The following is a 143,585-nucleotide window of genomic DNA, read 5'->3' on the forward strand; positions in this document are numbered from 1 at the left end:
GAAACCAGGATAAATATAGCCAAGTAATTGCTCATGTTCTTTTAAGGATTAAAAGTCAGCTTTCGGGCAAGCTGTGAAGCTCCATGACCAGGAGAGCCAGGGACACAGCTCCTTTTTTAGAGCTGTGGCCAGTGCTCCTCCTCGTGCGTTGCTGGAACCCAAGGTTCCATGATTATTTTCCCACTGGGGTAACCTGGTCACCCTCATTAGATGCCACACCATGAAGCTGGGTGTGGGCTTGGGGTCTTCCCTGCACATCCCATCAGTCAGCTCTGTATCTAGCTTACTAAAGGTGCTCAAGAAAAGCTTTCCAGCAAATGAATGAACTGTAACACTCTATTTTTAGAATAGCCCTTAGGACAAGGTCTATAGTCTAGTTAACATGAAATCCCAAAGCCAATTTCCTGTTTTTCGAAATACATTGTGTGAGAGCGAGGTAAGATTTCACTGCTGGGAAAGTTGGGTGAAAGGTATGTGGGCTACTTGTTCTATGTTTGCAGCTTCCTATGAGTCTGTAATTATTCCAACACAAAGGATTCAAAAACAACCTTTAGCCAAGATCACACAGGCATTCTGACACTTGGCAGTGCTAGGAAATTTAATTCTGACTCACAGCAATGCCTTTGGTTTGTTGTTACTATTTTTTAAAATTTATTTTTACTTATTAGAGCGAGAGTGTCAGACAGACATCTTCCATCTGCTGGTTCTTTCCCAAATGCTCACAATAGCTGGTGTTGGGCCAGACTGAAGATAGGAGCCAGGAACCCCTGATACATGGACAGCAGGGACCCAAGTGCTTGAACCATCACCTGCTGCCTCCCACTTTAACAGAAAGTGGGAGTTGGAGTTCCAATATAAGATGCAGGTATAGGGAATCATAGGCTAAGGCTCTGCCTGTGTCCCTGACGTCTCATGCATGTGCTGGTTTGAGTCCTGGCCGCTCTACTTTGGATTCTGCTTCCTGCTAATGGCCCAAGAAAGCAGTGGAGGAGGGATCCAAGTGTGTGGCTCCATAAACTCACACGGGAGCCTTGGAAGAAGCTCCTGGCTCCTGGTTTTGGATCAGCTCAGTTCTGGCCATTGTGGCCTTTTGAGGGGAATAAACTAGTGGATGGAAGATCTCGCTGTCTCTCCTTTTCTATTAACTCCCCCTTTCAAATAAGAATAAATAAATCTTAAAAAAGACACAGGGAGCCTGGCTCATGGCTCAGTGGCTGCATCTTCATTTTGCACACACCAGCAGCCCATATGGGCACCAGTTTATGTCTCAGCTGCTCCACTTCCCATCCAGCTTCCTGTTTGTGACCTGGGAAAGCAGTGGAGGATGGCCAAAGCCTTGGAACCCTGCACCTGCGTGGGAGACCCAGAAGATGCTCCAGGATTCGGATCCGGCTGTGGGAGTGAATCAGCAAATGAAAGATCTTTCTCTCTGTCTCTCCTCCCTGTAAACAATACCTTTCCAATAAAAATAAATCTTTTTTTTTTGCCTGGGCCCATAAAGTATTATTTATTTATTTATTTATTTATTTAATTTTTAAGAATTATTTTTTTAAAAAACTTTATATCATTTTATTACACAGTTTCATAAGATCTGGGATTCCCCCAGCCCCTTCCCAAACCCTCCTCCCATGTTGAATTCCTCCATATTGTTACAGTAGTGCAGTTCATAACCAGTCATGATTCCTTCATTGTGGGCATGGACCATACAGAGAGTCCAGCATCTTATTGTCCAGATAAATTCAACAGTTTCATTGGGAGACCATCCTTGGTCTGAAAGTAGAGCTGGCAGAAGAGGCAGGTATAGCAGGCAGTGTTTTAACTGCTGCACTAAATGTCTGCTCCCTATTATTTGAATGTAAACACCTACTTCATTCATATAATTCAAGATGTCAAATGTTTGAATAAGGTCGCAAGTGGATACAGCAGCTAGTCTTCATCCTAGACACTTAGCAACCCCTTCCCCAAGCAGCTGTTATTCATTTCTTGCATTTGTTTCAATGGGATTTGTGCACTGACGCATACTTAGTGTATGCACAAGCATGACTCTCAATGTAGTTGTGTGCCTGGTTGTATATATTAGACACACAAGCTTTTTGGCCAGTCGCAGGGCAACATCTGTGAGCTCCTGTTCTCCCTCTTCCCATGTTGACTATACCCTGGAGGCTTCTCATGGGGATGCCTGAGGCTTCCTGGGGCTTTGTTGTGGTTGCCCCGTCTACTTTAATGGCCCCTAATTGATGGGCACTGATGCTGCTTCCAGTCCTTCTGCTTTAAAAACAGTTCTGCCTGGATGCCCGTGGTCATCTGCCATTTCCCAAGTGTGGGAGTGTGTTTGTAGAACAAATTCCTAGAAGTATAGCGAGGTCAAAGGGTAGGAGCCTTCTATTCTTGATAGTGATAAATTGTCCTCTGTGGAGCTTGTCCCATTTTATATGCCCACCAGTAATGTGTTTCATCAAATGCTTGTGTGAGTGCAGTCACGCGCAAAGGTTATCTGGTCCCCACTTGGTGTATCCTCTCCCCAGGAAAAAGAAAGTAGAGGATGTTTTATTGACAATTTCAGTTTGCTTAGGGACGCCTGAACCACCTGGGAACCAACTGTTAAGAAATTCTGGTTGAAGAGTGGAGCAGGTAGACAGGAGGAGGCTTGTATCTCAACCCTGGAGACTCCCGGATCCTCACCAAGGACCTCAGTACGAGCACCAAGGACTACATCCCAACTGCCAAGGAGACCACGGGGAATTGGAGTGCCTTCGGAGGCCGAGAACTCTGAGGTCACCCACCCCCATTTGGATCTACCACATGGGATGGAAGAAGTCCAAATCCTGCCTTGCAGGATCCAAGGTCATCGGAATGACAACCAGGAGCCCTGAATGGTCCGCAGAAACAGAAGAACAGTAAACTTCCTTCTTTCGGTTCTAGGGAGGGGAGCTTTCTCTGGTCCGACTTTGGGTCCCCACCCTATCTCGCAATGACCATCAGGATCGCTCCAACAACCCCTCAAAACAAACAAACAAACAAACAAATCTAGAATAGATAGACAGAGAACAACAAGGAAAGCTTAGAATCAGACAGGAAATGGTCAGCGTGGATGCACTTATACCTCACTGGTTGGGACACAAAGATTAGTTACTCCTCACTAGGGTATTGAAGATTTCTCTGCACACCCCTCCTAAAACTGTTCACCTCAACTGTTGACATATGTCTCGTTAGAGTTATAGAGTTAGACTACCCAAAAAACAGCCAGGTTCAGCAAAATCATGCTTCAACGCTATAGACTGCTAAATACTATAATGAAAATAGACACAAGACAGCTGTATAGTAACCTATAGCCATTTTAAGGTGTATAGAAGCTAGTTATATATAAACTAATAATTGAAATGTCAATGAAGAAGTCACAGGATGTGGTTCAGAACTTGAATTCTTTTTTTTTTTTTTTTTTAACATATTGGTTACTCAATACCATGTCAATTAATTCCATAACGCTATAAATTGTTACCGATGTCATGTCGGGGCTTTTAATTGATTGGGATGATACTCTGCTGGCTCTACCTTCAGACCAGAGATGGTCTCCCCAAGAAACCGTTAAACTTATCTGGACAATAAGGTGCTGGACTTTATGCTTGGTAAATGCTTGCGATGAAAGAATCTCAACTGAATTTGAGCTGTGGTAATGCAACAAGGTGGAGGAATCCACCATGGGGGGAGGGTTTGGGGAGGGGATGGGGAAATCCCAGTGCCTATAAATCTGTGCCACATAATGCAATGTAATCAATAAAAAAAAATTCTGGTTGAAGGGGAGACCGTATAGTGAAGAAGGCAGAGCTATGGGACCAACACAGCTTTGCTGCTCAGGCCTGTGGGACTGCAAACCAGTGTTTTAACTTCCTGCCTCAGTTTCCCTTTAAAAAGAGAGATCTGATCGTTATATTTCAGAGTGCATTTGTGAGTCTTCATACGTGGTTTTACGTAAAGCACCTTTTATGTAAAGTTTTTATGTACATATATTTTATGTAATATAGTGCTTAATAGCTGCTTTTGCACACATCTGTACACCCACACACACTCACAGGCACACATTTCAGGCTGTTCTTTAAACTCTGGTTTCCAGTGTCTCTGTTGTAGTTACTGCTGGGCTCACCAGATCACCATCAGACCACAAGCCTCTTGTGAGAGACGCCCCTGGAGGATGGAGGCTTTCATCCAGTGCAGAATTCTGGGTCCCAGAACTTTGGAATCCCAAAGAGAATTCCAGGGAGGTTTGTACTTGGGGATTTTAGCACACATTGAAATCGAACAAACAGTGCTGCAGTGTTTGGCAACTTTCTTCTAGTCCCTAGAATAGCAATTCTAGAATTTTCCACTGTGAGGCTTTGCCGTCGGGGGCCTGTATCCAGCAGATGCCCAGGTGTGTGGGCACCCAAGAGGAAGCAGGGCTGGTCCCCAAGAAGGCCTCCTCTGACTTCATTCATAGGAAAGAAATCAGTGGTGAAGGTGTTAGCACACACTGCCATTCTACCAGGGACCTCAGCTCTAACTCCTGCAGAGGAGGGACAGGCCATCCAGAACACACACCTGAGGAAGGTGCTGGGTGGGGACCCAGAGGGCTGGGCTCCATGGAAAATCCCTGCCACAGCTGTGCAGGTTGGGACAGCCATCCATCCCAGGAGGGGCTGAGGTGACAGGCTTGGCAGCTCCAATCCCTCGCACTCTGGGCTATGACTGCTGAATGCCTTCCGGGGTGGCAAGTGATCAGCCAAGGCCAGGGCTCCTAGATCTGTCAAATAAAAACACAGGATGCCTAGAACAATTCAAATTCAATTAAAACTTCAGCTCCACAGCACAAAATCTTTTAGTGTACTTCACATGTTATTTGGGACAGAGCTGCACTAAAATAACTATGTGTTGTTGATTCAACATCTCACTCTAGATCAACAACACATAATCTTTTAGAGTATCTCATGTGGCTATTTGGGACAGACTTACACGGAAATGATGCAGTGTTTATCTGAAATGCCACTCAACTGGGTGTCCTGCAATTTATCGGGCAGCGCCTAGGGATGCCACTCAGGGGCTCTGCTTGTAGCCCCAGAAGGAGCTGGGGCACCCATACAACTTGAACTCAGCTTGGAGCCCCATGAACTTGGCTTTGGTGAACACTGAACATGAGGTGGACGGAGTGGGATTCTGGACCCCATGTGGACACCCAGGAGAGAGACAACTCCTCACCTGTTTCTGGGCAGGCATCTCATTCCCACTGACGCAGCCCTGCTGAGAGGCTAACGCTGCACCAAAACTCAAGTGCTGCCTCCTTCAATCTCCCTGACCACCCTGTGCCTTCACTGTTATCACCAGCACTCCCACTTCCTGGATGAGGAAACTGAGGCTCCATGTTATGAGAACCACAGGGCTGTGAAGTCTAAGAGCAGGGATCGACAGTTTCTGGGGCTGCTGCCAGGTTTGGGATTAGCTCAATTTCCCAGGTCCTTCTCTCTGGTAATCCTAAGGGTTTAAGGTGGGGTAGCCCCTGCTTCCAAATCCCTGGGACAGGAAGCAGTGCCGACTTCTCCTGGCCCTAGGCCAGGGTTGTATCCAGACCCACAGGCTTGCTTGCAGACTCAGAGCTGGGAGGCAGATCTGCAGAATCCTCTTCATTCCTGCCTGGCCTGGACCGTGTCTGGCCTAATGGACTGCCCAGGGACCCTACCATCTGCTACAGGGACCCTAGGCGTAAGGTCCCAGGGTGAGGCGCTGCTTTGCTGCAGTCCCAGCTTGCCCTAACTACTCCGAGACTGACCAGTCGGTGTCTCCAGCCCATCAGCTCCCTGCGCCAGACCAGAGGGGGCTCCCACAGGAACTGTGCTCCAAGTCCCAGCCCCTCTTGGAGGAGGAGGCAGGCGGCCAAGGCTCTGCAGCCAGAGGCTGCTCAGCTCAGAGCTCCGGAGCCAGATGTAACATTGACCTTAAATGGTAAAAGCTCCCCAGAGTGAAGAGAGGCTGGCCAGAGGAGGAAAGGGGAATAACTCAGTTTTAGGTAAGTCCTCTATATCCTAGAATAACCTGCCTCTTCAGCAGGGAGGGCGGCCACGGAGCCCTTCTCCTCCTTAAAGGTACAGGGTGCTGGGACGGGGGGCGCATATATCTGTCTGTCGGGTGGCATTTGAACTGAGCATTTTTGTGGTTGCTGACCCAAGGTTTAAATAAGAGGTGAATCTTACCAGCCATAATGGAACTAAATGATATCCAGGCTGCTGGCTGTGGGGGACACAGGCACCTCCTGGCGGAGGGGGATGGAGGGTGCAGGGGATGATACGGCCCCTCTCCCTGCACAGTCCCACTTGTAACTTTCCCTTCGATAACCACAGAGGGGTCCTCCCATTTTGCAAGCTGTCCTGCAGGGCTGTCTCTTCTCTGGACTGACGGGATGTCGCTCTCCCTGTCCCAGACTCTGCCCTTGCTCACCTGTCCTGTGTTCTAACCCGGCCCCTGTTTTGGGTTGTGTCCTGCTTTCTTCTCTCCTGGCACCTGTGCCTGGGGCCCTGCTCCCTCCAAAGGGATGCCTGAGGTCCAGTCCTGCTCACCTCCAGGGGCTGGGAGTTGACTCTTCTCCTCAGAGGAGAGTAGTATTCTGGTTGGCTTTGTCCAAAGGAATGATTGGTGAAGCCAGAGGCCAGACTAAGGCCTGGCTGGCATGCTCCCTGCTGCCCAGTAAAACAGTTGTAAACACTGGGCTGGACCATTTGAGTAAACAGCAGTGGTTGGGGTCTAGGACCCCTGGCTGGTGCTCTGGCCTCCTGGGGTGACAGCTGCTGTTTTCTGAGCCTTCTTCAGGCAGCTGATGGTCTGCCCGCTGTTGCAGTGTGAAACAGGCAACCCCTGGGGCCAAGCTCAGCTGGGGAGTTTGCAGGGACAAGGAGGACACCTTCCTGGGACTGGCAGGCTGGGTAGCTGCTCTGGTTTGTGTTGCCCCCACAAGAACTGATGGAATGCGGGTGAAGCAGGGATGGAGGGTATTGTCCTCCTACCCCCAATACTGTCAGGGAGGAGGAAGCTCAACTTCAGTGACTAAAGTCAAACTCCCTGCCTTCCACCCCTAGAAGGGCCAGAGCTGGGACTCGAACCCTTGAATCTGGGGCCATGTGACTCTGATTCCTTGCTCCTGCTTTTATTGCAGCTGTGTGAGGGCACACTCCGGCCTCTGTGAGAGCCTTAGTCTGAGAGACCAGTCCTTACAGTTGTCCCAGGTGTGTGTGTGTGTGTGTGTGTGTGTGTGTGTGTGTGTGTGTATGTTTATGTGTTTGGGGTGGCTCTTTGCATTCACCAGCATTGGGCTTTCCTCTGTGTTTGGGCTGTGGGCATTGTAATATTACCTATAGGATCATCTAGGTGGGAGAACTATGTGCTAATGACTACGCCATGCGACTCTCTACCTGACCATGTTTGCTGGAAAACCAGAAGCGAACGTCTAGTTATTGTGTATGCGAATGTGTAGTTATTCTTGTGCCTTTCCTACCCAGGAACACTCCAGAAGCTCCCCCTCCTCTGCAAGCAGGGGAAGCTGTGGGCAGCCTCCCCTTGCAGCACAGAGAGGGCACACAGCTGGCAGCTGACCCCAGGCAGCCAGTCTCTGCAGCCCTATCTTGACCGTTGTGCCCCATGTCCCTCTGCTGCGTCCCATGGCTGAGAGGATGGGGGTGCTTGCTGGTGAGACCAAGAACCCTTCTCTGCAGTGTGTAAGGGCTCTCTGTCCCTGAACAGCACAGCTGAGGCCCCTGGGGTTAAGGGATGCTAAGTGTCCTCTCCAAACTCAGGCAGCCACCAAGTGACAGAGCAGAGGCTGTAGCTAATGTCTTGGGCTAAGATGATGGGGGCTACGCCACACTTTCTGTGGAAAACTGAATTCCCAGAGAAGTTGGGAGCTCCTCCTTTTGGGGTGCCAGGTTCCCTGAGTCTTGGCTAGGAAGCTAGATTCCTATGGAATGAGCCACACAGAACAGGTTTTGAGCCTGACTAATGGCCTTACTTTACCTCCGAGCCTTCCCAGCCAAGGTGGAGCAGAGGCTGCAGCTGGGGAAGACAGTTGTGTCTCACTCCCCACCATGTGCCCAGTCCCCAGAATGCAACTAGGAGCTCACTCATTTGCTCAGAATCAATTGTGTAGGTTTTCTTTCTTTCATGAGTACATGGATACAATGCTTAGAAAATGTGTAAATATGTTCTGGTTCACCAGGACTGTGAGTTTATTATCTACAAGTTCCTGGTAGTGAGATTTATCCAGTTTGTATTAACAGTGTGCAGAGAGGGGCTCAAGTTACCCAACTCTTCTTGCCCCACCATCCCTCCTGGGTAACCCTAGACAGCCACCCTCCCTCCCCGCCATCCCTGGAGCCTATCATCTGTATGGCTAGGCAGTGGGCAGAAAGAGCCTATTGGCTGAAGGGCAAGAGCTAAGGCCTGGGTTTGGAACTCTCGGCTCCTGCCCCTGCTGTAACCCTTGCCCCTGCCCCAACCCTTGCCCCTGCCCCCTGGGGAGGCAGATAGAGAATGGAGTATAAAAGTGAAGAGGGGAAGAAATGAACATGAACTGAGCTCCTGCCTCAGGATCTCAGCCAACGTGACTTTGTTTCAGTGCTCATGTTAGGATTGAAGACCCGTGGCCCCGAGAGAGGACCCAGCTGGCAAGGTGGTCAGCAGAAATTCTGGATGAGGCTGCCTCCCAAAGGACCACTTCCTGTGTCAGTTGTCATTCTGTCCCTTGTCAGTCGCTCAGGTCCTCTGGAGCAGTTCATTGGGTGTCCTAGCCCCAAATCAGAGGCAAATCGAGAGCAGAGGGGGCAGGGAAAGCCGTGTTTGTCCTGAAGACCTTGAGGCCAGATCTGGGTGCAGGCCGCAGCCCAGGACGCTCTCAACAGATGGACCTGCAGACTCAGAGCCTCAGCTGAGACAGTGCACACCCTTGACCTTGGACAAGCTCTGTCTTCTCATGGGAGCCTTCTCCAGGGAAGACTGAACACAGATGACCGTGAAAAACCTTTTCCAGTCAGGCACAGATGTTAAAAAAAGAAAGAAAGGAAGGAAGGAATAAAGGAAAGAAAGAGAAAAAGAAAGAAAGATACAAAAGAGAAAGAAAGAGAGAAAGAAAGAAAAGTTTGCTAAGGTCCAGTGTAATTACTTCTGCTTGTTTTCTTCTAGTTATTTTTTCACTGTGTATAGTTTTTTATCTAGTTCAGCTTTTTCCCCCCCTTCGGCCTAAAAGTAGTGTATGTTCTTTGCTAAACTTTCTTGCAGAATATAGGCAAGAGTATACATAAGGAATTCAGAAATAAACATAACAAAGTACACAAAAGTCCCGTCAGAATCCTGTGACTCAGAGATAAATATTACGAATGTCAGGCATGTTTCTTTCTTTAGGCTTCTCTACACTTTCTCAGACTACAGCCTGAGTGGAAATGGCATCGCTCAGCTTGCTTAGGTTGACAGTATTCTGCCCTAGGCATCTTCTCTACCAGTAAGGTTTTTTTTTTTTAACAACTCAGTCTCCCCATGACTCTGTAACCATGTCCCATACTTTCAGCTGTGCAGCAGTTTAATCATCGTTGTATCGGGTGGTCATGTGCAGATGCGACTTTCGTTTGGGGACTGTCTCAGCGGCTCACGCAACGCGGTGGCTTTTTGTGCGTCTGTGGCTTGTGGAGGCTCAGCTCTCATAGAGGGCACTGGGCAGTGTGGTGACATTGGTAGGCTTGTTTATAAGCAGGATATTGACCTAACCTGCACACACGACTTCCCATGGTCAGAACAGTGTTTTGGTTGCAGTTCTTTTAAACCCTGCAGGACCAGGAAGAAGCTTGTTGTTGATGGTGGGAGACCAGCTGCCCAGGTCTGTCCAGGAATGAGTTATCAGAGGATGTCCCATTGCTAAACTGCAGAAAAACAGTCCTGGGCACACCTCACAATTGGTCACCTCATTCCAGCCTGGCCTTCCTTCAACATGTTTCTCACACTCTCCTGTCTCCCTTCTGTTTATGATTTTTTAAAAAAACATAATCTTAAAAATCTGCATCTGAGAGGTAGGGAAGAAGTGAAACAGGAGAGAGAGGAAGGAAAAGAGAGAGAAAAAGAGAACACACTCCTGTCTGCTGGCTCACTCTCTAAAGGCCCACAATGCCTGGACTGGCTTATGGAGACACTAGAGCTGAAACGCCACCCAGGTCTCCTGTGTGAATGGCTTGAACCCAGTGGCCTGAACCATCACCTGCTGTCCCCCAGGGTGTCCATTCACAGGATGCTGGAGTCCAGGGCTGGAGCTGGAAGTTGAACCAAGGAATGGGATATGGATGTCTTTGTTGCTGGGCTAAATGCCTGCTCTGTCTCCCTTCTTGACAAAATGACAGCAGGCCTCAGGGAGGGAGCCTTTGGTATGCAATAGCCAGAATTTAATAACTGTTTTCATTTCATTTATTTTTACCATAAATCTCTATTTGTGGTCAGTGGTGCTGATTTTTCCATTTTAGGCAGGGATATAAAATTTCCCTTTTAGATAAATATAGTGACAATGGTAGCTAACAGTCACTGAGCGCTTACTGCGTGCCCTCTGATGATCTAACGCTTTCCCTGCAGTAGCCCTTTCCTGATGGTAAGGAGAGGGACAAAGAGAGAGTAGGAACTGGTACAGCAATCCAAAGCTGGTACGTGGCAGAGCCAGGGTTTCAGTCTTGACTTTCTGGCTCTTGCTAGTCAAATTGAACACAAAATAAGTCAGTCCAGAATGCAGCTCTGTAAGAGTAGTGTGCAAGTGACCAAATTTAGAAAGCACTGGCTTGGTGACAACCAGGGCATCTGGGAGCACAGGGTGTGGGGGAAGCTGAGCCCTCCCAGCAAAACCAGCGGCTGGTGAGGACCCCAGGGGCAGGTGGGAAAGGCTTGAGAGCTGTAGACATAGCCTGTTCATTTCCCAGGGGACAGGATGCCTAGAGAGTATCGCTGACACATGAGCAGGGACAACATTTCCAGAGAGCCCAGGTTTCCTGGTCCAGCAGAAGGAGGAGAAAGCCCTGTGACACCCTTGATTTTGTTCGTGCAGGTGCAATCAAGATAACACTGGAGTCTGAGTTTGGGATTGAGCCTGGTATTAACCAGTGCTTCCCTTCTCATTCTAGCATGTAGCCAGTCTGCATGCCTGAGGTAGGCTGGTGCACCTGGTAGAAAGCACGGTTCCTGGCTGGTCACATGGTTTGGCCACTGACCAATGGCAACCTATGATCTGCAGCTCATCTCTCTGAACCCATTTCCTTTCCTATAATGGTGATAGGACCCACTTCAGAGAGTTAAGTCCTAGATCCCAGGGCTGGATCTTAGCACCTACTAGAATTGTTTGTGGTTGTTGCTGGCACCTGCCTCTGTGCGCCTCCTGAGTTCTCCTGGAGAATGGTACTGGGTCTGAGGCTCTGACTGTCTGTATCTTGGATCCTGTTCTACCCCCATCAACAACCCAAGCAGAAGGATGAGCGTCTTCTCTAGGGGATTGACCAATGACTATTAAGGAGGCCCAATAAACAACACCTCTTTCCTGCACTTAAGTGCTGATGCTTGCTGAGATTCAGAGACTAACAGTATCCTTTTGGCTGCAGTGCTGGTGTTGGAGAATGTGTTCTCTACCAACAGACATGTAGGTTTTCTAGCATCATATTTAGCAGGTGTATTTCCCAGCTGGCTGTAGTGCCCTCCACTGGAGGTGGTGGTACTCTTTTAAGTCTCAGAGATGGCAGCTCTTTCCCCAGAGAAAGGGCAAAGGGAAGGGCTATGTTACTCTTGGGAACACTGCACAGAACCCAACAGCAGACAGCCATTGCCCTGCCATGGAGCTGTCTTGAGTAGCATGGTGATGGCCTGGTCTAAGCCTTCCTACAAAGCTGGTTTCCTAGGTGACATGTACATGAGGAGATGTGTGCCATGCACTACCAAGACTCAGGGAAGGCGGAGATTGTAGGGGTGGCCATGTGCTCATGGGAGAATAGGCGCCACAGAAGCCACCATGTCTAGTTGGCAGAACCTCAGCCTTTCTTCGAAAGATGCCTGATGGGCACCTGTCTGTTACAAAATAGAGCTTGGACAAGTATCCATCTGGAAACGTTGGAGATGAATTTTTTTTCACAGAAGTTTCATGTAGGCAATTCCAGAATGGAGTAAATTGTCTCTAATGCCTTCCTTTCTCTGGGTTACATTAAATAGGTTGGCCAGAGATGGTGGAAGGAAAATACCGTGGGGAGAGCACGTTGTATGTGCAAGGAAGTTTATACAGGTCTCATTCAGTTGATTCTTTAGCCATGAGTGGGAGATATTTATGCAAAAATGACTCAGGGATGTTAGGTCACTTATCCAAGACCGCTAACTAGGAACCATGAAGAATGGGAAGTCACATCCAAAACCACTGGATTGGGCTCGGCAGTGTGGCTTAGTGGCTAAGGTCCTCGCCTTGATCCCATATGGCCGCTGGTTCTAATCCCGGCAGCTCCACTTCCTCTCTATCTCTCCTCCTCTCAGTATATCTGACTTTGTAAAAAAAAAAAAAAAAAAAAAAAAACCACTGGATTTCCAGCCCCAGGCTCTCCCCATGTCTCTGTGGCTTGTACCCTGAGCAATGGGAGAACCAAATGTCTGAGAGATTGGAATCTGAAGAGAGGAAGCTCTGAGGGGTAGCTCACCCAGGCTGTGATGTGGCCTGGTGTCATCTCTGCCCACCACAGAGAGACTGAGGGGAACTCTCTTCCCTCTGGGCATTAGAGGAACCTTTGCTTTTGTTGAGCACATATGCTCTCTCCATGGTGGTTATTCAGCAATAGTCCCTTAGCCTGTCTCCAGGTAGTGCATGTGAAACTGATGGAGTTCCACCTGTAATGGTTGAGGTTCTCCAGTTAGTGAGTCTCAGATGCGTGGGCCACCTTAGAGAGAGCTAGGACCTACTGGGTGGTGTTACAGAAACCAAAAGAGGAGAGAGACAGGAAGACTCCGAGAGGGCAGGAACCCAGCAGCAGGCTCTTCTCTGAAGTTTGGTAGACAGGACACTGTGTTGGTTCCTTCTTTTCTTATGTGCCTCAGCTTATTTAGATGTCTTTTAAAAATTATTTTATTTTTATTTTAAAGGCCAATTTACAGAGAGAGGAGGAGAGAGAGAGAGAATCTTCCACCTGTGGTTTACTCCCCAAATGGCCACAAAGGTAGGAGCTGAGCCGCTCTAAAGTCAGGAGCCAGGAGCTTCTTCCAGGGCTCGAACGTGGGTGCAGGGTCCCAAGGCTTTAGGCCATCCTCTCCTGTTTTCCCAGGCACATTAGCAGGGAGCTGGATCAAAAGTACAGCAGCAAAACATGAGCCAGTGCCCAAATGGGACGATGCTACTGCAGTCAGAGGCTTAACCTACCATGACATGGCACCCAAGTATATTTCTTTACTTTAAAATAGAACCATAAGCTATTAATGTGTTGAATAAAGCATGCCAACATAAGAAATATTCAAAATATGAAGAACATGTGGTGATATTTTGAAAATCCTGCTTTATCTTTTTAAACAGTGCCAACCTCTTTCCTGCTTTCCCTAAAACAGTATCTTTTAGTATCAGAAACATGATTTGATTATACCTTCTTGATTTTGAAGATCGTAGTTTGGCACTTTGGACGCTGGTTGGCTTGGATGAGAGTCACAGCTGAAAGAGATCACTTATCTGTCAGGCGCCCAGTGAGGAATCTGATCCAAGGCAGACACACCATTTACAAAGTAGCAGCCGCTGATGATGAGGGATGGTTCGCCTGGCTCCCAGAAGCAGTAACAGCAGGAGGTTGTTACTAGCCCTAGCCAGGTGGAGCAAGAGAAGCAAGCCTGATGGTGAGGGGGGGAAGAGGGGCCCTCCACAAGGAGTGGCAGTTACAGGGCAGGGGGGGTGGTGGTTCCTGCAGGGATGGTGTGCGGAGTCAGGCAGGGAGAGGGGAGGAAATGCCCAACCTCTCCTCCAGCCCCCTGCCTGGCCATTGGTCAAACTCAGCCAGCAAGTAAAGAAGGCTGGGGCTGGAGCATAGGATGGTGCAGTGATGGGGCAGGAGCAAAGGACAGCTCAGGGATGAGACGGCAAGAGAGGGAGGGAAGGCAGAGCAGATTCAATTGAGATACCTCACATAGAAGAGGGCCCAGCATGGAACAATGCTGTGGTGTGGAAGACTAAGCCTCCGCCTGCAGTACTGGCATCTGTATGGTTGCTGGTTTTGGTCTCAGCTGCTCCACCTCTGATCCAGCTCTCTGCTTATGGCCTGAGAAATCAGCACAGGATGGCTTAAAGCCTTGGTACTCTTTACCTGTGTGGGAGACCCAGAAGAAGCTACTAGCTCCTGGATTCAGATTGGCACAGCTCTGGCTGTTGTGATCATTTGGGGAGTGGGCCTGTGGATGGAAGATCTCTGTCTGTTCTTCTCTATCTAGATCTGCCTTTCAAATAAAAATAAATAAATTTTGGGCCCATTTGGCTAGATATTTACCTTACAAGTGGCAGGATCCAATTTGAACATCGGTTCATGTCCTGGCTGCTGCACTTCCCATCCAGCTCCTGCCTGTGGCCTGGGAAAGCAATAAGGACGGCCCAAAGCCTTGGGACCCTGAACCCATGTGGAAGATCCAGAAGAAGCTCCTGGTTCCTGGCTTTGGATCGACTTAGCTCCAGCTGCTGCAGCTACTTTGAGAGTGAACCAATCTGTCTGTCCTTCCTTCTGTAAATCTGATCTGCCTTTCCAATAAAAATAATTATATATTTTTAAAATGTTTTAAAAAAGAAGAAAGATATAATTTCTTTCTCCCATCCAAATACTAACCAGGCCTGACCCCGTTTAGCTTCCAAGATCAGACGAGATCGGGCACATTGAGGGTTGCTATGGCCGTAGACTATCCTTTCTTTCTGAATGTCGTATAAAATTTTAAATTTTATCCATCCAGTTTACAGATTTTGTTTGTAAATTGTTTGGCATTTTATTAACAATAGTACCTTAACTCCCCAATTAAAAAATTCTAAAATTCATTTCTGTTTATTTTTTATTTGGAAAGGAGAGAGACAAACAGACCAAGACAGATATATTCTATTCACTGTTGACTCCTCAAATGCCCACAGAAGCCAGCTTGGGATTAGGTCAAAACCAGGAGCCAGGAACTCCATCCAAGTCTCCTATGTGGGCGACAGGCACCCAGGTCCTTCAGTCATCATCTGTGGCCTCCCAGAGCATGCATTAGCAGGAAGCAGGAATCCAAAGCAGAACCAGAATTCAAACCCAGGCGCCAGTCCAAGCAGGGGCCTAACCACTGAGCCAAATGACTCCTCTGGCTGCATTTTAAAAATAAGAGCCTTTATTTTATTTATATTTTTAAAAAGATTTATGTTATTCATTTGAAAGGCAAAGTTACAGGGACAGAGAAAAAGTAAGAGAGAGAGCTTGCATCTACTGATTCACTCCCTGGAGAGTCACAACAGCCAGGGTTGGGCCAGGAGTTTCTTCCAGGTCTTCCACATCGGTGCAAGGGCCCAACCATTTGAGATATCTTTTGTTGCTTTCCCACGCATATTAGCAGGGAGTTGGATGTCAAGTGGAGCAGCCAGGAACTCAAGCCAGTGCCCATATGAGATACCAGTGTTGTCCTTACTAGCTATGTAACACCACCAGTACATACAGGACCCTTTAAAATCCTGTGTCCCTTTATGATAATTGGTTTGATTAAATCTGTGCAAATAAATTTCACCAGTCTACTGACTTGGAAATGTGACTACTGTGCCACCCTTAACTAAAGGCAAATGACACATGGATTCTATGCTGACCCCTTAGCATTGGGGATTCTCCCTGTTTTCTTGGGACACCTCAAAACTGGACACAACAGAGTCCAATTTCATCACACAGACTGAATAAGTGCCAAGCTGTTTGCTGGAGTAGGCCCCATCAGCTTCTGGTCTCTCTATGGTTTTGGGAGGCAGCTCTAGCTTGGGATCAATGAGCTGTGGTCAGTGGTGAGGGTCATGGGGTATGGATGTGGTCATTGACAGCTATTCCTTGTGTATTACGGTTCCTTCTCAAGATGGTGGAAATTCCTAAAAGCAAAAGTGGCCCCAAAGGATGTTGTTAGCTCTTAGTGACCTCTCTCACTTCCCCCCTGGAGAGCTCACACATGGAGAACACCTTGTTTTTGCTTCCTTGAGTAGCTAGTCACCGCCGCTGGGCATGGAATTCTCGTCTGCTTGTGTATCAGAGAGCAGCCTCATTTTTCTGCTGTTATCCCAGGCTAGCTGGCCAGCATATCCAACAGGTCTGGATCCTGTGGGGAGACTGGGTGCAGGTTGTCGTCTCTGACCTTAGAGATAAGGTTGAGACCTAGGTCAAGATCAAAGGAGAAGCCAAGTTTATTTCCATGGAAAGTGAAAGCACATGCTCAGAAAGGAGTAGAGTCAAGCTTAAGAGAGAGCTGCTCTCCTCCAGGTTTGGATCTTTTGCTTTATAGGAACTGGAAGCTCAGGGGCTGGCACCTGGGGCAGTGCTGGATGGGCTTGAGTACCACCCATCTGCTTGACATTTTTTTTTTTTTAAATCTCAAAAGTGCAAGGTTGTCAGGTGCATGAAGAAGCAGGTGTGTCAGCCCTGGTCATCTTTGTTGAGCTAAAGGTCATGGCAGGGACACAGCCGGCAGCCACACTGGTTATTTTTAGCTGGTGCTGGCTGTGTGGAGTGAAGCCTCGGAGGTGGTGCTTTTCTGTTTCACAGTGCTCGGGCACTCCAGACTTGTCCTCAGTGAGAGGATGGCCATCTCATTCCCATCTGCCAGCTACTTCCCTGCATGTATCAGGGAGTTCATAGGCTTTCTCCTGAACCGGGGGCTGATTGTTTCCCTAGCCAGTGGAGCCCAGCAGAAGAAATAAATGTGGTTGGTGATGGACCATAAAGATGTGCCGGTTAGACTCGGAGCTCTTGGCAAGTTGTCGCTGCATCATGACTCATTATAAAGCACAGAAATTGCTTAGGCAGGTGAGCAAAGCAAGCCTGAGTTTTCAGTCCCTAATGGGAAGGTTCAACCTGCAATGCTCTGCGTGACAACAGTAACAGGGGTACCAACGAGCTTAGTGCTACTACAGCAACAGGTGTTTACCAAGGGCCAGCCAAGTATTGCTCATGCGTTTTTAATACCAGAGTGGGTCAGCAAGAATATTATTTCCATTATATTGATGGTAAAGGTGAGGCCTTGTAAGGTTATGTTGCTCACCTGGAATTGCAGAGCCTCTTTTTCTCAAGGTCATGTTGCCCTTGGTGCTGTGTAGCCCATCAAGGGGTTGAGACTCACACTTGGGATTTGTTAGGCCTGGCCGGAATAGAGGCTGGGCCAGTAAGATTTCAGAAAAGGTTAGAGCCCTGTGGTATCAAGGCGGGTGGGCATCCCCATAAAGCTGCAAGCTCCCAGCAGGTTCTTGGTAGGTATTAAGCAAATGAACTGATGAACTGTCTCATTTGTGAGGACAGTAGAAGTCCATTCCCGATGCTACTTCCCTTGCTGGCATAAAGAGAACAGATCAGTGGTGCTCTCAATTCAGATTCAGCCCTGGATTCATGTCGGTGCCTTTGAGCTAATCCATTCTTTGCAAGGTCTCCCTTCCCTTCTCTGCGCACCACTCATTCCGCAAGGCCCAGCGAGTCACCCCCTTAGTCACATGACCGACACCATGGCAGAGGAATGGTCGGGCCAGCCTCTGTGTCTGTGACAAGGACGAGGGCAGGTGCAGTGCAAGGGCCGGCTGTTCTTGTTCATTTTTTTCTGGAAGCTTGAGCAGTACCTCCAAGGGCAGTTTGACCTGGCATGGCTGCCCCATGGCTGGAAGGCTGTGTGTTTAAGGAAACAGTCAAGGGCACAGAGAATGCCTATTCATTCTCTTTCTTGTTAACAAGGCACTCGGCTCATGCTGTCGACATTTACTGCTTGGATCAGGAATGATGGTCTTGTTTTTGTGGCCAGCAAGGCAGCTGCTAGAGCCAGGCTGCTTGCCTTGCACTGGGCTAGCTCCTTGCAGCCCTCAGCGCTGGGAGCTCATGCATGGCCTACCAGAGGGCAAGGTGGGCTGTGGAGATCTGAAATCCAGTTTCTTAGTGAGGAGAACTGCCAAGGCACCAGGATTTGGGGAACCTGCAGGAGGCCTTGGTGCCCCTTGAGCTCCCTAAGTGGAGAAGATTCGGAGAACTTGAGCAGGCCCAAGTCATAGCAATTTCTCCCCCACCAGAACCAAGCAGTCATGCTATCCATACCCCTTGCCTTGCCCCTCCAGATGTCACAGCTCCACATGCTGTGGGCAGCAGGACCCTTCCTACCACCCTGTGTGCCACTGCCAGGCTCTGAGGCACTTTGGTTTTTGTGGCTCCTTCCTCCTGGAAAAACAAAGTTTAAAATTATATTTAACGACCGTGCAAGTGGAAAGATAAATAGATTGATGTTATCTTTGAAAATATTTTCTTTAACCTAAAAGTTTGTTGTTTTTCCTTCTGACTAAAGACATTAATGAACTTTCCTGAGTTCTACTCTTGGATCCTACAGTAGCTTCAGCGTGATCAGCCCAGTTCCTCTCCCATTACTCTTTAGAATATGCTCTGGGAGCTGCTCAGTCCCACTGCGTCCACACCCTGTGACGGTGTGTGGTGTGTAGCCTGAGAAACCTGCCTGCCACGTGCTCCCAGCCACATTGAATGCTGACTCACAGGAATATGCTCCTAGGCTCAAATTACAGCAAGCTGCTTCCTGACCAAAAAAAAAGAGAAACCCCATGAGGAAGTTGTAACCAACATTAAGCAGTTACGTGAAGAAAAGTTCATAGAAAGTGAGAATTATGAAAAGACAAATCATGGGTTAATTTTGTTTGCATCAACTTAAACTTACCTTTTAATTCATGTTTCCTTGAACCTTCCCAAGTTCTCCATATGAGGGTCCCCAAAGTCTTGCATGGCACTGTCAAAGTTCCCCCCACCCACCCCCTGCTCCTTACCCACTGCTTCCCTGCTTTCCCCAGCCTCAGAGTAGAAGGGAGACCTACAGGCATAGACACACCTGCCTTCCCAGGACATCCATGACTCTGTAGCCATACCAGCAGAGGCGAAGAGGGATGCAGGAGCCATTGGCTCCCTGGGCATCAGCACGTGGGACAGCCACAGGTACCTGTTGGAGCTGGTCGCATAGCTCTCTAACTACAGGGAAGCTGAGAGATGGAGGGGAGTCCATGAATGTTCAGGGAGCACTGACCCTGCCACAGGTGGAGGCAGATCCTGAAGCCACCGGGAAGGTGGGCAGTTAAGAAAGTGTCATGGGGGCAGCCAGAGATTGCTGACATTTGCAAAGAAACCTTTAAGAAGCAAGAAGAATTCACACAGGGAAATGCACTGCCTACAGGTCTTACTCCTCCAATGTGGGCTGTGGGGAGAGAGAAGCTTTGGTAGATGTGGTTGTCCAGGAAGGCTGTCTGGCATCTGTTACCCACCCCTTGCTGGACATGCATTCATTCCTTCTAGAGCTTTCTATTAGAAGACTTTTTGCTCCAGGATAGAGGCAGGCATCCTGGCTTGCTTTGGATTGAAGTCAACAAAGTGTATGTCCGAGGCCGTTGGTGTTTCAAGTTTACCAGTAGCCTCCTGTTTGCAGCAGCTCCTGTTGAGCCTCCCATTTCATTGTTCACACACCCTTGCCCCATTTCCCCAGGGGAAGGACACATCCTACCTGCCCTTGACCCTGCCTTTCCCTGCCCCCTTGTGGTCTGGCCCACCTGCTTGCTCAATGCTCTCAGCCATCGAAGGTACAGGAATAGGTAGGGTGGGCTGTGTTTGCTCTCTTTTAAAGGGTAGGACACTCAGGACCAGGCTAGTCAATGCAGAGTTCAGGTTTTCTGACTTCCAGGTGCCCGTGAGGAGAAAGGAAAGAGGTGGAAGGGGAGGAGGGTCTTCCCAACCATCCAGGATGGGAAAGGGTGCTCCATGGGAGCTGTGGCCAACCTTTTGACTGGCTCCTGGCCCACCACCTTCTTGGCTTCGAGGTTTTGTGAAGTTCACAGCTTGCTGGGAGCCTCAGGGAAAGTGCTCTAGATGTGATGTGGGAACGCCACTCCTACCAGGCTCTTGGAGGATTGAAACTATCAGTCCATATTAAGTTAGCACTTGCTAGGCACCAAACACAGTTCCAAGAAGCTTGTGTGTGGTGTGCAATCTACGTTCCTGTCTTTGTCCACGTGTTACAAGCGGGGAAGCTCAGGTATAGACAGATGAAGCCAACTGCCATGGTCATGCAGGGCTGGAGTGGGCAGGGTGGCTGCAGAGGCCTTGACTTTCTGAGACACCCTGTCACCTGAAAGGTCTCAGGACATCTCAGACCATTTTTTTAAAGATTTATTTATTTTTTATTGGAAAGGCAGAATTTACAGAGAGAAGGAGAGACAAAGATCTTCCATTCACTGGTTCACTCCCCAAGGGGCCACAATGGCCAGAGCTGAGCTGATCTGCTGCCTGGAGCCAGGAGCCAGGAGCTTTTTTCCAGGTCTCCCATGTGGGTGTAGGGTCTCACGGCTTTGGCCCATCTTTTACTGCTTTCCCAGGCCATGAGCAGGGATCAGGATGGGAAGTGGAGTAGATGGGATACGAACTGGCACCCATATGGGATCTGGGTGCTTGCAAAGGTGCGATTAGCCAATTGAACCTTTGCACTGGACACCAGATCATTGTTTTCAAGAGGATACTTAGGGCTACACCTTGGGAAAGCATTGTCTCTTTTTTTTGCTTCTGCAAGATTTACACCACAGCCTCTGTCTATCCCCAGCAGTAGTGCCACATGAAACCTCTCTCGTCAGAGGCCCTGAAAAAATCCTCTGAAACAAGGACTCCCTGGACCATGCTTTGCGAACAGCTGGCTGGGGGGCATGGTTGATTGAGAGCAGGTCAGGTGACTCTCACTGCGTCTGCAGGGTCCTTGCCACTTGCGGAACTGCCGCGGAAGGCTCTAAGCAGGCCAGGTCTATGGAGAAGTCAGAACACTGTGGTGAGCGTGAGTTTCCTCGCCTGTGAAACAACCTTGTCCTCATAGGAAAGCTGGGAGTTGGAGTAGATAAACCTAAGGCACCAGGCACGCGGGGTGCTTTCGATGACTCCAGAGTATTGTCACTATTCTCTCGTCTATGGTGCTTGTCTGGGTCTGCATCGCTTCCTGGTCCCACCCAGACCTGGGGTAGTAGGATGGAAATGTCTCACAAGCCCACCTTGTCAGGCCAGAGGGGGGTCACTGTGCCTACTCCGGAGAGCTCAGGAGACTTCTGCATCTGAGAGGTGTTTTCCCACTGAGATGTGGAAGATGATACTCATGGGGGGAAGCTGGGTCAGATGGAAGAGGGAGGAAACTCAGCAAGCCGAGGCTGGGCTCATGAGACACACTCAATTCAACATTAAAGGGAGCATGAACCCAGAATTCCACAGGGGATGGAAGAGCCAGAAAAGACAAATGCTGCTGTCCTAAGGCTGAGCAGGATCTGCCCTAGGAAGAATGTGTGATTACAAATGCTTATAAGTGATTATCATCATCTTAGTGTTGATTACAAATACCAGTGCCAATTGGCAGAGTGTGCATAGAGGTCTGGGCTGGCACTGATCAGTCACCCAGCAAGGAACTTTTCTAAACAATGGTGGATGTGAGAATAAATCATAGAAGGCAGTTATGTTTCAATAACCTTGGACAGAGGGGCCCATGGAGAGGGGGCATGGGATTGGGCTCAGTGTTGGCAGGACCCTTAATGGCTACAGGATCTTGCCAAGTTACTTTAACCCGCGGAACCTCAACCTCCTCATTTGATAAGCAGATATTCTAGAATATTTTTTGCAGGGTTGCTTTGAGGAGCAAACTTAGCTGTGGACCAGTTCAAGCTGAGATCCTGGGGAACTCTGAGCAGCAGGAGGTTAGGGGTACTCTGTAAGCACAGCCAGTCAGAGGAGATGGTGAGGATAGGATGAACTTGCTCCTGCTGAAGGGCCTTGGATTCCCCTGAGGTGAAGGCAATAGGTTGAGGAAGTGGAAAGAGGCTGCTGGCAAATCAAGAATTTTTTATTTAACCTAGTCATCCAGTCCTACACCCATGCCCTGAAGATCTGAAAATAGGTGTCTGAATAAGAGCTTGTATAATAATATTTACAGCAGCACCATGCTCAGAAACCAGGAGGACAGAAATCAAATGTGGATCAAAGGGAAAAGCTGGAAGACCTCGGAAACGGAATCTTCCTAAGCCACGAGAAGGAGTGAAGTGCAGACCTCATATGGGAGAAGTTCGGGTACACTGCACAAGTGCAGGAAACCACACATCATGTGACCCCACTTATGTAACGCCTGCAGAACCAGCAGCTATACAGCCACAGAAAGCAGCCTGGTGGTAGCCAGGTGTTGGGGGAGGGTGAGAAGGGAGTGCCTGCTGAGTGGGTACAGAGTATCCACTCCGGGTGCTGGAATTTTATGGAACTAGGTAGTGGTGAGAGGTACACCCCCTTGTGAATATACTGAATGCCACCTAAGAAACAAAGTTTCCTGGTGAAGAGAACATATGAGGGAGAGGGCTGGGGACTCAGGATTTCGAGCTGTAAGCTAAGGTCTGTGCCTGCAAATTCAGCAGGGGTTTGCAGAAGGCAGAACCAGTACAAGGGTCCCAAAGGGAGGCAAAGGTGAGGATGGCGCTGCTCCCTGCCCTCACAAGGAGAGTAAATCATGCTATTAAGACACAGGGAAATCAACTATATAAAAATCATCAAAAATAAAATTAAAAAAGAGAGAGGGAGGCCGCTGCAAGGATATTGAGAGCAGACTGTGGAGGGTTCTGATGGTGCCCTAGGACCTCGTCTCTAGGCAGTGGGGCGCCCGGGATTCTGCCGAGCCAGGGTGGTGGACAACAGGTGAAAGGACAAGAGGTGTGGTGCAGGATGGGAGATGAACTGAGATCTTGTCTGCGCAGGGACGTGGGATAGGCCTTGGGAGGGGAGGCTAGCTCCATTGAACCTTGTGTGTGCCTGGATGCTTGCTCATGACTCGAGCTACATTAATCAGGGGGCAGCTATGTTTGGACCCACGGGCTCAGCCCTTGTAGGGGCTTCTCCACGTCGTGGCACTGAGCTCTTTACAGGTCCTATCATCTCAGCAAACCCTAGCGGCAAGACCTCCCCCCAACAAGACACATCACAAGGTATCGGCCTGGCCTGAGGCACCTGCCCATTCAACTCGTCAACAGAGTCCAGGTGTCAGGGGCGCCACCAGGGTATAGGCCTGTGTTACGGGCTCACTCCTCCACCTCCAATGAGGAAAGACAAAGACGTTACGGTGGCAGAAGAAGAGGCTCTGGGTAGAGCAAATGAACAGACCTGCAGTTAATTGCCCAATGTGCCAACTCTGTGCTTCGTCACGCACACATATTGTGTGGCATCTCATCCCATCCACCCTGCCATAGGAACCATGGTCTCTGTGTTTCAGAGGACCACTAAGAGGCAGACGGGTGATGAGTGACATAATGAAGAAGATGAGAGCAGGAGCATGTGACCATGAAGAACCAATGCCTTTCTGTACCCTAGGAGACACCTAGCTCACCTTGATGGAGAAGTGCACACCCCGCCCACTTTGTTGTGAGAGGAGGGAAAGTGCCTGTCCCCGGAATGAAGCAGCTGGGGACTGGGGGTGTGTGGGTTGTGGGTGCATATCTTAGGCACGGTGGCTCTTTGAAAATGTTTCCTGCAGACAGACTTAACTGAACATCCTAAGGAAGGTAAAGCCTGAGGGCATTGGTCAGCCAGGGAAGGGGATGCCAAGGGCCTCCCACACCTAGGACATAGGATGTTCAAAGGCACTGAGCATGCTCAAGGAAACAGGCCATCACCATGACACAGTTCCCTGGAGTCTCAGACTCTTTGCAGGCCAGAGGCTCAGGGCTGTCCAGGTGGCGGTGCTGCCACCAGATTTCATCTGCAGGACCTGAGTCCCCCCCAGGAGCGAAGCACCCAGGCCACAGCTCCAAGGGGCCATTTCTGCCTCTTCCAGCCGTGTGCCTGGGGTTAAAGGCCTCCAACTTGGTAACAGCAAGTGGCAGACATAAATCTCCTAGCACTCGCTGTTAGACACGGCACACACACGGGGCAGAGCAGAGAGGGACTTGGTGGCAGCAATTGAAACACTTATTGCTTGCTCAGAGCCCAGCCGGGGGCTGACACAAGGCACTCTGGGTAAACGAGGACATTTTAGAAATGCTACCATCCCCAGGGGACTGGCCCAGCTCAGGGTCGAAGGCAATTTTAAGCACTCGACTATTTTGGGAGCCTGCATCACATTCATTCGTTCTTGCCACCGATGGTGGGCAGCCAGAAAGACCTTGAGGAGCCCCCAGACTGTTCCCCAGCCCAGCCTTGGGTGCAACCTACCCAGGATCTGTGGGCTAGTGCTCCCTCCCTCCTGCTCCCAGCAGCCGGCTCGATATTTCCTATGAGTGCAATGGGACATAGCAGCCAAAGCACGCAATGCCAACCTCCCGAAGAGACTCTTTCATGAATGCACAGAAGGCACAGGCCACCTTCTGAGGATGCACTTCGAGGTTCTTGCAGAGATATTGTACAGCTTGGATTCTAGCTGGAGTTAGGGAAAAGAGGGACCTGAGCAAGAGATTAACAGAAACTTCCCTGGCCTTGCATCCTCAGCCTGGGCTGCCCTGGGCAGGAAGCCAGCCTTGTTGAGAGAACAGTGTGACTTGCTTGAATGCCTTTCACATCGTCCCATCAGCAGTGGCACAGCCACAAGACTCAGGGGAAGGGGAAGCACTTGATTCCTGAATTGGGTTAGGACTGGCTGGGATGAAAAGCGAGCGGGGTGTCAGGTGTTCTGGGGGAGTTTCCACCAGAGAGCCCAGAGAGAGTACAACACTAGTGCACTTTGGGATATGTCGCGTTCTTCTTGGTTTCCAGAGCCGGGCCTTCTAGATGAAGAAAAAAGAGTCCTGAGAGTCTGCGCCAAGGGATGATTTCTGCCTTGGAGCCTCATTTCCATGCCTCTCCCCTCATCCCCAGCCCTGAGATGAGAACGGGGATATGCCATCCCCACTTACACCCTAACTTGTTAAACACCCCAAATCCATTTCGATTGCATTGGTGGCATCACCCTGCAAAAGTGATGCAATGTTGGGGAATGTTGCCCTTGCTGAGTGTGGTGTGGTCTGAGTGTGCATGCTCACGTGTGTGTAGACAAGCCTGCATTCCTTGTTGTTCTGGAACATCTGAACGGCTGTGACCCAGGTCTCGCTGGAGACACGCCGGCAATTGCTCGCTTCCTGCTCACCTGGCTGCTGAGCTAAGTTGCTCCATCTACCTGGCTAACTACTGTGCACACAGCTGAGCCCTTCAGTGCCCAGTGACCATTTGCCAAAGGCAGGACTGCATGAACGAGCAGCAGGTGCGCCTTGCTGAGTCTGTGTGGGCTTGTCTTCTTGTGTCTGTCTCTCCTAGCCCATGTCCTTTGTCCCACCATCTCTTCTGTTTCTTCAATATATTTTGGTGATCTCCTCCTCCTTCAATTCTTCCACGTGACTCCATCCTAGACATACACTCTATGTCTTCAACCTATTTTTAAACAATTTTCCATATACTCAGTAACGGAAGATATGGGTGGAGCATATCTGCTCCACAAGGACACAATGTAGCACAGTCTGAAGCTAGCCTCCTCTCCCCTCACCCATTCCTTTTTTGAGAACGTTTGGTTTTATTTTTATTTTAATTCATTTATTCTAAAGATCTTTCCTCTCCTCTCTGTATATCCACCTTTCTGATTAAGACTAAATAAATCTTTTTTTTTTTTTAAAGGGGCCCAGCGCAATAGCATAGTGGCTAAAGTCCTCGCCTTGAATGCCCGGGATCCCATATGGGCGCCAGTTCTTTTTTCTTTTTTTTTTTTTTTTTAAGATTTATTCATTTTATTACAGCCAGATATACAGAGAGGAGGAGAGACAGAGAGGAAGATCTTCCATCCTATGATTCACTCCCCAAGTGAGCCACAACGGGCCGGTGCGCGCTGATCCGGAGCCGGGAACCTGGAACCTCTTCCAGGTCTCCCACGCGGGTGCAGGGTCCCAATGCATTGGGCTGTCCTAAACTGCCTTCCCAGGCCACAAGCAGGGAGCTGGATGGGAAGTGGAGCCGCCGGGACCAGAACCGGCGCCCTTATGGGATCCCGGGGCGTTCAAGGTGAGGACTTTAGCCGCTAGGCCACGCTGCCGGGCCCGGACGCCAGTACTAATCCCGGCAGCCCTGCTTGCCATGCAGCTCCCTGCTTGTGGCCTGGGAAAGCAGTCGAGGACGGCCCAAATCCTTGGGACCCTGCATCCACATGGGAGACCTGGAAGAGGCTCCTGGCTCCTGGCTTCGGATTGGCTCAGCTCCAGCGGTTGCGCTCACTTGGGGAGTGAATCATCAGACAGAAGATCTTCCTCTCTGTCTCTTCTCTGTATATCCGCCTTTCTAATTAAAAATAAATAAATCTTAAAGGAAAAAAAAGATCTTTCTATTTCACTTGAAAGGCTTATGGAGAGAGAGAAAGAAAGACAGAAATCTTCCATCTGTTAGTTCACTCCCCAAATAGCTGCTATGGCCAGCGCTGGGTTGATCTGAAACTGGAAGCCAGGAGCTTCTTCCAGGTCTCCTGTGTGGGTGCAAAGGCTCAGGATCTTAGGTGGTCAGAAGTGGGTCAACAGGGACATAAACTGGTGCTCATATGGAATGTCAGTACCACAGACCTAGGATTAGGCTGCCATTTTGGACCACCGGTTTTTGTTTTCGAACAGTTTTGTTTAGACATAATGCATAAGGGGCTGGCTTTGTGGTTCATTAGACACTGCTATCCCTACTTCGCACCAGCTCTGGTCCCAGCTGCTCCACTTTTGCGCCAGCTCTCTACAAATGCACCTGGGAAAGTAGAGGAAGATGGCCCAAGTGCTTGAGCCTCTCCTGTGCTCGTGGGAGACCTAAACGAAGTTCTAAGCTCCTGGCTTTGAACTGGCCCCAGTGGTGGCAGCCAACTGAGGAATGAACTAGCCAACGACAGATCTCTCTTTCTGTCTCTGTTTCTCCTGTAACTCTATCGAATAAATAAGAAAATAAATATTAGAAAGATACAGGACTCACCCATTTAATCTGACGGCTTTAGCATAGTCATTCAGACAGCAACACTGTTTAATTCCAGAATGTTCCTATCACTGTCAAGCACTTCTCATTCCCCTCTTCTCTTGACCCTGCAGCAACCACTCATTTACTTTCCATTTCTATAGCTTTCTTAATTCTGAGAATTTCATGTAAGTGGAATCTAGATCTTTTTTGACTGGCTTCTTTCCCTGGGTGTAATGTTTTCAAAGTTTGGCCTTCCAACATCAATATTTCAGCACATATCAGTACTTCATTCAGTTAAATGAGCAAACAATATTCCATTATATGGTTATAACACATTTTATTCACTCATTAATTAAGACATCTAGTTTATTCCCATGCTTTGGATTTTACGTATAATGGCGCTGTGAAGCTGCTGTGGATATTTTTGGATGGGCACACACTTTCATTTCTGTTGGGCATGTCCCCAGGAGTGGAACTGGCAGACGAGACAGTAACTCTGTTTGAACACTTGGGGAACTGCCCAGTTATTGTCCAAGTGGCTCTATCGTTTGATTTTTCTTTTGGCAATATGTAAAGTTTCCAATTTCCCCTTATCTTCACCCGTACTTCTTTTTTTTTAAAAAAAAGACTTATTTATTTTTATTACAAAGTCAGATATAGAGAGAGGAGGAGAGGCAGAAGGAAGATCTCCTGTCCAGTGATTCACTCCCCAAGTGACCACAACAGCTGGTGCTGCGCCAATCTGAAGTCAGGAGCCAGGACTTCCCCCAGGTCTCCCATGTGGGTGCAGGGTCCCAAGACTTTGGGCCACAAGCATGGAGCTGGAAGTGGGGCCGCTGGGACTAGAACTGGCATCCTTATGGGATCCTGGAGTGTTCAAGGCGTGGCCTAGCGGCTGCTAGGCCACTATGCCAGGTTCCATCAGTACTTCTTATCTGTCCTTTATTCTAGCCATTTTGTTGGATGAGAAGTCGTATCTCATGAGTGTTTTGATTGGCATTTCCCTAATGGCTGCTGACATTGAGCTTTTTTTTCACCTGTTTCTTAGCCATTTACATATACTTTGGAGCTATGTCCTTGGTCCATTTAGAAATCGTGCTGTCTTTATTGGTGAGCTGTGAGAATTCTTCATATATTCTAGATACCTTCCTGACTAAGTAGTCTACTTGCGAACTTTTTTCCCTTCTGTGGATTACCCTTTCACTTTCTTGATAGCATCATTTACGATGCAGCATTTCTGTTTGGGTGAACTGCTGTCTCTCAGCTATCCACTTGCTCAGCTTGTTGCTTTGCTGGTGGTATTACAGCTCAGGGAGTCCTGCTCAGCCAAGGATACAAAGAGGTAGTCAGCTGTTTTCACCCAAGAGTTTTTAGTTTTTGCTTTTCTATGTAAGTGTTCTATTTAAGTGATTTATTTTGAATTAGTTTTTATGTATGGTATCGGAATGGGTCAAATATTATTTTGCATGAGAGTCAGTTGTACCGGCACTGTTTGTTCAAAAAGACTGTTCTTTTCCAATTGTATTATTGGCACCCTTGTTGAAATCGATTGTCTAGAAACATAAAGGATTTATTTGTGAATTCTCAAGTCTGTTCCATTTTGTCTATTTGGATCTCCTTAGATAGTAATATTATATTCAAATGGAAGTATTTTTACTTCTTCAAAGATAGAATTATTGGGGCATAGCTCAAAGCATTCTGAGTTCATCATAGTGGTCTTAAAAGGAGCTTTTGGGTTGGCCTGGAAAAAACTAAAGCAATTCTCCAAAGTTCACAGATCCAAATTCAAAGATAAGGTGTTTGAGACAGATTCAATTTATTTATTTATTTATTTATTTTAAAGACACTGACTTCTTTTTTTTTTTTTTAAAGATTTAGTTATTTTATTACAAAGTCAGATATACAGAGAGGAGGAGAGACAGAGAGGAAGATCTTCCGTCCGATGTTTCACTCCCCAAGTGAGCCGCAACGGGCCGGTGCTGTGCCGATCCGATGCTGGGAACCAGGAACCTCTTCCAGATCTCCCACGCGGGTGCAGGGTCCCAGTGCTCTGGGCCATCCTCGACTGCCTTCCCAGGCCACAAGCAGGGAGCTGGATGGGAAGTGGAGCTGCCGGGATTAGAACCGGCGCCCTTATGGGATCCCGGGGCTTTCAAGGCGAGGACTTTAGCCACTAGGCCACGCCACCGGGCCCGAGAGATTGAATTTAAATGTGATATGGCTGAGAAATTTTATCAATACGTATGTCAGCTTGTTAGGGCTGCCATCACAGAGCACTTCCCCGTGTTCTGTGGTGCTTGTGGTGGCCAAAGGCCAGCGACTGCTGGACTGCTGCTGTTGTCTCAGGAGCCACTTCCAGGCACCCCTGTGCAGCCTCTCTCTCCTTCCTGGCCCTGCGTGCTGGTGTTGATGTTTGGTCACAGGCCCTCTTAGCAGCAGCAGTAGATTGTGAATCAGACACGGGGACATCCACAGAAGTTCAGTCAGTTTGCAGTAACAGTGAATGTCCCCCACACAGCCGACATCCTGCTTGGGATTTGGGCCCCTGGTGGGCTGCGTGTGTGTGTGTGTGTGTGTGTGTGTGCGCGTGCGTATGTGCGTAAAAGGGTGAGGGGAAACAGAACACTGGGTTTCTTTTTTTTTCGAAGTTAATTTTATTTTTGATGTTTTTCTCATAGTTGACAAGAATGCAGGCCCATGAAGACCACTGGATATGGTGGAGAGAGTCGAGGGATGGGGGAAGGTGGGTGGGACAAATGCTTCGAATTTTCATTTTCTTCCTTTTTCTCCTGTATGGAGGGATAGGGGGCGAGGGAGGCACAGAGGACTGCTCCCAGCTGCCAAACTCTATCAGTACCTGGAGATGGGGGATGTCCACTTGATGTCATCTTAGAAACCCTGATGTGGAGAGAATGTTCCTAGGGTATTGCTTGAGTGGTTCTGAGCACTGGGTTCTAAAAGCTGGCCGTCCACCCCAGAGCTGGAGGAACGGGTGGACTTTGGCCTCCCTCCCCTGCATCTCCTGGGGCCTCAGCAGAGAGCTCCGTGCTTCCACTCCACCCAGTTCACAGTTTTCCACATCCGTGACCTTTTCTTATCCTCTGAGGATCTGCTTCCGGGCTACCAGAGTTCCTTGAAGGCCCCAGAAAGGACCTTCAGAATGAATGGCTGTGGTCACTGGGGTGGGCAGAGGCTGTGTCAAGGAGAAGGCATCCAGCCCTGCTGGTTCTTGGGTGGATGATGGGGTGGCGAAGGAGGGCATTTTTCTGGCCAGAGCTTCAGGGACTCAGAAATCTGAAAGGTGAGGCCCAGAGAGGGGCGGGGGTGGGCGCACGGTGCGGTTTTCCTAACCTGCTCACACAGGTTACCCTGTCTCACACAGCAAATCCATGGCTTGGAAATTCCATTTCTCCTCCCATGGGGAGCTTGGCTCAGGAAATGGGAGTCATGGGTAGCAGACACTAAGCATAAGGTAACACTGCAGAGAAAAAGTACCAGTAAGTCAGTTGACTTCTTAAACACAGGTAGTCCAAGCTCTTACCTGTCAGCCTCTGGTCTTTCAAGGAGAGTTGTCCTATCTTCTACTAAGGGCATTCTAGAGATGCATGCTTTCCTTCTAAGATTTACTTATTTTTATTTATTTGAGAGGCAAAATAACAGGGAGCGAGTGAGAGAGAGATTTTCCATCCATTGGTTCATTCCTCAAATTGCTACAGCAGCCAGAGCTGGGCCGAGCCCCAGGCAGAAGCCTGGAATTCTGAGTCTGACACACGGTGGCAGGGATGCAAGTCCTCAGGCTGTCAGAGGCTGCTCTCCCAGCTGCACTGCAGAAGGTGTGTCAGGTACAAAGGAGCAAAGCGACTCCAAGAGCCCTGACTTAGTGAGCCCCAGGCAGCCTGCCAGGGCGATCTGTGCTTTACACTGAGCTCAGGAATCACGTGCTTCTGTTCAGTGCTGGCCACGTCCAGATGATGCATTGAGAGTTGGGGATACCAAGAAGAGAAAGCCTGGGCTTTGAAGGATAGAGAGGAGCCCCTTAGGAAGATTCTTGAGGTGCTGCCAGCCACTCAGTTGCCCCCGTAATACGAAAAAGCCACGGCAAGACACAAATGAGTGGCTGTGCCTGTACCCCCCTGAAACATTTCTTGGCTAAAACAGTTGGTAGGTCATGTATGGCCCACAGACCACCGTTGCTGGAACTTTGCTACAGGAATGGCGTCATCATCTTCATCTCACAGTGAACACTTTTGTTCTCACAGTTACTTACTTAGACCCTGCCCTGGGTTTTGTGTGTGTAATTTGCATGTGACTTGTTTTTCATTACATTTTATGAAGACATTGATATTCAAAGGCCAAAGTCTCAAAGCTAGGAAGTGACCAGTACAAGGTTAGAGTTTATGTTTCCAACTATGCACTTTAAAAAGTCAGCAGGAAGTGGGCAGGGGGTTAACCTGGTGGAGATCACAAGGGCCCTCCCAAGGGAGGACAGAGTGTTTCCCATGCAGTTGTGGAAAAACAACACTGAAGTTTGGCTGCACATGGAATGTTCTGGAAACTGGGGCATTAAATAGTGCAGAGGGGGTAAGGGATACCTTGGTACCAGTAACTGGAGAATAAGCAAGAAAGAACTAAAAGCTCTGGTCTGTGGGGTGCGCCCCGACCCCAGGCGTGTGGCTTTGGTCACTCCGGGAAATGCAGGAATCTGCATGTTAGTGAGCATCTTAGAGGATTCTAGAAAGCAGCCCGAGAGCTTCTGAGATGCCCTGATGAAGGGAGAGATGGGACCAGGGTCACATGTTTGAGAGGCCACCTGAGCTCTGCAAAGCTTATGCCCTCCCAAGAACCAGCTTGCCCAGGGGTCACTTTACCTGTTAACTGTCAGTTTTTCCCACTTGGAAGTGAAGAATACACAGGTTACAGTCATAGGTCACCTGCAATTTGATGGGGAAGGAACTGGGTGGTAATGGAGGCAGCAGAGGGTCCAAATATTCTCTGTGCTGGCTCCTCTTTTTCCTGGCTGGAAGCACAGAGCTGCCAGCTAAGCTTGCCCCAGCCCAACTCCTGCCAGCCAGGGCCTTGGAGGGTCTTTGCTTTGCTTCCCCCTGTCCAACCTCTGGGGAGGTGCCCTGTGTGTGGGGCTGTCGAGGAGGGCTCACAAAATAATGTCCTGAGATTTCGGGGTTTCAGGTACTCAGGGGAACCCCAAATTAGATGCCTTAAAATAAAAGACACTTCTGTAATGTTCCCTTATTGTGTTACAAAGGTCTGCATTCCTTAAAATGTTATCACATCATTAATGCAAAAGGCACTGTATTATGTGGAAATACCAGATGAGCACAGGAAAGAGGGGAGTCTGTGTGGGCATAAGAAGCCTATAGGTGGGCCGATGCCATAGTGTAGCAAGTAAAGCCATGACCTAAAGTGCTGGCATCCCATTTGGGCCACCAGTTCAAAGTTCCAGCTGCTCCACTTCTGATCCAGTTTCTTGCTAATGCATCTAGAAAAGCAGCAGAAGTTGGTCCAGGTTTCTGGGCCCCTGTATACATGTGAGTGACCCAGAGGTCACTCTGGCTTTGGCTTGGCCCAGCCTTGGTGGCTGCCGCCATCTGGGGAGTAAACCAGTGAATGAAAGATCTCTGTAACTCTGCCTCTGAAATAAATACACAAATCTTAAAAACTAAACTAAACAGGAGCCTGCATGCCTCCTGGGAAAAGGTTGCTGAGGTGTGGGGGCTCCCAGGTCTGTCCCCTGCAGCTCTGGGTGATCCAACAACCCCTTGCTTGCCTCTGCACTGCCTGTGTTACTCATGGAGGAAACCCAGCCTGGACAGAGCTCTGCTCCTTAGCTTGCCTCCGCGCAGCCCAGGGTGGCCCCAGCAGGACCCACAGAGGCATCTCCCAAGGGCGCTTGACCTTAACCTGCTCTCGGGGCTAACTCAGGCATTTATAGAGACAGGGACAAGCTTCATACAGATGACTCAGCCGAACCCTCGGAATGAACCCTATGCTGCTTAGCAGAGAACTTGAGCGTTTCCATGTAGGGCTAGCCTGCAGTCTGATAGAACAGAGGCACATCTGCTTGCTAAGGACAGCACCGTGTGTAATGAGTTGGTGAAGCTCAGCCAGAAATACCTCCTTCTGGTCCCTTGTTGATTTTTTTTTTTGATGGCAGCAATTGTAAAAGTTGTTGACAATGGTGATGATAAAGTTGATGATGCCACATGCTTCTGTATTGCCCTAGAAGCTTGGGCTTGGAGTTAGATTGAGCTCAAATCCTGTTTCTAGTACCTGCTGTACAATCCTGGAGTAAAGGACTCCACCCTATGGAGCTTCCATTCTCTCACCTATCCATGGGACTCACAGAGGGCTGTTGTCAGGACTTGGGGCACCTGCTGGCTGTCATTTCCTCCCTGCTGGGGTTTAGGAAGCACTCTCAGCCCATCCTACCGCTCACCTGTGGAAAGAATTCCCACTCCCCAGGGCCCAGGGACTTGTTCCTACACAGGACATTGGGGTGGTGATTTGCCCACCCCCAGGAGATTCTTGTCATCCAGCTCCCTCCAGATGCCACCATTGCCATTGGTGTGATTGCTGATATTGCCTGCACCCCAGCCCCAAGCTCTCAGGCCTATTTCCACACTTTGGAGAACTGGGGTTCCCAGAGTAGAGATAGATTGAGGGGCAGGGGTGGCTATTTTGTCATCAGTTTGTCTTGGATTATCACAGAAGCTCCCCATCCAGCTCAGTGGATGTGGAGAGAAGGACTTGTAGTACCTAGAAGATGGCCTCCACTCCAGGGTGCTGGCCCCGAGGAAATGATCTGGAACATTCCATGTCCCCATTAGGAACACTTCCCCATGCTCTGTGTTTGCTCAGGTAAGAAAAGGATGGACAGGAGACCCAGTTTGCAATCCTGACCCCAATTCTCAGAGTGGAAGCCAGAGCAAATTCCCTTGTGCCTCAGAGGGGAGATGTGGCACCACCTCCCCACACACAATGAGAGGAGTTGGGGCTCAGGTCCCTCACGCTTTGTAACAGGAATGCTTCAGCTGGATGCCTGGAACGCATCCTCTCAACAAGAAGGGCCCCCACGCAGTGATCTCCTGTGCTGGGCTCTCCCAACCCGGCACGCAAGAAAGCTCTGTGTTCTCAGGTGCGGCAGATGGGGCTGATGTACAGGAGACAGAACTACCACCTGCAGACTGGGGACAGTCCCCCCATGCTGTCATGGAGCAGAGTACCCAGCATCCAGGGGAAGCCAGGAGGGGCTTCCTGCAGGTGGCAGCCTTGAAGAACCCGTAGGGCCTGGCACACAGGAGGCTCTCAAGAAGCATTGCCTGAGTGAATGAATGACTTAGGCAGGCAACTTCTTTTGCTGTTCCCAAACCAGAATTTCCTGGATAGAGACCTCCAGGGCCACTTCCCAGAACATAACTGGGAATGGAGGGGGAGAAGGAGGGCGAGTGGGAGGCAGGGACCGGCAGAGAGGTCCCTGGGGAACCGGATGTTAATTTTACTGTTGCTATTGTTGTTATTAGGCACTTCATTGCTGAGTCAAGGCAGAAGTTGGGTTCTTGTTTGGAATGATGCTCCCTGGGAAGCCAAGGCAACAGGGTGCTGCTCCCAGCAGTCCAGGAGGGCCCTGGGCAAACCACATGGCTGGGACAAAGGCGTGGTCTGGGCTCCTGCATCCAAGTCCTCACGCAAGCAAAGGATGTTTCAGGTGCGGAGGTCAAGAACAAGAGGTTGTTGGCTCCATTTGGGGTGGACACCTGTTTGTACAGAGTGGACAGGACTGGTTCCTGTGAGGATCCCAGCAAGCTCCACTCGGATGTCACAATGCCTCTGACCTACCTCGTAGGAATGGGTGCCTTTTGGTGCTGGACTTCTAGAACCCCCTAGTGTTGGACTCTGTCCCCTCATCAGAGCAGGAGCTGGGCCATGTGTCTAGGTTTAGGTTCAGCAGCTCAGGTCACCCTACAAACCCTCCTGGTACCCCTTCATCTGATCACACACCACCAGCTGTTCAGGTGGCATGCCTGGGCTAACCTGGCAAGTGGCGCAGCTTTGCAGGCTCCTGTTAGGTTTTAGCTTAACAATGTTAACATCCATGGGCAATGCCAGTACTAAAAGACACTCTGCCTCAGGGCTGCTAGATGGTAGAATGGAAGCATGGAGGTGACAGAGGAAGACCCTGCTCTTTGTGAGGTTTTTGTCAGTAGAATCCCATGCAGCAAGGAAGATGGTAAACCCAACTAGGTCAGCACTGTTAACAGGGCAGCTCAGTGGGCAAGGAGGGGTTCATGAGCAAGGCCGTCCACCTGCGTATATGGCAGCCAGGTGATGTGCATTCATGCCACTCCAATGAGGGGACAGCAGGGGGCCATAAGTACAATCCGCCAGGAGGCATCACCTGGTTTCCAAGGCTTCCTTTAGCCTGGGGTTTGTATTCTGAACTGTTCCTCTTGGCAGAGTGTGTGGTATGGTTGCTGTCAGTCAGTCGGTGGTCCAGGCCTCCACATGTTCAAGAGAGAGTGATGGGGGTCATGTGCTGGCCCTGCCATCAAGGAGTTGTCCCCTTTCCGGCCTAAGACATGACTTCTGAGTGGGGTACAGGTGAGAAGGGTGAGAGAGACTGGGGAGGCGACTGTGTGCCCAGCAAGAGGAGCCTCATCAGAGGTCACCAGGAAGCCACTCCCATGACACGAAGACCTCTGCTGGTTGACACAAAGATGTCATTGTCCCCTTCCAGGCACTACTGGTCTAGTGCATAGGATGACAGACCGAGGAAGTCTTTGGAGCTCAAGAAAAGTGTGTCCTGGAACAGGATGCCAAGGTAGGCTTCCTGGAGGAAGTGAGCTGTGAATTAAGTATTCAAGGTAGGAGTTGGCAGGAGTTGGCTGGGGCCTGCAGACGGGGAATTCCACAGAACAGCCTAGAAGCTCAGAGAGCCTCAATCAGCACAAGCTGCCATGATGTCCAAGTAAACTCTGATTTCCAGGAAGAAACTGTTCCCTTTCTGGAGCTTCTCTGGACACCAAACAGACCATCTTCTTTTCCCCCTTTAAAAATTCCACTATTTTAGTATGCAAGTAAATCATGGTCATCGTGAAAAGAAAAAAATGTAAATATACAGATCTAAATATTTCAAATATGTCAAGCTGAGTCCATTCAGAATTCTACTTGAAACTAAACACTTGGCATTTGGGTTTTGACGCTCTCATCTTCCTTCCACCCTCCTCAGTAGATACAGTTCTCCATGTCTATCAATGCACGCTTTATGTACAGTGTATATACATAAGGTGTACCTATCATTTCTCATCTTTTTCATGGACTTATTTTCATCTTATTTGAGAGGAAGAGAAAGAAAGAGAGAGAGAGAGAGAGAGAGAGAGAGAGAGAGAGAAAATTCTATCCATTGAACCATGGCGGAAGAAAAGAAACCCAGAACTCCATCTGGGTCTCCCATGTGGGTGGGACGCAGGAACCCAGGTACTTGAACCATCACTTGCTGCTGCCTTCCAGGGGCAACTTAGCAGGAAACTGGAGGACCTGGGACCACTCAAAGCAGGCACTGTGATAAGGGGCATGGGTGCCCCCAGGCAGAACTTTACTGCTGTACAAAACTCCTGCCCTGTATCATTTTCAGATGAAAGTAGCATGCCAGCTGCCCCGCCCCCTCCTCCAATGCAGACATTATGAACTGAAATGACTCAGTCTGGAGAAACCAACCTTCACACCCTGCAGCTATTTGGAATAAAAATGTTCTAAAATGAACTTTTCTATCCCATCCCCAGCAGGTATCACTGGGGACTTTGTTGCATGTGTGCCTCCCAGCTTTGGCACCAGGCTGTAAAACAGGCTCAAATGCGGAAGTCACGAAGATGTGAGATGGACACGCCCCTAAGCAGGGTAGTGCCTGTGCCAAGCTGACCATGGCAGCTGTTTGTTGGTGCTTTCTTGCAAGTAGGGGTGTGGTCAGGTTGGCTGTCATTGCTTTTTCTCCTCAGCCATGAGCATGAAGGGAGAGGATGCACCTGGAGCCCAAGCTGTCAGTCATATGAAATGCAGAAGACCTTGTGATCAATATCTTGCCTCCTGGAGGCAAGTCAAGGAGTGCCTCCTAGGCCTGAACTAGAGGCTGACTGCTGTGCACGCCTCATCTTATTTAAGCTCTCAAGCAATGCTCTGAGTGTAGGGTCCTAATGGCCTCTTAGAGCCCAGCAGACAGCTGTTTCTGGCTTTGTCAAGCTCGCTAAACTGTAGAGGGTAGCCATGGGTTTGAACCCAGTCTGTCTCACTTCCATGTCCCTTCTCAGGGTACCCCATTTCCTGCTTGCTGTCTATCTCAGGCTAGTTTGGATGGATGATACTTCCAGATGGCTGGCCATTGGGCTGGTGGGACACTGTCCATGGAGCAGGGCTCGATCTCCTGGAATGAGACAGACTCAGAGTCAGGGTCAGGGACATCTCCCCACAGGTGCATATCTCTGAGGCCCAGGCCACAAGGTGAGAACCCCCTCTCCTGCCTCAGGATCACAAAGTACCTTGAGTAGGAGTCAGGTGGATGGCATGATGCCAGGTTTGGTTTAGGCTTTCCCAGATGGTGCTGCTTGTTGGCCATGCTCATTGAACTTGACTTGAATTTGATGAATTAGCCAAGAAGGCCCAAAGGGGTATCTTTCAGGTGAAGCTATGGCTGCAGAGAGCTGTGTCTTTCTATTTCAGCATTTATAACTGGGGAGATTCTTTCACATCTGGTTTGGCTTTTCTTGGAAAACAGATGGATCTGATCCACCAAAGACATTATATTTTCATGACCTGGAATTGAGTAGCAGCTGCCCCTGTTGGTGGCCCCATATTCTCCAGGCATCCGTGGTTTCCATAACTCCAGAGTGTCTCATTTGCCTGTTTGACCTTCCAAGAATGTGACCTTGTGTGTGAATTCTGTTTGGATGGAAGCAGGTTGCCAAGCCAAGCAAAGCCTTCTCATCTGCTTAATGGAGATATGATGTCATTTTTTCATTAATTCAACAAACATGTTGTGAGGTACTCTTCTGGGTTTGATCTTATCCTACAGATGGGACATAAAATGTGAACAATTGTAGAAGAAGGCGTGTCCACCACTGCCGTTGGGATAATCAAGTGTTAGATGAGCTGCTTTCTGTGCAAAGTGCTTTGGAAGAACAAGGTAGCCAGCTGAGTATGTCCTCCTACTCTAAGACATCTACTTCTCAGCCCTGTGACCTGGGACTGTGCTATCTCAAACAGCACAGGGTTCTCTACACATGTTATTCCACTGGGGATGCTGGCTAGGGATATTACTGCACATGACCTGATAAGCCCAATGTCGTCATCATAATGGCCTTTGTAAGGAGACAGGTTGGTTCAAGAACAGAAGGAAATGTGCAGGTGGAGACAGAGGTTGAAGGCAGAGAAGATGGTAGCAACGGTGCCAGCTTTGATATGAAGCAAAGAGTCGCTGGTGGTGAGAACCAGCGCTGCCTCCAGGGTCTGGAGGAGGCAGGGAAGGGGGTTCTTATGGAACCCTGGAGCTTCCAGGAGGGACTCAGCCTCCTGCCTCATGGATTGCAGTCCACAGAGGTGGAGTTTCAATCTCTGACTTACAGAATTGTAAGATAACGAATACATGCTATTTTAAGCCCCAAGTTGGAGGTGATTGGTTACAGCATCAGAAGGAATGAATACAGGAAGCGAGTAATAACATTTTCTGGGGTGGAGGGAGTGGAGGAGGATTAGATTTAGGAAGGAGGGGATATTTGAAGTGGGTGAGTAGGAGTTGATCGAGTTTAGGAAGGGGAGCCCAACTCGGGGGGAAAAGCGTCCCGGAGGAGGGAGCAAACAGGAGGGCGTGCTGGAAGGTCAGCTGCTGTCCTTTGTCCCTGGAGCAGGAGGTGACTGAAGGCTTAAGGGAGTCCACAAGGAGTGGCTGGGGGGCTGGGAGCTTTACTCAGGACTGGTCTCATAGGAAAATGGAGCTCCCAAAGCTCCAAGGAGCAGGACCGGCGGATTCAGGCTGTCCCTGCAGAGGGCATGTGGAAGTGGCCAGATCTGAAGCAGGAAGACCATGGAGACCTTTGTTGTGACTCAAGTCATACTTAGCGGGGGCAGGGGTGACACTCATGGGAAGGGGGTGGGGTAGCGGTCAAAGGCCTGGGACTGACAACCTGGAATCACACCAAATGCAGAGGGTGACAGAAAGAGAGGAGGCCCATGGTTCTGAGCTTCTCATTTGAGTGCTGTTCACAAGGAACCTGGGGGCATGGGCTGGGCAGGCTAGGACCACTGGCTCCCTCTGGGACCTGGAGCCTGCCAAGGACCCATGGTTGACTTGGGAAGAGTTGACCAAAGGTGCCTGACAATCAATCACCGATCACTATGCCATGGTGGCAGGATCCAAAGTTGCACCCTGGCAGGAGCCAACCAGGTGCAGGAGGCTTGAGACCGAGCAGCTCAGGGATGTGCTGACTACTGTTCAGTAGCTGGCTTGCAGGTGGGGGCAGGACAGGGGAGGTGTGTAGCATTCGCTGGTTTCTGCAGGACCAAGTTGTGATGCTACAGCACTGGCTGTGACCCTGGGAAGAGGTAGACGGTAGTTGTACAGAGTATCCACTGGGCAGTGTGCATTCTGCAGGGACAGGAGAAATCAGTTGTCTGCGAGCTCAGATAACAGGAAGACAAATAATTGTGAAGTAGTTACTTGGAGTAGTTATTTCCTTTGCGTATCCTGTAACTCAATCAGGTACTAATGCCTGTGCTTAACCACCCGCTCGCAGAGTTCTGGTAACATTGACTTGGCCTGAAGGGAACTGGTACAAGGAGGCTGCTGCACGCCCCTGCCAAGTCCCCAGCTTCTCACCCAGCCTCAGGGACTCCCTCTGCGCAAGCGCCTGGAAGAGGCAGGCAGCCGAAGCCTGGAGCACCAGCAGGTGCCCTGGTCCTTAGCTTGTCCCTGGCGCTTTGCATCAGTGCCCTTGCCCTTCAGGGGATCTCTCAGACCCCTAGGCCCAGGTGCACTTTGGGGTCGGTCCATGAGCCGAGGACCAAGACTCATGAGCTGCCTCCATGGGGTGAGTGTCCTGGGCGTCCTGGAACAAAGCAAGCATAAGATTGATTTGTGCCGGGAGCCAGATGGGAGGCTCAGCCGCTTTTCTGCTGTGCCTGGTGCTTTTGAAGTGCCTCAGATTGAGCAATGGCACATATTTCCAAGAAGGAAAAAATTTTTTTCAAGTGTACTTATTTTAAAAAAAGAATTGCTGAAGCGAACAAGCTGCAAAGGAAACCTGCTCTGGCTGATTTCCCAGCTCAGCCAGGAGAGCAGGAGTGGCGGGGGTGGGGAGCTACAGACAGGGATTGGGGTGTAGGGGAGGCAGCTAGCAGATGGATCTCAGGCATCCCAAGGACTCCCCACCGCCCCCTCCTTCCCTGGAACCCTTAGGAGTGGCACCTTAGTTTACCGTGGCTTCCAGAACCTAGACTGAAGACGATGTTCTGGGCTGTTTGTCATCTGTCCTGGCTGATGGTCGTCTGCACACTGCCCTGAAGCACCCTGTGGCTGTTTCTGCTCTACCTCTCTGGTCACACTCGCCCCCACTTGTGCTGGGGAAGGGTGACTTTCCTCCACGGGACATTCCCTCCAGGTCTTTTCTGAGGACTTTGAGCCCTTCCCACGCCCCGCCCCGCCCCAAGGCCTTCAGGACAGTGCTAGATGCCCCTCTCCCAGCCTCCTGCTGCCACCCTGCCACCCCAAGTCAAGGAGCACAGAAGGACCTGATCCTGGGTTCCAGGGAAGAGCAGTGCAGGCAGAAGGGGCGAGGGCCAGCCTCTCGCTCAGGCTGGCCTGCTCCCTGCCGGCCTCAGTACTCCTGAATGCCTGCCGTGGTGCAGCTTGGTGTGGTCTGAGCAGGTGCATACTACCTCCCAGGCCCCCCAGCCTTGCTGGGGTCTGCAGAGTGGAGAATATCAGAGAAAAGTTGAGTTGGAAAGATTTCACAGAGAGTTGCCCTGTGAGGCCCCCCAGCCCATGTGCCCAGCATCTGATAGCAGCATTTCCCTGCCCCTCTTCTGCTGCCTGTGAAACAGTCTCCCCACACCCCCACCCTCCTCCCGCAGGCTGCTCTGCAGAACTGACACTGGGGTCCTGATGTGCTGAGGATAGCTGTGCCTGCTCAGCCTTTCTTCCACCCACTTGCCCTGGACAGCAGCTTCCAGGCCCGCTACTGGCCACGCCCTCTTTCAGGACCGACTCCACTCTAGGCCACAGCTCTCACTCACAGAATAACTTCTGTCCTTGGGGAGGCTCCATCACCACAGGGTTCAGGAAGAGAAGGCTTTTAAGTCAGAATAGGACAGGCGTGGGCTCACCACATACAGACACAGGGCTGACTATACCACAGGCGTGGACTGACCACACCACAGACATGGGGCTGACCACACCACAGGCATGATGGGGCTGACCACAGCGCAGCCCAGGGCCCACCACAGCACCATGTCCTCTCTGCCCAGGAACATTTGCAGAATGACTCTCGGTGTTCTCCAGCAGCTGTGAGTAGCCCAGCCATAGTGAGTGGCAGTGTCCACGGCATGCTGGGCCCTGCAAGGTTAGCTGTGGTCCCATGATGATCTTTATGCACATGATGATCCTAGGTACCAGCCACTCTGGGTCCTGGCTGTTTCATCGGTGCATGGCTGAGGGAACTCAGCTGCCCTAAGCCGGGTTCACACTGAGTCCCTGCTCTGTGTCAGCATCTGCTGATTTAGACTTTGCAACACCCTAAAAGGTAGGTGCAATCACCTCTATGGAACAGATGAGGAAGCTGAGGCTGGGGAGCAAGGGGCAGAGAGGGAGTCAGAATGAGTTCCTACCAGCTAGGAAGCCTTCGGGCAGTGTCTCTGGGCTAGGAAGCAGGAGGGGACTTTCTGGAAGTGGACCTCCCTTACTCAGGCTGTCTTACAGGATTGCAGTACCCAGCCCTGCAGTGGGCCAGGCCTGGGAACACTCCAAGGCCTCTCTCAGCACTCAGAGCCAATAGCTGGTGCTCCAGGCTGCTACGACCTCCTCTGACACCAACCCTCATCCGCAGGTGTGGTCTAGATGTATGGCAGGGTGGAGAAGAGAAGAGGGTGCCTCCCTCTGCCCTCATGGTTTGCACAGGGGCTGCAGGATGTGCACATGGCCAGCTCCAGTGAGCCCCTTGGTCAAGTTCTTCATCGAGCATGCGATGGAGCAGTGATATTAATAGCAACCTAATCTCTTTCACATTCTTTGTGCTGCTCAAATGAAAGGAAAAATGCAAAGCTGGAAGAATAAAAAAATAAATCCTCCCTTCTGAGAATACTTAGTCATTGCAGAAATGTCAGTGGTAGCTTGGGGTAACTCCTTGTTTCCCAGCAGGACCCACAGGCTTCCCAGCCGGTGCCCCTGGGATGTGGCAATGGTCTCTGGGCAGGGTCTGAGGCCTGGGATGAGCAGCTTAGGGGCCATCACCTGCCAAGAACATCACTGATGAGCCTGGTGGCCCTGCCAGGAGTTGGAGAAGCAGAGTTCCTCTGTGGACCCCAGCTCTGCCATCCTCAGGCCATGTGACTTTGGCAAGTCCTCATTTCTTCACTTGTACCCTGGTTCTCATGCTAATGGTCACAGTGTCCCTGCTAGCCATCTCTCTCCCTCAGGGCTTTGAGATCACGAAGGCATGGACCTTGGAAAGATTGTTGCAAATCCTTGGCTCCTGTGACCACTGGGGATGGGAGTGGGTGAGCATGGAGAATCCTAGAGGCCTGCACAGCAGTGCTGGTTTGGCTTATCTACCACCCTTCCCAAAGCGACGGTACGGGAAACCTCTCCCACTGGCTGCGGAGTGCAGCTTGGGGGTGCAGGCGGGGAGCCCAGCCATTGCCCTTGTCCCTTGGCACCCATCAGGTCTCCTGGTAGCTCTTCCCAGGGACAGAGCCTATATTGTAGGTGGGGCTTCCTGGGGTGAATGGCTAATGGACGAACTAATGGGCAGGTGTAGGGCCAGAAGAGTCACAAGGTGAGGGTTTGATGACAAATCCCGATGAGATTGCTGTATCCAAGTGGAGGGATGAGTGGATGAGAGAGTCACAGGGCGTGGCATGGCGTGGTGTGGTCGGTGTTGGTACTGCCTGTTCTCGCCAGCCTCCATTGGCCTTTGCCTTCCTCAAGGCACACACTCCAGTCCTCCCTGGAGGATGGAGAGGCCCCCTCCCATACAAGGAAGGCTTTCTGCAGAGTGGAATGAGAAGACAAGGGTAGCCTTGGAGTGGGCCTGGCCTGGATCCTAACCGGGGCCTGCCACATGCTGGCCTGTGTGATCGATCAGGAGTGAGGTACTGACTGAGGTTCCCTGTGCCTTTGTGCTCCTGTCTGTTAAATCCTACACATGAAAGACACCCCCTTCCCCAGCCTCATGCTGGACTCCCTCAACAACCTAGCAGTGCCCAAAGAATGAAGCCAAAGGACTGTGTTTTAACTAGCTTTGTTTCCTGAGCAGGGACAGCTAACGTATTCCAGCATGGCTCAGGGACCGCTCACCTCTTCGATTACATGAGTGATTATTTATGCAGGTAGTCATCCCTGCAGAGGTTCGTGCATGGTTTGTTTCGGATACAAATAGCCTGGTCAAGTTACTTCTGCCCCTTTCAATTTTGCATCCTATACAAGGAGTCAGGCTGCACCAGAAGCCCTGGCTGGGACCAGCAGGAGTAGGATCAAAACAGCCAAGGAACTCTAGGGACCACCTGCTCCTAACCCTGAACCCACCAGACTGGAGAGGCAGCCAGAAAGGCCCCCAGGAAATGGGTTAACAAAGGCGTGGTGCGCAGACCAAACATAACTAAATATTTTTGCCTTTTATGGGCCAGTGCTCTCGAGTCCCACTTCCTGGAGGTCGTATTCTAAACTTTGCAGTGATGGATGTCAGGGCCGCGTGCCCACGAGCTCCGGCGGAACCCAGATGTCACCCCGGGGGAGGGACACTGCCTTTACCTTGCTATTTTAAGCCGTGAGTTTATAATAATGGACGAGAGAGAAGGCCAACAGGGCAGATGCAGCGTGGGAATGGCCACAGCAGGCAAGGCTGCTGGGGTGCCCCCGAGGAGCTAAGGGTTGCAGCATGTCCAGGAGCTACCCTTGGCTCCTGCTACTAACCCTTCCTGGGCACCACTGCTGTCATGGCAGCTGAGACCCAAGTGGAGATGGCAGAGACTGACGCCTGGGCCTACCCTGGGCAACCTCAGTGCCTGCTGTCATTTGGGACAGCAGACACACACCTGTTGCCAAGTGCAACCTTCCCTACAACTTTTTTTTTCACTGTGCAAATGTTTACCCCTTATTACACTGTTTGCGTACTCTCCTCCTTCGCTGGACCCCATGACCCCCAACGGCCAGACCACATTCTCCTTGTCACCTCTGTGAGAGCAGCTGCTGGCACACACTTAGCAGAGTGGGTGTAATCAATATTTGGGAGCGAAGAATGCCCAAGTCTAAGATGACATTTCTGGAGATGACCAGTAGGGGGCGACCCAACTGTTTCAGCGCAGAGAGTTCCTCAAGCCAAGGTGGTGGTCACACAGGTAAAATCGTGTTACTGAAGCTGTGGTCCTATAGCCAGGAGTCAGCGGCTATTCATAGATGAATCTGTTGAATATTCATGATGAGTCAGACCCCTTGCCTGCCCTGGGGATGTGAGCTAGCTGTGAAGGGGTCTGTTGGGGCTGGGGCTGTTGGCTCCAGGGTCTCAATCAATCCTTTCTCTGGGACAGGGGCGAGCCTATATCGTGGGACATGACAGGACTTTCTGGCTCTTTCTCTCGCAGATCCTAGCAATGAGAAGCATGGCGTGGGAGGACACAGTGGGGACTCGGTCAGTGACGTGGGGTAGGAAGTCAGGAAACACTCTTAGTTCTTAGTTCCCAACGGCACGGCTAGGGAAAACTGCACGGTGTCAGAGAAAACAGACCGACCAGGCCTCCACGCAGCAGGCCCTGCGTCCAACTGCTTGGTGTGACTCCGGGTGAGTGGCTGTCATTCTCTGAGGAAGTTCTTCACCTCTACAAGGGGAATCTTCAGGTGTGAACCAGAGGTCACCACGAGAATGCAATGAGGTGCTGCCAGGAGACGAGCCAGCACCCAGTGACGTCGGAGAGCCACAGTGGTCCCCACAAAGCACCCTCCGTCAGCTGAGGTCCCCTGTAGGATGGAGCATGTTGGCCCCTCCTGGGAGGAAACCTGTTAGATGTACGACCTCTCCTCCCCTCTCCCCAACCCAGTGTTGTTGTTGCAAACTCCAGCAGGCTCTGTCGGTGGCTCTTGGCTCCTGCCAATGGAACCCGGCTTGGGACAGGGATGGGAAGAGATTTGACTTGTCCTTTTGGCGTCTCCCCAGCCTGCGGAGCCCAGGCCTCTCGGAACACCTTGGGGGCTGACGCAGCGGAGGTTCCTGGGCACACACGCGTGGCCGCTCCCGCCAGGAGATTGCCATGCCCCACATTCCCGAGGACGAGGAGCCCCCCGGAGAGGCAGCCCAGAGCCCTGCCGGCCAAGTAAGTGCCCCTTCTCTGCCTTTTGGCTAGCCTGGCCAGGGGCCCAAGCCAAGCGCCCTGGGCTGGCCAGAGGGCTTGCTGGCAGCCTGTACGGGTTGCAGCGGGTGCCTGGGGAAGGTACGCGGTTGTCTGCCCTGGGGAGTGAAGGACACCGAGCTCCCTGGAGCTGCCCACCCAGGCCCCATGGGTTTTATGGGGGAGCCACCTAGACTGTGTCTGACAGAAGCCTGGCCCTTGCAGGCCCCCTCCTTAACTGTTCAAGGTCCCGGGCTGTTGGCACAGGGAGCTGTGTCAGACAGCAAGAGCTCACTTCAAGAATGAATGTGCAAAATGTTATGGTCAGAGGTGCCAAAGGTTTTCATGTAAAACAGGAAACGATGAGAAAGATGGAATGTGAAGGGTCTTACAAAGATGCCACTGCGCAAATGCAAGGCTACTGTTCTCACTAGGGGTTCCATGTCGAGTGTTGATGTTTGTGGTGTTCAACAACAGGAGGTGCTCATGGGAGACCATATTCCTCAGGTCCTACCTAGTAGTACGGGAGAGGAAGGATGTTTTACTGTCGCCAGGCTTGTCCATTTCTCAGAGATCCAAATCATCACCTTGGCCCATTCTTGCCCACCCTCATTATGCTTTCTGTCCAGCTGGACCTGAGTGGTCCTCCAAGGCCATTTTCACCTGACTGTGGACCCCGCAGTTGGTGTGCCCTGCCTTGTGCTGTCTCGGGCCATTTGGCAGTTGTCCACAGTGGCCCGGGCCAGACAGGGAGAGACGCTTGTTAAGGGAGACGAGAATGAGTGAGTGAGCACATGTTTTAGAAACGGGTCGATTCTTAGTGACTGCTTTCATTGTCGGAAGATGTCTGTGAACTTGGATGTCCTAATAGTGGGAGCTGAGATGGTGAGCACTTGGTGCGCAGTAGTTTCAAGGTCGTGGGTTCAGATGCTTCAGAGCCTGGCAGCCTCGGGCGTGGGGGGATGCCCTTGAACATGAGAGGGACAGTGGCCCCAGCCCCCTCCCAGTTGGCTGGGGAGGAAGTTCAGCTCCGGGTTTTATTGATTGTCCTGCTCCTACCCAGGACACCTGGGACCCCTGTGGCTCCTGAGTGCAGAAAGCTTGGTGAGTGACAATATAGAGGGGAACACTCCCCATTGGGAACACTCCCTACCAACATGGCTGCTCCCGGTGTCTCAGGGCACAGTGTCCATCTCCTTACTGTCTGTGCGCCAGCTGTGGACTCCTCTTGCAACAGTGATCTCCGAGCCCTCTCACTTCACTGTGTAAGGGTCCTGGAGCCAAATTTTCCTGCACAAACTTAGCTCTCAAGTCCTGGGCAGCTGCCAGACAACTGCTCCAAAAATCAAAGCCTTCCTAAAACATAATGATGGAGGATCAGCAAAGACAAGCAGCTCTGTTCTCCCTTGATCCAAAGCTCCTAAACTGGGTTCTTTTAAACTCCCAAGAGCAAGGCAACACCAAAGCCCATAGGCTCCTCTCACCCCCATGGCTGCAAATCTCAGACACAGTTCCAGGTGGGGAGTGGGGAGGGATTGTGGGGATGGAGCTGTCTCTAGGGTGACCCCACAAAGCGGAAGGAACTATAGGTTTATGGCCAAGTCAAGGTTAATGAGGCGCAGTTCCCAGCTCCACGTTTGCCTGTCAGCCCTGGCCCAAGAACCTTCTTAAACTAGGGATGCCACTGGATGGGTCATCCTTTCCCTCGAACCTGGCAGGATCAGTGCAGAGCCCGGACCCTGCTGCACTCACAATGAGCTGCTCGGGCAGTCTGGGGACTTCGGGATGGGCTCAGCTGGGCTGGAGCCTGGGCCTCTGGGAGCTGTGGACGCCCAAGGCTGGCCTTGCCAGGTGAATTCCCGCTCTGTAAGCAGGTGAGAGAAGAGCACGTTTCCCTGACGACAGCTCCTGGGGCTTGACCTCCCTGCCCAGCCCTAGCCGAGGGCCCTTCACACAGACACAAGTGCTAGGAGACTGGAGCCTACTTTTGTTTCTGTGTGTGCACACACATGCTCTGTCTACACAGACTCATGCAACATGCTCACACACACATGCACATACATGCTCATAACACAGCATGGATATACACACATGCTTGTATACACACTCAAACACACATGCTCACTCACATGTTTACACGCAACTCTCTCTCTCTCCTCTCCATTCCTGGACAGAAGCCATAGGCAAAGACCACAGAAGAACTAAATTTTCCACAGGGCACTGTGTAAGGCTGGACCCTGGGTATATGCACCGGCTGGCCCCTGAATAGGAAAGGCTCCGAGACAAAAGCTGGCAGCCAGGGGTTCAGGCAGGAGTGGAAACTGCCAGAATACTAGTCTGGGACAGGATGATGGCTGCCAGAACCAGCGGGAAGGTGAACCCCAAGCCAGTCACCGTGGGAACTTGTAGCTGGGGCTCTGTAGGATAGCCCATCACAGGGAGCTCACTCCCTCACCAGGGCGCCCGGGCTGTGGGTGGTCAGCTTGCTCATTCTTGGACCTCTGTGCCTTCCGTGAAGCCTGCATCCTCTTGGGACTGCCGTGTCTCCCTCCCTTGGGTTCTTATTGTCTGTTCCCAGGCAGTGTTTGGAGCCTTGCCACCCCCTGCTTGGGGAGCAGCCTGTCACCCCCTTTTCCAGTGCTCAAGCCCTTAGGCTGGTCTGGCCTGGGCATCCATGATCCTTTGGGCTCTGCTCTGCAGTCCTGCCTGGGACTGGGAAGTGGCTGACACCTGGCTCATGTTAGCTGTTATAGCTCCATGGCCATGGCTCTTGCTTCCACATCCTCCTTCAGGGGTCTGTAAGAAACCCTAGGGCAGGTCAGTGCAGGTCACAAGCTGATTCCATACCTGTGCCCTGTCTGCCCCAGTAGCTCCTGCCACTCCCACTCCCCCACCCCCCTTCTGCACTGCCCACAAGCCAGCACCATGTGCTGTGAGTTATTTCATTGTACTAACTCATTCCTCTTCCAGTCATCTCTATTTCATAGCCAAGGAAACTGAAGCACATAGGAAGTTAACCACTGTCTCCTGAGATCACACAGCTCCCTAGGTGGCAGACCCAGAACTTGAGCTCCTGCAGCTTGGCCAAAGCATTGTCGACTTTTCCTCCGGGATCACTATGGGGTCTGGGTCGAGGGGCTGCTGTGCTAGATCCAAAGCCACTGCCTAAGGGACTGACCTGGGTGCCAACAGAAGTCACTGTTAGGTGAGCCCCAAAACACCACAGCTTGGGTCCTGGCGTCTCAACATCCCCTTCTTTCAGCGTCACACACCCCAGTTGGGAAACACATGGCATGGAGCTACCATGCCATGGCTGGTCCAGAGCATACATAAGGCCATCTCAACAAAAACAAAATTTAGAATATAAGCTTACTTTGATGTAGAAATGTTTTTGAAACCCATGCATAATATTTTCATAATAGTATTTACATGATTTTTTAAAAAAAGATTTATTTTATTTGTTTGAAAGGCAGATTGAGGGAGGAAAAGAAGAGGGAAAGAGATCTTCCATCCACTGGTTCACTCCCCAAAGGCTGCACTGGCTAGAGCAGGGCCAGATTGAAATGGGGAGGGGCAGGAACTCCATCCATGTCTCCCACGTGGGTGGCAGGAGTGCAAATACTTGGCTGTTTTCTGTTGCTTTCCCAGGTGCTTTAGCAGGGAGCTAGATTGGAAATACAGCAGCTGGGACCCAAACCAGTGTTCTGGTATGGGATGCTGGCATCATGGCACCACTTGTGCCACAAAACTGACCCTTTGGTGATTTATTTATGTATTTGAAAGTGAGAGTTGCAGAGAGAGTAGGAGAGAGAGAGAGATCTTCCATTCGCAGGTTTACCCCATAGTTGGCAACAACTGCCAGGGCTGGGCCAGGCTTAAGCCAGGAGCCAGGAAATTATTCCAGGTCTCCCACTTGAGCTCAGAGGCTGACACACTTAGGACACCACATTAGCAGGGAGCTGGATCAGAAGTGGAGCAGCCAGGATAGCTTCTTATCCCCTGCCTATATGGCATTGCATGTGGTGGCTTTACCCACTATACCACAACACCAACTCATCTGTGACCTTTGTATACATGGATTTCAAAAAACATTAGCATCAAAATAGACTTATGTTTTAATTATGTTTTCCAAGAATGCTTTGAAGTGCCCTTTAGATATCCTCAAGTGTCTTTCTTGTGTTTAAAATATTTTAAAATTTATTTTTAAAATTTCTTTGAAAGGCAGAGAGGAAAAACAACAACAACAAAACAAAATCAAGCAAAACTTCTATCTGCTGGTTCACTCCCCAGGTGCCTGCAGCAGCCAGAGCTGGGCCAAGTCTAAGACACGAGCCCTGAATTCCATCCAGGTCTCGTGGCAGGGACCCTAGCACTTGGGTTCTCTCCAACAACCTCCCATGGAGTACATTAGCAGGAAGCTGGACTGAGCAGCAAACCAGGACTCAGATCCAGGCCCCGTATGGGGGACGCAAGCATCTCAAGCCCTCAACTCACCAGTGGTGCTCCTGCTCTTCCCCACCTCCCCCGCAGTTTTTCTGTAACCGCGAGGCAGTTGGAGTGGGCTCTGCAGCAGCAGCCCTAGATAAGATCTGCTCATGGCTGTGAAGCCGCCAGGCTTCCTCCCCTTTGGCTTATGGCGGGAGAGTATGCGAATTGCCGCCCTCAGTTTCAGCCTGTTAGTGGGCTGGGCTCGGGGCCAGTTTTGCTGGTCTGACCTTTTGGAAATGAGGGGTGACCAAGCAATATTCCTTCTGGAATCCTTCTGGAAGGCACAGGAGCTGCTTCTGATGTGTAGGCACCTTGTAGAAGCAGCTCTTCTACAAGAACCCTGTGTGTGCAAGTGTGCGGGAGACCCTGGGTGAGGTGGCCGTTCACCCTGCCTCAGCCTCCTCAGCTGTACAGGAAGAACCACAAGCCACAGCTGTCACGGACTACTCACAATGTCCATCCACCAGAGTTGAAGACTTTATCCCATTTACCGCCCGCAGTTCCTGGGAGTGGGCATTTCGCCTAGTGGTTATGATGTGTTTCACATCAGAGTGCCTGCGTTTGATACTTGGTCCCAGCTTTCTGCTGAAGCAGAAGTCATGGGCTCGTGCAGAGGCAGCACTGGGCTCTCTGCCACCCACGTGGAGACCTGGACCAAGCTATTGCCTGCCAGCTTGGCCTGGCCCAGCCTCTTAGGGAGGAAACCAGCAGATGGGGAGCTCTGTCTCTTTCTAGTTCCACCTCTCATGTACACAAATTAACACAACCAAAGATTCCACAATGCCTTTATAATGTCAGTGCTGTCATTACTTCTTATGATGTATGCAGGGCCTAAGACAGAAAGGCCAAGTGTTGAGCACTGAGGAACTAAGTGGCTGATGCTCCGTGCAGACCCAGGCAGACTAGCTAGTCTTCAACGGCCAAGTGAGAGGTGTGAAGCACCAAGCATAACACCAGCTTGGAGCTGTGCTCAGTTCCCAGTACCACACTGGGTGGCCTCCAGAGAGCTTCCGTGGACCTCTACAATCACTCTGATTGGCATTGTGAGGCAGGCAGTTGGAGGTTGCTATCCCCAGGAAAGGGAGAGCTCAGTATCTCATCCACCCAAATGAAGAAGATGTTTAGGGTCTTACACTTTTTACACTTGTTATCTCAGTGAACCCTTAGAACACTCCTGAAAGTAGCAATGACTATACCCATCTTCCAGACCAGGAAATGAGGACTTGGAAAGGATAAATCATATAACAAAGAAGTAGCAAGGCCTGGATTCCACATCTCACAATATTGGCTAAGGCAATGGGAGTATTGTTGAATTTTCTTCTTTCTGGTCAGAAAATACTGTATTAGGCTACAGGAAAGGGGCCAAGTGACTTGCATGCGACAGGTGCTTCATACACATGAAATGGAGCTGTATTTAGTCAACAAGTGCTCATGGAGCATCAGCCATGAGAAGCCCTATACCCTTGTAGTCTAACAACATCACTCTCCTGTCTGATTTGCTCTTGTGTTCTGCTGTGACCTCTGAGCAGGAGCTGGAGGGCGTTTGTTCTATGCCATCCCTGAGACTTCTGCTTCAGCAGACTGCTGGCTCCACCCTCCATGGGGCCTCCCCCCTGGGCTGCTCAATGCCTCTGTCCACAGGCCAGCAAAAAGGCTGTGTCTGCAGCAGCCTCAAGACCCCTTGGGAAATGGGTGTGCCCTTGCTGGAGGGAAGGGGTCCATGACCCAAGGGGTCAGGTCTCTGTAGGGCGTGAAGATGAAGTGGAGAAGTGTGCAAAGCACACACAGCCTGGTAAGGGCTGGGCAGGGGAGGTACAAGGCCCCCTGCTCAGTGAGGACTCTCTCACCAGGCTCCCTGAGTGCCAGGCCCCCAGTTACCTCACAACCACTGAGGTAAGTGTGGTTAGTAGCCTGTGCCACACATGAGAAACACAAGACAGGCAAGTATAGGCTAATTCCAGAAACAGGGGAAGTACTTGAATATTTCAACTGAGGGTTTTCATTTCATCTCAGCTGAGTTCATTTTGATTGATGTCACATCCTACATGAGAATAGCCTCAATTAAGACCTCCCGTTAAAAGTTTTTCAAGTAAATGATGAGCAAAACATTGGGATCTTACTGTGGTTTGAATGTGATATGGCCCTTTCCCCAACCCATATAGCAATTTCTTTTTTTTTTTAAAGATTTATTCATTTTATTACAGCCAGATATACAGAGAGGAGGAGAGACAGAGAGGAAGATCTTCCGTCCGATGATTCACTCCCCAAGTGAGCCGCAACGGACTGATGCGTGCTGATCCGAAGCCGGGAACCTGGAACCTCTTCCGGGTCTCCCACGTGGGTGCAGTGTCCCAATGCATTGGGCCGTCCTCGACTGCTTTCCCAGGCCACAAGCAGGGAGCTGGATGGAAGTGGAGCTGCCGGGATTAGAACCGGCGCCCATATGGGATTCTGGGGCTTTCAAGGCGAGGACTTTAGCCGCTAGGCCACACCGCTGGGCCCCCCATATAGCAATTTCATCCCCAAGGTCTTGAGTTAATGACATTTAGGAGGTGCAAAATTGACTATGGCACAGCTTGTGGCAAGTGATTAGATTACATCAGTGCTTTTGTGTGGAGCCTGTTGGATTGGATCCTGGTGACAGATCAGGCTCTCTGTCTCTTGCTGTGTGATGCTCTGTGCTGCCAGCCAGAAGGCCAGGGCCAGATGAGGGCCCTCAGTCTTGCATTTCCAGAACTGCAGGTCCAGGTCAGCTTCTCTCCTCTGTGAAGGTGGTTTGCCTCAGGTATCCTGTTATGATAAGAAAAAAAAAATAGCGCGAATACAAATCTGGTATTGGTGACTCATCACATATCACAGAATATTGGTGACAACTGTTGGGCACCTGCTACATGGTCTCATTTCTGCAAGGTAGATATTATTATCTCTCTATATAAACTGTCTCTGAGCAGTTATATAGTTGTTAAAATTTTTATATCATGTCATGGTTGAATGGCGATTAAACCCAAGTTTCCTGATGAGGGAGTCTTGTCCATATAGTCAGTGCCCCAAAACACCAGAGGCCACAAGGGGCGCGAAACCCCACCCTTTATGGAAATGAGGCTTGGGAAGTGTTGCAAGGGTAGTTGCAGCAGACTGGTCCCCAGTGGTTCTGGTCACAGGATGAGAGCTATGTGATTATATCTGTGAAGTACCTAGCAGTTAGTGGTTGCAGTCAGCAGTGCACATTACAATAACGTGTCCTTAGCTCCTACTGTAAGCAATGGACAGAGTTCCTAATGGAAGCACATTGCTCTTGACTCCTCTGTCCTGCTGGCTGTGAGCTACCTGGGGCCAGGAGCTGTACCCTTCATGTTTGTATCTCCAGTTCTCAATATAGGCTCCAGCATGGAGTTGGCACTTAGGGAAAGAAGGAAGAAAAGGAGGGATGGAGGGAGGAATGGGAAATAAAAATAGTGGAACGGATGAATTGATTAATTGGGTGGGTGGATAGGTAAGTGGATGGATGAATAGATGGGTGGGTGGATGTGTGAGTGGATGAATCAATGGAATGGATAGATGGTTATATGATAGGTTGGCTGGAAAACTGGATAGATAGATGATTACTTGACAATATTGAAGGGCAGAGGAAGGGGAGATAGGAATGGCACCAGAATGGGAAGGAAGGAAGGGAGTTGGAGGTGATGGATGGGTGCTGACTGTCCGGCTGATGCTTCTTGGAATAGCGTGAGACCCACTCCGCTGAAGTCTGCGAACACGAGCGTGAAGACATGAAGAAGGAGGTGGGGCCATGGGGTGACTTCCAGGCATGGAGAGGACAATGGCAGGGAAGAGGATCCATTAGAGGCAGGACCAGGGCTGGGGCGTGGGAGGATGCCCAGGGTGGACCTCTGAGAGCCCTCCGGGAACTGGCGGACTGGCCTCTTGGGCTGGGCAGGGAGGAGTTCGTCTCCAGCTGACCTCCATGTAGTCCCTTCCGCTCCTTCCTGTGCCCTCCGAACTTGCTGCTGGGAAAATCCTTTTCTTGCAGGTCCCCAGAGGGACCTCATGGTTGCCAAGGCCCCTCTACTCAGGCAGTCCCTGTTTGCCCTCGGGGCTGTGAGAGGGAGGCTGGGGTACAGCCACAGCAGTGTCCAACCCCACTCCTCCAGGCCAGCTGTGGCTTTGTCTCATTGAATCCTCTCTAAAAGCCTGAAGATGAGAGCAATTTGCTGTATCTAATGTATGAGATCATGAAAACTTGAGGAGTGAGATCACTTTCCCCACAATGCTCAAATGGCATTCCAGCCCCCTTGCCGTCTTGGTGACCTCACATTGCCTGTCCACTGCAGGACTGAGTTTCCCATGCAGGTTTGCCTGGCCTGGCCTGGTCTGGGGCTGTTCCTTAACCTTTGCCGTCCAGACCTACTGATGCAGCCCTGCAGACAGGAGGGTGATGCTCCCATCCCTGTGCTGGACAGAAGGGGAGATGCAGGCACATTCTCCTTAGGAACAGAGTAGTGATGCTTCTCTCAGATTGATGGGAGGAGAACAGCACCCTTGACCGGCTGGCTTATTGCAGGGTGAACCTGCTTTGGGAAGTCCCCACCCCACGGGGCTGGCTTGACTGATGCCAGGGATAGGAAATGGCCCCCCTGGGAGGCTCGGCCCTCTAGCAGGTGAGATGAGCACCAGCTGTGTGGTCAGCCACATGGTGGTTCTCGGGCTGCCTGGAGGAAGAGGCACCTAATAAGAGGGAGAGTGCAGCTGGAAAGTCGAAGCCTGGGGGGGTGTCCTGGAGGCCTGAGGCCAAAGATGGGAGACAGCTGCAGGCATGGTGCGACACAGTCGTGGCTTGCCACTTGCCCTACTCCCAGGCTGCACAACCTGGGGACAGAGTAGCTCTGCCATTAATCAAGCGAAGGCCAGAGTCGGAAAAGAGGTGGGAGAGGAAGTCATTATGCAATTCTGTGATACAATCCAGGCTCCTGGCTTCACTTTCATCTCATTTCCTTTTCTGGGTTCTGTGAGTTCAGGAGGTGTCAGCAGGCATGGCTGGTGGATGGTGTCTTGAAGCTCAGTATCAGAATGATTGCATTAGGTGTGAAGGCACCAGAGGCGGCTGGGGTGGGGCTGGGGTGGCCAGATGTCCCCGGGGAGCTGCTTTGTGGCTCCTGAGTTCACTCCCAGGAGCTGCTCAGACCCAGCAATCTTCACAAAACCAAGTCCCAAAGAAGTTAATTTGATCCCCAACGCCTTGATGGCAACACATAAAAAGTCTAACACTTACTGAGCATTTACCAGGCACCAGGGCCCATGCACAGGCTTTCTAGGTAGGGCTGCCAGACAGTTCTGTTCATGCAACGTCACAGTCATCCTTGCCATGAAAGCTTCTTCGTTGATTGTTTGAAATTCAGATGTAATGGAGTAGGCGTCCTGGTTTGTATCTGGAACTCCTATCTCTGTTTCAACCCCTTTCATCCTTACAATTACCCTGTGACATGGTGATGCCTCAGATAGGGTAACCAAGGCCCAGAGAGGCCAGGCATCCTTCCCCAGGTCACACAGCTAGGAAGTGGGAAGCTGCTAGTATGCCCTAGAGTTGGTGTGGCTCCAGAGCCTCAGACCCTTGAAGCATGCAGCTATTCACTGGCCTGGGTTGCAGGCTGTCCCTGCGGTCCTCCTAGCAAGGGTGTCTGTAGCCTGCTGCTCAGGAGAACTCTGCAAGAGGCAGAGAAAACTCCTACCACAGAGCAGCCTGCTCCACCGCAGAGGGTGCTGTCACAGAGGAGGCAGGGGCTTTTGCTCCCCTGACCATCCCATCACACTTGCAGGAAGCCCTGTTTAGGCATGCCTGGCTCCTGGGCCCAGGGAATACTTACCACAACAGGCTTTTCACAAGGGTTTCTTGAACCACTGGACAGAGCAAAGTGTAATAACGTTGGGGTGTTCCCAGGCTCCGCCCCTCCCAGCACAGTTCCCTGGGCTACAAGGCCCTCCCTTGAGTCAGTCATGAGAGGTGAGGATGAGCAGCACTAGATGGAGCTAGGGGAGTGAAGCTGGGAGGAGGTGAGAATGGAGATCATGGCAATGGGGACAGAGCCCTCAGTGTTGGGTGGGAGTGAGAAGAGTGCAGGGGAACCACGGGGAGAGGGCAGGTGAGGATTAGAATTGAGATTCAGTGCCCCTTTCGGGGTCTGTTGGAAAAGGAGGCCAGAGCCATTTTTGTTCTTTCTTCTCTCTGTTGTGTGTGTTCACTTTAAATATTAATTTATGTATCTGAAAGAGTGTTAGAGAGAGAGAGAGAGAGAGAGAGAAACTGAGATCTTCCATTCACTAGTTCACTCTCCCAAATGACTTCAATGGTCAGGGCTGGACCAAGCCAGCACCAGAAGCCAGGGACTTTTTCTGGGTGTCCCACTTGGGTGCAGGGGTCCAGGGACTTGGGTCATTCTCTGTTACTTTTACCAGCAGGGAGCTGGATTGGAAGTGGAGTAGCCAGGATTTGAACTGATTGCCATGTGGGATGCCAGGCACTGCAGGTGGCAGCTTGTCTTGCTGCACTACAGTGCTAGCCCCAGAGAACAGAGCTGTTTCTGTGCTGGTTTCCTCATCTGGAGAACAATCTGTAATGCACTCCCTCCAAGCACTCAGGTCACGTGGACCACAAACAGCTCAGCTTCAGATCCAAACCAGAGATGATGGGAGATGTGCACGACCCTGTGTCTGCTAGGGAAACCATGTTTATCAAATTGTCTTCCTATTTCTATGATCTCTGATTTTCCTGCTTTATTTTTTTCTTATTGGTTATTTCAAATTGCTCTTAGCAGTAAGTAGCATTTTTGTTTGTTTGTTTTTTGTGGCCAAAGAAAATTAACTCTGTATTCTCATCACTGAGATTACAGAGTAGATTGAACTCTTGGAAATGGAGCCAAACTGACCACAATGACCACCTGCGGGCTCTCAGGACATGAACCGAAGCGGTGACTTTGTGACTGGCACTTCCTGCTGCTTTAAATAGGGGTAGTCCATTTCCACTAACACATGCTAGCAGTTTGGAGGAGCCATGTTTACAGCCACGCAGGAGATACCCAGATGAAGTGGATCCAGGAGATGTCAGGGCAAATGTCCCCTGCCCCCGGAAACAAGGCCAGGATGAGGCTCATGTGACACAGGGGCAGTGACCCAGATGCCCAGGGTCCAGGTGGCAGAAACAACTGCAGCAGGTCAGGCTAAGAGAGCTGGGGTCAAAACAGGAACCTGAGAGTGCCCAAAACTTCCCGTCTCAGGAAAAGCAGTGTCTCTGGACCCTCAAGTAAACTCTCAATTCCAACATCTTGGTAAGTGATTTAAAAACTTGTCAACAGTGCTGCTAGCAAAGGAGCTCTCTCATGTGCATCATGAATTTGCATCAGCCCACACATTCCTTGATGACTTCCGAGAGGCCACGGCAGCTGGAAGCTCATGTATTGATGTGAGGGAAGCAGCCTCTGGAAACAGCCCTCCCTGCTCTTCAGAGAAGCCACACAGGGGAACTCCTTGGTCCTTCCCTTTCCCTGGGTCTGCCACTTAGTCTGGCACCCACCCCATCCTTGCCTGCCACTTCCGCATCCTACATCTACCACTTCCTGCTGTCCCACTGTGTGTCCTTAGACCCCATTCCACATCTCTAGAGCCCCCTGTTCTTTTCTTGGCCTGTTGGAGACCTCTGCCTCTTAGCTGCTACTCCTGCCTCTATCAGGGGAGCCCAGTGGACAAACAAGAGGATTTTCACTTCTAATCAGAGGTAGAACCACTGTTCATTTGAACAACAGCTGTGGTCAGTGGGGATCTGTGGCCCCTATGGTGCTTTTCAGAGAGCAGGTGCCTTTATCATGCCCCTTTTGCCAGCATCACCTCCTTCTGAGACAGAGCCACCCTTCAGCCATTCAGCCATTGTGGGAACTGGGGGCTCGTGCAGTAAGAGAACACAGCGAATGGTCAGCTCACCACCAGCCCACCAAGGTGATCCTCTCTGCGGAATGAGCTGTGACTTGGGGAGGTGTCCTTGACAGAAGGAGGGAGGTATACCTGTGTATTCGCAGGAGTGGAGCTCTGGGACCATGAGGACGGCTGGGCCAGCCTTGGTTCCAGCCAGCAGCAGCATCATGCTGAGTCCTGCCACTCCACCTCAGACAACCAAATGAAGAGTCGCACAGTTCCAACTTAGCAGTGAGCACCTCCAAATTTCTAGGGTGGGGTGTTGGGTCTGGGGAGGGGGCACAGGACCTGGATTAAAAAGCTCATATCCCAAATCAGAGTACCCTGAAGCAGCACTTGGCTCTGGCTCCTGACCCCAGCCTCCTGCCAGTGTAGAACCTGGGAAGTAGCTCAAGCACTCAAGCACTTGTGCTCATGCCTCCCACACAGGAATCCTAGATTGTTTCTGGATTCTGGCTTTGGCCATAGCCCAGTCCCAGCTGTTACAGGTGCTTGGGAAGAGAACAAGAAGACCTCTCTCTCTCTCTCTCCCTTTTGTTTTAGTTCTCCCCATCCTTCCTGTCTTTGCTCTCTCTCCTCTCTGATCTTTCTGTCTCCTCTCCTCCTCAAAAAACTCAGAATCCCATGGGGAGAACAGATATGTTAGTAAATGCCTCTTCCATCCTCTCACCCAGCGTGAATCACGAGGGCTCGTGGGTGGGTGGACCTGCTGTCAACATGTCTGGCTCATCTTTGGGTCACGAAGTTATACCCAAGCCTCACCTTCAGGCTGTCCTATGCCTAAAATCTTATAGACTAAATCTCTTGGAGTAGCATTGAGGGTCTTTCAGGCACTGTCTCTGTCTTTTATCCTAGTTTCCCATTGGTGCTGATCCTGGCCCCTTCTCTCTCACACACCACATAGTCCAGGCTGCTGACCCAGCTGCATGGCACATCTCCAATGCCTATTTTGGCCTCTCCACTGATACTGTTCCTTTCACTGCCAGCTGTGCCCCTCCTACTACTGTTCTCTCTGTGCCCTGCCTGATTATGAGCCCTACAGGATCTTGCCTTTATATCCCAAGCTGTTCCTGCTCCATGGTGGGAAGTATGCTAAAAAGCATTTGATGAATGAAAAGTAACCTGACTATGAAAAGACCAGATACTGAGGACCTTAATATTTTTCATCTTCACACCAACTTTGTGACTCAGATGTCCTGATCATGGAGCGTGGAGCACAGAGAGGTTAAAGAGCTTGCCAAGGACACACAGCTGAGTAAGCAGCCCATTCTGAAGTCCCTGCCCAGGGTACCCTCTGACTCCAGCCACTGCAGTTCCCTGTGCGAAAAGATCCTGGGTCCGAGCACAGGGTCCTGGAAGCGTCTTCTCAAGGATCTGGCTTAGGCTTTCCAAAACAAGCATCTTTTCCGCAGAGGAAGCACACAGAGTTCCCCAGCGTGGCTCTCACAGAGCTCCAGCCCACACAGCCTCGTGTCGGGGGTCATGGGAGGGACTGTGGGATTTAAGCAATCCACACAGCACTGCTCAAGATCCATGCAGCAAGAAGTTGCACTGTGCAAAGACGAGAGGGCTTCTTCCCCACCCTGCCAGGAACCCACAGCTGTGCCCTGAGGGCCCAGGTATGCAATTCAGTCCTTTGGCTCCAGGACTTGCTGTAGCCCACTGGCTGCTCCCCAGCCCCACTTTCAGTGCGGGCCAGTGGAGGTCAACATGGACTCAGAAGGACGTGGTTCTCCTGGAACCACTGGCACCCACTGCCCCAAAAGTTACAGGACACAGCCCCAGCTTTTGGAGGCCCCTGGCAGCTGTGGCAACATGTGCCAGCCAGGGATGTGGGAAGGTAGAGGGCAGTGGCAGGACTGTCCTAAGTTCATGGGTGGACATTTGAGAGGACCTAAGTGAGCCTTCCAGGCATACCTAGAAAAGTCTGGGACGGGCATACTGCAGCAGGAGGTAGTTAGTAGTTAAGACCCAGAGATACTGTATGTTACCAGTAGCATAATCCGATTTTACCTCCCATATGGTCATGCTGCCTGGAAAGACACAATTTCAGGTGCTTCTTTGTGGATCTTGTTGCTTTTGTTTCATTCACTCGTTTATTCACTCCACACATATTTATTATACTCTTGAAAGGGTCTTAACACTATGCTGCCTACCATCAGCAGCACTTGAGGCAGATTCCAAATTCACCAGCTTAGGATGAACTAACACATTTTGACTATGACCAGCTTAACAACCATAAAAGAATGCCTCAGAAATCTAAGGACTAGCCAATAACTTTGCTTTAGAATTATTTGTATGTGTTTAGTATTTATTTGTGTACAAAATCTTATAAGGTGACAAAAATGAAACTACATTCCGCTGCACACTGAGTAAATCTCCTTTATTGAAGTGTCACCGTTACCCAAAGATAGGACTGTCACTCATTAATGGAATAAGTAGGTGTCACCACTTTTCTCCTGGCCTTGGCTGGTCCCCCAACAGGTTCAGTCACAGTCTGGGGACTTTGCACCATCTGTCCCCTACATGAATAGTGGGCATGAACAAAGGAAGGCTTGTTGCTTCCCTAATACTACAAGAAAAGAGGGCTATGTTAGGCTTGGCCAAATGCTTCCTGGAGCAGGAAGGAGAAATCACCCATCATTTTTTCTTTCAAATGCCTCCCCCAAACCAGCGTTTGCGTGTTACCCACAGTCGCCAAGCCATGGACACAACTGAAGTGTCCACAAACAAATGAACACAAAAGGAAATGTGCTACACACAGACCGCTCTCACACATACCTGAGATGTAATGCCACATGCTTGTTGCATCAACATGGATGAACCAGGGGGCATTATGTTAGGTAAGGTAAGGGCACACAGAAAGACAAATACTGCCTAATCTTACTTGCTTGTGAAATCTAGAAAAGACAAATCCACATAGAGAGTAGCCTGGTGGTTCCCAGGGATCAGACACCAGGGGAGAGTTGGGAGGGGGGGCTGATATTAATCAAAGGGAACGGACTTCGCATTTCATGAACAGAAAGTTCTGGAATTAGTGTGTAACATGGTGACTACAGTTAATAATGTGTTCTGTGCTGGAAATGTACAAAATATTTTCTACGCACCCGCATGTGCACACACCACACACAATGTGTGAGGTGACTGATAGGCGAGTTAGCTTGATGGCAACAGTACTTTACCATGCACATGTATACTAAAACACCATGTTACACACCTTGAGCATGTACCCCTGTGGTGAACTAGACATCGGAAAAGCTGGCTGAACACCTGTGCCGATCCCCTCCTAGGATGGACACATGTCTTAGCGAAGCCCCAGGAAGCCCCTGCCAGCCCCAGCCTAACGTCCTTTGTGTTTTTGTTCTAAACCAGGGTCCTCCATCTGCAGGCCCGTCCCACAGTCCACCCACGATCGTCCTGACAGGGGAGGTCAGTTCATTGGAAGGAGAGTGTGACAGGAACCTGGCCAACAGGTACGTGTCCCAGGTGCCTGATCCTTCTGCTGTGACAAACAGTGCCTCCCATTATGTGGACATCAGGTGCTGTGTTTTCATAAAGACTTTCATCATCAATGAAAATATAGTCAGTTCACTTCTTTTCAGGTGGGAGAGAGCTTAGAAGTTTCCTCTAAATGAGCTTTCCTCTCTGGAATCTGACCTTTTCACTTTGCTAGACTGTTTGAAAACCACAGCAAGGCAGTTTCTGATCACTATCCAGCTCTCTGCTGGATATGTAGGAAAGATGTGAGTCTTTGGATAGTACTGTTCCCCAGTTGAAGCAGGTCCCACATAGAAGATGATCTACTGGAAGGGACATTGGCTCACATGCACCAGGATGGCACTGCCCAGGCCTTCATTTGACTCACACCTGGGGAAGCTTTAGTCTGTCCAGGGCCATCTGGATGAATACACACATGCGCACGCGCACACACACACACACACACACACACACAGGAAAGGCAGATTACTGAGAGACAAATTTCTTCTGGTTCACTCCTCAAGTGGCCCCAGTTATCAGAACTGAGCTGATCTGAAGCCAGGACCCAGGAGTGTCTTGCTTATCTCCTATACTGGTTCATGGGCCCAAGGCTTTAGGCCATCCTCTACTGCTTTCCGAGGCCACAAGCAGGGAACAGGATGGGAAGTGGCACAGTCAGGACAGGAACTGGTACCCAAATGGAATCCTGGCATGTGCAAGGCGAGGACTGAGCCACTGAAACATCATGTGTAGCCCCGTCTGGATATTTACTATGTCATTCATGAGCCATGCACAGCCATCAGCCTGACAATTTGCCTGCTTTGGGTATACTGAGTTTTGAATTCTGCCTGTGGTTGGCTTGGCACAACCAGACTAAATGATTTCTCAGGGCTTTTAGGGCCCATGGGCCACGAATGATGCCGGCATGGATATCCAAACGGCCCCGGGCAGGAGTAGGCCTCCTGTCAGGCTGTGGGTAGGCCTTCCTAACAGGATGATGACCATTGTGCCTTTCAGAGCGCACAGTCCCCAACGGAGGCTCTCCCACCGCCACCTGAAGGTTTCCACTGCTCCGCTGACTTCTCTGGGTAAGGGCTAGGCCAACCTGGGGTAGGGGGTTGGGGACTGTGAGGAGGAAGACTGAAGTCCAGCAGCCTGGCTGGACTCGGCCCTGTTCCCCTCTTCTGGTCTCCAAGTTAACTCATCCCTAGAAGCCCAAACAAGGAAGGCTAGATTGGCCCCTCACATGGGAAGCCAGCAAAATGATGATCCCCAATTTCTTGTGGTGAAAGGATAAGACTGGGCTGTGAAAGGGAAGATGAGGACAGCAAAGAAAAAATAACTGAGTAAAGCTCAATTCTGGGCTTAGGGGAAGGCTCCCCCCACCCCACCCAGGCGTGCACCAACTATCAGCCTAGCTGTCCCAATCACTGATTCATTCTCCAAAAGGATTTTCCCAGCCTGCCCTGGGCCGCCAGAAGGTAGATCCATAGTTGCTTCCTCTATGCGTCTTGTTCATCTGCTCTCTGCGAGGTGAGCAGTTACAATGGAGATACGGTATCACCAGGGCTTTTGTCAAAGAGTTAGGGAAACAAGGTAAGGAAGGGACCTGTTCTCACCAAGCAGGTTGACTGGGCAGGTGTTCCTGAGGACAGACTGGGTGAGCCTCAGAGAGCTGGGCAGACAGATAACAGGAAAGGCATTGTCAGTGCAGGAAGCAGCAGAGCAGGGAGCAGGAGCCACAAACAGAGCGTTGTGCTGGTAGTTGGAATGCTGTACCTTGGGCACCCAATGACATGGGCCCAGCTCATAGTAGCTGACCCAGAATCCTCCTCATCCTCCTCCTCAAGCCAGGCCCGTGGTTTCAGGGAGTGTTGGATCCAAGTGCCCACATCAAGTTTTGATGAGGGGTTGCCCAGTCCGTTTCTCCAGTCTCCTTTTTTGTGTGGCTGCTTTCTCCTTGGGCAGGTTAGCAAACGGCTCACACATGTAGCCAATGGTTACCATAGCTCTAAGTTTGCATCCCATCAACACACTACGCTGCTCAGACACTTCTTAGGATTGCCCCCCATGGGCCTCAGGTGCCAATGCCTGCAGTCAAGGGGACTGGATTCCTTGATTGGCCAAAGTTGCTATGTGGTCCCACCCCTGGTGCTTGGTGTGGGCATGGTCAGCACCTTCTGAAGCAAGAGAATTCAAGCAATCAGAAGGGGTTCATCCCAAGAAAATGATGAGTTGCTGCCAAAAGAAGTGAGGCTGGAGGCTGGGGAGACAAAGTGGGTGGAGGCGGGGAGGGACGAATACACGGGGCCAGCTGGGAGTCAGGGCACCACACTGGGGCCTATGAGGAGGACCCGTGGGCTGAGGCAGGAGCCTAGCAACGTCAGATCTGGCTTTTAGGAGAGTCGCTCTGGTAAGCAGCGCGGGGTGGCAGTGGGGCACTAATTGCTCAGGGAAGAGTGAAGGAGTCAGAACAGTGATAAGGGGCAGGCTCCAGGGAGTATCTCCAGGTAAAGGCGATTGGTGGAGGTGACATGAGGGTGACTTCCCAGAAGCTGAGAGAGGGGTGATAAAACCTTAGCTCAGGGGATGTTTCTGGACAGATGGTCAACAGTAAGATAAGAGCCCTGGATGGCATCTTGTTGCTCATGATCATTCTATCTGGCCCTTTATCCATGCCTCTGAAGTTCATTAGTTGGCCAGAGAGACCAGAGGGGGAATGCCAGGGGAAGCAGGTAGCAAGGGTTGGGGCTCCTGCAAGGCCTGTGCTCACTGCTGAGTGTCTTCAGGTCCAGGTGTGACAGCACTGCCACGGCCATGGGCAGCCTGCCCAGAGGGGCTGAGGGCGGAGTCCCAATGCGGAGGTCCACGCCATGGCCAGCAGGGCAGCATCCCCAGGCTGGGTGCAAGGCAGCAGGGCCTGTCTGCCTGAGAGCACTGCTCTCTGCAGACCCTGCGGGGCACGTCATCGACCTCGTCAATGACCAGCTGCCTGACATCAGCATCTCAGAGGAGGACAAGAAGAAAAACCTGGCGCTACTGGAGGAGGCCAAGTCGGTGAGCGAGCGCTTCCTGACACGGCGTGGGAGGAAGTCCAGGAGCAGCCCCGGAGACTCCCCGTCCTCGGGTAGGGCAGGGCAGGGCAGGGTGGGATAGGCAGGTGGCTGTGCAGAGCCCCTTGGGGCTGGGGCGGGGCAGGCAGGGGATGGAGGGTCCAGCTGTAGTGGGAGTGTTGCTTCCCAATCGCTAAGATGAAACTTGTGCTTTTTGGCTATGTGTGTGTATGAGAAGAGAGAAGGAAAGAAAGGAGAGAGACCACTGTGACTTCCAGGAAATGTCAGCTTTCGTCCCCTCCCGATATTTTCCCCTTGCCCTGAATTGAAGTTGAGCTCTTGCTGCCCTTCTGCCTCCCTCACTGCACCCTAAGTCTTTGGGGAATGGCCTACATACACCCACGTGTCCAGAACCAGGTCCGCCTGCACGGACAGAGTCTACGTGCCACCCCCACCTTCTCTAGGGGCCCTTGCCTTCCTCTGCAGTCTGAAAAGGCTGCTGTGGGCCCCTAGAAGAGGGCAATCTGGGTTACAGGGAAGCCCTCCTCCTCCTCTGCCCCAAATTATCTTCATTGCTGCCCAGGTAGCTGGGGCGTGTTTCAGGTGAGTCTGCGGGTGCTAAGAGAGCCAGAACAACTGGGGAAGTGCTCCCTGCCTGTGATATCAGGTCCTCAAGTTCTGGAAGGTACTTTGAGGTCAAGTCAGGCTGGTCAAGGAGTGTGACTCCCAACTCCTCTTCCACACCCACTGTGTTGGGCTGGCAGCATGGAGGGTGAGCTGTGGTTCCAGCCGTGTGTGGCGTGTCCGGAATCGCCCTTGACCCCAGCAAAGCAGGCCCTTGCCCCGGAAGGATGGCTTTGTTGGGGTCGAGGCCTAAAGCCTCCGTGGCTGGAGGCTAGCGTGTATCCGCTTGTCTGTCTCCGCAGCTGTGTCACCAAGCCTCAGCCCCGGAGCTTCTCCCGCGTCGTCTCGTAGCAACTCCCTCACCGTCCCCACCCTGCCAGGTGAGGCCCTGCTGCCCTGGCTGCCTCCTTCAGGACCCCCTTGGTGGGCTGACCCTCAGGAAGAGCAGATGCACTTTGCAGAAAGGGGGCTAGGTGAGGACAGGGAAGGACGTGGCTTGGGACTGTGATGGAATCTCTTTGCCCACAAAAGACCGAGACAGATCGCAGTGCTTGCTCCTTTGGCAAGGCCTCCTATTTGGGCTACTTGTGGGGTTTTGGTTTTTTTTCTCTTCCTCTCTCGGGGTTGTGCTGGGGTCCACCCGTTGGGTCAGCAGGGAAGGCATAGGATGCAGGGAGCGAGGTTGTATGGGAAGATGCCCTGGGCGAGAGCACTGTGCACAGGCGTAGCTGATGTCCCCACGCTGCTGTGCCTTCTGGGATTCTGTGAATTTAAGGAGGACCCTCCTCACCCCTTGTTCTGGGGCAGGGTGGTGGTGGCAGAGAGTGAGTGCATAAAGACACTACATATTACTGTGAGCACTATCTGACCCATTCCAGGTTTGGATGTGTGTGGTGGCCCACCGTCCCCTGTGCCCGGAGCGCCAGCCCAGGTAACAGCCCCACTTACCATGTTCTTCCTAGGCCAACTGGTTTCTCCCTGACCCCTAAAGCTCAAAAGTCCCCTGTGACCTGTAGGAGCTGGGGTGCTGAGTGGGGATAGTGGCTGAGGATAGTGGTTGCTGGAGGGGGGCCCTGGGAGTCTTTCTAGCAGGCCTCTTCCCCTGTCCAGCTGATCTGTACTTGCTTTCTGCAGCAGAAGGGAGATGAGGCCGATGTCTCTCCAGCTCCCCCTGGCGAGCCTGTGAGTTTGTGCTTTGTTTCATTCGGCTGACCTGGGGTGTGGACATCTCCTGGGGACCAGGCCAGGTCCCTGAGCTTGCTGGAAGAGGGAGGAGGTGGGGTACTGGCTCGGCTGTCCTACAGGATGCTGTAGGGGTGACCTCCTTGGAGTTGAGCCAGCTGGCCAGAGGCGAGGACCACCCCCCCCGCCCCTGACTGCCATGCTGTGCTACCTGAAGGCAGGCAAACCTCCTCGTTGAGGAGCAGAAGTACCCACAGCTGCTCAGAGATCAGTGCCCACATGATGCTGGTATGTGAGGGCAGCACTGGAATGCCAGATGCAGGAACAAGCTGAGGGGCAGCAGGCACAGGACAGGGACACAGGTGCCCTCACCAAGTAGGTTCCTGCAAGGAGCAGAATAGGATGGGACCTCTAGGTCCTGGAGCTCTAAGAGATGGGTAAAACCTGAAATCCATCAATTTCTTTTCCCCTCCCTCTCTTTCAAATTTTTGAGAGGGCTCATAAACCTATCAGAAAATTCAAGGCCCTAAGAGTTAAAGACCTTACCAGGCAGAGCCAAAACTAGAATCTGGGTCAGCTAAGCTGGGCCAAACCAGCCTTCTATTCCTCCCCCCTCAGCTCCCAGCCTCTGGCAAGTTCTCGGCTGGATCTGAGTCATAGCCCATTGTTCTTAGGCTTTTTGGGGACGGGGTGGGGGAAGGTCCTCATGCTGGCTCAGACCCCTAGAAGCTCTCCCCAGCCCACTATGCACATTGGGTGGGGGGGTTCCTCATCTGAGTCTCAAGAAGCCATGGGCACACCTGTTCCCCACTCCACCCACACCGTGGTCCCACCCAACCTTCTCTCTTTCAGAATATCCCCAAAGGACTAGCTGACCGGAAGCAGAATGACCAGAGGAAAGTGTCCCAGGGCAAGCTGGGCCCCCACTCTCCTACAGTCGACAAGTCCAAAGAGCTGGCCATAGAACAAAAAGAAAACTTCGATCCCCTCCAGCATCCCGAGACCACGCCCAAGGGCCCAGCTTCTTTCCCAAGCAGTGGCGGGAAAATGGCCCTGAACAGCCCCTTGCCAGGCCCTGTGGAGGGGGAGCTGGGAAAGCCGCTGCAGAAGCTGGCCAGGGACAGCAGCCCCCTGCCCCGAAGTCCAGCCCCAGGCCCTGCAGGGCCAGCTCCCCCAGCCCCCCAGGAAGCAGGTTCACCTTCAGAGTCCACAGGGACCAAGGTGGGCTCCAGAGCCGAGCCACGGTCCCCCGTGTCACGGCCCCCGCTGCTACGAGGGGTCTCCTGGGACAGCGGCCCTGAAGAGCCGGGGCCCCGGCTGCAGAAAGTGCTTGCCAAGCTGCCACTGACAGAGGAGGAGAGGCGTTTCTCGGGCAAGCTAGCCAAGGCCCCAGGACTCAAAGACTTCCAGATTCAAGTGCAGCCTGTGCGGATGCAGAAACTGACCAAGCTCCGTGAGGTGGGTTCCTGAGGGCTGGCTGAGCAGGTGTGCACTGGGCAGGGGTGGGGAGGACACCCCTGATTGAAGATTGCAGAGATTGGGTTGTGGGGTATGTGGGAAAGTAGCTGTTGCCGAGATGTGGGCCTTAGTAGGGTCCTAAGCTCCCTCACCTGGTAGGCCAGGCCACTTGGGTGGCAGCTTTTTAAAACATCCATTTACCCTGATGTTAGGCATCAAGGAGCCTGGGGTCTAGTTGCTACCCATGATGGGAGGACAGGGACACAGAGGCCCCTAGCACCATGCAGCTGGAGCTGGGGGTGAAGGCACAGCACCCCTCGATGGCTGGAAAGCATGCCTGGGGCTCAGCAAGCATGAGGTAGTTTGCTCCTGGGTTGTACTCCAAGCTTTCTTCCTGATGTTCATGATCAGGGCTGCAAATCTATCCCCCACCAAGCACAATGCTGCAACACCCCCACCACCCCCATAAAGGGCTGCTCCTCCACAGGAACCTTCTCATGCCCATGGTGTCTCTAGCTTTTATAGGCCATCAACCCAGGTGCAGGAATCTCCCTGTACTGCCACTGTCTACAGGGGAACCCAGGAGACAGACTAGAGGAGAGGGCAATATGACACAGAAATCCCGACCTTGACTACGCCCCAAAAGGCCAGGCCAGGAGAGAGGCCAAGGCAGCTAGGATTCCACAGAGTGGGGCCCAGGGAATACGGGAGCTGGAGCTGCACAGGCTGTCTTGACTAGGGGAGTGCGGGCCAGGGAGCGGAATGAGTCACTGGCCAGCCTGCAGCACAGGTGAAGGTAGCTCTGGGCCAGTGGGGATGCAGCCTGATGCTGCAGTCCTATTCAGTCTTGGGAGCTGGGACCTGGCAATTGATGTGAGCATGTGACACAGCCTAACCTAGCTGGTCTTCCCTGAAGATCAGCACAGGGCCTGGAGGGGCTGCCCCAATGGGCCCAATCCCAGATATGTTAGGAGTGGTGGAGCTGAAGGGACCAAGGACTTGCCCACCAGTACCTCTGCTCATCAGAGGCCAGGCCAAGCCACCTTCACTCCCCACACCTTCAACAGAGAAAGTTAGAGATTGGAGGCCCAGGCTGCCAACTACTTCCATGACAACTGAACACTCCAAGGGCCCCCTGGGACAGACTCGCATTTGGGTCACGAGCACCCCCTGCTGGCCTCTTGCTTTGCTTCTTTATGCAGGAGAGCCAGCAGCTATACGCACACACAAGAGGGGTGGCACAGTTCCAGAGTAGAGAGCTCTGCCGGACAACTCCACTGGAGGACCCTGGTCAGGTCTTACTGGGAGCAGGCGTGGGCCCACCTGTCCCACAACGCCTGGGGTCATCCTCCCACCTCCCCAGGTGTTACTGGCTGAGGTCCTCTGGGTCTGGAGAGTCTAAAAATCCAAGATGCACCATGCAAAGAGTTGTTGAGGAACTGAGGGGCTGGGCAAGTCACAACTTCTGGAAGTGGGTATGCAGTGCCCAACACAGCAGGGCAGAAAGCTGTGGTCAGCAGTGAAATTGCAGGAAGTGGGTTACAGGCACACCCTGTACCCACCCAGGGGATCCCTTCGTCCGCAGAATCCATGGTTGTGCTTGTGTCTGCCCTCCACCCTCTACCAGCTGCAGCTGCGGCTGCGGTGTGGTTGAGCAGATCTCTCGCCACCATACCCACAGACTACTTGGTCAAGTGCATCATGCCAAGGGCCACTCTTGTCCCAAGGAACGTGTGTGTCAGTTGTTCCTGTACCCTTATGTGCTGGGAGAGGAGCTATCTTCCTGATGCCCATCATATCTCCCTGTGCCTTTATGGTTCCCACCCAGGTGTGTGTGTGTGTCGCCTTACCCCGTTGCACCTGAGGCTGGGTCATGGAGCCAGGGATGGAACCTGCTGAGGGATCCAGCCTGCTGCCATGCCCTAAAGCCCCTTGTCTCTTTCCATCCCCCTTCAAAAGGAGCACATCCTGATGAGAAACCAGAATCTGGTGGGTCTTAAGCTCCCAGAACTCCGAGAAGCTGCTGAACAGGAGAAAGGTAGGTGTGTGCGTGGTGAATGCTGCCCTGTCTCCCCCACACCAGCCCTGGGGTGGGGCTGCACCAGTGTGCACCAGAGCCAGGAAGGCGAATGTGTAAATGCAGGCTTCCTGCCCATGACCTTTGTTCCTCTGGGCCTCAGTGGGGGCCTGACACAGAGCAGGCCCTCAGTAAATATTTGCAAATGAACCAGTGCAGCAGATGGCTTTTCCTGCTCACTCAGCACCTCTGGACATGTCTCCTGCCCCAGGCAGAACTTGTTAGTGTCCATTAGGGTCCACAAGGGTGCCCCGGGCCTGAACTTTCAACACTGCACTTTCCGCCTACACCCAGGAAGTCATTCAAGTAGCTCACTTCCCCTTTCGTGCCATTCATCCTAGCCAGCGCTTGCTTTCCCATCTGCTGGCACCACCTGCTGGGGACCTGCGAGGCCCTTCCTGCAGCCTGCTGCTGTCGCCTGCCTGCTCACTCGCCTGCCATGCTTGCCAGGCTTACCCCTGCATTGGAGCCTTAATCCCCTAGCTCCAGGCCTGCTCCTGGTACCATTCTCCAGAACCCACATATGGGCCAACCTAACCACAGCCCAGGCACATGGCCTGCACAGGCTAGCCCCTCTATGCAGTGTGGCCAGGAGTGCTTGCTACTTGCCTTGCAGGTTAGCAGGGAAAGAACAGAGTTAGAAAGTGTGGAGTTCTTGCTGCACAGGCAGCACCGTCTGGGTGTCGGCATTCCTCTCCCCCAGAATGGAAGTTTGTGTGCATCTGTTGCAAAGGTGCCTGACACATCTGGGCCCTGGATAAGTACATACTGACTTATGAATGAAAGAAGCTGGAACTGTTTCTAACAACAACTGGTAGCTTTGACCACAGCGCCCTGGGGTGGTCCTCTTTCCCCAGCCCTTTATCCCTACTGGGACCCCTCCTGATCCCTGTTGGGTGAAGCGTGGATAAGCTCCTCCAGCTCTGAAGCCCTCATTTCCTTTCCCCAAATCATACCATCTATACCCTACTCCTTCATATTTGTATTTTATGATATTTTAAAAAAGATTTATGAAAGAGAATTATAGAAAGAAATCTTCCAGCCGCTGGTTCATGCAGCCAAGACTGCATCAGGCTGGAGCCAGGAGCCAGGAGCTTCATCTGGGTCTCCCATGTGAGTGCAGGTTCCCAGGCACTCATACCATCTTCTAGTGCTTTCCCAGGCATGTTAGAAAGGAACTAAATTGGAAGTAGGACAGCTGGGACATGCACCAGCACCTGTATGGGATGCCACTGTTGCAGGTGGCAGTTTAACCCATCAAGCTACAGCACCCACCCCTGTATTGTATCCTTACTGTGGTAAATATACATAATGCAAAATTTACTCCTGTCCCCTTGTTTTACGGCACTTGGGCTAAGTACACCCACATTGTGCAACCATCGCCACCGTCCAGCACCCCCACTACTACTTCTCCCCAAACTGACACGATGTACCCATTAAATGCCACCTCCCAGGTCCCTGGCTGTCACCATCCTGCTTTCCATGCTTGTGTGTGCAAGCACTCTAAGTCCTCACCTGAATGAAATCATGTATGTTTTATTCCTTTAAATGTAATCATGAATCATGTCAGGCAGTGTTTTCTACAGTACAAACCCCTTCGCGCCTCTGGCTTTGTCTGTCTGCTGAATACCCAAGGGCAGGCAGGGATACTGCTCTCCTGTTGCAGTTGACAACAGTGAGGCCCCTAGAGTTCCTGACTCCCTATCACAGTTTTGCCATCACACAAGCTGTGGTGAAATGTGTTAGTGGTGTGCTGTTTCAGATGCTAACCTGTAGCAGACCCGCACGTGGGGGAGATGATGGGGAGGGACAGGGAGAGGAGGGGCACTGCTGTGTCCCACGTGAGTAGGAGAAATGGGGTGCTTGCTTGCTGGGACCCTCCCCCTCTCCGATGTGGATCTGAGATCTCTGTGGACCTGGGCTTCAAAGTGCCACATCTGAAGATCCTCGCCACTGCCCACCACCCCACACATACACCTCTTTCTCCCCACCAGATGCAGTGAGGACGGCCCTGCCCAGGGAACACTCAGGGGAGGGGCGAGGCATGCCATGGAAGCCTGTGATGGGAACCAGCCAGCCACCCCCACCTATCCACACCAACCAACAAGCACACTGCCCACAGGACTCAGCTAATGGAATTTTGGATGTATTTTATATTTCTTTAATTTTCCATATATTAAAGCAGTTTCGAAAGATTAGGCAAAACATTTGCTTCACCTACAACCCCACACATTCTGTAAAAGATTTCTATTTACCCACACAGTTTTCCTAGTGTTGATAAAGATAGCTCTGCCTATTCTGTTTTCACTTCAGTTCTTTCTGTTGATTCCATTTGATTCACTCTCCTGCTTATCGTTGCATACTTCCTTTGGATGTGTTGGTGAAGTGTTTGATGTGCCTATTGTTGGATATTTCAGATGTTTACAGTTCCACCAGTGATTAACAACTCTACTATAAGTACTTGCAGGTTTTTTTCTTCTTCTTCCTTTAAGCTGTTCCCTTGGGGTAAATTCTCAAATTTCAAATTTGTTGTGTGAACACACAGACATAAGGATTTACCACATCACCTCGACTGTGGGATGCCACCTGCAAAGACAGAGTGTGTGTTTTTCTCTTAAGAACTGTCATTATGAGGCTGGGTTTTACTTTTGTTGCTTATTGATAAGAACGTTGTAAGAGCCACATAATCAGTGATAACATTTCTGTGTTGCTCTCTTCCTCCTTCAGTTCTGGGATTTAGGTGGCTAAGAGCTCAAGCTCTGTCACTTCTTAGCCTCAGAGCCTTGGACAACTTCTGCTTATGCCTTTGCTCACATACAAGATGGGGACAATGATAGTCCTGGGTTCACTGAGCTGGTGTGATGGTAGTTGACGTTGAGCTTCATGCCCACAGGCACTTGATCTGACTTGCATTTCTGCCACTGAGGCTCTGCAGCTGTGTGCCAACCTGGTCAGACATGCTTGTCCTCCACGTTTGCATTGTGTAAGCCAGTGTTGGAGGTGGAGATGGGGGCATCCAGGCATCTCTGCTGTTGGCCAAGTTGTGGCTCTCTTCTTGCATTTGGAGAGAGCCACTGAAGAGCCTGATTTCCTCCTGTCCCCAGGACAACCAGCTCTGAAGTCCTCCCTGGGAGCAGCCTCGTGGAGTGGCTCTGAGTACCACCAGGCATGGGAGCTCATCGCTTAGGGGGCCTGTTTCTTTGGAAAATAGGGAAGATCCTTATCGGAGCATTCTGGAAGCTAAGGAACTTTGGGTCTCATTCTGTTTCTGAGAACTGGGAAGCTCCTTTCCTTGCTGTATCTGGTCTTTCCAACAATCTCATCAGTTTCTTTTTGCAAGGACTGTTGTTGGCTCTTTGGTCAATTGCTACAAATTGACAAACTATCAGCAAGCTCCTGATTTGTATGCTGGGGATGTGTTAAGGTGCAGAGGGCTCTAGGCCATCCTCAAGGAGAAGGCCTCAGACCAGTTAACTATCATCAGACATCTTGGCCACCTCAGTGATCCCCTAGCCTCCCCCCACCCCCACCTGGCCTCTTGAACTCCTTGCCTGGCTGAAATCACTGCCCATGTGACAGCCAGAAGAGTCTCTGACCTGTGATTCTGTCCCCACGTCATTGCAGGCTTCATCTGCTCCTGGGATGAGCACTTGGATCTTTGGAAGATGCAGGTAGCCCTGGGGTTGCACCCCTGCCCTGCCCAGCATCTTCCAGGGCCTGCTCTACCATGCTTTCCACATTGTAGGCTGTATTCAAATACTTGTTCCTGCCCCTGTTTGCACCCGCTGTGTCTGTTCCCTCTATGGGAAGGGTTTGTCCTCTTACCTGGTGAACGCCATCTAATCTTCAGCTGCCTGCACAAATGTCAGTGTTCCATGAAGGTCTATCTGGCACCTCCAGATCCCTGTTCTTCTGTGTGAAATGCAGTGCTTGAGCACATGCCTCTGGCAACCTGTCTCCTTAGGGAGTAAGCTCTCAGAGGACAGTAGCTTGTCAGATTGACTTAGTGTTTCACCCCTAGTTCCAAGTCCACTTCCAAGGACACGGTAAGCACGTGGTAAATATGAAACAAATGAGCTCACCTTCACTGCTAGCAAAGGACAAGTGTAGACAAAATCTGTGACACACTGTGATCCTATTTTAATAGAACGTGAAGTTCCTCGGAACCTTGAAACAGCAACAGCTAGCTTAGGAAGGGTGAGTTAGGAAGGTTTGCAGGCACAGTTCTGAGCCAAGGAAGAGAAAATCATTCAGGTGGAGGGAAGCGCAGGTGTGAAGGCGTGATGCCTCTTCACACAGAAGGGATCTGGGCGAATTGAGTGTGTACTGTATCCAAGGCTGGGGGGAGGGAGAGTGAAGGCTTTGAGGGCCAAGCTGTGAGTCTGAGTTTCATGTGGGACCCCTGGGAAGTCAAAGCAGCAGGACCAAATCTGACTTACAGTAATTCTTCTGGACCAATTGTGAAGGCTGGCCTGAAATGCTAGAGGTTAGAGTCAGAGCAGGTGAAAGGCAAGGAGACTGTAAGCAGGGCTGGTAGAGATGTAGGGAGATCTGAGAGCTGTTTGGAAGTCAGCCTGGCAGGTGGGGCTCAGGAGCATACAAGAAAGTCCAGCAGGTGTTGTCTGCACAGCTGTGCAGGTGATGGTGCCAACACTCAGGATATGTTGAGTGGCCATGGGAAGCAGGTGGGATGTGACAGGCTCATCTAGTTTTGCTAACCAGCCGAACCCTGGGGGATTTATTTTAACCGAGCTCCGATTTCCCACAGAAAAATTAGCTGGGTGATATTTTCTTATTAGGGCTATTTTGAGGATCAACCAGGAAAGTGCATCTAATGTATAGTTGATGCTGCTTCAGTGATGGCTATGGAAGTGATCTGTCTTTGCCTGATCCAAGTGGCAGTGTGGAGGAAGCAGTTGGATAGAGGTGTGGGAGGCAGAGAAGTTTCCTCATCGTGCAGTATTTGCATAATCCCACTCTGGGCTCATGGCCTTGGGTCTCAGGAGGCAGGCAAAAGCTCCCTGGGAAGATTGAGAGGAAGGTGTTTATTCCAACCAGTAGTAGCTCTGACTTCAAGGGACCATCCTGGGGCTCACTTATTAAAAGTGACTTCCATGCCCCCAAAATGGTCAGATTGAAGTGGTTTCATTGGAATGAATCAGTACAGGCAGGTCTTCTGAAATATTTACTTTTACTAAACATGACCCATGGAGGTGGGCATTTAACCAAGTAGTTAAGATGCAGGTTTCCAAGTCCTACACAGGGATTTCTGGATTCAGTGCCCAGCCCCTGAAGGCACACCCTGGGAGGCAGCAGTAACTGCATTCTTGTTGTGCTGTGAGAGACCGGGATGATGTTCCTGGCTTCTGGCTTCAGCCCAGCCCAGTCTCAGCCCATGCTGGGAATCTGTGGAGGGATCCGGTGGATGGGAACATGCTCTCTCTGCCTCTCCAATTTTTAAAATGACTCTTGCTCTTTTTCTAAAAATTCAACTATAATAATACAACAAAAGTCAAAATAGCTTAATCAAATACCCTCTCCCCAATAAATGCAGAAAGGAGGGGAGAGGGACCAGAAAGAGATTAAATTAGACATACTTATTTGAAACAAAATGTTTCGATTTAATTGAACTTGAATCAAGTGAAGTGAAACCACAGGATGTGCTGAAATGTAATTGCTTCCTCTAGGGAAGAGAAATTGGTTTCTAGGAGTTTTTTAAGTTATGAGCAGCACAAGAGTTTGGAATCTTTGAGGCAATTTGTGTGGTTTTTTTGTTTGTTTGTTTTTTATTTGTTTTTTTTTTTTCTTTTTACATTGCTTGTGCTTGCCTTGCTTCTGGGTGGCTTTTACATTTCGTAGCTGGTGTTTGCTTAAATCCAGTACAATAAACACAGAGGTCCACTGTTAGGAAGGAAGAGGTTTACACTCATGTGTGTGTGTGTGTGTGTGTGCTTAAAAAGATTTATTTTTATTGCAAAGTTAGATATATGTAGAGAGGAGGACAGACAGAGAGAAATACCTTCCATCCGATGATTCACTCTCCAGGTGACTGCAACGGGCCGGTGCTATGCCGATCTGAAACCAGGAGCCAGGAGCTCTTCTTGAGTCTTCCGGGTCTCCCACGTGGGTGCAGGGCCCCAAAGCTTTGGGCTGTCCTCAACTGCTTTCCCAGGCCACAAGCAGGGAGCTGGATGGGAAGTGGGGCTGCCAGGATGAGAACCGGCGCCCATGTGGGATTCTGCTTGCATAAATTGAGGACTTTAGCTGTTAGGCCACAGTGCTGGGCCCTATACTAATGTGTTTCTAAAGACAGGAGGCATGCCGCACAGGGCACCTGGGAAAGGACCAGGGGTGATCTGAGGTGGGAGGAGGGAGGCAGGAGGGAGGCCTGGAGCCTTTACTGGGATTCTCGTGGGAAAGAAGGGGCGAACCATGTAGGTACTCTTAGTTCAGGATGGCACAGCTGGAACGGAATGATGCTGGCTGGCTCTGCGTTATAGAGGGGGTGGTTGTCTGTGTCTCATTTTCTGATATGTTGCCTTGGGGCCATTTGAGGGCAAAGGAAATCTTACCTTGGTGTGTGAGTTTCATGAAGGTGAAGGCTGAGGCTCAGCTGAAGGAACAATGGTTGCCTAATTTGAGGAATTAGCTGCTGCCAGGCAGGGCAGTCCCTCTAGAACTTGGGGCCTTGATGGCAGAGTATCAAGAACCCAGAAAATGAAGATCTGGCCGTTCTGCAGGGAAAGGTGAGTGGCAGCATCTCTTCCACCTTCAGGTTGGCTCTGACCTCTCCTTCGTCACCTGTACCAACACTAGTTCCTCCTGCTGCTATCAGCGAGGTTGTGGCACAGTGTTCTGTGGTCACCATGGTTCCCACAGCTATCTGGCTGTAAACTTACACGTACAGGATCTCCTGCTCCCCACTGGTCTCCACCTCTACTCCCTGCTCACCAGTAACTACTTTATTATTTTGATTTACATCTTATTTAGCTGGATTTTATTATCCTATAGTTTTCCTGAATGGCTTAGGAGAGCTGTGTTCCCTGAATTTAGCATGTTGGAGAATGCTGTCTTTCTGAAGGACAGCTTGCTGGGTTATTAAGTCATGCAGCAACCCTTCCCCTTAGACCTTTGTGATGCCGTCCTTGCACCCCTTAGCCCCCTGAAAGTATTTGGCTTTTTCTCTGAGGAAAACCACTAGAGAAGCATTTAACACAGTATACCTTCCCCTGCAACTGAAGGAAACATTCTTCCTTAACTGTTATGTATTTGGACACTTGCTGGGTCCCATTTGGGTCTTGTTCCAACTTCCACTCATTGGTTGAAAGCATCTCAACTCCATATCTGTTACTCCAGCTCTGTCTATGCCAACTTTTCTTTCCTTCTTTGCATATCTGTGGCCATCTGATCTCTCCTACACTCCTTAATAATTCAGTTTGAGGCCAAACCTGCTGCATTTCATGGTTTTCCAAGACACTGGTTTTCTATATTTTTAATTTTTGGATTGTTATTTTGATTGTTTCCTAAAGTGGCAATCCTCTTCCAACTTTCTGTGACCTTGTTGTCACCTCTGACTTTTTGTGTTCATTTTTTTGAAGGCTCTAGTTTTTCCTAGAGTCAGAGCATTTGTGGTGTATATTTTGCACACAAATGCATTTTTTTGTTTTTGGTGTGTTTCTTGTGGCTGCTTCTATCCTGACATCTGTCTCCTACAAGTTTCCGTTCTTCCTTGCTTCCTTCCTCCTTTCCTCTTTTGTGCATAGTATTTTTGTCAAGTTGCCATGCCATTTGTTTTATTTCCTCTTGATCTGGGTGTTTCTGCTTGTATTCTCTTTTTATCCAGATATATTTTATAGGTTAATTTTCAGACTCCGTCCTGCGTTCTTCTGAGGTCTGTTTGTCTGCCCTGCAGTACTTCAGCTGGGCATCGAGGGCTTGCATACCTGTTACTGCTGAGGTGGGTGGTTGGGGAAGACAGAGGATGCTCACAGAGGGCTGTGAGTGCTGTTGCTGATAGAGTTGGTTTCTGCTTTCTCTGTAATTTTGCTCATAGTCCAGAATCTGAGTTTGTTGTCCCAAAATGAATCTACACCTTGCTCCCTTGGATAAATGCAAGTTGTTTCGCTAGCTTAGAGTAGAATTGTAAAGACAATCTGTTGTAGTGTTTATTATCCAGACTTGATACAATTTTCCCATTCAAGTAAGGGAAGAGAAAGATGGACACCATCCCAGCAGTCTGTCTGAGAGGCAGCTTTTCAGCATCAGGACGGGCAGCTTCCACAGGGGCTTTTTGTGTTTCTCTGCCACCCATCCAATAAGAGGGGATTGTTCCGTTAATTTCATTTTCGGTCTCCCTTTCTGGTAAATCCCTTCATATTGTTGGAGGTCCTCAGCTCTGACAGGATACTGTGCCAACATTGTCTTTCCCTTCTGTTCCTCCTCAGTAAGCAAAGCAAAATGGCAGCGCGGGCAGTTTGTTCTCATCAGTGTGTTGGCACGTGGGGTGGGGAACCTTCTCTTCCAGAGGGGCTTTCTGCATCGGCTCCATCCATGCTGTTTGCTCAGCCACGCTACTTCCTTTCCCATGCTGTGATGCCACATCTGTCAGAATGTCTCTCCTGTATCTTCCTTTCACACTGACTCTGTGCGGGAGGAAGGAGGAGTTACCCGGGGCACAGTCCCTGCAGTTTTTCCTACTTGTTCTGTCATTATCTTCAGAGACATTTGCTTTTTCCTGTAGATGAGTTGCTGGTGTGTGTTTGGATTTGAATTATTTCTTATTGTTAACTGGGCTGTGTTCTACAGGAAGGCAGCTGGCTCTTTAGAAAGTATTTTACCGGAGCCAGGAGATCTAATTATTCACCACAACCCCGCCCCGCCTTGGCTCAATGTAGGGGACTTTTCTGAGCAAAAGCCCCTGATATGGCTTTCATTTGATTATTAGATTTCATATGCTTCAGTCAGTCATGTAGTCCTCCTCTTAAATGACAATGCTGGGTAGAGTGAAGCCCGAGGCATCACAGAGCTTACTTACCACTTGTCTTGTGGAAGCCTGAGAAAGCAACAATGGTCAGGATAGGATGCAAGAGGCGAGAAACAGCTGAATGAACAGAGGCCGCCATTACTCCCACACAGGATTGCCCACTGCTTCCTCTCCAACGGATGGCTTGGCCAGGATACCTCAATTACCTGGAACTCGGGAGCGCCCTCATGTTACTGGAAAGCTAAATGTATTTAAACACATTTCACCTTGAGCCAAACTACAAGGCTAGCTCTTCTCCTTCCCACATGGTCTCTCCTCATACAATGCCCAATCTTGGCTCCACATCTATTGCCACAATGATGCCTACAGACCTGAGTGCTACCCAGGCTCAGAACATCACTGAGCAGGTTGGGAAGCTGCTGGACCAGACCCATGAGAGCCACTAAAACATGAGTAAACACAACGTCCTGTGTGCACATGGAAAGTACTCGCTGTACAGGATGACATTTGATTTGGCTCAAATTAAAGACACCTGAGGTTTTTACTGAACTCTAAATATGCCACAAACCCGTAAAGGCATAGCAAGTGTGCTGCATGATTAACAACTGTCAATGCCAGAGATATTTGCCCAGTGCCGTCCTGTGCTAAAACCTCGTTTAGATAGACCACATCTGCGTCCGTGGGATAGCAACACACCAGAATTCAAGGCAATAGGGGATAGTGTCTAGAGACCATAGTAAACCTTAGTGAGCAACTAGAAGAATACAGCCAGGAGAAGAAATGCTTCAGAAAGGCCTAAGGGCTGTCTTCAAACAGGAGAAAGATTGGGTAAGGGGGCACAGAGGCTCTTCAGCTTACGCTTCTGCCCGGTCCTGAGAAACCCGTTGTCAGTTAAAAATGTCACCGGTAGAAAATGCATTTACTACACCTGTCCCACCAGCAGCACAGTATGCTGTGAAGACAGGTTCTTGCCCTTGTGCTCCCAGGAATAACTGGGAACAGTGTGTAACTGCTACCAGCCAGCATCAGGACTGTATCGCTCCACACACTGCCAAGCCTGGGAAAATGTCAGAAGGCAAAATGGGATTTTGCTGAATGTGTATTGCTTTCACACCATTGTCAATATTGTCATTTTACTTGGTTTGTTCTTTATTCTATCAGGGCATTGAAATGGCATGGTTTCAGGAAGTAACAAAAGGCTGTTTAGTGACTTTGTTAACTAGAAGGCATTTGTATTTCCAGGATCTGTTTTTTAAAAAACTGATGAGATTAGCTTTATCCTGGAACCTCTCCAGTTCTGTTCCTGTCTAAAGGAATATGGAGCCAGATACTGATATCTAGGTAGGACACAGGAGATGGAACTTTTTGAATTTGAGGAAGAATACTCTCAGAGCTCCTGAAAATATGGCCAAAGAGAACTTTTTTGTTGTTGCTTGTTTATTTTTCAAATTCTGTACCCAATCAGCTTCCAGGAGCTAGGGGAAGAACACTGAATTTAGGACAGATGAACCTTGGCTCACAGTTTGCCTGTGCCATTCACTAGGTCCATAATCTCAAGCACATTGCTTAATCTTGCTAGGCCTTGAATTCCTCACCGTGAAATGAGATAATTTCCAGCTTGTTGGTTACTGTGAGCAGTAAGGCTGATGGCAATCACAAGGCCCTGGCATAGAACTGGAGGTTTATAAAAGTTAGCCTTTTCCTTCCCTCTGAAGCTAGCCGCCAATAGTGCTATTATGATTTTAAATGTACATTTGACTAAAAAAAAAACACACACAAAAAAAACCACTACACCTTTTTCTCCCCAGGGCCCCCTTCTGAACTCTCAGCAGCTATTGAGGAAGAGGAGTCAAAGGGTGGCCTGGAGGTCATGCCCAACATTTCTGATGTTCTGCTGCGCAAACTGCGAGTCCACAAGTCTCTCCCTGGAAGGTAAAATCACAGTGTGGGCTGTGGAATACCCTGGATTGCATGGCTCCTGTGTTACATTCATCAGGACACAGAAGCACCAATCTGGATTCTCCACCCTACAAGGATCAAATTCCATTGATTCATGTAGAGGTGACACATTTAAAGATCAAAAGATTAGTGATGGGCTAAGCTGCAGGTGCTTCTGATTCACACAGCAGGTACAGTTCACAGGCGATTCTACTGTGAAGGCATGAGGCTCACGAGAGGCTATGGCAGCAGGGGGTGGTGGGCAGATGTGAGCTCCAATCCCAGCTATATCAGTTCCCTGTAGGTGGAAGGGTCTACATCTCAGATCTCTCCAGAGATGGGAACCACAAGCAGGATTGCTTGGAAAATCTGCCGGACTACCTCCCTTACTACAGAGGAAATCCCTCTGCCTCTTTGTCTTGGCTCCAGCACCCATAACACAGGGGTCTTAATGGCTCTGTTATGGGAAGGTACAGCAATGGCAAAATGAGATCATGTATGCACAGGGATTCGGGGCAGTGTTCACATACAACAGAACTGGAGACTTGGACAGAAGAGAGGGATTGGGCAGGTGCCTGCAGGCCCAGCAACATGGACACCTGTGTGGTGAGAGCAGTCATTAGGAGGAGCAGTCTGGCCCAACAGAGATCCCCAGTTTGGGTGGTAAATAGGAAAAGAGAACATGTTGTTCCCACTGAGAGTGATTGTGCAAATGCCACACTGTAATCAGCCAAGACAGGGACTCATTGGGCAGTTCTCAGAAGGACTTAGTGACCAGATGCTGTGTGAGAGAAGGTAAGTGCTAGAAGTAAGTCAGAAGCCGCCTGCTTCCTTACCTGGAGAATGGTGCAGGGGGAGACAGCTCACCTCATGGAAGTCACAGATGAGCACCCCTAGTGTGTGTGTGGCAGGTCAGAGAGTGTGTCTACCTACTACTGGTTGACCTCTGGTGTTTGTGACAACCCAGTCATAAAGAAGAGGGTTTCTTTAGCAAGAAAAGGAGGCTGGAGTAGATGGGTGGGGGGTGCGGGGGGTGGGGCAAAGGAAGGTCACCTGCTAGCAACTTGACAGACAACCGAGAGCAGGCTGCTTGCAGGGCACCACTACCAGTCCTCAGGGCAAAGCAGCTGGCATAGTAGCACATCAGGTGGCTTCGTTGCCAAAATCACACCACTGAGCCTTCACATTTAAAGAAACTTTTTTAAATGATGGCTGTACTGTATAACAAAAGAGCAAAATGTGAGTCATTCAAACAGAAACGTAAGTTTGGTTAATCACTAAGGGAGAAATGTAAATTTCACGTACTGTCCAAACAAACCCAGGAGTCAGTGGGAGCGGGTAAATCACTTGAACAGGATGTGTGTGCTCTGGGTGACAGCTCTGAGCTCCCTCAGAGGAAAGGGCCTCCTGGGTGGGGCCGGGACAAGAATTGGAAGCATTGCACATCTTGGCTGTTGTTTATCCCGTGCTCCGCGCTCTGCTGACTTGGGGGCCACGGGGTCCTGCTGCCTCATCCTGACAGGAAGCTCTCACAGTCCCTCAGCGGGAGTGAGAACCAGCCCCTGGCAGAATGACTGACCCCTACCTTTGCTCTCAGGGTCCCTCCACACCCGTCGGAGGGAGGAAGTTGTGTTTCCTGAATAGTTGATTGATGGCGAGAGCTGTTGCCAAGCCTGCAGCAATGCTGTCAGACCCCCAGGTCTCTACCCGCCTGCCCCACATGGGATACAGCCCCTGCATTATTTACATTGCCAGGGTTTCAGGAGGGGGCCAACTGCAGTCACTGCAAAGGCACAGGCAGCAGAACAGGTGTGGCCCCTGGAAAGCTCCGGCTGTGGGAACAGCCCCGTGATGAGGAACCTCTCAAAGACCGTTCTGTGCTGCCAAGGCTTTCTGGTCATCAGACGGTCTCGCTGTGCAGCAGGGCTCTGGCTATGCCTTCCTGCCTTCTCTCCCCTGGCCCACCTGTACCTCTGTCAGCATCAACAGAGGCAGGAGGGTCTGGCTTTGCAGATGCAGTCATTCCCCAAATCTTACATGAGTCTGTGAAGTACTCAGCACAAGCCTGGGAGTTCATCACAACGGTAGGCAGCGTTTCTTGACCACCCACTGAATGGTTCTGCAGTAGGCTGTCAGTATCCACGGGGGATGGGACCTCTCCAGCCCCTTACCCCCCTTTAAGGACCAAACCCCACAGATGTTCAAGTTCTTTGTCTCATGTGGCATAGCACGGGCTTAGAACCTACCCTCTTCTTCCTGTCTACTTTGTCATCTCAAGATTACTTGTAACACCTACTGCAACCTTTTAGGCAGTTATCCTATATTAAGAAATAACAAAATCTGTATGTGTTCAGTACAAATGCAATTTTTCTAAATATTTTTGACCTGTGGCTGGGCAGATGTCTGGATACAGAACATGCATGTACGGAGGGCTGACTGTCCTGGTACTCACACATGCATACATATTTATGTGTATATATGCATGTGCATACATTTCTTATAACACTTCTGCAGGATAAATGTCACTATTCCCATTTTATAGATGAGCAAGTCAGGGCCTAGAGAGATTAAATGGTGTGTCCAAAGTCACAGAAAAGCTGACCCAGGACCCAGGCTTTCTGACCTGCCCCCGGTCTCCCCAGGGGTCAGTGCTTGCTGCCAGTAGAGCATACAGAGGAATACTGCCTCTTTTCCTTCTCACCAACTCTGTCTACCCAGGGCTTGGGGAACATGTGGTCGGCTGACTGTTCAGTCGCCTTCTGGTTTATTTAATAAGTTGGATAAAGTTCATTTGTGTGTTTTTTCCCTCCTTTCACAGTGCCCCTCCACTCACTGAAAAGGAAGTTGAGGTAAGTGACTTAAGTGTTGTATGAAGCTCAGTGTCTGTGCTTGATTGGGTTTATTCAAGACATTCCTTCCTTCGGCCTCTGGCCCCAAAGTGAGAATGAGTGCTGGGGGATAGTACAGAAACCTGTGACAGCCGCACTAAAGTTCCACGAGCCCCATTCCCACTCAACTTTAACAACTTTGGTCAGGACTGAAACCCTAATTGGAAATCCCATGTCCTACAAGGATTGTTTATTCTTTGAATGCAGGGCTCTTGAGTCACAAGGTCAGCTGAGACACTACAGAATTATGTCAGGTTTATTTCAAAATTGAAAGCTGGTTGGATTCCAAGTGTCAGACATGAGCATAGAGGTGCTTTCCTCCTGAGTTTCAGCTGCAAGAAATCTACTCAGGGGCAAGGGCTTGGCATAGCGATTAAAACACCACCTGCATTCCATACTGTGGTTCCTGGCTTCTTCATTTCCAATGAGAGGCAGCAGGTGATGGTTCAAGTAGTTTCTCATCCATGTGGGAAACCAAAATTGAGTTACTGGCTCCCGGCTTCAGCCTTGCCCAGCCCTGGCTGTTGTGGCCAATTGAGGAGTAAACTAGTGGATGAGAGACTGATCTTTCTCAATCAATCTGAGAGAAAGGAAACAAGAGAATATTAGCTGAGTTGAGCAGCAGGCTGTGCTGTCAGCAGTCCAACTTCCCGTTTTTCACCTGTTACTCCCCAGGGGCCCTCTTTGTCCCCATGCAGGAGGTGAGTGAGCAGGGAGGCATCTGCGTTCCATCTAGTGAATGGAGAGGTGGACAAGGGTTAGTATCAGAAGTGAGACCGGGATGTGAACCAAATAAACAAAGAATGACAGACAATAGGAAATTTCCACTGGAGGGAGTAACAGTAACCTTGCACAGGGACACTGCCTGAACCCTAAGAGCCATGCTTTCCGCTGTGCCTCTCGTTGGCTCAGAGAAGCAGGTAGAACAGGAATTCTAAGGAGAAATTGAGGGATTAAGGGACATGCCCAGTGTCTCAGCACTAATTCTTAGCAGAAACAAACTTTGGACCCAAGGGTTCTAACTAAATCCAAGACTCTTTATGTCCCGCTGCTGCTAAAGGGACAGCTCCAGGACGGAGTTTCACACCCCGAGCATTATTCACTAGCTTGACTTGTGATATGGCAGTTCTGTAATGGTCAGATCTCTTCCTTGGATGTCTACTCAAAGAATCACATGACGTAACCAGCACCACAGAAGAAAAATGGGCTTTGGAATCAGACAGTGCTCCCTGTGTCACCCTGAGCAAGTTAATGGCTTCTCTCTATCTTGGTCCTTTTTTTTTTTTTTTTTGCCCATAAAATAAGCAAAACAATTCCAACCATACAGGATGGACAAGGGATTAAATTAGACAAGGTTCATTAAACTCATTCAAGTTCAGGCATACAGTAAGTGCTCAATATTGCCATCATCATTATGGGGGTCAGCTGAAGGACTTCAGCTCTATCTGGGGAGATCTGCCTCCCATTGCAAGGTTATATAATCTACGAAAGTTCAGGTTTCAATGAACCGGCCCAGGGTGTAAATCTCCTACTACTTGACTCAGGGCAGATGAGGGCTGTGAAACTGAAGAGTGCAGCTTCCTTCCTGTTTGGAGTTTATCTATTTCTCCTCCTTTAGCAGCTTCCTATTTTCCCAGGAAATCTATTTTTGATCAATATTATCTTTTAAAAACTCATTCTTGGAAGGCTGTACTCTGGGCATGGAAAACTTATTCCAGAAAAAGTTATCCTAACATAATCACATTAGGCTTTATTTAATCTCTTAGCTGCTTCTTAGAGGTGCTACTGATGTGGAATTTGTAATACTCAGGCTACATGCTGGCTGAAGTTTGCTTTAAGTCAACAGGTTTAAATCTCAAATGGGGTTTCTTTAAATGCAATGGTTTCATGCAACATCTCCAAAATTTGTCAAGCAAAGAAACCACAGGATAAATTCACATTGTTTACACAATCAGTTGCACTGGCCTGAGCTTGCCTAAACTCAAACAGGATGTTCCTGAAATTCAACAGAAAGCAGAATTACTGTTCTTTGGTAGAATGCATTTGGTTCTCTGGTCCTGGGAGGGACCTTGGATTCTAGCTCACCATCTTCTATGTGATGTGGCTGCTTTGGCAACTGGTTCCTGGGGCACACACAAGCAATGTGACTGCAGCCTTGTGCCCTACAGTAACTCGTCCTAGCACCTCTCCCACACTCTTGTTCCCAACAGAACGTGTTTGTACAACTATCCTTGGCCTTTAGAAATGACAGCTACACTCTAGAAGCCAGAATTAACCAGGCTGAAAGGGAACGCAACCTGACAGAAGAGAATACTGAGAAGGAACTGGAAAACTTCAAAGCGTCCATTACGGTAATTGTGGGGCCAGATTCTGAGGAATCCTTATGAAGCAGGGGCTGGCCCCAAAGGTGGTAGCAGGTGTCATGCTTCTTTCAATCACTAAATGGAGTCTCCTGAAGTGAGAAACTGGGCCAAGGCCATGAGCTGAAGAATCTTCTCTGGATGGCTGAAAAGGGTCAGGGTGTAGATGTGGCAGCCTGCTGACCCCAAGGCGGTAGGCAAGGCCTCCTAGCCCTGGAGAGCTCCTGAGGGATGAGTGAGGCCCTGCCCACTGATGGGGTGGCATGGACAACAGTCATTTGTTTCTCATCATTCTGGAGGCTGACAGTGCAAGACTAGAGTGCCATTTGGGTCTGGGTCTCATGAAGGACCTCTTTGAGGCTTCCACCTGCCAACTCCTTCTACCCTGATGTTGCAGAAAGAGAAATAACTCTGGGGTCTCTTTTTTTAAGATTTATTTTTATTGCAAAGTCAGATATACAGAGAGGAGGAGAGACAGATCTTCCGTCCGATGATGCACTCCCCAAGTGACCGCAATGGCCGATGCTACACCGATCCGAAGCCAGGAGCCAGGAACCTCTTCCAGGTCTCCCATGCGGGTGCAGGGTCCCAATGCTTTGGGCCGTCCTTGACTGCTTTCCCAGGCCATAAGCAGGGAGCTGGATGGGAAGCGGGGTCGCTGGGATTAGAATCAGCGACCATATGGGATCCTGGCGTGTTCAAGGCAAGGACTTTAGCAGCTAAGCCAACATGCTGGGCCCTGGAGTCTCTTTTAAAGGGTACTCACCCCATTCCGCTGGGGCTCCATGCTCATGACCCAAATCATCTCCCGAGGGCCCCAGCTCCTGATGCCATTGCATCGCAGGACTAGCATTTCAGATTCTGCACTGGGGGATGGGGCACATGCACAGCAGTCCCTAGCCTTAGGTGAGGATGCCCGGTGATGCTGCTTCTCCCCGCAGTCCTCGGCATCGCTGTGGCACCACTGTGAGCACCGAGAGACCTACCAGAAGCTGCTGGAGGACATTGCCGTCCTGCATCGCTTGGCCGCCCGCCTCTCCAGCCGAGCCGAGGCCGTGGGGGCTGTGCGCCAGGTGAGGCTTGCTGACTGGCCCTGCTCCACCTGCAGGGTCAGGCACAGGGACTTTCTCTGGGCCAGCCCTCACCCCCCCCCCCAGAGTACTCTTGGTGAACTACTCACCTCTCGAGCTGCTTCTTGAGGAAAGCTCTCTGGGGACACAGGAGCTTGGGAGACACTGGGTGTGACACTTCTTTCTGGGAGATTTCTGATCTGTGTTGGTTTTGAGAAGCCCTACGATGAATAGACTGTTTACTTACATATAAGGAGTGTTCAAAAAGTTTCTGGAAAAATGTTCACATCATGGAAACACTACGGATGGATTTCAAAATGTCTTGCATCAGAATAAACTTGTCTCTTAATTCCATTTGCCATGAATATTTGGGTGCGTTTTTTTTGCAAAGCAGGATTTATTTAATAAGAGGAAGGAAAATGGCTGTTGCCTTAGTGGCAGGACAGGGCTCCAAGCCCCATGAATATTTTCAAAGTATTCTCATTTTCCAAATGTATTTGAAAAAAATGTCTCCCTCTTTCACAAAATACCTGTGCACCTCAGATGTGGCTAGGGTTTGGCAAAACTGCTCTGTGTGACTTCCTGCACCCGGCATCCCTGTAAAGTAACTAGCCTTTCCCTAGATGAAGTGAGTCAGAATGGTAACAGTGCAAGTCATGCCCAGATCAGAAGTCCTGCAGCATGCTGAGCTACACTTGGGTGTGGCAGGACCACCCTTGCCTGAGTTTCAACCCTGGGTCCACCCTGCATTTGCTTGTGACCTGGGGCCAGTTACTGAGCTCCAGGCATTTCATCTTTCTCTTCTAACAAAGGAGGATGACAGCTCACCATGCAGACAGCAGACCCCCAGAGGCTACAGTCATGTCGGATGCCTTGTAGCCTTCCTATTCTGCTAGTTCAGAACAAATAAGTACTGGCCAAACCTTTCCTCCAGCTGATCCTCCCACTCACTCTCTCCTTTCCGGCCCTACAGGAGAAGCGCATGTCGAAGGCAACAGAAGTAATGATGCAGTACGTGGAGAATCTAAAGAGGACATATGAGAAGGACCATGCAGAGCTCATGGAGTTTAAAAAACTTGCAAATCAGAATTCAAGCCGCAGCTGTGGCCCCTCTGGTAAGGACCCAAACCCCTGTTTCCATGGGCTGGCAGTGGCTCTAAGAGCAACCCTAAGGCCTGCTTGGGATTGAGCAAGGCTCTGCTCCTACTCAGTGCTGCCCACAGGGCCTCCCAGCAGCTGCTCCAGTGACCCTAGGACAAGGAAATGTAAATGGCCCCCAAATGACTTTGACTCTCAGTATAACTACTCATAGCAGCTGACCATGAACACATGCTGCCAAGAACTTCCTCCACTTTGTTAGAATGACACCAAACCCTATGTCTTTGTTTCATGACTTCCTTTTAGACAGTATTGCTAAGGAATTTGGACTTTACTATGAAGGAACTAGAGATCCAACCAAAGGTTTGAATCAGAGAAATGACATGGTCATTTATATAATTTAGGAAGGCTCCCTCTGAGATGTGGCAATTACACTCTGGGATAAGCAGACACCAGGGCTCCCATGAAGATACTACTTCAACAGTCTGGAGCCAGAAAAAGGGCCTGAAAGTAGAGTGAGAGCCAGGTTAAATGAATTATTACTTAATGAACACCAATGCATGGGCAGGACAAATGTTTTAAAGATTGCTATAGTGGCACAGAAGAAGGGCCACTGGATTCTGCTTGAGGGCCCCATGAAAGGCTTCACAGAAGGATGGCATCTGGTCATTGTTTTATATTAAACATAAGAGTTCTCCAGGCAAGAGGAAGAAATATATCCCAGCTAGAAAAAAAATCACTGGTAGAGAATGGGGACTGGGAAAAAGAATATGAAACAGAGTTGCAGTGTGTATGTGGAGGGGGAGGGCGGTGGGCACCCCATGTCAGGCCATGCTAACAGTTCAGGCCTCTTTCCTCTAGGCAGTGAGGATTATTGATGGGCATATTCCACATGGCATGGCCAGATTTTATTTTTAGAAAATAATTTCTGACTTCACAGTGCATCATCAGGATCATCTCACTCAACCCAGAGGGAAATGCAGAGTGGTGCCTGGGGCAGGGATCTCACCTTGGGCTCTGTCAGGGTTTGGGCTCCAGCTGAGGAGAGGATGGCAGGAGCAAACAGAACTTTCAGCCACAGGAGTCTCTGTGGAATGCAAACATCCGTGTTAATAAGAGCAGGAGGAGGCAAAGTGCAGAAAGTTTAACAGATGGAGAAGTCTTTATAAACAGGAGGTTTCACAAGTTTCCTGGGGGAATCACCGTGACACTACCCAGATTCTGAAGGCAGCGTGCACACGCTCCAATCTGTCTGCTTTGGATCTCGGCAGCACAGCTCCTGACCCACGTGTCTCGGAGCCGCTAACAAACAGTTCTGTCAGTGGTAGAAGCTAAGGAAGTTTCTGCCAAAGAAATACAAATGCAGACTCCTGAATTATTGCCTTGCAAGGTTCAAGGCCCCATGCAAATGACCACATACCCAAGATTTATGAGACGAACAGCCAGCCACAAGTCTCATTCATTCATCCTATATCCACTGATGAGCAGTATCGATACCCCCCACCTGCTATAGGAGTGTGGAAGTTAGGAACCCACAAGCCCAGCTTCACAGGCTTCCAGCCTGGGGGAGGGCAGGGCAGGCAGCCAGTGCTGGTGCAAAAGGATCAGACTCAGGGAGCACTCTGTAGAGTCCCACATGCAGGCTGGCAGACGACAAGATGCTTACGATAGGAAAGGACAAGGCAGCCAAGTCTTGAGTGATGAGTCAATGTTTTCCGGACATTTGCTCCAGAGTTCCAGTTGTTTTTCTAAGCTGTGGCTTCCTCGGGCTGGTACAGAAGGGCCAGAGCTCACCCAGCAGGTGTGTCTGTAAGATATGCTGTGCCCAGTTGCTCGGAGTGTTTATTAGGATCATTACAGGACTGCTGGCAGTCTCTGTCTAAGGCTGATATTGAAGAACAGAGTGACATGAATTAGCTTTTATTTAAGAAAAATGTTAACACAAAAAAACATAAATTTTATCTGAATATACAACATGCTGATTGCAATTTAGATTATTTCCTCAAGCTACAAGGGTGCTTTTAAAAAATCATGGAAAATGGGCCAGCACAGCAGCCTAGCAGCTGAAATCCTTGCCTTGAATGTGCCTGGATCCCACATGGGTGCCGGTTTTATTCCCGGCAACCCCACTCCCATCCAGCTCCCTGCTTGTGGCCTGGGAAAGCAGTCAAGGATGGCCCAAAGCCTTGGGACCCTGCACCTGCTTGGGAGACCCAGAGGAAGCTCCTGGCTCCTGATCAGCATAGCTTCGGCAGTCCCCGCCACTTAGGGAGTGAATCTATAGACAGAAGATCATCATCTCTGTCTCTTCTCCTCTCTTTATATTTGACTTTCCAGAAAAAAAAAAAACCATAAATCTTTGAAAAAAAGTCATGGAAAATAGAGTTGAAAGGTGAGTTTATTTTGGTACAAAAAAAATCTTTAAATCCATGCATAGCATTTTCTGTGAACCTATGTGCTCATAGAAGGCCCCTTATAGAATTCTAGAAGTATAACTCCTGGTTCAGAGGAAAGAAATATTGATAGAGTCTTAAATACTTTCAAGTAACCCATTGATATTTTCATTTAATGAATTAGAGTAATGCTAAATGCATGTGCCATTGACAATTTTTGTTCTTTAAACAATATTTGTGACTTTGATAAGCCAAAATGATGCCCTTTAACTTGTAAAACTAATTATTTACCTTTCCAAAATATTTAGTGTTTGTATTTCTACTTCTTTTATTCTCTACTTATATTTGCACACTTGCTAAGATTGTTATGTTATAAATTTATTTAAGCTTTTCACAAATAAAGAACATTTTTCTAGTTCTGCTATTCTAGCTGACTAGACAACTTGAAAAACTATTGACCACAAATAGAAATTTCTGCTGGACAAAGTGAAGCAAACATCAGTCTAAAAGAACAGCTGAATCCATAATAAATGACCCTGAAATACCCAGATATAAGAAAAGTGAACTGAAACCAAGCTGGCTCTGCAGCTCCCTGGAGAGCAAGTGTAGCAAGTGTTAGCCTCTGTGATGAAGGGGATGAGGGTTTGCTCACACGTATCTGAGATGTGGCCTGGGACACCTGTGCTGGAAAAGTGACAGAGATGTCCATAGAGTTGGGATCTTCTGAGGACTGTATGTTAAGTAAAATTTAGATAAGACAGAATCACCAACCAGCAGAGAAACAAGGAAGTTTTTCTGTTTCACCCTATGTTCCAGTAGGAAGATACTCTCTCCTTCCTCCTAGGAAGTAACAGGAGTGATGATGCAATATGTAGGGAATGTGAAAAGGCAGCAAGATGGTGTCCCCAAGAAAACTGTCAGAAGGAACAGATCACTTGCCTGGGGTTTCTTCCTGTTGACAAGATAAGCACCACTACTCGAGAATACCAGATAGAAAGTCCTGAGTGAGGAAGTGAGTGTGTCAACTCTGAGGTAAATGGAGGGGCTGCACCAGGGTAGGGCACGTTACTCCACGCTCACCATGCCAGGCACCCCATCTTGGAGTCCCGATTCCAGCCCTGACTGCTCTGCTCCCTTTCCAGCTTCCTGCTAAAGTAACTAGGAAAGCAGCAGAAGATGGCCCAAGTACCTGAACCCTTGCTAGCCCCATGTGAGATCAAGATGGAATTCTGGCCTTCTGGCTTGAGCATGCACCACCTCTATCTATTGTAGCCATTTGAGGAGTGAACCAATGGATTAAAGAGTTCTCTCTCTCCCTCTCTCTCTGTAACTGTGTTTTTCAAAGAAATAAATACTATAAGTAAAAGGACATGTAGCAAAGGTAAAAACCAATCTTTGTAGTTGTAAGTCATTAATACCTCGAGATTTTTTTTTAAGACAAAGACCAAATGGTCTTCATTTTTAAGTTTGATTTATTTGAGAGTCAGAGTTACAGAAAGAAAGGGCAAAACAGACAGGTGGTTCTTTCATTTGCTGGTTTACTCCCAAAATGGCCACAGTGGTTGGAGCTGGGCCGGTCTGGAGCCAGGAGCTTCTTCTGGGTCACCCACATGGGTACACAGACCTAAGGACTTGGGCCATCTTCTGTTGCTTTCCCAGGCACATTAGCTGCTTTTCCAGGTGCATTAGCAGAGGGCTGGATCAGAAGTGAAGCAGCTGGACATGAACCAGTGCCCACAGTGGATGCCAGCCCTGCTTGTAGCAGCTGTACCCTGTAAGCCACAACATTGGCCCTTTCAGGATTGTTTATTATTGTAGCATTACCTAGCTTATCCTGATTGATTAAACCATTAGATTAGATAGTTGAAGGGAGAAAATGGTTAACTGGAAGATAAATTTGAGGAAGTTACCAAAAATATAGTTTACTGGGTAAACTGGTTAATACCATGAAAGTAACATAATATGTAAGATAGAGTACAGAATAAAGGAGTGTCAAATGTATTTATTAGGTGTCCATAGGACAGAACTAGATAAATGCTTAAAGAATGTTGATAATTTTCCAGAATTAAACATAGACCCATATTGTTGGGTTCACAAAGCCTAACGAATTCCATGTAGGAGACAGATATCAAAAAGAAGATGTAGAATAACAAAGATGAAGCAAAGATCTTTACAGTAACCAGAGAGATTATTCACAAATAACTGGCAATTCTCAAAAGTAGTAATACTACAGAAGAAAATAGAGTGATCTTGTCAAAATACTGAGAGAAAATAACCGTTAGTCTGTAGATCTAATACAACCACTTAAACTAGTATGCACAATTGAAGGCTAGGTGAGAGGACATTTTGAGAAAGCAACAAGGAAGAGTGTGCTTCTCAGAGACCTTTACTGAAACAACAACTAAAGGATGTATTTAGGGTAGAATGAAATTGAGTTCACAAGAGAGGAACAGGATACAAAAAAGAATGTTGATTAAAGACATTTGTAAGCATCTGAGTAAATCTAAATAAGTATCCATTGTAAAAAAATTTATGACTAATTTAGGAATATAAAAAGGAAAAATACAAATGAGAAACAGTATAATTAAAGCTAGATGGGCCTGGCGGCATGGCCTAGCGGCTAAGGTCCTTGCCTTGAACGCCCCGGGATCCCATATGGGCACCGGTTCTAATCCCAGCAGCTCCACTTCCCATCCAGCTCCCTGCTTGTGGTCTGGGAAAGCAGTCGAGGACGGCCCAATGCTTTGGGACCCTGCACCTGCATGGGAGACCTGGAGGAGGTTCCAGGTCCCCGGCATTGGATCAACACAGCACCGGCCGTTGCAGTCATTTGGGGAGTGAATCATCGGATGGAAGATCTTCCTTTCTGTCTCTCCTCCTTTCTGTATATCTGACTTTGTAATCAAAAATAAATAAATCTTAAAAAAAAAAAAAGCTAGAGGGGGCTGTTACAAGTTATGGGGGTACACCAAAGCTTACAACTTGAATGTGTACTCTTCAGTCTAGTGTGTGAAGTAGAACAGGAATTAGAGGGGAAAATCATGGTAAATTCAAGTATAAAATAAGGTGGCAGAAATAACACAAATATCAATAATATAAGAAAGAATATAAACCTGCTGGTTATTAGAGAACCTCTGATTAGACTAGGAAAGAATAGTTATTTGCTTGTCAAGAGACATAACCTTAGATACGTGGACTTCAGGTATCCATGTGTGGGATATAGGCTGGATGATGGTGGTCCTGCTGAGTCACATGAACCGAGTTTGCACATGTTCTCTGTGCAAATTCAGATGTTTCCTGCTATCAGTATTATCTGGGTGTGGTGCCAATTGGCTTACATTAATCATATCACTTAATGTCTGTCCCAAAGAAGAAAACCCTGGGAGGGTGACTCTTTGTTTTGAATCATTTGGGAGGTCATTCCTGAAACGCCCTGTGTCATAAATATTCTGATCCTGTCCCTTCCCTGCTCAGAGTGTTTTTGTGTAGCCCCTAGAATGGGCGTGAAGTGAGCTGGGAAGCCTCAGCATTGCTACATGTAGTTTTACACACTGTGCAAAGCATTCCCTAGACACACTGGTGCCAGATGAAGATGAGATAGGGAAACACTCGGGCTAAATGTGGACTAAGCCCAGTAGGATTAGGACAGCCCACTCTGCAGATGATTGTTCCAGAGAGTGAAGTGTCAAACTCAATGTCTTCAATGCTCAGATCCTTGGGCCATTCACTGGGAGCCAGATCTGGCCCAAAGGTACCTTAGCTGAGTTTCTGCCCTGCCAGTTTGGAAACTTACCTGACTTTTGTTTTCTGTTCTCTCCTGTTGCAGAAGATGGGGTTCCCCGCACGGCACGATCCATGTCCCTCACAATGGGAAAGGTAGGCATGTCCAAAGAATACCAAGGTTCTTAAGGCAATCACAAAATTCCCATGGTCACTCAAGAAGTCAGTCATTCTTAAATGAGCACCTCTGAACAGTTTCTTTCAAGCTCCCACACTTGTCAACTTAGCCTATGAGACCTCATCTTTCTTGCAAATACATGGTTGGCCTGGTTTTAAGTCCCTTAACTAAAAATGAAGTGGTGCATAAGCCCTGACGCTGCTGCAGGCAGTTTATACAAGATCCAGGTGTCACTCAGAGGCTGCAGGTCATTTCATTGTACATCTCCAGGATCCCACAAGCTAAAACTGGGATATGTTCAGAGATCACTCAGCATCAGTAGAAAATTTAACTTGGCTACTCTTTCTACACCAATTCCCAGCACCATTGCTACCTCAAAACCAAAATATGCAAGGCATGTTATCACGCAATTAGACACTAATAGGCTTTTTTCTGGGCTGGTCTCAGCCATGGCTATTGATACTTCCAAGACATTGAACACATTCACTTCTCTTCCCACAGAATATGCCCCGCCGGAGGGTCAGTGTTGCTGTGGTTCCCAAGTTTAATGCCCTGAATCTCCCCGGCCAGTCTCCAAGCTCCTCCCCCATTCCCTCCTTACCGGTTCTGGTGAGTGTGATGATGTCTACCTTCCAGACCTTTTTTCTTTCCCTCATGTTTAGCCACTGTATACCCCAGATAGGGACAAGGTCAACAAGAACAGAAAATTTCCAGCACATCATCTGAGCAGTGGATTGAAAAAGCTCATTATGGACCAGGCCACATGTGCTCCACTACTCCAAGAAGTGGTCTTGGTATCCTTGGGCAAGGTGGTGGCAGCTCAGAGCGTTCCTTAAAAACAGTAATCCTTTTCATGCTTAAACAATCCTCTGAAGTGCGTAGGATTCTAATGTGCAGCCTGAAGGAGAACCACTGCTTACACTAAGTCTATTGCATCAACACAACGTGGGAATTTACTATACAAAAGTTTCCAATGGCTTGAGCATTTAGTAATGACAGGTGTCTTCTAAGATTTGAACTTGGATCTGTTACTCTAGAAACAGTGTATAGCTTGTGGGAATCTCTCCCAGAGAACCTGGGACCACATCTGGTAGAGGTCTCTGATACTCTCACACACCCAAGTAATTAGGAAGAGGAAGAAATTATGGTTCCCCTCTGGAATGGAGCCTCAATATGTAAACTGTTCTCTTGGTTCAGAAAGACTTAAAGAGAGGGAAATGGGCACTGGTGCTGTAGCACAATGGTTAAAGTCTCTGCAACCCATATCGGTGCCAGTTCATGTCCTGGATGTTCCACATCCAATTCAGCTTCCTGCTAATGGCCTGCCAAAAGTAATGGAAGATGGCTAAAGTGCCTAGGCCCTTGCCACTCATGTGGGAGACCTGGATGAAGCTCCTGATTTAGTCCTGGCTGTTGTGGCTCCTGGGGAGTGGATCAGTAGATAGAAGACCTTTCTGTCTTTACCTCTCTAACTTTGACTTTGAAACATATAGATAAATCTTAGAAAAAAAGGGGGGGAGAAGGAAAGGAGCAAGTTCCAAATGTCCCAGAGAAAAGGGTGCTGAGGAAAGGAGGAGAGGGAAGCCCAAGGGTCCTGGCTAACTAAACCTGGGCTCTGGTGCATATTATAATGGGAGGAAAGGAAACAGGAGGGGCTGCAGATGCTCCTTCCCAGCAACATCAGAGGATTAGAACTTCTGGCTTCTCTATTCCATTGCTAATCCTCCCTTCTGTCTCCTGTTCCCTACCCAGTCAGAATCAACCAATGGGAAAAGCAACCTGCCTGTTGCCTCCTCACTGCCTGCACTTTTGGAAAAGTAAGTTTATTGATTTTCCTGCTAACATTGGAGATCTCAGCAGAGAATATCCTCAACTACCATCGCCCCTCAAATGAGATGGAAAGTAAATTAGGTTCTAGGGGAATGAATGGGACCCTGAGATGCACAACTATTTCAGATACAGCTTCCAGAATTGGGCCAGGAGGATGCTATGTGTGAAGGTAAGTGGAGCCCAGTGAAGATGAAAGCCTTCCCTGGAGACTGTGATCCTTTGAGCTGCACTTAAAGCACAGCCTCAACTCAGCAGGCTGTGCCAGGAAGGCCAGAGGTAGGGCTGCTCTGGGTGTGGCACTTCAGGGCTCCAGCTCTGCTCTCAACAACTTCCTTGCTTTTGTCTGTTTTGTACATTGACTTCTTCATCAAGCTCATGGCAAACAGCTGCTAATTCCAGGTATCCCAACCAGAGAGACAAATAGTGGGAAGAAGAAAAGCAGTGTTTTTCCCTACCTTTCTTTCTTGGGAATGAACCCAGATGCCTTTCACCATCTTCCCTCTTGTCGCATTGGGAAATTTGGAACCAATTTTGGGAACAAAGTTTTGGAACAGGATTGGCATTAGGGGCATAAACTATGCCTCGGGGTTGAAGAGAAGGTGAGCTTCCTGTGAAGCAAAATAACTCCTGCAAAAACAGCAAATTCTTGAATAAATTATGTTCCTGCTAGGGAGCAGGAAAGAGATGAGTACTGGATGGCAATGCACAGAGCCTGGGACGCCTAACTCATCCAGGTATCCATGCAAGGCAGGTCTTTTTTACCCTCAGCCACAGCAAGGCAGGATGTTTCTGTATACTCAGAGCTGTTCTTATCCGACTTTCCAAATTTCTTCATTTGCTTGCTGGAAAACATCTGGATCACAGCTGTCACCTGTCAGAATATTTTCCTAGTGTCTTTCTTCATTTGGTAGAACATATACCTGAGTTCTCCTTCATCCCAGCCTCAGAACAGCTTTAGTCCCTCATTTCTCATGACTGTTGGAAAGGTTTCTCTTGACCTGGCAGGGAATATGTATATAAGGTCCCTTTCAGTACAGACAAGCGCCTAAGCTCCCCACCTCCAGACTCGGTCTGTTTTCCTCATCTGTCAACATGTACAACTGCCAGCTTATTACTCAGCTACTCCCACCAGATTGGTCTACAGATTTGCTCTGCATTTTCTCCCTTGAGTTTACAGGTCCTTCGAGTTATGCAACACTCTCCTGCTTCCTCCCATGTACTCCTAGCATGTCACCCTTTCTCCCCATCCTTGAAAAATCATAAAGGGATGAGAGATTGACAACCAGGTGGGAATCACAGAGTTACAGACTCTTAACAAGTCTCTGCAGTCACAGAGCCTAGTCCACGGTTTCTGGTTCTCTACAGAAGTGAGCACTGGATGCCCCAGGCAGTTGTAAGCATTTAGGGAATGAACAAGCAGATGGAAGACCAATCGGTTTCTCTCTCTATTTTTCAAATAAAATTGAAATTCTTAAAAATAATTTTAAACATTTTAAAGATTTACTTTTTTATTGGAAAGTCAGACATACAAAGAGAAGGAGAGACAGAGACAAAGATCTTCCACCCGATGATTCACTCCCCAAATGGCCGCAAAGGCTGGAGCTGAGCCAATCCGAAGCCAGAAGCCTGGAGTCTCCTCCAGGTCTCCCATATGGGTGCAGGGTCCCAAGGCTTTGGGCCATCCTTGATTGCTTTCCCAGGCCACAGGCAGGGAGCCGGATGGGAAGCGTGGCCGCTGGGATTAGAACCGGCACCCAAATGGGAACCCTGCACGTGCAAGGTGAGGACTTTAGCCAATAGGCTATCGTGCCAGTTCCAATTTTAAACATCTTTAAAAATTAAAAAAAGTTCTCTTCTTGCTATTTATTGTCATTGCATAGCCTCTTTCATGAGAGCTGTTATTTATGATTTCTTGTGTATTTTTTGCTTCTCTTTGTGGAGAGCTTTCTCTTCTACTAGGCTCCATGTTGCCAAAACCTGTTTCTTTAGTCTCTAGTGTATCCACAGCATGCTGCCACATGCCTCTACCCATCTGGTTCAGTGTGTGTCTGGAGGAATGAGCAGGGATTGTGAAGCAAAAGATGAGCCACAGGAATAGGATGAGCCAGAGGTTTGGGCTCATCTCACTATGGTGGAGGTACCAAGAGCTGTCTGTCCTCCCATAGCACTGCTGGAATAACAACAAAGGTGGATTTGGGAACATGAGGAAAAGGGGGAGCTGATGCAGTGTTGGTGCTTTATAAAATCTTGTTTCTGGGTAGAGGGATTGAAGAGAATCTGAAAGCTTTTCAGAGAGTCTGAGTTTACATGTCTGACCAGAAATTGAGCCAGAGACAGGGTTTTGCTTCCAGATGCAAAATCCGCTTACCCTGTAATGATGCCTTGTACGTCCTCCTTCCCATTAGTGGAAAGACAAATGGGGATCCTGAGTGTGAAGCTTCTGCACCTGTGCCACCCCCAAGCTGCCTGGAGGAGGTGAGCCAAGAGACCAAGTCCAGGGTGGAGGAAGAAGCCTACAACAAGGGGTGAGTCAGATCATAGTCACTGGGGGCACCTGGCTGGTCTCAGGAGATTTCCTCCCACTGCCTTTCCTATTGCTTAGAGGTGTTGGAGATGCAACCAGTGCCCTCTGGACCTCCTTGCCTCAGGAAGGAGCCACAGAGGAAAGAGCAAGATCATTCCACAGGAAGGAGAGAAGGAGGCAGAGTCAGAGGGTGTGTGGCGACAATAATAAGACTGTCTTTTTTTTTTTTTTAAGTCAGAAAGCCACTCAAACACCACTTCCTAGAATAGTCTGCAAAGCAGGGGCCTAGGGTGGATTCCTGAGGCTTCCTTACATATTCTTGGGATAGTCATGTTGCTGCCAACAGCACCAGACAGCTGTAGCTGTGCTTCCTAAGACTTGCCTTCCTCCTCCATGAGTTCCTTCCACTTTTAACTATCCCCTTCTCTAAGTGAGCAGTTCTGGCCAGCTGTCAGTCATGGAAGAGGCTAAGCACTGTGTAGGGCCCAAGCTCTGGATGCAAGGTAGAGAATGTCCTCCAGCCATGGTTGAACATCTCCTGTCCCCATGGTTCAACCCAACACAGAATCCATGGGTTTCTGGGTTTTCCCAGCCAAACTGGTGGTCTTAAGCCCACATCTGTAGGTCCTGTACACAGTCTGTTGCAGCTCAAAAGAGGTTTTGCATGGAAAATGAGTCTTTTCACATACAACTTTCCTGTATGCTCAGTGTGCACAGAGCAGGGGATTGTGGTGGTGCAGGGCCAGGAGACTTCTCCATTGACTGTAAACATTTTCTAAGTACTTCTCTAGGTTAAGATGTATACCTGACACTTGTTTTTTTTAAAACAAAGTCCCAAGGCCTTGTAATATGGGGATAACCCAGTCTGTTTTCTGGAGAAGAAACTGAAGCTCCAAAGTTACACAAAGAGCAAGTATAATCTTATCCCTGCAAAATGTTTTGTAGGATAAGAACCCATCAGGAAGGCCTGAACCACATATTTTTTCCCTGTCAGGTTTGTCACACTGTCCCATAAACAGGAAGGATGACTGAGGAGTGAGGGGAAATTATACTGATGTGTGCCACTTTGGGGTTCGATGGAGCTTCCCGGTGTTTTCCTGTTATGTGGGATCACAGGAAGTGCGTCATGATCAGAGGTGCTCCCCTCCCAACTAAGGAAAAGATGCTGTAAAGCCAGGCCTTCCAAGACTCAGTTGCTCCTTTTTGTCCTCTAGGTACCAGGAAGGTCTGAAGAAGACAAAAGAACTTCAAGACCTGAGGGAGGAGGAGGAGGAGGAACAGAAGAGTGAGAGTCCCGAGGAAGCTGAAGAGGTCGAGGAGCGTGAGGAGGAGGAGAAGGACCGCAGGCGCAGGTTGGAAGCTTGTCAGGAGCCCTTGGCTTGCCTCTGTAGAAATGGCTCACAGTTCACCTACTTGCAGGGCATTTCATGTGGTTAGGTACAGGAATAGGGTTTCAGCCCCACAGGGTTAGGGTTTTCCCCTTCAAGGACATGAGCTGGATTTTCAGACAGCCCCAATTTCATATATTCTACTTTACTGTCTGGTTACAGTAATCCACATTAAATTTTGATTTGTTTGTTGTTTTAATATTGATTACATGAGTGAGTAGAGCAGGTTGCAGAGCCCTGTAAACCTCCAATTAGGAACTTTTATTTTTGAAATGTATTTTAAGAAACTAGCATATACTTCACAAATCTTTGTTTTCATATGCCTATGTTAAGGTCTAGGACAGCTCCAGACAGAATAATAAATTATATAATCACCTGTTGAATTTGGCATGGGGTAAGTGTCTGGGTCTCACTGAGAGCAAACTCAGGAAGTCATGTGCTGGCAATGAAAAAGGTAGTAAGGGGAAGATCAGAAGCAAAACAGTTACGCCTCAAAGCACAGAGGGAGCTGCTAGTGGTGCCCCGCTGGTGGAAGATTCAACCAGAGTGAGAGGGCTCAGTCTTCAGGGCCAACACCACAGCTGAAGGGAAGGGCTATCTAGGAAAACTGAGAAAATGCTTCATTGTTGAACACAAACGTGTTAGGATATACCACCTGCCTCCACCTGCCTCCAAGTTTAACAATGAAAGTGCAGTCCTGGGATGGGTGTTTGGCCTGGTGGTTATGTGGCTCCTTGGGACCTGTATCCCACACTGGAATTCCTGGGTTCAAGCTTAGGTTCCCGTCCTGACTCCAGCTTTCTACCAACACACTTGGATCCCTGCCTCCCACATGGGAAGGGACCTGAATGGGGGTTACCAGATCCTGGCTATAGTCTAGTCCAATTCAAGTCCTCCTGAGCATTTGGGGAAGTGAACCAGGAATGGAAACACCACATTTCCTCACCCCTCTCTCTTCCTCCGCTTCTCAAATAAGCAAACACACACACACACACACACACACACAGTGTGTATATATATATATATATATATATACACATATATATATACACACACACAGCAGAGGTTCTACTTACATATATATGTGTATATATATATATATATGTAGAACCTCTGCTGTAATCTGCTGTAAGTAGTTGGGTTCTGTTCTCCCTCCTGGAGTTCAGTTGCTATCACTTTTCGGACCCCCCATATTGCCTTCCACCACATCTCCCACCAGGTGAGCCTGCACCTTGTCTTTTCCTATGCATCTCTTAATAAACTAGGAAAGGCTGCAACTTTTAAAACTTCCAAACGCTGAGAAGAAACAAGCACAAAAGAGGATTAAATAAGGCGAGAATATGGAATATAAACAGTCTGGTATACAAAGCACAGGGCTCAATGCATAAGGCATTGAGATAAGGCATCTAGATAATTTGATTGAGCTACGAGTAGCTCCTTCCCTTGCATGAAATCCCAGAGGAAATAGGGCTTCGTGTCCTTTTCTGTCCAGCCCCTGGTCATCAGTGCTTGGTAGTGGCCACCTGTAGCATCCATTGCCCAAGGAGTATCCTCTTTGTCCCACAGGTCCTGAGAAGCCTCATTCTGTCTTTCCAACTTTGCTGTCTCTCACATTTGCTTTTTAGTTTTGAAAACATGCTTTAGTTCAGGACATGGATGCCAGACATAAGTGCAGCCTTTGGAAGGGTGCCGAACCTTCCAAACAGGGATTTGAATTAACCTTTTCAGGCCCCTTGTGGCTTCCTCTTCTCCAGCAAGACCAATGTCACTGTCAGTTACGCTGCCCATCCCTGGTCAGAAGGACCCTTCCCCATTTGTGACCCAAAGCTGGATTGGGGCTGAGAGCTGGTATCTTTAAAACCAGGCTATCCTCACCTCTTCCTGAGTCCCTCAGAGCAACAGTGGCCTGCAACACTTGCACTCTAACACCTAGGAAAAGTTTGGCATCTCATTAACAAGGTCTAAAGTCATTAAAGCCCCATGTCAGGGTGGGTTCAGTGGGTTAAGCCACTGCTTGGGACATCCATAGCCTATATTATAATATTGGTTTGAGTCCAGCTACTCCACTTATGCTCCATCCCCCTGATAATGCACCCAGGAGGTAGCAGATAATAACCCAAGTATTTGAGTACTGCCACCCACATTAGAGTTCCTGGCCTGGTCCATCCCTGGATTTACAAGTGTTTGGAGAGTGAACCAATGGAGGGGTAATGTCTCTTTTCTCCATCTTTGTGTCTGTCACTCTGCTTTTCAACCAAATCAATCTTTTTAAAAATAAATTCTTGTTAGTGCATTTCAAAAATACTGAAGTAAGCCCAGTAGCCAACCTCTTATTTAAGAGACTCGATCTCAAACACTAAAGACCTTTTGTCTGAAGTTCTTCTCTGTTGTAATATGTTGTAAATTCTTTTTAAAATGGACTTTGACCAAATGAGAACTCAAAGGTACAATATAGAACTTTGTCTAAATGCACATACAGAGAGAACTTTGTCTTTTCTCCCACTGACTGTTCAAACCTGGTATTTAGGCTTACTTCCTCCACTTTTCCAAGTACTCTCAAAGAATTTGTTTACTTGTAACAAAAAAAGAAAAAATAACTTCTAAAGGAACTGCACTTCCAGTCCAATATCTAAGCTCTTTTATGGACTAGAAATAGGTCCAAAGTAAAAATCCTACCTTTTTCCCTTACAGGCCTCTCAAGAGTGTGGTTAGAGTGGGATTCTCACAGCCCTAGCAGTATGATTGGAGGATGGAAAAATATAGCCTCAAAAACAGACTCTGTCTTATCATCTAATAACATCTGTATGGAAACCAAGGCATCTAAACAGAGCTGAAGGAAAATGAGCTTCCATTTCCAAGTTCTCCCTCCAATACTTGCAAAAGTAATTTTCACATCACTTAGCACTTTCACACTTTGGACCTAATAGGTTCCTGCACGGGAAGGAAGACAACCACTGTCTTCTGGGGGCTTTAGCATCTGCTTACTTTCTGAAGAGGGCATTTTTTTTCAATCATTGGAAGTTATCTATTTTCTACTAACTCTGAATTCGAGCTCCTCTCAGCTCAACAGTCAGTGTGTGGCATTGTCTATGGTTCTCAGGGTCTTTGGGAAGCCCTTTTGTCACTGTCTCCACCTTTTTGGTTTCATAATCCTTGGTGTTCTCATTTTTCATATTTTCAAATGTAACTGGAATTAAAAGGCGAGAAAGAACACTAGCTTAAAGCAGGTGGCTAGGGCTTCTCAGAAAACTCTAGAATGGACTCCCCAAAGAGAGCTGTCAAACTTGATATTCACTAGGCTACAAACAGTGAAGAAAAGTTGAAAGACAGATGGGAAAGAAGCAAGAGGGAAAATGGGCAATAATGGAGCAGTTATGTGGTGTAGTTGGCTAATCCTCTACCCTATGACACCAGCATCCCATGTGGGCGCCCGTTCATATCTCAGCTGCTCTACTCCCAATCCAGCTCTCGTCTTATGGCTTGGGAAAGCAGCAGATGGTAGCTCAGGTCCTTTGGTCCCTGCACCAACATAGGCAGCCTGGAGGAAGCTCTTGGTTCCTGGCTTCAGTCTGGCTATTACAGCCATTTGGGGAGCAAACAGCAAAGGAAGATTCTCTGTCCTCCTTTCTGTAAAATTTGCCTTTCAAATAAAAACAAATAGGTCTTTTAAAGGGGGGAAGAAAAAGAAATGGAGGAGCAGTGTAAAGAAGAGAAAATGGGGCCCGGCGCCGTGGCCTAGCAGCTAAAGTCCTCACCTTGAACACGCTGGGATGCCATATGGGCGCCGGTTCTAATCCCAGCAGCTCCACTTCCCATCCAGCTCCCTGCTTGTAGCCTGGGAAAGCAGTCAGGGACGACCCAAAGCCTCAGGACCCTGCACCCGTGTGGGAGACCTGGAAGAGGTTCCTGGCTCCTGGCTCCGGATCAGTGCAGCACTGGCTGTTGCACTCACTTGGGGAGTGCATCATCGGATGGAAGATCTTCCTCTCTGTATATCTGACTTTGTAATGAAAAACAAAAATAAATCTTAAAAAAAAGAAGAGAGAATGAATGAGAAGGAAAGGTTAGAAGACTATGGAGACAGTCAAGGGAGGGAAGGGAGAAATTAAAGAATGAATATGAGTGAGGCTGAGAAAACAATCTTTAACAACCCAGCTAGAGACTGCTAGAGGTTACTGCCTTCTGGATTCCCACAGGGTGGCTTGAAGTGAGCTGGTTATTTATCACTGGACATCATTTTCTGAGAGTTCAGTACACTCCTATGTTAGATACTATCAGACATGGAACTGAGAGCAATATGTCAAACCCAATTTAGTATGAAGGCATAGTATTAGAATGTAAAAAATGACTGCTGACACAGCTGAGAGCAGAAAGGATTCTGGTCCTGTCCGGATGCACATATATGTAAGCCGACCTTATAGCCTGGGGCTTGGGGGAGTCCAGGTATCAAACCCTCCCAAGAACAAATGAGGAATGTGTGACTGGATGAATTACCAAACAAGGAATAGTGTTCTTGAGCAGCAGCTCCACATGTCACGACTGTGGACTAGTGGCAGCAAGATCACATGTGACAAGGTACAGATGACTAGGCCATAACTTTGGAGATTCTTATTCAGTCGGCCTATGGTAATCTGCGTAACTTTTGTCAAGGTATTCTACACACTGGTGAGTTTGAGAACTGTAGTCTAGATAGCATAGACAGTGTCCCCAGACAACTATGTGCCTGGGCCTCATATATGTGCCCACCATACTAAACCCTCCACCTATTTCTTCATTAACAGCAAATTTGAAGAATTGGTCCATTTCTTACAAGTCACGTATCCCAAGCTCTGCCAACACTGGCAAGTCATCTGGATGATGGCTGCAGCGATGCTGGTTTTGACTGTGGTACTCGGGCTCTACAACTCCTATAACTCTTGTGTGGAGCAGACTGATGGACCCCTTGGAACAACTTGCTCAGCAGCCCAGAGGGACTCGTGGTGGAGCTCAGGACTCCAGCAAGAGCAGCCTGCAGAGCAATAGGGGGCCTGATCCCCAGCTGCCACCCCGCTCTAACAGCTCAGCCCTCCATACAGTGCATCAACCCTATGTGTGGACACACTGATGTCCATCCTGTCAAGGAATGAGGAAGGCTGCTTTTCACACTTGACACCCTGTGGAGCTATTCACAGACAGCAACTTGACGTTCTTGGGGATCAACAAAACTGCTCTGGGAAAGCTTCTGGTGGACCAGGAAGTCACTTTCACCAAGGAACATAAAGCAAAGGGAAGTTCTTACCTTTGTTCAAATGGCCAAACAGAACTAGAACACTGGGGGGACAGAAGGAAGCTCATTCTCTTCCCCTTTCTTCTCTACAGAAGGTTGTCAGGAAGAATTATACTTAACAACTAATAGTGATGCCAAGGATCAGACCTGGAATTTGGTGATACAACATGAATATCTTCCCATTATCCCATCTCATTCGAATGACTATCTTTAGGCCTTCCCTTCTCCCCTTGGGAAGAAATCTTATTCTTAAGAGTTTTATTTTACAGAAGTAGGAAATGTTTCTCAGAAAAAAAAAAAAACAGAACAGGCTGAATTTAGATCAGTGCTTGAAATGAAATGGGGAGATGTGAATTTATATGCATCTACAAACATATAACAACAACAATAACAAAATGCATGTGTACAAAGCCAACAGTCCTCCAAAAGTGTGCTCTTGGTGTGTTCTGGAAAAGTAGGATGCATGCCAAACCAACCAACAAATCTTATTATGTGTGAGGCAACCACCAAGCACTCATTGAGAGTTCCATGAGCTCTCCACACAGGTTGATGTTTGAAAACCACTAAAGACTCATAGCTTCCATGGCAAACTTGCCAGTCTCCATTTAAAACACCAGTTCTAAGTTGCTGTATAGCACAGCCCATTCCCTACTTGTTCTCTCCTTTTGAAAGCAGTTAACCCATCTCTTAGGTATGTGAGGAGAAATGTAGCTTTGAGTCTCAGCCTCCAACTCTAGATATGCACCCACATGTAAGGAGGCTGTTGTGCCTCAGCACTTTAGTTCAAGTGGGATTTTTCAATCCTAGCATGTGTTTCAGGGCATTCCAAAATGTTTAGCATAAACCAAAGGAACACATCCCATCTCCAAGTTGACTTCTCTCCCCATCTTGACAGCCACTATCTTTGAATGAAACCTTATGCTTTGGGAGAGAGGGGCTTGGAGTCTGTGTGGGTTTTCCTGTGGTGGGTTTGCTTTTGTTCCTTGTTTTATTGATATTGCTTGCTTCCATGGCTAACCTTCAAACAGAACTTATTGTGAGCCAACTGTTGTTCTCAGTATCACATAGGTATTAATTCATCTAGTCCTTTAAAAAACAAGACTATGCGATGAACCTTTCTTATTTTCAGATAAGGAAAATGAAGCTCAAAAAAAGCCAAGTAATTTGCCAAGGACACCCAGATAGGTAATCATGGAGCTGGAATTCAAACCCAGATCACCTGGTTGGAGGGACTGTACTCTTAGCTCCAACACTTCCATGCCTCTGCCAGTGATCTCCTAACTGGATGCCTTACATTCCAGTCTCACTTCTCCAAGTGGTGCTTCACCTACCCTAAACCAAGTCTGGTTCCCAGCTAAACAGTTTCTCTCATGGCTCTTCCCTTGATAGTAGCCCTCCTTCCAGTCTTCTGGCCACTCCTTAGGACCAGTCCCACCACACAGGCTTTGACAATATCCTTCCACACTCTGCACTATGCCCAACCTGATAGGGAACAACCTTCCACTGAGCTTTCTGGCACTATTTGTACCATTGACTTTTGTCTACAACATATTTTAGTAATTCATTCATGTATCTGTGTCCCTGTGCATTTTTCCTCCAAGACAAGAACCATGCCTTACTCATCTCTTGGGCAAGTGGCTAGCATGGTGGCTCACACTTGGGAGAGTATCATTTAATATTGGTCAAAAATACAAGTCATATTCAAGATGGTGGAGAATAACCTGGGAACAGCTGACATTCTTCATACTTCCCAGTACTAGCGTCATCATTGCCCTAATGTCCATGAAAAAGTTACTTTTTTTCAGTCTCAGATTGTTCTAATAGTACTCAGCCATTTTTATAAGACAGAAACAAGGAATGGTGTCAGAGTATTCATTCACCTTAGGGAAGCTTCCCTAGACCAGTCCCTGCCTGAAAACAGCTGCTTTACTGGAAGGAGCATCATTTACAGTGTGCTGGGACATAGCTGTGAAAGAACCCATGCAGGGGTGGACCAAGGACGTGCCATTAAGGTAAAGAGGTACACAGAAGAACAGAAGGACTTCGGGGGCACGGGTGAATAGTTCACATGGCCTCTTCCAGAGATATACCTGATACAACTTGAAGGAACTTTTACTATGTGAGACCCTCGGAATCAAAAGACAGGTTCTCAGTGGAGTTCCAGAGAAAGCAACTGTGGGACAGGTAAGACGCTAGCTGGGCCATATATAGCCTCTGCTCCTCTTAAAAAAGGACCATGCTGAGCTGCACTACCATGATTTGACCAAAGTGCTCCCACCCTTGTTTCCAGGTGAGACAAAGACCGTGGAAACAGATGTGGAGAGCTTCACCTCCTGCTACTCCACAGAGAGGTTTGCTAAAGTACTTTCAGACACAAGCCTTTGCCCACACTACTGAGGGAGGTCAGTGAAAAGGAGGTGTCTAAAAGGGAGGAGAAGAGTAGCCACATTTACTGTTGAGTGGCGGAAGAAGTCTTATTAGTCTATTCATTCTGGAAATTAAAAAATCAATGGGAAGTAGTTGCAGGTGTGCCAAAGCAGTCCTGAAATGGAAGGGCTCAGGCCAGGTACTTCCAGTGGTCATGTTGATCTGAAAAAAATTTTCCCCTTAAATGCACCCTCAGCCTGCCATTTCTGCTTTGCCTAAGACATCTGGTTGCCCAAGTTCAGCTTCAGAGTGACGTGCTGTGTGTGTCATTGCAGACATCATCACCCCATAAAAGGATCTTCACTTTCTGACCACCACAGAGCCCTATGTTATGCTTCCCACATCCAGCCTGACAGAGTAAATGGAGAGGGAGATGGCGGGTTTGTGTATCACTGGCTGTCAATTGTTAAACCTCACACAGGTGTGTTAGTGTTGAACTGTAGAATGTCACGTGCCTGATTTTGAAAATAAAAGCACATTTCCATATCTTTGGCAGAGCCAAATGCCTCCTCATTCTATGGAGTTGAGCCACAGTCTCACTCCACCTCTGAATTAGGACACTTTGGCCATTACCGTCTCCCAGAACCAAGTCAGAAGTCCCTGGGCCAGCACATGGAGGTGGCTCATCCCTGATGTTAGTTTCCTATACCTTCCCGGCCTATTATATTTGAAGTAAATTAAATATATTTTCTTGTGATCAAATCTTTGCCAATGTGATTTGACAGCTTTTTTTTTTTTTTCTTTTCTGTGCTAGTTTCAGGAGAACATGTGTGTTCTGAACCTGGTACTCTCTCACCCACAATAATTCACATCCTGTTTGTGGTCTTCTCTAATAAAACCAAAGGGGTTCTGTGGAAGTCTCGGAAGCTTCAGAAAATGAATCACTAAATGATGCTGTGTTTCTGAATGGATAGACACAACATGAACTGTGATGAAGGCAAGAAATAAAATGTGTGTGTCAAGCCACTCAGATTTAGGAATGTCTTTTATTGCTGCTGGACTACTCTAATGCCAACACCTGAAACAGAAATGGGGTGTTTTAATGATACAATTCCAAAATATGAGAATTCATTTAGTGGTCAAAAGGTAGGAAGCAAGAAACTAATATTAAAGCTCATAAAGACTGTGTCCTATGCTGTGTTTAAAACAAAACACTCAGTAAAGTGGTAACCTTACTCACAGTATCTTGAAAGGGCACCCATGGCCAGGCTACAGTTCTGGGAGATGTGCTGCTCTATGTGAAGCTTTATTGGCTGCCTTTGGCAAAGCACCGTGAGGGGAAAAGAAGCACTTGGGGAATAATGGACTACTTCGAAGTATTAAGGATTAGAAAACCCGACTTCTAAATCCCAAACAATAAGATTAAAAAGACTTTTGAATGAAAAAGAACTTTAAAAAATTATCAGTTGACCAGATCAACTCAGCTCAACAGTGATAGCTACATTAGGGACATGAACCTTCCATTTTGTAGTTTCAAATGAATGGAATATATCCACCACTTGATGGGAAAGAGGGAGAGATGTGAGATTCAGTCTTGAGAATCGTTACTGGGAAAGGATTTGGGATATGATTGGCAGATGGAATTAAACCACAAATCTAAGTTTGTGAAGATGCTGTATTTACAAAGAAACATAAGCCAGTACTATAAAAAGACCTTTGTTCAAATTAGAAAAGCAATTCAGGGCTCCTAAGTTTACAGCAGCAGAAGAGCAGACTACAAAAGCTGTGCCACACCTAGGGTTTTATTCCCTCATACCCACTCTAAATGTGGCCAAGAGAGATTATATACAGTGAAGGGTCCTCATGGGGAAGCCGAGGGCTGCAGCAAGCAGTGCACACGGCAGTATTCACCACAACAGAATACAGAGGTATAGTCGACCAACATCAACTCCCTAATCAAGACTGGAGGCAGAATGTCTGAAATGGCTACCCACCCACAGATGTCCCATCCTAAAGAGTGGAAGTTTTGGCTATGAGACAACTGTTATCAGCAAAGATCAGTGAGTTCTCAGCTTATGAAGAAAGAAAAAGAGTGCCAGCAAGGTGGCATATCAGCCTAATTCTCCATCATATGGGTGTCCACTTGATGTCCCAGCTGTTCCACTTCTGATCCAGATCCCAGATCCCTGCTTACAGCCTGGGAAAACAGTAGAGGAGAGCTCAAGTCCTTGAGCCCCTGCACACATGTGGGAGACCAGGAAGAAGCTCCTAGTTCCTGGCTTTGGAATGGTTCAGCTCCAGTAGTTGCAGCTAATTGGGATTATCATAGTGGATGGGGGACCTCTATCTCTCTCCCTCTCTCTCTGTAAAATCTGCCTTGCAAATACAAATTAAATAAATCTAAAAAATAAAAAAGAAAGAAAAATCCAGGAATCGGTTGTGGGCAGAGTAGTTTTATTTGCAAAGTGAACAAGTGACGGTGGAAGGAAAAGGGAAGGGACAGCACTTCCTGGAAGGGGGCTGGGAGACAAAGTGTCAGCTCAAAGGAAAGGGCAGTAATGGGGTTTCAGGAATTGTCTTGGGTTCTAAGGGTTCCCTAGCCCCTCACTGTTGCTCAGCTGGGAAAGGGTCCCAATGATGGATGCCCACCTTGACAGAAACCTACAAAAACCTTCCCCATTGGTGTTCTTTAACCAATTAAGGAAACTGTGGTAGTGCTACTGTCCTGGCTATCTTGGCAACTGACAATTGGTGAGGTGAGTTTCTCCTCCTCCTCAGCATTTAAACAATATCCTGTTTGCCAATACACTATTTAAACACTACTCGGTTTGCAAACATGGGGCAGTGAGATGGTGGCCCAGGGGGAAGGGCTGCACAAGGCTTCCCCATGGGCCTGACACCAGATGTAAGCGGGCTTGGATGCTCTCAATAACAGTGTTTGTTATTATGTTGCAACACATGAACTGTAATCACATTGGCCCTGCAATGCTGAGCACTTTCTCTGGGAAATAGCAGAAGTGGAAGTCAGAGAGATTACAAGTGAGAGAAAGCAGTGTGTCATTGCTGCTTTGAAAATGGAGGTGCCTCCTGTGCTTACTAGTAGTACATGTAGGAGCCTGGACTGGGAATGCCTCAAAGTTTCTTTGGGGATTCCCCTGAACAAAATGGAGGAATCAAAGCATTAACCAAGAAAAGATGGAAAATGGAGTAGATCAATCAACCACCTCAGCTATATGCTTCCAGTGGAAAACTGGACAAGGGGAAACTCTGAGATGGACTATGTCAATCAGTGGACTCTGCACCAGCCTCATCATACCTGGACTGTTGCTGATGATATGTTGGAGCTTCTAATTGATCGAGGTGATGCTCTACTGGCTCTGCCTTCAAACCTGAGAGGGCCTCCCTAAGAGGCCGTTGAACTTGAACTGGACAAGTGGGATGCTGGACTCTGTATGGTGTGAGCTTTTAATTAGGGAATCTCAACGGAACTTGAGCTGTGGTTATGCATCAAGGTGAAGGAATTCACCATGGGGGAAGGGTTTGGGGTGAAGGAGGGGGAATCCCAGTACCTATGAAATTGTGTCATGTAATACAATGTAATTAATGAATAAATGAATATTAAAAAAAAAGAAAAAGAAAATGGAGGTGCCTCACAAAATGCCAAGGTGAGGCTGCCTGTGCCAGATGGGACCGCAGCACCCAACCAGCACACGTGAGTATCAGAGCCAACAGGGGAATAAGGGGTGGTTCCCTTGCTGGATAGCTGCTCCCGCTGGAGAGTGTGAGCTGGGATGGGGACAGACCAGAATAGGCAGGACTGCAGCACCTGTGCGCCTCATGTGGACCGGGTCAGGGAAGAGCCAGGATGGGCAGACTATTCCTACTGGTTCAAACAAAATTAGAGTGGGTGAGAGCTGTTGGGACTTACCTGTAGCAGGCACTAGGGGCTAATGCTGTCAAGTCTAACCACAGAGCCACCTGCAGAGTGCATAATCTGGGAATGAGACAGACCTGGGAGGGTAATAGTGGGCTCCTCCCTCTTGGGATACCACTCCCATGGGAGGGCACTAAATAACTGGGATGGGGACTGGGGTGGCTAGACAGAGAGGCACTCAACAACATCTGTGAGGGCTAGATAGCTGAGCTGCTTAGATGGAACTAAGCCCTGCGACACATATAAGAACCAGATGGGATATGGGGCAGACTAGTCTGCTGCACATACAGGCAAACCAGGGCAGGGGCGGGCCTGGTGGGGGTTATTGTGGGTAGCTCTGACTGGGCCGCAGCTCCTGCTGGTTTAGGTGAGGGGCCGAGTATGTGATGGGCAGAGCCAGGATGGACTGCAACACTCACTGGTTCCGGTGGAGGTCGGGGCTGAGAATAGAACCAACCCAGCTGCAACCACCAGCTGATTGGGGTGATGGACTGTGGCGGGCACTGAGCTTGCCAGTACATTTAGGAATCTGGTCTGGGAACACCTCAAAGTTTCTTTGGGGATCCCCTCAATCGAAATGGAGGAATCAGAACATTAACCAAGAAAAAATGGAAGATGGAGTAGGTCAATCAACCGCCTCAGCTATATGTTGGCAGTGAAATACTGGACAAGGGGAGACTCTATGAAGGACTATGTCAATCAGTGGACTCTGCAACAGCCTCATCATACCTGGAATGGCGAGATTGGCAGTGGCTTATGACTGGTGAACTATCAAAACCACTTGAGCAAGGATCTCGGAGCGTGCCCTACATCTGGGACCTGGAGTGGGTGGGAGACTGGGTGGGGCTTCTCCCTCAATATTCCCTTTATCTCGGATATATGAAGGAAACAATAGGGAAATGGTGGTCTTACCCACTTTCCCATAGCTCTTCTACCATTTTACCCTAATTAACAATGTAAAGATTGCCAAAATATTAAAAAAAAAAAATTGGAGGTGCCTCTAGGACCAGAGAAAGAACCCTAACAGACAGCCGCCAAAGAAATAAGGCCTCATTATGGCAACCTCAACTGAATTCTGCCAACAACCTGAATGAGCTTGGAAGTAGGTTCTTCCAGACAACACATGGATTTCAGCTTTGTGAAACCCAGAGCAGAGAACCCAGTTGAGTCACGTGCAGAAACGGTGAGATGATAAATGGGCATTATTTGTAACCACTAGATCTGTGGTAATTATTGCGTCAAACTGCAGAAAACTGATTTAGTGGCCTTTGAAATGACTTTCCGAGCACTGCAGATCCCCCATGCCTGGTGAGTACTGTGACTTTCTTGCTTCCCTTTTTAGATTACACTTGGGAATTTTTGCTGAAGTCATCTAGATCCTGCTTCATCATTACACCTGCGAGGTGATGTGTGAGGATAACTCTTTTGGATCATAGGTCACCAGAACCGTGGTGTCAAAGTTGACCTGATGGGAAAGACTAAGCATAATCCAGAGATTGTGGACTTTGAATTGGACAGGAACTGAGCTTGTCCCCCTTGAGAAGGGACTACTATATTCTACATGTGGGAGAAGCAGTGAGTCCTATACTGGGTGACCAGAAGGGTAAACTATGTCAGAGCTTGTTACATGCTCAGCAGATCCCTTTTCCTTTAATTCCTGGGCACACAGCAGATGAGGATTCCTTGGTAGTTAAGTGGTGCTATAGTTTGCATCTGGCTTGTCCCTAGAGGTCTATATGCTGGAAGCCAGTTGATGCTGTGGCAGTGTTGGGAAGTGGGAAGGCTTTAAGAACCGGGGCCTAGTAGGAGGCAGTCAGGCCTCACTTTCCTGCAGGGAGAGAGTCATGTGGTCATGTGGGAGTTCTAGCTCTCATGGGATTTGATCTAAGAGACTGCAGTTAAAGTGATCCTGACATCTTCCCTGTCTCCCTTCCTCATGCACTACCAGCTGGCCTCATGGACACTCTTGCTATGTGATGTTGTGCACCTTGCTGTGATGGCGCCAAAAGTTTGACCAGAGGCTCAACGGATAGGTCTGCAGGATCTTAAATTTTCAGTTTCAGGAACTATGAGGTGAAATAAACTGTTTTTTTTTTTATTATTTACAAAGTTACCCAGCAACATAAAACAGACCAATACAAGTAGGAGAATGCAACAAAGGCATTGCTGATGGAACACTGGTGGAATTGAGGTAGCTACTGCTCATATTTGGCCCTCTAAAACAATCTCCAGTCTCTATTATGCCATTACTATACATTCCCTTAAATGAAAAGCCACAGAACAAAATCAACAACAGAAATAACATTAAAAAAAAAAAGCTTACAACACCATGGAGTTAAATAACATGCAAGGAATGACCAATGTGTCGATGAAGAAATGAAACAGAAAAAAAAAAGCCTGTATGATCTATGAATCAATGAAGAATTTAATACCAGAAAAGAAACTATTTTGAAGAAATGAAAGAACAAGAATATTGAAGCCCATGGGTTGCAGCAAAAACAGTATTGAAAGGGCTACTGATCTTACATTTTGCATGGAGTCTGCGGCTTGTAACTCTTGAAAACAAACTTTTCAGAAACTTATTTTGTGTGCAACAGTGGTTAAAGATACTTATTGGGACATCCACATCGCAGTGCCTAAGTCCAAGTCTCAATTCCATTTAGGATTTCAGCTTCCTGCTGCTTCTAATCCTGGGAGGTAGCAGGTGATGGCTCAGTTCCTGGCTCCTAGTTTTGGCCTGGTTAAGCTCTAGCTGTGGCAGGCATTTGGGTATTGAACCTGTGGATGGCAGAGTCTCTCTCTGCCTTTGAAACAGATTTGAAGTAAATGCAAAATTCAAAATTATTGTGGGTGAGAAGCCTAGGGGCAGAGACTGAGTATAGATAGTCATGTCTCCAAGAGGAGTAGCAACTTCCAATCATGAATTTTCAGTCATACTCCAATGATGGCTTAACCTGTGCCAATGGAGCTATCCAAAAACATGACTGTTCCCAGAAACTCACTCTTAAGCACCAGCATAACCACACAGATTCCCTTTATTCAATAATTCCCTTCCAGTAATTTGATTACAAAAATGCAGGCCCTTATTTCTCATAAGCTATTTCTCCAATTTAATGCTTCGCCTTCCATAATTTGTTTTTTTTTTCTGCTTCCTGTTTTCTTTTTCTTTCTGTTATTATCACATTTTTGAAAGCCAGCCAAGTTTCAGGTATGGTACTAGGCTTTAAGAATATTTGTGAAGAGGGCATGGCTTCTGTTTTCCTGTTTCCTGGTACCCTGATAATGGAGTCACATGTGTCTCAGGTACTAGGAGCTGAGGATTTGCGTTCACCCAAGAGGTGTGTATTCGAGTTACCTGTGGATTATTTCCCTGGATTGTTAGAAGTTCCCCATGTTTGTAGGCAATAGATTCTCTTTGAAACAGTGAAATTTTCCAGCATAGATATCTATCTTTGCAACCAATATCACTTAGCTAGAAAAGAGCTAGTTATCAATGCACTTTTCCTCTAAGAGGTGTTCATTTTGGACATAACTCATGAACCTTGGCACAGGCATTGCTCACAACCTCCAAATCACTGAAATCCTACATGGGAAATTAGTGCATTCTGGTCATAAATAGCACAGATGCAAGCAGGATCTTCAGAAAGTTCAGAGAAAACGCATATTAGTAAAAACCATATGCTGATCTCAAAAAATAAATTACCACATGGTTTTATTTTTTCATTCCATTTTCCATGAACTTGTGACAGATCCCTCAGACTTCTTACTTGTCAGAAAGATGGAGTCCAGATTAGTTTTTGGTCTGACAGACTATAATAGGAGTTACTAAAGAGAGAGTATATTAAAAAGTCTCTGACGTGATTTATTATGCAAAGCCAAAAATCCTCTCAAAGGGCAAAATGAATAATTTTTCAAATTTCCCCACTGCTTTGCAAATATCAACTTTTATGTGTCTGATTTCTTTGAAAATTTCCGTAGTGCAGGGATTTCCAGTGTTGGTTTTTTTGTTTTATTTTGCTTTGTTTTTTCAAGTTACAAGAAAGGCTTAAGATCCTGTGTTTGGTAGTTAAATGGGCATTTACTTTCATGAATCTCAGCATCATTCTCCCCTCAGATTACAAAGTAATGCAACTGGTAGGGGGATGTGGGGGTGGATGCTGAACTGAAGGAAAAGCAGCAGAATCCATGCTCGATCTCTATTAGGGACACAGACATTCCTGAGGGTATTTAAATGAATGGGTTCCAGGGCAACAACAATGAAAAGTGTGAGAATAGAGCCTGCAGTGACAGGGAATAATGGGAGCTGGGAAAACCTTCAGCAGTTCACATTGTGCTATCTGCTTTCCTCATGGTGTGCTGTGTTGGCATTAGCTAAATTTTCCAGAAAGCCATCCACAAAGTACTGCCTTGGCGTTCAAGGGACGTCACTCATTTCCCCCAGTGACCTTGACAAGTCAGAAGTTTGAAAGCAGGGAAATCCGGATGTCTCACTTAAAGTGGAGCAGTGGGGGCCTCAACACATTTTCAGAACTCTGTCCAGACTGGTGACTGAGCGTCTGCCTCCCTTGCTGCCAGGAGCAATCTGACGTGCTTTCCTGGCTCTGGGGGCACTGGCACAATGGCCAAGTGCTTCAGCCTGCTGTTGCTTCTGATCTCCATCTGGCCCACAAGGCTTCTGGCCCAAGGCTCTCTCCGAGTTCAAGGTAGGTTTCTAAACAGATTTTCAAGTAGAAGCCAGGCAGGATCTTGGGAACTGCCCTAAACCTACCAAGCTTTTGACTACGGGTTTGGGTATGGGGCGAACCTCAGTATCTACAGAAGCACTGCTGGATGGTATTGCTCTGCCAGGAATGTTGCCATTATCTCATCAATTTTCCTTTATATAATTTCAACTTTCATTTTTGATTAGGAGATTTTTTTTCTGAAAATATTTTAAAATAAGACATTGAGGAGAAATCATTTGTTTTTAAAGATCTGATTGAATAAGAACACCAGGATTACAAAAAGTTTAAAACAATTAGTCATCTTGGAAAAAGATAATTTTTCACTAAATATTGATGTGTGTTATATTTTTGGAAATGCCAGAATAATTATTTTAATTTCAAATTGATATAATCAAATGGAAAGCAAAATTTTAAATGTGTAATAAATTTAATACACATAAATGGTAAAAGATACTACTGTTTCATTTAATATTAATTTTATAAATAATCTTAGAATTATTTTATTAGTTTAATTAATTTTACTAATATATACTGAGGAAAATATCTAAAAATTTAGTTTGAAAATTCACCAACTGCCTACCAAAGGAATGACTAATAGTGATTTTGGGGGCTTTTGAGACAATTACATGAAGATTTCATTCTGCATTGTAGCAAAAATTATAATCATTAGTCACTACAGCTCTGGACAAATGAACAACTGAGTACTTTTAAGGAGAAATGTACATTCCTGGGCTAAAGGAGGCACCTAGATAGAGAATATGCTGAAAACAAACATTCCAAATTGGTTCATATACTGTTGTATTCAAATTTATAAGGGAAATTAGAGCAAATATTGATTTTTAAACCAGAACTGTTACTTTCACTTGAGACTTGAAAAAATAATTCCTTTTCCCATGTTGTAATCGTTGTTCAGATTGTTCTGGAAACTGTTCTAAGGAAATTAAATTTTTGGAACAGCTCAAAGCTATCATAGCCATAACTGCAGAATAATGTGGTAAAGAAGGCGAGGAGCCAAACTTTCTTGAGAACCTTTTTCAATAGAGAGCCAGAATTAGATATGTATAAAAAGTTTTATATAATCCTCTCTAGAAAAAAAAAACAACCAGGCTCAATGAGGCCATGCGATTTAACGTCACCCAGGCAACAACTTAAACTTGGGCTTGAATTCACTTAGTTCGATTCTTAAGCATCTAGTAATCCTATTTCTAGTATGCCTGTTGCTTCCTGAAAAAAATTTTAATGGGTAATTGGAGTACCTTTCCTTGGATTCTATGTCCTATTTTTATTCCTAAGTAAAATAGAAAGGCATGGAATTGGTTAGTATTTTGTTCACAGACTTCTATGGATTTAGCTCCTATGTACAAGTTACATAAAATAATTCTGAAAAAAATTCTGAGAAAAAGATATAACCATTCTCATTTCCAGAAGAGAATGCTGACCTGCTCATGGTCCCTACAGTCAAATATAAAGCTGTGTCAATTCCTCCAGATTAGGTCTATCACTTCTCTGTAAATGACAATATTTAGGGTAAAAACTGAATCTGATGGGAGTGTCAAGATCTTATAGTATAATCAATAATCCTTCCCTAGAGTCAGTTTCCAAAGAAGGAGAAATAATAAACAAGCAAGCATTCCAGAGTAAGCGGTATGTTCGGAGTTCGGAGTTCAGTTCTTTTTTTTTTTTTTCCAGCCTCCTTACTACTCACCAGAGAAAAACCACTTAAATTTGTGGTTTATCTTATCATCCCCCAACTTTTTTTTTTCTTTTAAAGATTTACTTATTTGGGCCTGGTGCAATAGTTCAACTGGCTAATACTTCACATCCAATTGCTGCAATCCCAAATGGGTGCTGGTTCATGTTACAGACACTCCACTTCCCATCCAGCTCCCTGCTTGTGGCCTGGGAAAGCAGTAGAGGATGGTTCAAACGTTGAGACCCTGCACCTGCATGGGAGACCCGAGGAAGCTCCTGGCTCCTTGCTTTGGATTGGCTCAGTTCCAGCCATTGTGGCCACTTGAGCAGTGAGCCAGTGGATGGAAGAACTTTCTATCTCCTTCTCTCTGTAAACCTGACTTTCCAATAAAAAGATTTGCTTATTTACTTGAAAGGCTTAGTTACAGAGAGATAGGAAGAGACAGAGAGAAGTCATATGCTGATTCACTTCCCAAATGGCCACAATGACCTGAGCTGGGCCAGTCTAAAGCCAGGAACTTCTTCTGGATCTCCCACAGGAGTACAGGGGACCAAGAAGTGGGCCATCTTGTGTTGCTTTAGCACACAGCTGCTTTAGTAGAGAAGCTGGGACTTGAATTAGTGCCCATATGGGATTTGGCTTTACCTGTTATGCCACAGCACCAACCCCTCAGAATTCAGCTCCACATTGTGCATATGTATTTGTGCATCACCTCATAGCCCAGTGGAAGGCAGAAGAACAGTATCATAATTAAGAACTCGGGTTTAAGGCATAATTGGGTTTGTGCCCCTGAGTTGACCCATAATTTCTCTAAATGCTTGGCTTGTGAAAATTACTAAACCTCCTTGAGCTTTAATTTTTTTTCCTTGAAAACACACACACATGGTTTGGCACACTGTAACATCAATAGATGACAGGCGTTGGAATCATGACTGGTGTTAATATTACTATGAGTGGTATATACAGCCACATACAGCTGTTCTGTCATCCCAGTGACATGTTCAAGTGTTGACTCTCTAGTGTCTCTTGGTGACAGCAGGATCTGGCAGCAAAAAAAGGCCGTACCTCATAGAAACAACCTTTCCCCAGCTTCTGCCTCAGAATACAGCTTACTCACAGAGAGGACTTGGAAATGCTCTTTCCATTCTTAAGAAGAAACTTCCTGTGTATATAGACACCTCGACAGTGATCAAAGCTTTTGGGCATTAAAGACACAGGGTTGCATTTAGGCATTTACTTGGGAGACTAAAGTGGTCTTGTAGGGACTTTCCTGGAGGAAGTCCCACAAGAACAATGTACTTGGACACAACACCACCTGGCAATTTCATACAGGTCTACAAATCTCAGAATGCACAGGGAAGATGTTGAAAGAACTCCCAAATACATTAATTTTTGAGTAAACTCTTCACATCTTAACTGTTCAGTAGCCTCAGCTTCCACAGAAATATCAATTATTAGTAGAGAAAAACCAACAAGTCTTGGGAGATAATATATTACCCATGATTACTGATCATTTATCCCATGGCAGGTACTATGCTAAGCGTTTTTACTGGACTTCAACACTTTAACTCTCATTACCCTATTTAATAGATATTACTCTTGAGATTATAAGTAAGAAAAATTGAGGCTCAAAGAGGGAATCTAGCCTAGGTTCACAGAACTAGTAGACAATAAAACTATGTACAAGTCCAAGCCTGACTCTAAAACTCAATTTCCTTCATTTAGTTTCCCTACTATGCAAAATTTATTGCCCAGGTCCTTCTGGGTCATCTAAGTAAGCCTGACCCACAGCAGTCAGAGAAGACCTACAATTCAAAGAGCTTACATTTTGTTACAACATTTTCAGCCCATCTTAGAAATGCTCATGTCCTCAAATGACACTGAATTGGAGAATTGCTAACTAGTCTATTAACCGGAGCATTAAATTCTTTATGATAAACTTCATAAGCTCAGGGATTACCCCTCTCCCTTACCCATGTCCCCTCTCCATTTCCCCTTCCCTCTCACTGATTTCTCCTGTATAGTCCTTCTACAACAGTCACAAGTCCAGAGCATTAAGTTCTTTTATTATTATTATTGATTACATTGCATTATGTGACAGTTTCATAGGCTCTGGGATTCCCTCCACCACTCTCCGTACCCTCCCCCCATGGTGGATTCTTCCACCTTGTTGCAGTATTACAGATCAAATTCAGTTGAGATTCTTTCACTGCAAGCATATACCAAGCTTAGAGTCCAGCATCTTACTGTCCAGATACATTCAACGGTTTCTTGGGGAGATCATCTCTGGTGTGAAGGTACAGCTGGCAGAATATCCCGATCAATTAAAAGCCCCAACATAACATCAACAATTTACAACATTATGGAATTAATTGACATGGTATTGAGTAACCAATATGTTAAAAAATGCAAGTTCTTAACCACATCCTGTGACTACCTCATTGACATTTCAATTTTAGTTTATATACAACTAGCTTCTATATATCTTAAAATGGCTATAGGGTACTATTCAGCTGTCTCATGTCTATCCTCATTTTAGTATTTAGCAGTCTATAGCGTTGAAGCATAATTCTACTGAACTTAGCAGATTTTAGGATAGTCTAAACTGGCTTATAACTCTAACAAGGCATATGTCAACAGTGGAGGTGTAGAACTGTTTTAGGAGGGGTGTGCAGAGAAATCTTCCATTCCCCAGTGAGGAGTAACTAATCTGTGTCCTACCTAATAAGGTATGTGTGAATCCACGCTGACCATTTCCTATCTGGTTCTAAGCTTTCCTTGTTGTTCTCTGTCTATCTATTCTAGATTTTGTTAGTTAGGTTTTTTTTTGGGCGGGGGGTGCGACTCCAGAGCGACCCTGATGGTCATTGTAAGAGAGGATGGGATCCAAAATTGGAACTAAGTAAGGACCAGAGAAAAGCTCCTCTCCCTAGTCCCGAAGGAAGTTTACTGTTCTTCTGTTTCTGTGGACCACTCAGGGCTCCTGGCTGTTGTTCCCATGACCTTGAATCCTGCAAGGAAGGATTTGGGATTCTTCCCTCCCTTGTGGTAGATCCCAACGGGGGTGGATGACCTCAGAGTTCTCGGCCTCCGAAGGCACTCCATTTCTCCGTGGTCTCCTTGGCAGTTGGGATGTAGTCCTTGGTGCCTGTACTGATAGTCTTTGGTGAGGATCTGGGAGTCTTCAGGGTTGGGATACAAGCCTCCTCCTGTCCACCTGCTCCACTCTGGGGTCCCCCGCTGCAGAGCATTAAGTTCTACCTTAACAACTCAGATGATTTGTTTTTTAAAGTTATGTATTTATTTACTTATTTGAGAGACAGAAGAGACACACGAACAGGACAGAGCATGCTTCCTCTACCAGTTTCTTGAGCCATCACTGCAGCTTCTCAGGGATTGCATTAGCAGGAAGGTGGTCAGGATCCAGGGCTGCATAATGAATGCAAGCTCCAATATGGGACACAACATGGCTAAACTGGTATCATTACCACTAGGCCAAATGCCCAGCTTCAGAAGATTCGTTTTACAGACTCCAAGGAGGGTAGCAGCAACCTTATCAACTAAATCCCATATGCAGGAACTGGTAGCCAAAGCCCTTATGATGAACAAAATATACCTTAATGCAGTGGGATAAAATGGACTTCAAGATTGACATCTAACTCAGCAGATTGTCTCCATAGGAGATTCCTGGCTCAGGCCCCTCTTCTTTGTAAACCCCAGTCAGACCTCTGCTGCTTCAGGACTATTCTTCTGTGCTAGGAAGGAGTGCCTAAAAACTGCAACCAAAGACATCACAACATATGATCTGCTTCATTCCTTTACAGAGCTTTCCATCTCGCTGCCATGCAGAATTGTGGGTGTCACCCTTGTGAACAAAAAGGTGGGCCTGCAGCTGAATTTCACAGAAGCCAAAGAGGCCTGCAGGCTGCTGGGACTAACTTTGGCCAGCAAAGACCAGGTTGAAGAGGCATGGAAGTCTGGCTTTGAGACTTGCAAGTAAGAAACAGCTGGATTCGCCAACACAGCCATTACTCTTTGGTTCTGTACTCTCGTTCAGCAACAGTAGGGATGGTGCTTTCCAATCATTTGTCCACTCAATTACTGTGGTTTCTCTTACAGCTATGCATGGGTTAAAGAAGGGTTCTCTGTGATCCCTCGGATTATCCCAAACCCCAAATGTGGGAAGAATGGGATAGGTGTCCTGATCTGGAGAGCTCCACTTAGCAAACTGTTCGGGGCCTACTGTTACAACTCATCTGGTGAGTCAGATCTACAGCCTCTCCTCATGCAGTGTGTGCTCTGGGTAGCTCGAGCTCTGTGGCCTGTCTGGGAAGAGTAACTGATTGGCACCAGCAAAGGCAATTGGCAGTTTTCTACAACTATCTCTTTGACAAACAGTGGTGATGTTCCTATTGCATGGAAAAAACTGGAGAAATATAGACAGGAGAAAATTCAGGTGGCTCGGTTACCACCCATACCACCCTTTCAAGCAGAAGGCAAGGAAGCAATACACAAATATACTTAATGCATCCATGGTGGAGAAAGCAATGTGCTTAAACCCTAAAATGTCCCTAGTTGGGGACATTTTGCACATAAAGAAATGGAACACAGGGGATGTGGGTGAATTTGTCTAAGGTCTCATTACTATCCGGACTCAAATTCAGCTCCAACTCTGAAACCATGCACTTTCCTCTGTTCCATAATCCATTATAGGAGAGAAAATTCTGGTACTACAATCATGCTTTAATGAACAAAATACAATCCCCATTCTATAAAGAATTCAAAGCCTGAAGAGTAGAAGCAACTTGCTTGTGGACATGCAGTCATCCCATTGATATTGCTTGCAGACTTCAGCTGCCTTGGCTGAAGAAATTTCTTGGATAGGTTTTTTTTTTTTTTTTTTTTTTTCACAATGTGTTCTCAATTTGTCACAAGAATCCATCAGATTTAGTACTCCTCACACATACTCATATCTTAACTTTCTAAGTGCTAGGTCGCTAGTGGTCATACCAGGATAGATTACAAAATCATTCTCTAAGATCTAAAAGACAAATGTTTAACAAAACTATCCCAGAAAAGCAATATAGGACCTAAGCAGTTCTCACAACCAATGGGCTTTGGCATAGGAAAAGCCCTTGTCCAGTTCCCAGACTTCATGGATGAAATAAGCAGAGTTCACCACTGGCATCCTCTATTTTCTGTACACTGAAAGTTAAACATAGAGACTTGCTCAATATTTTGGGCAAAAATATTGATATTATGTACCTTGGATTGCATAACAAACCACTTAATATAAATATCTAATATGATAGTTTTTATCATTTGACTAAGGTGGTGAACATCAGATTTCTCTAATGGAATTATAGCAATGTCTTCCCTTTACAATTAGTAGACAAATTATAGGAGGATATTTTGGCACCAAATATCCTAATCTCCAGCTACCTTTTATATAATAGTTTAAGCAGATATTGATGATCCTTGGTAGAATCAGCCAATACATGGGAGCAAGAAAATGGTGATCCCTTCTACATATGTTAGCTGGCATCTTTGATTTAAAAATCTCATAATACCTTTTGTGTCTCTCATACTGCCATAGACACTGACACTTTGCTTATTCAACAGGTTCAATATGTTGTCAATTTTATAATTACTATTTCTCTATTTTTCTCCCATCCTAGTACTAACCAGGCCCGACCCTGCTTAGGTTCTGAGATCAGACGAGATCGGGCGCACTCAGGGTGGTATGGCCGTAGATGATTCCCCTATTTCTCTGATGCTTAAACTATTCCAAATCTGGCAAATGGGACTCCCCTCCCCTTCTACGTGACTTACCTGTCTTCTGTTTGATTTTGTTTTGGTTTTTGGTTTTTTTTAGTAACTCCTTGCTTCTAGGCACAATAACAAAAGCCCAGGTTCACTCTATAGGTTCTCTGTACCAGATGTAGCATCAGTCACTTATTTCAATGGTGGTAGTTGAAACGGGGGTGGGGAGGGAATGTTAATCTGTATGTAAATTGTTCTTATAATGCTACATTTGGGTGTTGCTAGTTCCCCCCAAGTCCCACATGTTGAAAGGTCAGCCCCCCTGCTCCAGTGTGACAAAGTTGAAGTGATGGAATCTTTAAGGGGTGGGATCTAGCAGGAGATCTTTAGATCACTGGAGTCCTGCCTCCAGACAGATCTACTGGTCTCTTGAAGTGTGTTCTCTCAAGAGTGAATTGTTATAAAAGCTTGAGTCTGCCTTACCAACCTTTTTCTGGCTTCCTTTATGAAGATGTGAACCCTTCCTCCCATACTTGCACCTGCCATTTGCCATGGATCCCTTGCAAGGGCCTCATTTGCACTGTACGGTTCTAAAAGTCTGAGTCAAATAAATCTCTTTCCTTTACAAAGCTAGCCTATAACAGGTATTTCATTATAGCCACAAAAAAGCCAGCTAATATACATCATCACTGCCTTTTTTCACTGCTTTTCAGTAGATGCTTAGACAACCAGATATAACTATGTGTGTGTATACAATTATATATGAAAAGCTAAAATAATTTATAGTTCATATTTAACAAGTGTTTCTTAGTTTCATTTATGTTTGAATTTTTTTATGCTTTATTGGGAATTTCAGTTCTCATGAATATTTTATCCTACAATAGTTTTTTAAAAATGACAAAACTAACATGAGGAGAAAAAACCCTACAGAGTAAAAGTTGAGATTTCTTTGAAACTCTTTCAAGGACATTTCTGGAAGGATTTACCTTCAGAAAAGTATGTGCAAAATCGACTTGAAAAAATGTACTACTCTGCACATATTATCACTCTGAAATCAATTAGCTTATGTTTCCATTTGTGATCAGTTTGTTTTATTTTTGTCTGATGTTTTTGAATACATAAAACAGGTACATGTTTTCTAGTACAAAACAGACTTTTTAAAAGTATATTCAGAGAAGTCTTACTCCCATTCCTTCTGCAATTTCCAAATAGTGTTTTCATTCACTTCTGGTTTATCACTCTGTCTTGTTTTCTATATTAAAGGGATGTGCTTGTGCTGTGGGCAGGTGGAGTGGGATGAATCTTTCTGTTCCAACAGAAAACTAGCATATATACTGCTTTACACATGGCTTTTCCCACTTAGATCCTAGAAATTTCACCATATCAATACATAGAGATATTGCTAATTTTAATAGATGTATAGTACTCCACTGAGTGGCTACATCAAATTTCATTCAACCAATTCTCTATTGATGGACTTTCATTTTGTTTCAAATCTTTTCATAATGCGAATAACTGAGGTGAGTAAATCTGAAAATATGATAATCTATGAAAATACATTTTCTGAAGCTTAGACATCATCATAATGCTAATTCTAACCTTACTGTAATTTTTTTTCTTTTTGTAATTTCCCTTTTTATTGCTATCTTGTGAAGTCTGAGGATCAAAGTAACCCTAAGACTTTCATACTACTGTTTTTGAAAGGTTTGGAAACCAAATATAATTATTTGTTGTTGCTGTCTGTGAGATTTGGGGACCAGACCACAGTGCTGTGACTGTTCCGTGTGCACTGTTTGCTTTGTACCTTCTCTACCACAGTACCCATCCTCTCCATATTAGGTTCTTACTCATTTTTCAAATCTCTAGGGCCATCTTCTCTAGGAAGCCTTCCTATAACCCTCACTCCTTTCTATTCTCTTGTAAACTGACTATATTCTGTGCTTAATACTTATTAGAACACCTTCACATACTAGAGAGCTAATATTTGCAATTTGGGGATACACTGGGCTTGTGAACAGAGAGCACCGCACCAATTGCTGTTGCCCCCCACACTAAACTATATTAGCAGCCACACTTGTGAACAGAGAAGCCAAGGAAACAGATTCTTCAGATATGATGGACTATGCCCAGACACTGTGCTGACCTCATATGTTTACTATCTCATCAGTCCTTATTGAAGTGATACTAGTACATCACTTCTACTTTTAGGGGCAGTAACTGAACCAAATAGTGTCTCTTGCCTAAGATCCCAGTCAATTAAGAACAGAGCCAAACTTTCCATCTTGAGCTACCTGCACTGATCCATGCTACTTCAATTTTGCATCTACCAGGTTGACAACGCATCAGCAACTTGCCAGGCCCTGATGGAGCACAGTGGTACATCAGTGATTGCAACACGTAGCCAAGGTTGAGAATAACTCCCTCTGAGAATATCTCTAAGATCTAAGATTCAGAATTCCAGATTATTTCTGGACTGTCCTGCTTAGAAACAACTGAAATCGCCTCCTTCTTTGCTCCAGATTGTCCTTTCTCACCTCTATAATTCACCCTCCACACACTTCTATCGGTGATTATGTTATTGTACTCCACAATCTGTAATGAATTTCCATTTTCCTTTCCAGATATGTGGTATAAAAATTGTGAAACTTCTTGCACATAAAAGTGAACACAGAAGAGAACTTTTGTATGTATATAAGAGGCTTGTGGACCCAGCTGGAAAAACCCTCACTTGTAAAATTTGAAATTCTTTCACACGGCAATTGTGAATCTTGATTCTCTGGCTCCTGTTTCTCTACCTAGTCACCTCCTGCTGCCAGCTTTCAGATCCCCAGTCACACACCCTCCACTCTCCAGCCACTCTGGTTTTCTGGATCCTTGCCATTTTTTAAGCACCTACACTTGCAAACTTCCAGTCTTTGGATTGTGCTTTTCCGGTTCACCGGGATATTCTATTCCCTCTTGTACTTAAGAGGAGCAGCTTTGCTTTCAGTCATCCCAGTTTTGCTATTCATCAAATGGGCTGAGTTCATCCAAGTTCTGGCTCTTGAAACTTCTGTCTTCATTACTTTGAGTGACTTTGCCCTAGCTCTTCAATGACTGGCTACTTTTCACCATTCAGTTCTCTGCTTTAGTACCACTTCCCCTAGAGGCTCTCCCCACCTTGCTTTTTAACACTCTATCCAAATGATCTGTGGCCCACCCCTTACTCCTACACATCTAAGTTAGATCATGTGTAACTTTATTTTCAACATTATATTCTAAAATCTCTGGTACATTTATTTTTTTAAATTAGTTTGCCATCATCCAAGGCATACAAGCCCCTTAAGAATAGGCTCTTAGTTATATTTGCACCATGCCCCTAACATGTACAGCAGTGCCTGGCATGGAGCTGGTACTCTGTAAATCCCTGTTGAATGAATTCGTTACTCCTCCAAGTTCTGTTCAATCCCTTCACCTCTGAATCTCCAGTGATCTCCCTCTAGGAAGTGAAAATCGTCTTATTTGTTGATGTATTTTTAGTTCCCAGAGTAACATATTTAGCTAACTATCTTTTCTATATGATAGTCATTTTCTTGAAGACAAACCTAGCATGTGCTCAAGAATAGAAATATGATTGAAATTTCAGGTTACAAGTGGGGTGACAGCCATGTCCTACTCAGCATTCTAGTTGTATTCAGATTACTCCTTAAGTCCAATATCATCAAAAACATGACCTAAAGGTTCAGCTGGCTCTGGTCACACTGATATGTCAAGATTAAATTAAGCATAATTTGCAGAAACTTAGAGGTACTGACAATGGGGTATGAGAAAGAGTCAAGGGCCACTGGTTACTAGAGCAAGAAAACAAGGCCCATGCTACTCAGTGGCTTCCCAAAGTTCCTGGTCCACAGCATTGAGGAGCTCCTGTGCAACAAAGACACCACTCTGGGATTGTTCACAGTGTTGCCTCCAAGAACCTCAAAGTCACAATGGAAAGAGTAGCCCAGCTGGCTGTCAGGGTCAACAATCCCAATGCCAGACTGTGTAAAGAAAATGAATAGACAGTTTGTATGCAGGTTTTATTTGTGTAAAAGTTGACTTGGTGCATGTACGGTCAACATGTTTTATCAGTAGTACCTATGACCGTGGTATTTTAATTCCAAAAAATAATTCTATACAGAATAATTTTTCTTCATAGCTAACATTCCAGTTGATATTATCAACATTTATTAATTACTCTCTACCACATTCGTCCAACTGGAAAACAAAACCACATCCCTCTCCCAGCCCTATTTTCCCACTTTTTCTTTCTAGAGAACACAGAGAAATGTAACAACACATGTGTGTATTGGTCTCCCTATCCACTGCTGTCTTACTCTCACTTTTCTTTCCTTCTTCTCTCTCTCTTTTTAAAATTTACTTATTTTTTTTTATTGGGAAGGCAGACTTACAGAGAGAAGGAGAGAGAGAAAGTTTCCATCAAGTGGCCACAATGGCAGGAGCTGAGCCAATCCAAAGCCAGGAGCCAGGAGCCTCTTTCAGGTTTCCCACATGAGTGCAGGGTTCCAAGACTTTGGGCCATCCTCTACTGCCACAAGCCGGGAGCTGAAGCAGCTGGGACACGGACCGACATCCATATGGGATCCTGGTGCTTGCAGCAAGGATTTAACCACTGAGACATTGTGCTGGATCCTCTGTACCTCTTTATTTATCAATATTAAGTATGGAGCCGGCACCATGATGTACTAGGTTAAGCCTTAGCCTTTAATGCCAGCATCCAATATGAAGTCCAACTGCTTCACTTCCAATCCAACTTCCTAGTAAGGTGCCTGGGAAAGCAATGAAAATAGCCCACGTCCTTGGGCTCCTGTACCCTGTGGAGACCTGGAAGAAGCTCCAGGGTCCTTGCTTCAGACAAGCCCAGCTCTGGTCACTGTAGCCATTTGGGGTGTGAACCAACAGATGGAAGCTCTGTCTCCTGTCACTGAAAATCTGCCTTTCAAATAAATAGGGCCCGACGGCGTGCCCTAGCGGCTAAGGTCCTCACCTTGAATGCACCGGGATCCCATATGGGCACCGGTTCTAATCCCAGCAGCTCCACTTCCCATCCAGCTCCCTGCTTGTGGCCTGGGAAAGTAGTCGAGGACGGCCCAAAGCTTTAGGACCCTGTACCCACGTAGGAGACCTGAAAGAGGTTCCTGGTTCCCAGCTTTGGATCGGCACAACACTGGCCATTACAGTCACTTGGGGAGTGAATCATCAGACGGAAGATCTTCCTCTCTGTCTCTCCTCCTCTCTGTATATCTGACTTCATAATAACAATAAATAAATCTTTTTTCTTATAAATTACATTGCATTATGTGACAGTTTCATAGGCTCTGGGATTCCCCCAACCCCTCCCTGTACCCTCCCCCCATGGTGGATTCTTCCACCTTGTTGCAGTACTACAGTTCAAATTCAGTTGAGATTCTTTCATTGCAAGCATATACCAAGCTTAGAGTCCAGCATCTTACTGTCCAGATAAATTCAACAGTTTCTTGGGGAGATCATCTCTGGTGTGAAGGCAGAGCTGGCAGAATACCATTCTGATCAATAAAAAAGCCCCAACTTAATATCAACGACAATCTACAAATTATGGAATTAATTGGCACGGTATTGAGTAACCAATATGTTAAAAAATGCAAGTTCTTAACCACATCCTGTGACTACCTCATTGACATTTCAATTTTAGTTTATATACAACTAGCTTCTATATACCTTAAAATGGCTATAGGGTACTATTCAGCTGTCTCATGTCTATCCTCATTTTAGTAGTTAGCAGTTTATAGTGTTGAAGCATAATTCTACTGAACTTAGCAGATTTTAGGATAGTCTAAACTGGCTTATAACTCTAACAAGGTGTATGTTAACAGTTGAGCTGCAGAACTGTTTTAGGAGGAGTGTGCAGAGAAATCTTCAATAACTTAGTGAGGAATAACTAATCTCTGTGTCCTACCTAGTAAGGTATGTGTGAATCCACACTGACCGTTTCCTGTCTGGTTCTAAGCTTTCCTTGTTATTCTCTGTTGATCTATTCTAATTTGTTGTTGTTTTTAAATAAATAAAATAATAGATAGATAGATAGATAATTTCTTAAGCACAAGCTATGTGTCAGGCACAGTGTGAATACTATGCTGGTCAAAGTGGACAAGGTTGTTACTTCTGGGGGGTTCACAATTCAGTGGGGAACAGTGCAATGAGAATTGGGACAAGGCAAGTACATGGAGTATAGGAGCACCTGCCTGAGACCGAGTTTTTCAACAAGTTTGCCAAGAATGACGTCATTGATATGAGAGATGAAAGATGGTAAAAGTAAGCTGAATAAAGAAAAGCAGATGAAGAAAAGGTGAAGAAAGCATCATACTGAAGTGTGGAAATGAGAGGTCTATTAGAGAACTATAGGAAGTTCAGGATGGCCAGAGCAATGAAAGCAAGCCTGTGCGATGAACCTGCCCATGTCAGCTGGGCCTCACAGGCCACACAGAAGAGAGAAACTGAACATGCTAAGGAGAGAGGCGTTATAACTACATTTGCATTTTGATGAGACCATCTGGCTGCAGTGTAAAAAGTTTGGGGGAAGGAAAGTTAAGGCTGAGAATAGGGCAATGTTGCCTTACCTAATTCCTTTTTCATTTTGCCGTATTCCAACAGATGTTTGGGTTAACTCATGCTTTCCAGAAGTCATGACCACTTATGATCCTATGTTTGATTCTCAAAGTTCAATACACACACAGTTTGCCGTCAGTGACAATACCTACTCAGCATCATCCCTTGACCCAGCAACATCTACCCTTGCTGCTACTCCAGCTCCTGCTTCCACTCTGGCTCCACAAAGAAGAAAAGTGATTTGTATTACAGAAGTTGTTACAGAAACTAGCATTGTACCCACAGAAACTGAAGCATATACTGAAAATAAAACTACATTCAAGAATGAAGTTGCTGGGTTTGGAGGTAAACACTTTCTGTGCCTTTGTTACGTCTATTTTTGCATAACACACAATATGGGGGCTTCAGAACATTTAAGCAAACACACATTATCTTTTAACTCCATTTTCCCACAAACCTTTTGAAGCTCGCATGTACAAAGGTGGTAGCCTGCCTCCAGTTTGGGCACTCAGGATCTGTCAAATTAAGAAAAAAAAAACTTAATGCAAATTCAACTTTCATAAAGTCAGAGAACTTTAGTGATTAACCAAAATTCACTAGTGTAGAAGAGTTTCAGCTGAAAACTCACAAGACTTTTCAAAATAAATTAATGTTACTGTATAGCAGTTCTTTTAAATAGATGCACCTTAAATGATCATGACTTTATCTCAGTTATTTCATTCCTAGGCAGTCTTGTGCTACAATGGATCTCAAGGCAGCAGAGAATAAATGAGCCCCATCTGTCACATTGCAACTTCCAGAATAGACAGAATCAGGCAAGAAGCAAAGTTGATACAGGACCCACAGCAGAAGCCTTTTCACCACACTATCAAGGATTGCAGTTGCTAGTAAAGACAAACCACTGATGCCCAGTCCACACAACCACCGGTGACAGAACAACTCTCCTCCTCTTTGTTTCCCCCAGGAGTCCCCACGGCTCTACTAGTGCTTGCTCTCTTCTTCTTTGGTGCTGCAGCTGGTCTTGCAGTTTGCTACGTCAAAAGGTGGGGTCCTTGACACATTGCTGTAATATTTTGTCCAGAGTTGCTGGTCAAGATGGGGATGGCAGGCTTCTTACACACTAAAAAATTTCTCTTGTCTCACCTGTCTTCTCAGTCAATCTTTCCTATTATTTCAACACATGCATGTCATCCAGGCATTAGATATAGGTGCATATATCTGCCTGTCCAGATACAAAGAAGTAATACAAATACTGAAATCTATGGAAAGTTCTGTCCTTTGTTTGATTTTGAAGGGTGGGGGAGAGAAGACTTGTGAAGCCAGACTAAAGTGTGGCCAATTTAAATATATGCATTAAGGTGGGGTATGTTAATGTGTTTGAGCATGCATACATTAAACATTGCTCTGAAATAATGGTGCCAATATGTGCCATGCAAAGCATTAGCTATTGCTTTGGTGTGCTTCTTAGAAGTCTGACTGTAATTTATGCTTTTGCCTAAAGGTATGTGAAGGCCTTCCCTTTTACAAACAAGAATCAGCAAAAGGAAATGATTGAAACTAAAGTAGTAAAGGAAGAGAAGGCTGATTATAGCAGTTCTAATGAGGAGTCAAAGAAAACTGAAAAAACTGCAGAAGAGCTCAAGAGTCAACCCAAAACAACAGTGCGATGCCTGGAAGCTGAAGTTTAGATGAGCAGGATGAGAGAAGACACATCTGAGGCTGATTTCTCTGTGTATATATATATATCTCCTGACCCCTGTTGGCGGCACTAAAAGGACCAAAGCAGGAAGTTCACCCTTGGTTTCTATCGGCAACCAGCTCAGGGCTGTTTTTAGACTATGGAGTTCAATCAAAAAGAATTCCCTTCTTATTGCAACCTCTCCTGGATCCTGTTCTCCCATCTCCAAAACTTCTCACAGCCCTTCTAGCCTGGCTATGTCCTGATAACATCCCAGTGGGAGAAAGGAGCTTTACAAAGCACAAGGACCTGAAACAAAGAGCTCAGCAGACCACTCACTAGAGCAAAGCTGTCTACTATTCCACAGCCCAGATCCTCTCTTCAGCTCTGAATGGGAAACACATAAGCACCTTGTACATCCTTCCGAGCCAGGGAAGCATAAAAGGAAGGAAGGAAAGGTTTAGCAGCTGAAGATGATGGAGATTTCTGTGACTTAGAATCAGAGCAATAGAAGAACAAGGATACTGACCACCTCACCATCAGCAGGGACTACAGGCACAGGCAGGGCCCAGGTGTTTTTCTCTGAACAATTCAGTTGGAGTCAACTTAAAACACAACACTGCTCCCTCCTGCTGCTGAGAGAGCCTGTGGAAGAACAGACTTTAACAAGAACCCCCAGAATAGCACTCTTACAAATTTTTATCTGAGCTACAGAAATATTATTACTGGTGAAAATTACTGTTAGAAAGTAATAATATTCAACTAATGTTTGTTGAATAACTACTACAGACAGAATATTGCTTATCCAAAATACTTTGAACCACAAGTGTCTTAATTTTTAATTAAAAAAAACTTAATACAGTATCTTGAGGATGGAATCCAGGTGGAACACAAAATTCATTTATATTTCACATACACCATGCACACATAGCCTAAAGATGACTTTATACAATATTTTAATTAATTTTGTACAGAAACAGAGTTTCATGATGTGGAATTTCCCATTTGTGGTATCCTGTCAACGCTCAAAAAGTTTTGGATTTTGGAACATTTCAACTTCCAGGTTTTCAAATTAGGGATGTTCAACTTGTATATATCAAGTGTATAATATTTAATTTTATAATTGCCTATCAAAAGAATGCATGTAGTAGAGTGATGATTCTAATTTTTAAAATTTTAGACATTCATAGCTTATCTATTTCACTTCCAAATTAATTTTATTTTTGCTAAGATTAATCTATTCCTTTTCTATTATGACAGCCATTACAATTTCATTAACATTTCCAAGAAGTACATTGTTACCGCTATTCATTTTTAAATTTCCTTAACAAATTTATTACTACCTCTCCTTTTCCTAGCAAGAGGAACCTACTAGGTGCAGAAATACTTCTGCAAAAGAAAAAATTTTTTTAGAAAAATTCTATGCTGTCTTATTTACATAGTTGCTTTATACCTTTTATGCGAGATTAAATTGAGGATCAAATCATAAACTGTACTTTGCGAAGTGAAAGGAACAACTTCAGTTGTTAAAGTTCAAATACAGGAATCCAGCAGTATATCCGTCACCATGTGGGGCTGTTATGGCTTCAGATGGTTTTATTTTTCAGCTGCCTGAGTACGCACACACACCTAACATTCCTTCACTTAGGATTCCGGTCCTGTATTCTAATGCAGCTCCTCTGTGACCTCTGAGATGGAAGTTCAGGAGAGTTCCTTTGTCCTCTGTGATTCCAGCTCTTCTTCCCTCTATCCTTGCCTCTAATTGCACCCCACCCAAAACCATGCCACGAGCTCCCACCCACCTCTTGCTTGCCAATTCTCTGCTCTCTTGCAGCAGTGATCCCAAAGTCCCACAGTCCTTTTACCCAGAGGCCATAACCTGTGGGCATATTCTTTGGTTGACCTGCAATTAAATTTAGCTTAATGGCCAAGAATTAAAACAAGAGATCTGGTATATTTGTATTTCTAGATTCCTTTGAAAATAGAAGACCTAGAGACACAGAATCCATACTGCCACCAAATAATACTGATCTCAGGGTGAGTACTGCTCTAAATGGAGTCTGTTTTCTCATTTCTTCAGCTCCTTGTCACTGTCATATCCTCATGCTAGAGTAAAGGTATTCAGTACATGTCATTCATTCACATTGTCTGTCTAGCCTGAAACTGATTTGTCAGTCCTTAAGCTTTTAGCTTTGTTTGGTTCTTAGTGAATGAAGAAAAAAGGCAGGGGAAGGGCTAAGCAGGGGACTTTCTCTGTGCATGTTAGCTGAAAAACAGATCTTTCACAGTACATGTCTCATCTTATGAGTATCTACAGTGTATTAGGATGCCATCATCTTGCACTATGAGCTAAACATATAGGTGCCCTGCCCAGGAGAAGGCAGTAGGAGAGGAGATAGACCTGTTTCCATACTGACAGGTTTTATATCCTCAGAGTCAACAAAGAACATACAACAGGTGGAAGATGTCCATGTCTCTCTGTCTCTGTAACAGTAGCCTTCAAATAAAAAGTTGTATTTGTACTGAATATTTACAGACTCCTTTTTTGTCATTATTTCCTTAAAAGTTATATATAACATCTATTAGATGCTAAAAATCTAAAAAAGTAAAAGTTTACAAAACAATTAAATAGATTATACAAATACCGTGCCATTTCACATTAAGGACCTGAGCACCTCCAGAGTTACACCAGCTCAAAATTAGTCATCTGCCAAAAGCAATAGAGTGAGATAAGGAAATAACTCGAGAATCCACTGACGATGACAAGGGAAAAGAGGATCACTAAAGAATTTTCAGACTGTCCTCTCATGGATACTGAACTCAAAGATCTGCCCATTCTAGTTTATAAAACTGAAAACTGTAAGTAAGCTCCTTCATCCCCTTTCTAATCTTAGATTTAACCCAATAGTATTTCATTAATTTTCTTCCTGAATTGATTTCAGGTTGATCAATGGGAGCTCTTCCAGTTTGCTACTGTGTCCTTTTAACTTATTCTTACTGTTGTGTTTTTATTGGGTACTTCCTTATTTTCCTGGGCATCTCCCTTACTTTTGTACATTATAAGGTGCTCCAGATTCATTTTGTATATTTGATGCCCTGGTTCTAGAATCAGCCATTTATCTATAGAGCCTGATTTTTTTTTTCCCACCACCACATTCACCCCCTTTATGAGAATGGTATTGGAAAACCAAGAGCTGAATACGAGGCAGATTCTTGCTATTGCATTGACAATGCTTTTGGGTCTTCTCGCAGCAACCCAGGCAACAGCAGATCTAAGAGTTTCTAGTTTCATAAACCAATGACTTTTTTTTTTGCAAGCATAGAGTCCAGCATCTTAATTGTCCAGATAAATTCAATGGTTTCTTGGGGAGACCATCTCTGATCTGAAAGCAGAGCTGGCAGAATATCATCCTGATCAATTAAAAGCCCCAACATAACATCAACAACAATTTACAACATTATGGAATTAACTGACGTGGTATTGAGTAACAAATATATTTAAAAATGCAAGTTCTTAACCACATCCTGTGACTACCTCACTGACATTTCAATTTTAGTTTATACACAGAACCGGCTGCTATATATCTTAAAATGGCTATAGGGTACTATTCAGCTGAACCAATGACTTCTTAAATTGGGGGCGCAACAAGAGGTTTTCCAGCTGTTAAATTTTTTCAGGTAAAGACATCTGAAAATTATATTACTATTAATATATTATCAGTTTATAGAAACTAGCAAAGAAGATAGAAATAAACTTGAATAAAGTCACTAAATTAGTTTACTTGTATGAAAAATGCACTATTCAAATCTGGCTTTTCACATTTTACTCTGGACCAGTGAAGCACCGTGAAAGGATTGGCGTTTCCCAACTTACTAGAGGACATAACTGTGAGCTGTAGTTAAGATTATTATGGGATATTGTGGACATTCAATCCTTTAATTATGATCCAATAAACTAGCAAAGAAGATAGAAATAAACTTGAATAAAGTCACTAAATTAGTTTACTTGTATGAAAAATGCACTATTCAAATCTGGCTTTTCACATTTTACTCTGGACCAGTGAAGCACCGTGAAAGGATTGGCGTTTCCCAACTTACTAGAGGACATAACTGTGAGCTGTAGTTAAGATTATTATGGGATATTGTGGACATTCAATCCTTTAATTATGATCCAATTCCTATTACTCTCTCAACCATCTCTCCTTCCACATTCCTCCTTTCTACCCATTCTTGTATAATACACAGACCACCACCACTCACCGGAGCATACTAAAGCTAAGGCTGGGGACCTGCCTGGCAGAGCTAGATCCCAGCAACTGCCAGTGAGTGTCAGAACAGGGGACTGGTAATGTTAGGCTGGGCCATGACACTAACAAGCATTCGAGAGAACCAGACCCAGGAGCAGATTCTATGGGGGATGTGGGTCCACCCCTGTGGAACTGCATTTTCCGCTGGTTTGATTAAGATCTGGGGATGGTGACAGTCTCAGCTAGGTATGACTATTAGAACCCTGCAATACTCACACGTTCTGGAGTTGGGAACAGGCCAGGTAGATCAGGCTGCAGTACCCTCAGACATACCTAAGAATAGGGTGTGGGGTGGGCTGGGGCACAACATCCACCAGCTCATACAAAGATGAGTACAGAATGGGCAGCTTATGCTGGGTAAGAGCCTACTACTCACTAGCACATGCGAGATCTATTCTGGGAGTAGGCCTGGTGGGGGAACTTGGGGAACTCCCATGGTGGGCGTACGATTCGGGCCTGGGTGTTGGTCAGGCCGGGCAAGGTAGCTCTACTTGTTGGCAAGAGTGTGGGCTGGTTCTGGAGAGGGTTATGACAGGCAGGGCCAGACTAACCTTAACTTTTCGGCATGTGCAGGAGCCAGGCTAGTGTACGGTTCATGCAGAGGTAGGCTATCATATCTACTGGTCTGCATGAGCCAGGGATGGGAGCAGTCTGGTACAGGCTAGGCTGCAATACCCACCAGTGACAGTTGGGACTGGAGGTAGGCTGAGACAGGTCAGGCTGCAGCATCCAATGGCAAAGGTCAAAATGGCATATGGGCTATGCTGAGCTGGGTCAGAGCAACCACTGGCATGTGCAAGATTTGTGACTAGGAACAGGTCTGGTAGGGGAGCAAAGGGGACCCCACAGTGGGGTTGTGATTTTCACTAGTGAGTACAAGAGCCAGACTGGGGGCAGCAATCTGAGCTGGACAGGACTGTGGTATCCCTCGGCATAGGTGTGGACTGGATCTGGGATGCTGTCCCCACCTGCAGGACACGCTCAAACCCTGAGGGTGGATTGGGAATGCCAGGCTGCTAGCCCCCAGGCTGCTGGCCCAAGAAATACATGGACACACGTACTTGGTGGAAAAGAGTGCCTCTATTTTATATATATATATATATATATATGTATATATATATATATATATATATACACACACACACACACACACACACACACACACCTTATTCTCTAGGGGAGGGGGAAAAAGGGAGGGGTTTCCTGGGAGTAATTATCTTCATTGAAGCAGGGAAGGAACCAATCATCTATACTGAAACGGGAGGAACTAATCATCTGAACAGGAACAAGGGTGGAGGTTCTATTCTGCTTGCTCTACAGAGGAGGTTTTGGCATAATATCCTGCTTGCTGTAGCCCTGCTTGCCCAAGCAGGCTTTGCAATGCAACAGGCTGTCAGGTAGGCCACGTCTAAGGCCCACAAGTCTCTGGCTCCTAACAGGATGCACCAGACTGGCTAGACCCCAGTGTCCATTAGTGCTCAGAAGAGCCAGGATGGGTATAGGATGAGCTGGGCTAGATCTTAGCAGCCGCTGGACCACATGATAGCTGTGTCTGGCCATGGGCCAGGTGCAGCTGGGCGAGAGCACCCAACAGTAAGAACTAGAAAGGGTGTGGGCTGCTTGGTCAAGACCATTATTTCCTGCCAATTCAGGAGGTGGACTAAGTCAGTCTGGCCAAGGACCCACCAGTATGTGCAAGATCTGCCACTGGCAGGAGATAATGATAGAGGAGCTAGTGGAACTTCTTTATCAGGATGCAGTTCCTGCAGGTGAATGCAAGAACCAAGGCTAGGAGCAGTCCAGATCATACCAGGTTACAATACCTGCCAGTATAAGTATGAGTCAGGTCTGGGGGCAGGCCAAGCTACACTAGTTCATTATACCCACTGACAGATCTGAGAACCAGGATGGGGTGCAGGATAAGCCAAGTCAGACTGCAAAACCAGGGCGTCCACATTAGGGTTGGAACTGGGGACTGGCTGGGCTGGGCTGGGCAGTAGCACCCACCAGCAGGAGTTGGAACTGGGGCAGGCCAGGCTGGATCTGGCTATAGCATCCACTGGCTAATGCTGAGGTGAGACAGGCCATGCCAGACTGGGCCACAGCTTCTGCCAGCATACATGACACCCCAGGGCCAGGAGGCAATATGAGCCCGGTAGGGGGGCTGCAGGGAGGTTTCCTGCTGGATCACTGCTCCCACTGCTAAGCATGAGTATGGGAACTGGGGGCAGACCATGCCAGGCAGGGCTACAACACTACTGGCCTGCAGGTGAGTTTAGCTGGGGGAGAGCCAGGCTGGGCTAACTGACTGTACCCACTAGGGTAGGCATAAGCCAGAGTAAATGCAGGCTGACTGGGCTTTGCTGCAGCATCAGCTGGCAAACACTTGGATTGGGGCAAGTCACATCAGGCAAGATTGCAGAACCATCTGATGAGTGCAAGATCCTGGGCTGGGAGTGGGCCTGTTAGGGAAACTCTGGGCACCTCTTTGATGAGCTGCAACTCTCACTGGTGAGCATCAGAATCAGGGCTCAAGTGGGCCTGTCCAGATAGGTGGTGGCAGCTGCTGGCCTGAGTGTGGGCTGGATAGTGGGGTTGGTTAGGTTGAGCCAGGTTTCAATAGCCATTGATGAGAGCTGAATGGGATGTGGGACAGACAGGGCCAGTTGACTGCACATACTGGCAAGCATAGGAACCAGTCTGGTACCCAGCCTGGTGGGAGTTATTGGGGGTTGCCACAAACAGACCACAGTTCCTGCTGGTGAACATGAGGGCCAAGTGTGTGGTGGGTAGGGTTGAGCTGAGACACAGCATCCATTGATTTATGTAAGAAATGGGGTTGGATATAGAATTGACCTAGCAACTGCAACTACCAGTGTGTGTAGGCTGACACAGGTACTGGACTGTGCCGGACTCTGTACTGGCAAGCACACACAACAGTCATGTCTGGGATTGCCTCAAACAAGGTTTCTGCAGGGACACACACAACTGAATTGCTGGGCTCAGAACTCCAACCATAGGGAGAATTGCTGGATCTTTGGTCTGACCATGAAGTGCATGTGTCAGAACTGGACCTCCTTAGTGGCTAAGACAGAGCAGTGGATGGCATGTCCAGATGCACATTGAGATATGGCAGTCCACTGGAGCCTGCAGAGGACATTTGGTACCATAGCACAGGAAGGAGAGCAGAACAAATTACTCAACTGCCCCAGCCAAGCGCTGATAATATCTGGGCAAATGGAGACTCTAGGGTGGACTGTGTCACCCATTGCACCTTGGAAGGATTTCCTCATCCTCGGCTCCACAAGATAGACTATATTTCAGAACCATCAAAACCACTTGAGCAGAACCCTCAGAACAGCACCACATCAGGAACCCTGGAAAGGTGTTAGGTGGCCATTCCTTATCCCCAGGTACTGGGCAGCAGGGAGGCTGGGTGCTGCTTCTTTCCTAATTTCTTCCCTTACATCAGATACAGGAGGAAGAGGAGATGATTTGGAAATAATGGTCTCACCCACACTTCCCTAGTCCTTGATCCTTCCCACTCTGGCCAACTATGCAACATCATTAAAAACATTTAAAAAAATTGGAATTAAGTAGTAAAAATAAAAAATACATATTTCATTTCTTAACATAAGTTCTGTCAAGTTCACAATACTTATGTAAGCCACTAGGTTACCATGCAGGGCTCTTCCATGAACTTTTTTAAGATCTCTCATACATGTCCCTTTTCTAGTCTCCTCCTTCTAGGAAGAGGTGTAGTTAATCTTATTGATAAAGACCATCACTTCTACTAGCAGGCATGCATATTTTACTGGTGGGCACTTACTGTCTTAAAGCTCAGTGAACATTCTTGGCACAACTGTCTGCTTTCTGCCCTAGATCCCAGCAGGCTTGGGTCTCAAGAGGCAGGTGAGTCATTTTCATTCAAATCTTCCATTCTAAATATGCGCTTAGCTAAGTGGATTTGTAACCCCTATTGAAGCTTTCTCTTTATGAACCCTACTTAGGCCTTCAGGTTTAAGCTGTATGCTCAATACAGAATCCGCAGAGAACTCTGCATTGTGTATTTTGATAAGATGTGGGTGGGAGGCTAAAGCAGCTAAAGTCCTCACCACGTATGTGCTAAGATCTCATATGGGCACTGGTCCGTATTCCAGCTGCACCACTTCCCTTCCAGCTTCATGCTTGTGGTCTGGGAAGCAGTCGAGGTACAAAGCCTTAGGACTCTGCACCCACATGAGAGACCCTGTGTAAGCTCCTGGCTCCTAGCTTCAAATTGGATCAGCTCCAGCCAATGTGGCCACTTGGGGAGGCCACTTCAGGAGTGAACCAGTAGATGGACAATCTTTTTCTCTGTCTCTCCTTCTCTCTGCAAATCTGACTTTCCAATAGAAATAAGTAAGTCAAAAAAACTGTGGGAAAAAAAGGTTAAAAAAAAAGAAGTGGGTGGGGACATAGAATTATTTTTATTAAATAAGCAAACTTCCTTTATTCTCCCTTCCCAAAATTATGGCTTGGGGACATCAATGTAGCATTCATTTTTCTGACGCTGTCCCCTGAGAAAAAGCAATCCCTCCCTCGTTTATCTGTAAGTAAGTGGTGCAGGTGTGTTCATAAACACACCTGGTCATCTTCTATATGGTATTTGTTTCTCTACTGCCCTTCAGTATGTAATACCAGAACTTCCACAAGGCATGATGACAACTTCTATTTCTTTTTCACATCATGACTGTTTCCTCCAGATATTACATCTAGCACGTACCACCACCTCTACTAAGCATTGCTTCTACATCATCTGGGCATTACCACAATCACAAGACACTGCTAACTGCTAAACTCTGTGGCTGTCTCCATGGTTAATGCCTAGGAGGCACCTACCAATAACCAAGCTGCTTCTCTAAATGACAGCTTGTGTACGAAAGACTGCTGTATTTCCCTCCAGCAACCACAGCAGTGTCTATATGCTGCCTTCTCTACCAGGTATTACTGTGGTTGCCATTGCCTAATAACTAGCACTGGATGCACTGGGATCCTGAAGTCACCTCAGTATGGAAATCACTGAGTTCAGGGACATTCACAATGATTCATTTATTCCTATGCATGATAGTCTACAAAAATACAGAATTGCATTACCAATGGAAGAAAACAACGTAGAAATGGCAACATAGAAATAAATGATCCAAATACAGGTGATAGCTGGAGCATAAATTATGTGTAAAGTTTCCCAATTGTTTAAAATGAAAAGCAGAGGGCTGAGATAAAAATCTTACATAGATGGCAGCCAGAGAGAAAGGAGTAATGAGATACGAAAGCCTCATGGTGCATTATACTGGGAAGTGGTGAAGCTTTAGTCTAAATTGTAGATGAGCAACTGTTCCTTTGCATTCTATACTGATACAACTAAAAGCAGTAGTGTCTTGTCAGAAAAAGCACTAGACAAGTAGCCAGGAAATCTGGATTCTAACCCAACTGAGTAATTTGCTCAGTAGTCCTTGGATGAATCACTTTCCATCTTGGGATCTCAGTTTCCTCATCTATAAAAGAATGCTGGACCCGATGACTTTTAAACAGTTATTTCAACTTTGATTTTACAAATTGCGTACAGGAAGTTAAGAAGCGTTATAGACTACAGCCACTCAAATATTCTCACAGTCCTATAACAGATGTTCAGTGACCTTACAAAAAAAAAAAAAAAAAAAAAAAAACAGGAGTCATTGAACATATTTTCCTGGAAAGAATACAACACTTCAAAAATTAAATTGTCCTGGTATTCACTAGAAGACCATGATGATCATAATTTTTACTAAAGGCTCTGTACTTTAACAGGAAAATAGCTATGTAAGCTATAAAAGTCTCAGTAGCCATTACAAATTACAAGATTTATTATAAAATGATAGTTCTTATAAAAAGATCAACTTTGCGGTTTCTTCTTCCTTAACTCTACTTACATTTATAGTTTCCTACAAATCTTTTCCTACTTTTTCATGTGTATGGAAAATGTTTCCTGATTCTACTACAAAATGATTTCATAATTCTTATTTCAGAGGACTTCCAATCTGTTAAACTTTTTAAAAATAAATCTCATAACTGTCTTATTCTGTTTACAATTTAATTTACTATACTTGCGAAAATTATGGAAAAGCTGATGAACTTAGAAGGAACCACCTCAGGATGTCATCAACAATGTTAATTTAGACTCTCCAACTAGGTCACAGCACACACCCACTGGCACACACAAAAACTATGGCTGAAGGTAGGTGAGGTAGGGGCAGAATCACTCCGACAAGGTCACAGCACCTGGCAGAGCATGTGGGAGCGAGCCTGGGGGCGGGCAGGGCTGGGATACGCTGCAAGACCAACCAGTTTGCATGACAGCTGGTGGGTGCTGTTACATGTGTTCGCTGGTACAGGGGGCAGACCGAACCTGACCCAGCACTAGCTGGCACACATGAGCAAGGGGCTGAAGATCTCAAAGTGAGGTTACTTAGGGGCTCCCCAACTAGACCATTGTGCTCGATCCCTGACCTCAAGGAAAATCACATAGAATTGTGGTCTGATCCTGGAACATATGTTGTTGGCCTGGGCTACCTGAGTTGCTGACTCTCATAAAGAAGCGTTCTCCCAAAAGAACATGAAAGACAAGACAATCAGCTTATCTCAGCCAACAGAAGACTTTGAGTACCTCAAAGATGGAAAGAAGAACAGCTTGAACAATACTCCAGGCCAAGTTCTATAAGCACTTAGGTC

General features: G+C 47.6%; 2 protein-coding genes and 1 long non-coding RNA gene across 3 annotated transcripts; 2 read left to right on the forward strand and 1 right to left on the reverse strand.

Annotated features, from left to right (window-relative positions):
* Positions 1-5,483: 5,483 nt before the first annotated feature.
* On the forward strand, positions 5,484-105,930 carry IRAG1 (inositol 1,4,5-triphosphate receptor associated 1). Its single transcript, XM_004593787.4, is given in 22 exon segments — positions 5,484-6,034; positions 45,620-45,678; positions 45,681-45,776; positions 61,611-61,711; positions 62,733-62,803; positions 64,666-64,842; positions 65,695-65,772; positions 66,271-66,323; positions 66,530-66,574; positions 67,427-68,032; positions 69,992-70,070; positions 80,901-81,024; positions 83,849-83,879; positions 86,129-86,269; positions 87,220-87,351; positions 88,322-88,463; positions 94,666-94,715; positions 95,239-95,346; positions 96,490-96,554; positions 98,973-99,092; positions 100,306-100,443; positions 105,261-105,930. Coding segments are annotated over 22 exon segments (2,724 nt in total). The 5' UTR covers positions 5,484-5,967; the 3' UTR covers positions 105,502-105,930.
* LOC131480194 (uncharacterized) lies at positions 87,433-90,007 on the reverse strand. The gene is made up of 3 exons (XR_009245320.1): positions 89,867-90,007; positions 89,456-89,533; positions 87,433-87,569 (listed from the first exon to the last, which is right to left on the reverse strand). It is a non-coding gene; the product is annotated as an uncharacterized LOC131480194 (long non-coding RNA).
* A 10,575-nt stretch (positions 105,931-116,505) lies between the features above and the next one.
* LYVE1 (lymphatic vessel endothelial hyaluronan receptor 1) lies at positions 116,506-133,140 on the forward strand. The gene is made up of 6 exons (XM_004593788.3): positions 116,506-116,749; positions 122,288-122,459; positions 122,583-122,722; positions 130,896-131,195; positions 131,815-131,893; positions 132,352-133,140. The coding sequence occupies exons 1-6, from the start codon at positions 116,665-116,667 to the stop codon at positions 132,536-132,538; spliced, it is 963 nt and encodes a 320-aa protein (XP_004593845.2). The 5' UTR covers positions 116,506-116,664; the 3' UTR covers positions 132,539-133,140.
* Positions 133,141-143,585: the final 10,445 nt, after the last annotated feature.

The sequence above is a fragment of the Ochotona princeps genome, chromosome 4, assembly GCF_030435755.1.
Source record: "Ochotona princeps isolate mOchPri1 chromosome 4, mOchPri1.hap1, whole genome shotgun sequence".
Taxonomy (NCBI): Eukaryota; Metazoa; Chordata; class Mammalia; order Lagomorpha; family Ochotonidae; genus Ochotona; species Ochotona princeps.

Bases quoted from the DNA above. Each gene is read 5' to 3' on its own strand.
- LYVE1 (XM_004593788.3), top strand. From the start codon at position 116,665: ATGGCCAAGTGCTTCAGCCTGCTGTTGCTTCTGATCTCCATCTGGCCC. The intron at 116,750-122,287 runs GTAGGTTTCTAA...ATTCCTTTACAG, and splicing joins AGGCTCTCTCCGAGTTCAAG to AGCTTTCCATCTCGCTGCCA. The intron at 131,894-132,351 runs GTGGGGTCCTTG...TTTTGCCTAAAG, and splicing joins GCAGTTTGCTACGTCAAAAG to GTATGTGAAGGCCTTCCCTT.